At 47.1% G+C, this 126,013-nt stretch overlaps 13 protein-coding genes across 15 annotated transcripts in view; 7 read left to right on the plus strand and 6 right to left on the minus strand.

The window, feature by feature from the left end:
- Positions 1 to 2,620: 2,620 nt before the first annotated feature.
- LOC307229922 (sodium-dependent neutral amino acid transporter SLC6A17-like) lies at positions 2,621 to 14,643 on the plus strand. The gene is made up of 12 exons (XM_080000049.1): positions 2,621 to 2,747; positions 6,088 to 6,587; positions 10,256 to 10,413; positions 11,129 to 11,255; positions 11,623 to 11,804; positions 12,334 to 12,444; positions 12,546 to 12,787; positions 12,918 to 13,110; positions 13,198 to 13,390; positions 13,610 to 13,769; positions 13,870 to 14,032; positions 14,116 to 14,643. The coding sequence occupies exons 2-12, from the start codon at positions 6,284 to 6,286 to the stop codon at positions 14,512 to 14,514; spliced, it is 2,232 nt and encodes a 743-aa protein (XP_079856175.1). The 5' UTR covers positions 2,621 to 2,747; positions 6,088 to 6,283; the 3' UTR covers positions 14,515 to 14,643.
- A 3,630-nt stretch (positions 14,644 to 18,273) lies between these two features.
- strip1 (striatin interacting protein 1) lies at positions 18,274 to 29,205 on the minus strand. The gene is made up of 20 exons (XM_080000717.1): positions 29,097 to 29,205; positions 27,982 to 28,051; positions 27,792 to 27,866; positions 27,553 to 27,687; positions 27,304 to 27,424; positions 27,014 to 27,189; positions 26,795 to 26,922; positions 26,489 to 26,671; positions 26,187 to 26,407; positions 24,612 to 24,677; positions 24,453 to 24,516; positions 24,241 to 24,312; positions 23,869 to 23,943; positions 22,827 to 22,924; positions 22,361 to 22,487; positions 22,041 to 22,141; positions 21,868 to 21,934; positions 21,065 to 21,169; positions 20,766 to 20,970; positions 18,274 to 20,015 (listed from the first exon to the last, which is right to left on the minus strand). The coding sequence occupies exons 1-20, from the start codon at positions 29,202 to 29,204 to the stop codon at positions 19,768 to 19,770; spliced, it is 2,445 nt and encodes an 814-aa protein (XP_079856843.1). The 5' UTR covers position 29,205; the 3' UTR covers positions 18,274 to 19,767.
- A 2,185-nt stretch (positions 29,206 to 31,390) lies between these two features.
- LOC307230849 (S-adenosylhomocysteine hydrolase-like protein 1) lies at positions 31,391 to 45,681 on the minus strand. The gene is made up of 17 exons (XM_080001309.1): positions 45,248 to 45,681; positions 40,538 to 40,649; positions 40,161 to 40,304; positions 39,725 to 39,825; positions 39,032 to 39,134; positions 38,084 to 38,178; positions 37,850 to 37,956; positions 37,635 to 37,751; positions 37,446 to 37,509; positions 37,162 to 37,250; positions 36,805 to 36,875; positions 36,468 to 36,562; positions 36,255 to 36,353; positions 35,943 to 36,011; positions 35,523 to 35,601; positions 34,554 to 34,674; positions 31,391 to 34,455 (listed from the first exon to the last, which is right to left on the minus strand). The coding sequence occupies exons 1-17, from the start codon at positions 45,416 to 45,418 to the stop codon at positions 34,449 to 34,451; spliced, it is 1,644 nt and encodes a 547-aa protein (XP_079857435.1). The 5' UTR covers positions 45,419 to 45,681; the 3' UTR covers positions 31,391 to 34,448.
- A 186-nt stretch (positions 45,682 to 45,867) lies between these two features.
- srsf3b (serine and arginine rich splicing factor 3b) lies at positions 45,868 to 52,111 on the plus strand. Of its 2 annotated transcripts, XR_013844171.1 has the most exons (7): positions 47,329 to 47,404; positions 48,284 to 48,494; positions 48,600 to 48,737; positions 49,307 to 49,745; positions 50,628 to 50,666; positions 50,890 to 50,976; positions 51,543 to 51,558. XR_013844171.1 is itself a non-coding variant. In XM_080001235.1 (6 exons), the coding sequence occupies exons 1-6, from the start codon at positions 45,898 to 45,900 to the stop codon at positions 51,568 to 51,570; spliced, it is 645 nt and encodes a 214-aa protein (XP_079857361.1). In that variant the 5' UTR covers positions 45,868 to 45,897; the 3' UTR covers positions 51,571 to 52,111. The 2 variants fall into 2 exon arrangements, 1 of the variants encoding a protein (XP_079857361.1); XM_080001235.1 differs by lacking the exons at positions 47,329 to 47,404; positions 49,307 to 49,745 and adding an exon at positions 45,868 to 46,039 and having other exon boundaries at positions 51,543 to 52,111.
- A 2,003-nt stretch (positions 52,112 to 54,114) lies between these two features.
- Positions 54,115 to 57,052, plus strand: cdkn1a (cyclin dependent kinase inhibitor 1A). Its single transcript, XM_080001251.1, has 3 exons — positions 54,115 to 54,248; positions 54,772 to 55,222; positions 55,428 to 57,052. Exons 1-3 carry the CDS (start codon positions 54,246 to 54,248, stop codon positions 55,481 to 55,483), a joined length of 510 nt encoding a protein of 169 aa, XP_079857377.1. The 5' UTR covers positions 54,115 to 54,245; the 3' UTR covers positions 55,484 to 57,052.
- A 1,500-nt stretch (positions 57,053 to 58,552) lies between these two features.
- On the plus strand, positions 58,553 to 61,719 carry tmcc2 (transmembrane and coiled-coil domain family 2; the record flags this gene model as incomplete). The annotated part of the gene is made up of 5 exons (XM_080001173.1): positions 58,553 to 58,570; positions 59,865 to 60,248; positions 60,377 to 60,996; positions 61,158 to 61,293; positions 61,420 to 61,719. The coding sequence occupies 5 exons, from the start codon at positions 58,553 to 58,555 to the stop codon at positions 61,717 to 61,719; spliced, it is 1,458 nt and encodes a 485-aa protein (XP_079857299.1).
- A 3,501-nt stretch (positions 61,720 to 65,220) lies between these two features.
- usp49 (ubiquitin specific peptidase 49) lies at positions 65,221 to 70,049 on the minus strand. The gene is made up of 7 exons (XM_080000189.1): positions 69,947 to 70,049; positions 68,516 to 68,630; positions 66,796 to 68,281; positions 66,345 to 66,552; positions 65,902 to 66,010; positions 65,542 to 65,747; positions 65,221 to 65,395 (listed from the first exon to the last, which is right to left on the minus strand). Exons 3-7 carry the CDS (start codon positions 68,215 to 68,217, stop codon positions 65,292 to 65,294), a joined length of 2,049 nt encoding a protein of 682 aa, XP_079856315.1. The 5' UTR covers positions 68,218 to 68,281; positions 68,516 to 68,630; positions 69,947 to 70,049; the 3' UTR covers positions 65,221 to 65,291.
- Positions 70,050 to 70,351: 302 nt separating this feature from the next.
- med20 (mediator complex subunit 20) lies at positions 70,352 to 72,609 on the minus strand. Its single transcript, XM_080001339.1, has 4 exons — positions 72,561 to 72,609; positions 72,217 to 72,362; positions 71,721 to 71,974; positions 70,352 to 70,942 (listed from the first exon to the last, which is right to left on the minus strand). The coding sequence occupies exons 1-4, from the start codon at positions 72,572 to 72,574 to the stop codon at positions 70,721 to 70,723; spliced, it is 636 nt and encodes a 211-aa protein (XP_079857465.1). The 5' UTR covers positions 72,575 to 72,609; the 3' UTR covers positions 70,352 to 70,720.
- Positions 72,610 to 72,853: 244 nt separating this feature from the next.
- bysl (bystin-like) lies at positions 72,854 to 77,107 on the plus strand. The gene is made up of 7 exons (XM_080000221.1): positions 72,854 to 73,204; positions 73,906 to 74,047; positions 74,195 to 74,333; positions 74,527 to 74,660; positions 74,825 to 74,985; positions 76,054 to 76,156; positions 76,390 to 77,107. Exons 1-7 carry the CDS (start codon positions 72,937 to 72,939, stop codon positions 76,745 to 76,747), a joined length of 1,305 nt encoding a protein of 434 aa, XP_079856347.1. The 5' UTR covers positions 72,854 to 72,936; the 3' UTR covers positions 76,748 to 77,107.
- A 268-nt stretch (positions 77,108 to 77,375) lies between these two features.
- Positions 77,376 to 80,630, plus strand: ccnd3 (cyclin D3; the record flags this gene model as incomplete). Its single annotated transcript, XM_080001174.1, has 4 exons — positions 77,376 to 77,918; positions 78,452 to 78,614; positions 80,035 to 80,177; positions 80,502 to 80,630. The coding sequence occupies 4 exons, from the start codon at positions 77,376 to 77,378 to the stop codon at positions 80,628 to 80,630; spliced, it is 978 nt and encodes a 325-aa protein (XP_079857300.1).
- Positions 80,631 to 83,271: 2,641 nt separating this feature from the next.
- nuak2 (NUAK family, SNF1-like kinase, 2) lies at positions 83,272 to 90,436 on the minus strand (the record flags this gene model as incomplete). Its single annotated transcript, XM_080001175.1, has 6 exons — positions 83,272 to 84,329; positions 84,477 to 84,729; positions 85,027 to 85,092; positions 85,934 to 86,085; positions 86,408 to 86,528; positions 90,260 to 90,436. 6 exons carry the CDS (start codon positions 90,434 to 90,436, stop codon positions 83,272 to 83,274), a joined length of 1,827 nt encoding a protein of 608 aa, XP_079857301.1.
- dstyk (dual serine/threonine and tyrosine protein kinase) lies at positions 85,097 to 119,211 on the plus strand. 2 transcript variants are annotated; one of them, XM_080001592.1, is made up of 15 exons: positions 85,097 to 85,106; positions 94,629 to 95,302; positions 100,755 to 101,164; positions 108,194 to 108,706; positions 109,511 to 109,706; positions 111,251 to 111,489; positions 112,108 to 112,191; positions 112,317 to 112,493; positions 114,681 to 114,810; positions 116,025 to 116,181; positions 116,773 to 116,905; positions 117,719 to 117,832; positions 117,997 to 118,111; positions 118,245 to 118,379; positions 118,564 to 119,211. In XM_080001592.1, the coding sequence occupies exons 2-15, from the start codon at positions 95,110 to 95,112 to the stop codon at positions 118,749 to 118,751; spliced, it is 2,784 nt and encodes a 927-aa protein (XP_079857718.1). In that variant the 5' UTR covers positions 85,097 to 85,106; positions 94,629 to 95,109; the 3' UTR covers positions 118,752 to 119,211. The 2 variants fall into 2 exon arrangements, with proteins under 2 accessions (XP_079857718.1, XP_079857717.1); XM_080001591.1 differs by lacking the exon at positions 85,097 to 85,106 and having other exon boundaries at positions 94,345 to 95,302.
- A 4,975-nt stretch (positions 119,212 to 124,186) lies between these two features.
- celsr2 (cadherin, EGF LAG seven-pass G-type receptor 2) overlaps positions 124,187 to 126,013 on the minus strand; it is a gene marked incomplete at both ends in the record, with an annotated part of 55,115 nt that continues 53,288 nt past the window's right edge. Inside the window, 4 exons of the mRNA XM_080001176.1 lie at positions 124,187 to 124,500; positions 124,828 to 125,028; positions 125,670 to 125,834; positions 125,935 to 126,013. The exon at positions 125,935 to 126,013 is cut by the window's right edge and continues 7 nt beyond it. Coding sequence (XP_079857302.1) covers positions 124,187 to 124,500; positions 124,828 to 125,028; positions 125,670 to 125,834; positions 125,935 to 126,013 — 759 coding nt within the window. The remainder of the gene's footprint in view (positions 124,501 to 124,827; positions 125,029 to 125,669; positions 125,835 to 125,934) is intronic.

The raw sequence follows: 126,013 nt of genomic DNA on the forward strand, positions 1-126,013 counted from the left end.
GTACAAAGGAACGAACGCTACCATCGTAACGGGGGCTGGGGGTGGGATGGGATGGGGGGGTTGTGAAGGTGCAAACAGCCCGGATCAGACCAGCAGACCTGAGACTTCCACCGGGAAGGGCCTGCTTTACACCAACGTGCAGCACGCGTTGTAAGGATGCACACAGTGAGGAGTAAGAGGACGTTGCATAATGAGGTGGAGCAATGTCTCGCGGCTCCGTCTTAGTCTCGCGTGGGGCCCGTCTTTATTCCTCGCGTTTATCATCCTTCTCCCTCTTGCCTCGCAGTGTGGCTCCGTCCCCGGCGGCGTCTCCCTCCTGTCTCCCTGCTTCCTGTCTCGTCCATTCGTAATCACACTCCATGTGTCTCGGTTTACACCCCCAACCTGCCTGTCGACGCCCACAAACCCCCCCGAGCCCCCCAAACACCCCAAACCCTCCGCACCCGACGGGCATCGGCAGTCAGTGCTGACCAGGATGGGGGGCGGTCCAGCTGTGACATCACTTCCCTAGAACTCCGAGGCTGCTGTGCCGGATTCGCACAAAAAGGTACTTACTGTCTTATTGCTGCTATTGAGGATATGTTTGCTTTCTGAATGAAGTACTGCAAAAAAAAACAAAAAAAAAAAACAGACAATGGGTTCAAAGCTAAATGTGACTCTAACGTCCTCCAATAAAAACAGTCAGTTGTCTCTGTGGCCCCATCCGTTGAAATAGTATCTGCAATGTCTGGGTGAACAGCTCCGCACGACGTCAAAAGAACTCCAATCCGCAGGATACAACAAGAACCATCACCACCAAAGCGGTTTGTACATTTGAAACGTCCCTTTCCCTCTGTGTTCTCATGTGGGCCGCCGCAAAGACCGGAGTTTCGGGCGCCCGTGCACGTGGCGGAGGCGGTCGACGGCGAAAGCAACGGGATCGACGGCGGCTCGCCGACAGGCGGGGGAGAAGGCAGCGTCCAGGCATTGCCGTGGCAACTGACCCCGACGGCAAGCCGCGAAAAGGTGCGAGGGCCCCGCCCGGGAATGAGCAGGACAGGCGCCTGATCGCCAGGATCTTCACGCAGAGGAGAAATACCGCCCCCCAAACTTAGCCGTTGAAAAACGGTGAACAGATGCGCCGCTGCTTTCCTGATATTCTTCCGACAGGGGGGTCCCGAGGGAGCGCCGAGAGCACGTCCGCCTCGGGACCAGGAGGCCACGCTATTTAAAGCTGGAAACGCTGAACGGCCGATCGGACGGCTCCTTGAACCCGGGGGCACGACACACAGTGGGGTCAATAACAACAGCGGCAAAGCAAACCCCGGCGATAACACCCCGAGATAACACTTCCGGGGGCCACGCGCCTCTCACCAGGGGGGACAGGGGCATCAGGAACAAGAGCGGTTTAAGATCCACAGCAGACGTCGGACCCCAGGGAACGATGGCGGTGGAATGATGACACATAACCTCGGGATATAGATAATATTTAACCAGCTCAACCACGTCCACGCGTTTGCTCCTATGACCCTTCAGACCAGCTGACCAAAAAGAAAAAGGCGGTCCAGGCTGCGGCACGTGGGACCGGGAGGAGAGAATCCAAACGAGAGGTTTGGATGAAAAATGCTTCGAGGACAAAATCCATTCCTGGTTGTTGACGGTCATAAGAAAAACACTCCAGTGGAAGCTTATTATTATTCTACCAATTCGTTTTGCACAGCCTTTGCCGTTTTGCCCTCTGATCATCCCACTGCACTGCCACGTGTCTGATATACCTGATAAATAAAGTCTGTTAAATCTTGACTGGGGTCAGATTTAAAAAAAAAAAGTGATACGTGTTTATATAATAACAATTATTATTTTTTTTTTTTATGCTTTTTGTGTTTCCCGCTCATGGATTCCCATGTACATTTCCAAAATGCCTGTAAAATATAAGTCAGTATTTGGGTTCAGTGAAATAGATTCCGGTCTGTGACTATTTGTGTTGTTTATTCCGTTGTGCGGTGTCAACAAATCTGCAACTCTTAATTAATTTGGTATTTGGTGACTGGTCACTCATCCTTGAAACTCTGGGGACGTGAAGGGACAACCTGCAAACTGTGGCGACTGGAGTTTTGTGTTTCCTTCGTTGATGAACCGGGTGGTTTTTTTTTATCGCCTGGCTCCAGCCTCCGCGGGGGGCGCAGCGGATAACCTTGAGAACGCCCCCCCCCCCCCTCCGATGGGTGTGACGTCACGCGCCGGCCGCCTGCGTCACCGCGCGCGCCCCGGCAGTCCCTCGCGCTCGCGCGCCGCCGGGTGCCACTCCACGGGAGGGAAGCTGCGCGGGCGGACCTGACTCCTGCGGACCTGACTCCTCCGGACCTGACTCCTCCGGACCTGACTCCTACGGACCTGACTCCTCCGGACCTGACTCCTACGGACCTGACTCCTCCGGACCTGACTCCTACGGACCTGACTCCTACGGACCTGACTCCTACGGACCTGACTCCTCCGGACCTGACTCCTGCGGACCTGACTCCTCCGGACCTGACTCCTCCGGACCTGACTCCTACGGACCTGACTCCTCCGGACCTGACTCCTACGGACCTGACTCCTCCGGACCTGACTCCTCCGGACCTGACTCCTACGGACCTGACTCCTCCGGACCTGACTCCTCCGGACCTGACTCCTCCGGACCTGACTCCTCCGGACCTGACTCCTCCGGACGGGACGCTGTGAGGAGACGCTCCGACTCCACCGTCGTGGACGTCGCTGGACGAGCGGCGGTGAGCGGCGCGGCTCGCGTGGGGCGTGGGGACGCGCTGTCACCCGCGCAGAGGTTATTTCAGCGGAGCGTAGTGCGGGCGGGAATTTTCGCAGAACTTTTTGCAGATTAAAAAAAAAAAAAGCGTTTAAATCCATCTGACTGGTGCCCTGTAGCCTGCGGCGTGCGCTCCTTCCATCGCTTGTCATTTTAAAGTACTCGTGAATAACTGTGTGGAATTTGCGCAAGGAAAAAAAAAAATACTTTATCCCATGTGAGAGCTATGTTTTGATGCCGTGAAACACCAGGATCGCGAATCACACGTTTGTATTTGACCTTGAGTGTGTGTATTTTGGAGTCGCCATTCATAATAGAGCAGCAGAAAGACAGTGCGCGCCCAGGCAGAATATGACGCTCATCACCACGAAGAGAGGCGAGACAATAAGAGCCCAATGCCACGTAGTGTTTATTATAATTACAATAAAGTTTTATTTGATTGCGGTTAGGCGTCAGCTTTATTTTTTTAAAGGCAACTTTGTAGAGTTGAGTGCTTTTGAGCGAATCCTTCAGGAAATTGAATGGCCAATGACTCCCCAATGTTGAAATACTGTACAGAAGGATGTGTTCTTATGATGCTTGCCTTCATAGATGAAGCCTTGCCAGTCATGCACGCACTGGTATGTCATTGCTGTTTTTGCATTCACACTGAAATTCAGATCCAGGAAGAATTAACTTGATAATTTACTTTATGAGGACTTCATATGCAAGCAGTGCAATGTATAGGCATTGCTATTTTGCTTCCATCTGTGCTTTCTTGTGCTGGTTTTCAGGAGGTTTTCCATTTAAGGCTCAACATTATATTTTCTTCGCAATTATCCCTTTCCTATAATAAACACGCAGCAGATATTTTGAGCTAAAACCATTCATCAAAGTAAGTGCCCACTTTCTGCTTCCATGTAGTATGAGTATAGCTCGGGTTAACTCCCCGCGAGCAATTACATTACAATCATCTATACAGTTTATAGAGGGAAGAAATGGGCCATCGGAATTATTTAAATCAATCAAATGATGAGATGAGGAATATCGCATAATGAAGGCACAGTAATGCGTGCATGAGGGGCGGCCATGTTTCTGAAACCATTGTTGGCTTCCCGCTGCAACCTTCTCTCTTGGGATGGTAGCTCAGGAGGTAGAGCTGGTGGTCTAGTAATCTAAAAGTTGCGGGTTGGATCCCAGGCTCCTCCTGCTAGCATGCTGTAGTGTCCTTGAGCAAGACACTTAACCCCTAATTGCTCCTGATGGCTGCGTCCGTCGGTGTTTAAATAATTGTAAGTCGCTTTGGATAAAAGCGTCTGCTAAATGTAATGTAATGTTCTCTTTGGCATGATAGGCACATCCACGTAATAGTCCTCTCACACGATCATACTCAAACGCGGATTTAAACCTAATCTACGAGGGGGAAAGGGATTACTTCAGAAAACACAAAGTCCCCCTTTATTTCTATGAAGGTATGACAGTGCCCATGCTTTTTTTTTCGTGTGGTGGCGTGCACTGTATATAATTGCATCATTCTTTCAGATGCTTCAGATGTCCTGTGGAAAGCTGAGCAGCTTTGTTTGGTCAGGGTTATTGGTGGGGCTGGCTGCGTCGTCATTCTTCTCCAGTGTGCGCTGGACGTGCCTTGCAGGCTACAGTGGGAGGTTGAGAGGTTTAAATCACATAGGATTAGGATGAGGTTCCCTGTGCAACTTGTGAATGGGGATGGATTACTGCATCGTGCACTGACTATGTCATGCTCGGGAGGGAATCTGTTGTGATGTAGGAAATCATCTGCACGTAGAGATGGCCCCCACGCACGGGGGATGCTCTTTGTTTACCAAAAACAACAACGTTTGCCAAACGTAGGCTGGGAATGGTGGCTTTTTGGCTCTTGTGTACGCCAGACATGTCATGGAATTATAGTACACGGCTCTCAAAGGCTTTGAAATAAGTTCAAGTTTTTTGGAATTTATTTGGATATTACCCATGAACAGTGGATGACTTCATGCCCACTATTGGCAGTGCCATGCCATTGTTCCGACGGCCCATTATTCCCAAACCCCAATAGTCTGAAAAATGTCCCATTGGACATGGATGACACCCTAACCTAACCCTAACCATCTCTAACCTTACACCTAAATGGAATTCGGGTTAGGGTTAAATAATTAACGCAATGTTCTGCAGTTCAGTCCATCATCATTTTTCGAGCAGTGTTTTCGTCTCCGGCGTGGGATGCCGACCCCTAGGGATCCCAAACGAGACTTTTCTATTTGGATTCAGTGTCTGGTAGATCTCGCTCTCTCTCTCTTTATTTTTTTATTTTTATTTTTGGATCAGAGACACGACTCAATAAATAATGAGGCTTGGGCTCGGGATGTTGGATCAGGAGGACCACATGACTGTGGTTCATCACACAGAGCCTCCTGCTCGCTTCCGACATTACGTTTGGGTCGAACCAACCTCTCGCTGAAAGAGGGGTGAGGATGCTGGTGCAGGGCTTCAGGGGATTAGGGGATTTACAGGGGGGGGGGGGGGGGGAACAAAAAAAACTTCCCTAAAGTTAAGCTCCCATGCAGGGCAGGGAAATGAAGTGAAACAATTTGTCGGATTGAGAATTTTTTGGGAGAAAAAGTTGTATCAATCTGCGCCGCATATCATTCGATTGGGTCTTTCCAGCTTGGAAATGATGAAATAACTTATCCAAGTGTCATTGCGTCATGTTTTCGATGTAGCCTACTTGCACTTTTATTTTTCTGTATTTTATTTTACTTATACGTAATCTATGTAATCAATGTCGTGGATATTAAAAGGGGACATGCCGATTGGCGCAAGTTGATCGAAAACAGCCGGGCTCCACACACAGAGCTGTTGACTGAACATAAATAAACAGAGGGGAGGGGGATTCATCTTATTCAGCTCATTGCAAATATTCAAACCAAACCCTTTTTTAACTGCATCATGCGCCCTTTTATTTGAGTATTACCGCAAGACAGTGAGTTTCATTTGTGTTTCTCCTCTGGCCAAAAGTCACTTGTCCTCCAGCTCCTCCACGCTGTGGCAAATACATCTCCTGACGTGACGCCTGCAGAGATAAAGGCGCTCCGAGTCAGCGTCTTCTGAGAAGCATAAACAAGCTTTAAATGGGAGAGTGATTGTGTCGGTGGCTCGACTGTAATCTGAAGCCTTATTGAAGGACCGCTCTGGCAGGTTAAAAAAAACCAAACACAATATTTAACACAAATGTTGTTAAAAAAATATAGTTTTTGAAAAACAAGCAGCGATGTAAAAAGTAATGATTTGTCTCCTCTGTGTCTTTGATGCAGGACCAGAACTGAACTGGGTTCGAGCCCCTTCCTTCGCTCTCTGTGGCATAGAACCGCTCCTCCAGCGTCACTCTACACTATTCCATTCTCTCTGTTTCTGCAGACCTCTCTCTCTCTCTCTCTATCTCTCTCTCTCTCTCGCCATCCCTCCCCCAAATTCCCAGCTTTCCCCCCTGGCCCCCCGGCGTTTTCCCCGATGCGTAAGAACAGCAAGGTGACGCAGCACGAGCAAGGCCATGAGCACGTCACCGAGTCCGTGGCCGACCTGCTCGCCCACGAGCAGCCGCTGGACTACAAGAGCAGCAGCCTGAACGTGGGCGCGGCGGCGGCGGCGGCGGCGGCGGCGGGGGGGAGGAAGGTCCCGCAGCTGGACGTCCCGGAGAACGACGGTCGCCCGGCGTGGAACAGCAAGCTGCAGTACATCCTGGCGCAGGTGGGCTTCTCCGTAGGCCTTGGAAATGTGTGGCGCTTCCCCTACCTGTGCCAAAAAAACGGAGGAGGTGAGTCGGACGCCGTTGTCCCTCCTGTGGCTGACGTGTTTGCAGACGCCCTTGGAGGATAAAGCCGCTTCAGGGGCGCAAAGGCTTGGTCACCGCAGGGTTGGCACCGGTTGTTTTTTTTTACCAGCGAGGCACAAATTTGTCATCAGAGCTGGACAACTACAAACCGGTGCCGTGCCGAGGGTACGGTGAGCGTACCTTAGAGCAGTGGTTCTCAACCTTTTTCATATATAATTTGAAACGCATTAGGCCACAGAGCCTGTTTGAGATCATTTATTGCTATGATGTCGTGGTGATGGGGTCCTTGTTCTAAATTCTCATTCCACATTCTAACGGCACTAACGTCTCGCATGACGGTGACATTAAACCAACTGATCATTTTGCCAGGGACCTCTCGAGGCTCTGGAAGGACCACCCGGGTGGTCCCCGGGCCCCCTCGTTGAGAATCACTGCCGGCGTGACGTGCCGTTGTAGCCCTAAAGTAGTGACGAGCCCGTCCTTTATTTTCCAAGAGCGGATGTTAAACAGAGTTATTTATGTTGGAAAGAATGGAACTCGAGCTGTGTGAGACGTGGGGTTCAGAGATCATGCAAGAGAACTTTAAGAGAACACATGAAGAGAACACATGAAGAGAACACATGAAGAGAATGCGTTAAGAGAACACATGAAGAGAACACATGAAGAAAACACGTTAAGAGAACACATTAAGAGAACACGTGAAGAGAACACATGAAGAGAACACGCATAAAGAGACCGCATGAAGAGAACACGTTACGAGAACACATGAAGAGAACACATGAAGAGAACACATGAAGAGAACACATGAAGAGAATGCGTTAAGAGAACACATGAAGAGAACACATTAAGAGAACACATGAAGAGAACACGTGAAGAGAACACATGAAGAGAACACGCATAAAGAGAACGCATGAAGAGAACACGTTACGAGAACACATGAAGAGAACACATGAAGAGAACACGCATTAAGAGAACACGCATTAAGAGAACAGATGAAGAGAACACGTGAAGAGAACACGTGAAGAGAACACATGAAGAGAACACATGAAGAGAACACGCATTAAGAGAACAGATGAAGAGAACACGTGAAGAGAACACGTGAAGAGAACACGTGAAGAGAACACATGAAGAGAACACGCACTAAGAGAACACGCATTAAGAGAACAGATGAAGAGAACACGTGAAGAGAACACGCATTAAGAGAACACGCATTAAGAGAACAGATGAAGAGAACACGTGAAGAGAACACGCATTAAGAGAACACGCATTAAGAGAACAGATGAAGAGAACACATGAAGAGAACACATGAAGAGAACACGCATTAAGAGAACACGTGAAGAGAACACGTGAAGAGAACACGCATTCGTAGTCGAGAGGCCTCAGACAGATCTACGAGATCCGTGTATATCTTCCCGTGTGATGAGTGGCTGCTCGCTCGCCTGTGACTCCTGTCCTAGGGATCCACAGCGCGGCGACAGGAGCAAGATCTATATAAAGCCGCGCTATTGATCACGACCGCGCTGACGCCCCGGTCAACAAGGAGGAGACCTTTGAAAAATGGATGAGCTCTGTCGCGACGCTCATTTATCTGCTTCTGCCGGGTAACCGGAGAAGCACTTTTGTTGTGAGCCCGTCTGCATCGTAGCCGGAAATCCCGTGTTCATGATGAATCGATATCCGGCCGCGGTCAGAAGATTCTTCGTTTGACCCACACACACACCACAGCACATGCATCCTGGAGCCAGGAGCAGTGGGCACCACACAGCAACGCAGCCGGGGGCCAATTCCAAGTGTCCATCGCTGGTCGGACGACGATGCTGTGCATGCTTTTTAGTAGGGGCCCTTACAAGGAGGAAAACCCCACGTGAGCACGGGGAGAACATGCAAGCTCCACACAGAAAGGCCCCTCATCGGGAGATAACCCGCCGGAGCGCGGCGCCAACAGTGCCCCAGGCGGGAATCGAACCCAGCACCTTCTTGCTGCGAGGCAGCACTGTGCCACCGCGCCGCTTAGTGTCTATATCCAATTCCGTCAGGTTGAGTGACAATGTTTCACCCTTTCATTTACAACCCGACGGCCAATTGCAACCGCATAACAAAGTCTGGGACGTGGGACGGTCATCGCTCCTCCCCACGGCCCCGGTCAGTTACACCTTCTGTTTTAACACCTGGTCCACGTCCCTCTCTGTCTCGCGTCTTACTTTGGAGCTGGTGCAGAAAGCCTCGGAGCGATGGGTTTCGGTTGAGGGGTCACGGTGTTTGTCAGCCGGCCTGACGACGCTGGCAGGGGCCCAAAACTTCGGCAAATGTTCTGTGCCGACCCCCCCGTCCCGCTCCGGTCTAAATATAGCCGCGCCTCGTCGCTCCTCCCCTAATATGTCAACGCCATATTGGTGTAGCAGCGATGAAGTGCTGGAGAGCACGACGCTAAGAGCCCGCTTGTTCCTCAAAGTAGTTGTTACTTCTGACGTTGTAATATTAGTACACGCCGTACGTTTCCGCGTGCGGCTTGATGACTCAGCCCCCGCGCATCAAACACACTTGCCTCCTGATTAAGTCCCCGCCGGATTAAGCAGGAAGGGGACAAATATAGACGTCATTATAACGCCATAAATCGGATGAAATTCACGAATAAACATGGAGATGCAGTCGGCTTCATCTGGCTAAGAGTGGGAATAACGCGGTTTGGAGTTCTCCTGATTATTATGCAAATGTGAGACTTATTCTGGCAGCAACTTGTTCAAGTTGAAGTTGGTTTGACTTGGTGGACGATGGCCACACTCTCCGCTCACCACGAAGGAAGAAAAATGTTAAATTCTAACGTGCTTGCCTTTCATTTTGTATTGTTAAAAGAGAGTTATCTGGAAGGAAAAACACGTTTTGTAGCACTCTGCAGAGTGAAGTGAAAAATTGAATTATTTGGACATTAAAATGTCTTTTCATGTTATTTGCTGTATCAGAAAATAATTTGTAATATGAACGTAACATGATATGCAGCACTAATAAACATGCATGCGTTTTTTACCCCCCAAAATAACACATCCAATATGTTAAGAGACTATGGCAATATATTCAGGTATTATTTGCATTTTGAAGCTGTTTTACTAATATTCTACCAAAACTTCTCATTAATATCCTTGAGTGCACTGAAAAAATACATTAAACAATAGATTAAAATGGAGTAGGCCACGCGCTTTGCTGCTGCCCATAGTGGAGGGAGAGCGTTCTGGTTAAAAGACTATAATTTAAACAGAGGATCAACAGTTCGGGCCCCATGTAAGCAAACATCTGCCTGGATAAAGAGTCCAGGATTTTGCAAATCCTGCTTGGCAAACACCGGCCACCCGTAACTAGGTTGCTCAGTAAGAGGCGGCGAGGTGTGGTGAAACGAAATAACCCTGACTTCCTTAAAGGGTTGGGGATGGATTTAATCCAGATTAGGATCCTGTGAAGCCGTGGCATAGATGGGATTGGGTTTGATTCTAGTGGATGGTAACAGGAGCCCACCGGTGCATCTGGGTGACTCAGCAGAGGGGGAGAGGGGCAGGGATTCAGCCAGGACGCTCCAGTCCAAGGACGGAGGAACAAAGCGCCGATGTTCACGGCTGTGTCTTTCCCTGAATGACTGAGCCGGCTTTCCTGCCTTCCAGGCGCCTATCTGGTCCCCTACTTCATCCTCCTCATCATCATCGGCATCCCGCTCTTCTTCCTGGAGCTGGCGGTGGGCCAGAAGGTCCGGCGCGGGAGCATCGGGGTGTGGAACTACGTGTGTCCCCGTCTGGGGGGGATCGGAGTGTCCAGTTTGATGGTAGGTTGCAGCGGGGCTTTCACGTCGCAGCTGCTCTCTGAATGTGGGTTCTCCAATCCCGGCAAGCGATAGCGCCGCCCGTTTGAGGACCGTTCCAACGTCCCTCGTCGCCTCCATTTCACTCCTCCATGAAAGTTAGCCTCTTTATTTATTTTTTTTCTTTTTCAGCCTAACACGGCTGGTGCAGAAGCGGCTAAAAATATCCCGTGAAAGATCACAGTGGAAACCGCTGAAAGAGAGGGCTTCAATAATTCATGCTTTCCCCCGACCTTATTTAGAGACTGAATGTCATCGCTGGCATTGAAGCTCGGCATCAGCATGGGACCAAAGCATGGGGCCTAAATCGAATGAAGTCACATAGAGGATAGCAGCAGTGATGCAGAAATAATTGTTATTATGATGGAGGTTTTTTTAATTAATGTATTCATTTTTGTTTTTATATTGGTCTTTTTTTTAACATAATTCAGTGTCATATTCGGTCTCGTATTTTTGTGTATTTTCTCTCTGAAAGGGATACAATTAACAGCATAACTTTTGTACAATGCACCATTCGTGAGACTTAACACTTGTACATGCGCAGTTAAAAAAATAACAATTAAATAAATAGACAAATACATAATAAATTAATAAATGATCTTATTATTTTATTGAAGTAAAAATTTAAATGAAACCCTCATCGACTAACAATGTGTATTGTAAATATCTGTACCTGCAGGTGTGTGGCTTTGTGGGTCTCTACTACAATGTGATCATTGGCTGGAGCATCTTCTACTTCTTCCAGTCCTTCCAGTACCCTCTGCCTTGGAGCGAATGCCCGATTATAAAGAATGGAACTCTGGCTAGTAAGTGAAATCATAACACAGTGTGTGCGTGTGTGTCAGGAGCAGTTTCCCACCTCTGCAGTAACAGGTGAGGAAGCCCTTGTTGCTGTGCACCAAACCACGGGCATGAATCACCACCCCCCCCCCCCCCCCCCTCAAGGTTGAAGCGTTAAACGTGATAAAAATAAAAATGTAAGAAAAGGTCTCAGTCACGCTCCGCACGCCAAGCAGGAGGCCGACCTTGTTCAGTTCACTAATATCTGTGAGTGTCACGACCCTCAGCAAACAACATTGTATTCCCCGTCCCCCTCTCCCTTCACTCAAATCCCCGCCCGGCATCTCCTCCGTCGTGGCCCCTCCCTCCCTCCCTCCCTCCCTCCCTCTGCAGTCGTGGAGCCGGAATGCGACAAAAGCTCGGCCACCACCTACTTCTGGTACCGCCAGACGCTCAACACCACCAGCACCATCGCAGAGAGCGGCGGGCTCAACGTCAAGATGACCCTGTCCCTGCTGGTGGCCTGGATCATCGTCTGTCTGGCCGTCATCAAAGGCATCGCCTCCTCGGGGAAGGTACCGGGAGCGTGGGGCCGAAGAGGGGCGGCGGTACAGGGGGGCCGTGCTGATGAGTAACCTCACTGCGGAGGCGGCCCCTGGTAGTCGCTGGTTTTCCGTTGCTCCGGAACCTGGATCACAATCCGTTTATTAGGGACATTTTCGCACGGAAGCAATCTGACACGGGGAGGACTGACGAGGATTAGCATTAAAAAGCTTAAAAGTCTGAAGGAGAAATAAAATAATGATTCAATTAAATCAACGCAAATTGCCATCAAATAAAAAAACTGAAATAGCTAAATAGATGTAAGAAAAATACAGAATATACAAAATGTGATACTATGCACAGGATAAACTATCGTAATGGATGTATACGGTGTAACATATGAACTAAGACTATGTACTTACTAAGTAATTACATATTCTACAGTGTTATTTCGATATATTGCAATATATCCTCCATTTAACGCTTCTCAATTTCGGCATCTTTTTTGGACATTTTTCTCCAGTGATTGGTCACTGTATATTCTCCTCTCCCCTTCCACAGGTGATGTACTTCAGCTCTCTCTTCCCCTACCTGGTGCTTTTCTGCTTCCTGGTTCGGGGTTTGATGCTGAAGGGCTCCATCGATGGCATCGCCCACATGTTCACCCCCAAGGTGGGATGGAAACCGTTTGAGCCCCCCCCCCTAGCCCTAACCCCCCCCCCCCCCGAGTCAAACAGGCACTGACACGGCCTCCTCCCGTATGTTCCCCTCAGCTGGAGAAGATGCTGGAGCCCCAGGTGTGGAGGGAGGCGGCCACGCAGGTTTTCTTCGCCCTGGGCCTGGGCTTCGGGGGCGTCATCGCCTTCTCCAGCTACAACAAGATCGACAACAACTGTCACTTTGACGCCGTGCTGGTGGCCGTCATCAACTTCCTGACGTCCATTCTGGCCACGCTGGTGGTGTTTGCCGTGCTGGGCTTCAAGGCCAACATCATGAACGAGAAGTGTGTCGTGGAGTAGGTCCAAAGGTTTTTTTCGCCAAGATCCGGGTCCTGAGTCCTGAGTCCCGGGAGACGTTTGACACCCGGAAAAGAGGTTTCCACACTTCTCTGACGACACCCGTCTCTCTCTCTCCTCCCCCCGCAGCAACGCCGAGAAGATCATGGGCTACCTGAACTCTCACGTTCTGAGTCACGACCTGATCCCGCCGCACGTCAACTTCTCCCACCTGACCACGCCGGACTACGCCGAGATGTACGGCGTCATCAAGGCGGTGAAGGAGAGCAGCTTCTCCCAGCTGGGTCTGGAGCAGTGTGTCCTGGAGGACGAGCTCAACAAGGTGCGTCCTCCTCCCGCCCGTGCTTTTTCGCTTCCTTTTGTTCCGGCGTTTATGAGCGGCGCTCAGAGACTCCCTCCCCCCCCGCAGGCCGTGCAGGGTACAGGTCTGGCCTTCATCGCCTTCACCGAAGCCATGACCCACTTCCCGGCTTCCCCCTTCTGGTCGGTGATGTTCTTCTTCATGCTCATCAACCTGGGCCTGGGCAGCATGATCGGCACCATGACGGGCATCACCACGCCCATCCTGGATACCTACAAGGTCCAGAAGGAGCTCCTCACCGGTGAGCCCTGGTGACAGTGGGCAGCCCGCGGCCTTTTAATCATGAGATTTAAATGTGTGCTACCGGATGGAGAGAAAAACCACAAACAAACTGTTTCTCTGACCCTCTCTCACACACTTTATACCGGGGCAGAATAATTCTGTGCGACGGCATATTATTTGTGTTTTCTACCGGATTTAACCAAATCTTTTTTTTTTCTGCTCCCCCTATTGTCCCCAGTGGGCTGCTGCATCTTTGCCTTTTTCTGTGGGTTACTGTTTGTTCAGCGCTCGGGGAATTACTTCGTCACCATGTTCGACGACTACTCTGCCGGTCTTCCGCTCACGATAGTGGTCATCCTGGAAAACGTGTCGGTCGCCTGGATTTACGGCACCAAGAGGTGAGACTTCCTGAGTGGGCCGCTGAGGTACGGAGAAGGGGGGGGCGGGGGCCTTGGCAGCGGCCCAACCTGCAGCTCAACCTCCTGTTCCCTTCACCAGGTTCATGCAGGACCTGGAGGACATGTTGGGCTTCCGGCCGCACTCCTTTTATTTCTACATGTGGAGGTACGTGTCTCCGCTGTGTCTCATCGTGCTCATCTCAGCCACCGTCATAGAGATGGCCATCAGCCCGCCGGGATACAGCGCCTGGGTCCAAGAACTGGTCAGTGCGCGTGTGCGTGTGCATGTGTCCATCACGCCATGTAGCTTGGATATTCAGTGTACCCTCCTCTTCCTCGCCTCCAGGCCCAGGAGCGCTTCCAGAGCTACCCCCCGTGGGCCCTGTGCATGTGCTTCGCCCTCATTGCGGTGGCCATGTTGCCCCTGCCCGTCGTCTTCATCGCCCGCCACTTCAACCTGCTGTCGGACGGCTCCAACAAGCTGTCCGTCTCCTACCGCAAGTCCATGATGAAGGACATGTCCAACCTGGAGGAGCAGAACGAGACGCGGTTCATCCTGGGCGCCAAGGCCGGCGAGGCGGCCCCCGCCCTGCCTGCGCACAGGACGTACCTGGGCGCCCAGGGAAGCAAGCAGCCGGACCCCAACTCCCTGTCCCCCAGTAGCTGCTATGGGACCGGCTACCAGAACGCCGCCATCAGCCCCACCACTCCGACCACGCCCGACACCCCCGAGTCGGACTACTGATCGCTGTCCACCCCCTCGCCACGAGAGCGCCGCTCCGTTGTTCTCTCTCGCTCGCTTTCTCTCTCCTTTTAGTCAAAGTTCAACCACATATAACCTCCAGTAGGGGTCACTGCAGTGCAGCTTAAAATCCACCCCCCCCCCCCCCACGCAGTACTATCAGAACTACATTATGACCAATTCTACTACGTATTCTCAATTCACTACAGCACAGGTACAGTACCTGAGGTCACAGCCGCCTCTGAATGTGCGTGAGACGTCTCTTTTAATTCTGATAGGCAGGTAGACAGTTTACTGGGATGTACCTCACGTGGAAGACCAGAAGTATAAATTGATGTTTTGCAACTGAATTATTACACATTGTGGGATGTTGCGTCGGAGTGTCACATGTTTTTTTTTTAAATTACCCTTATAAAAAAACACCCCGGCAGAGCACTTCCCCCACGCTGCAGGAATTCTAATGTAGTGTAGTATGTTTGTATTATTATGCAGTGACCCCATTGTGTGTGTGTGTGCGTGTGTGTGACTACAGTAGCATTGTTGAATTTAATACTGTACTGATGCACTCACCTAGGAAATACCTCTTAAGTTTAGTTTTGTGTTCAAAGCCCTGAGTTCAGAGGGCTCTGTGTAATAAGGCTGCTGTAATCCCTTTGTATTTCCCTTTGCAAGCACACACACACACACACACACACACACACACACACACACACACACACACACACACACACACACACACACACACACACACAGGTTCTGTCTGTTTTCTATGTCCCCACCAAGTATTGTTCCGTGTTCAGGATTGATATGACATAATAACCAGGTCATTATTAATTCAAGCCACATTTAATCTGTCAGTTTTGTTGTAATCTCCACCAAAGAGTCAAATGTGAACGCTCACTTGAAGATAGAACATTTTCATTATAGTCCAGAGCGGCAGATCTCCTGCTATTTCATTTATTAGATCAGTAACTGATTAATAACAAAAAATCACATGCTCAATTGGGCGGATAAACGTACAAAGATTAACTTTGTTTAAAGCTAAAGAAAAATGTACCATATTCAGATGTTTTTGATGAACAAAGCGACGGCCTATTCATCAAGTGCAAGGCTCTTTGAAAACTCCTGAGATATCGTGATGACTTTTCACACGCACACCTCACAATAGTCCACTAAATGTTTTTCCAATTATTTTGCAGAGCCCTATTACCGCATCGAATTTGCCAGCACATTGTTTTGATTCCGAATGTTCGGCTGCACTGTGAAGCTCTGCACGCAGACATTCAAGCACCGCACACGGTCAAGCACCGCACGCGGTCAAGCACCGCACACGGCTGCAGCGGGAGCACAAACTGTAACGCACAAAATACACAAAACACTAAATGTTCACTCCAAGCACAAACAACAGCACAGATAATGGTAATAACACTATTTCCGCACATATTTTTACCTCAACAGTCATGAGAACAAATGATTTGGGGATTACTTAAAGACTTAAAGCACAACGTAAATAATGTTGCTTTAAAATGAAAAACAAAAAATAATATACTTAGATGCACTGACCTTGTAACAGCTGATACTATGATCATGTTAAAAAAACAAAACAAAAAAAAACATAAGAAGTTGAGGAATAACTGGTCCCACGTTGGAATAATATCTGTTCAGATATCTTAACTGATCGTAGATGAGTCAGATATTATGATCAGTTATTAATCTCTAAGACACTTGTTTCTGATCCAACTATGACGTGTGCGTCCACAAAGTGATGACACACACAACGTGCTGCACTGCGAGTCACTGATGTGGGAATAACAGGGAAAGTCAGTCCTTACACAAAAGGATCATTTCATCAAATGAATGTGCTGCGAATGTGAATTCCGTCGTTATCAATGATTTACAAGTCAAATGTTCACATAATTATAGCGTATTCATGTTTGTTATTCACCAACCTCCTCGTTCTCCCAAGTGTTTAGGTTATAAACCTTATTCTAAGAGATTAATACACGTCAGTACTGTGCCACTGGTAACCGCACTGCGCACATCTGTTATGTATTTGCAGTTTCAAAGTGATTAGAATTAAGCTCCATTTATTTAGAAGATAACGTTATTTATTTTTTTATCACGATACTCAAAAGCCATAGCGTTGAGGATTCAAACAGAATATATTTATACTGCTATATACTTACTGTGTGCGTTCGTGTACATTTCAATGATGAGTTTATCAAATGAAGGTTATCAGTACACGTATATATATATATATATATATTTTCATTTTGTTTCATGTATATTTTAACTGTATATTGTAAAGACTTTTGTAGTTTGTGTATCTAATTGTCTATATATGGGGGCAAAAAAAGATGCAGGTAATAATAATTGTATTATAGGAGTGGGTGTGCGAGTGTGTGTGCTCTCTCTCTTAGCTCATCGCTTTACTCCGTTTCGTTCTGTCATCAGTCAGATCATGCAGTAAACCTTCATGCGTGCGTCGCGTAGAGACACCTGTTGTTCCAGTCCGTAAACATTTGTAACGTAGTCAAATTATAACGAAATCAATTTGATTCATGTTAAGTATATGAATGTCTTAAAAAAACAAAAAAAAAAAAACAAATACTTTGAATAGTAGATGTTAGTTGAATTAATATTGAATGTGAACATAACTGCACTTTTCCACTTGAAATCCAAAAGGAGCAAAGTCCTTTTCTTAATGACGGTCGCTCTCTCTCGGGTACAGTCTTTGTATGGATAGCAAGTTATGAGCAATAGTATTAGCGATGCAATAGTGAAGACCTATCCAAAGGAAACGTAACTCCTGTGCTGGAGTATTAATGGGTATGGACGTGTCCGTGCGTGGGAGCGTGCCTCTTAGTGTGCAGATGCTTGTGGCTGTGGACGCTGCAAACTTCCCAGCACAGTGTCCCTGCTGAACGGTAATAACTTCCCTTTCTTCCGTTGTCATGGCTGTATGTTACTCAAGTCATTGTCACCTCATTGTGTGAGAAATAAAATTTCATTCTTCACAAAATATCAGCCGACTCGACCGCTTTTTTTTTTGTTTTTGCTCCAACCTGCCGGAGGGTCCATCAGGTGGACGAGAACACCCCCAGTCGTCTTCGCTTGTCTCAAATCCCCCACGTTTAACTCCGGGCTGCGACGCCAAACTGGGATCTATGGAGGCAGATCTAGTGGAGGAAATGTCTTTTCACGGAGGCGTGTGGCTCATAACAGGGCTGCGAGCCCCGCCTCACAAATGCATGCATGGTCACCGGATAATCAGTAAGGAGTTGACGCCGTTTCGCCACACCAGAGGCAATGCCTCCGTGATAGTGCAAGAGGAGGGTAAATGAACAAGTATGTGGACACCTCAGTTCATTGTCAGGAGGAGAAAATCAGCCGTACAGTAAGAGAAAAGGATAAAAACGTTCCGGACACAAGAAATGAAAATGACTAATTCCACGTATAAAATGATTAGGAAATAAAAATGTGCCTGAACTTTTAACCCTGAGAAAACATTGCCACGGTTCTCGTCTCCAGGATTTTGGATTGTGCCTTATCACAAGTATAAAAAACACGTCTTTTGTACAGCTGCAGACTGATGGTAGTCCTTTAAGCCCTGCTTGTACTTGTGAAAAACAAAGACTAGTGGTGAATATGAAAAGAGAGTCAATATTTCAACGTTTTGAGTGTAAACTTGGCTGGAGCCATGCTAAGCAGATGGAGAATTACATCCCAGTTCTTTCATAGAAATAAGAGAGGTAAGGCATATTACTTTATTACAATATTTAAGACATACAATGTAAAAGAGAATGATAAAATCTATAAGTATTAAGATTATTTATTTTTGTCTTTGCCACTTCCAAGACACCAAACAAACCATTGTTGAAAAAATAGTAAAAAAAAAAAACAAAAAAAAAAAAAAAAACAACAACAACAAAAAAATATGAATTCAACTAAGAATTAAAATTTTCAGTTCGGTTCCGCGTCAAAGTTATTTCGCTGAGTACAAAGATCCTGTTTGGCTTGAGGAGCACATAAATACAACCGTAAGGTTCAATGTTAAACACCAAGCATACACGTACAGTAAGATCCGTTTTTTTTAATTATAAGCTCTGCCCAATTCACCCTGGTGTTGTAATAAGTTGTTGAACCTCACACTCCGTGGTCCCAGAGGCTTGTGATGATGTAGTCAGCATCGCAAGCAGCGCTCACTTTGGTCACCAAGAATGCAGACACGCAAATCAATAGCAACGCTAAAAGGTCAACAAAGCAGCCTGGTCAACAGGAGTAAAGCCCTTTTTTTTTTTTTTTTTCTTTCTTCTTTTTTTTTTAAACAATAATTATTGTTATATGTTAAATTTTGTAAATTTCTTTAACTGTACAAAACCACAATTAATTCATGCTGCACCTCACTCACTGTGTCGTGTCAAAACAAAAAAATCCACACCTGTATAGCCCGAAGAGGTAAGAGAGGAATACCACGCTCCTCTCATCATCTTAAAGAGCTCACCAAGCCCTCCACACGTCACAGCACCCATCTACTGGAGGTTTACACACTGGATGTGGGCTTCAGAGGCTCAAAATAAGAGTTGTAGAAACTGACCATTCAGGTGGATACTGTACATGAGTCCAATTCAAGTAGCAACACAAAACCAAGCAAGCGGCTGACAGCCCTGCCTGTTACTTTACAGTATATAAATATAAAAGATAATTCCTTTTTTTTTGTTTTTTTACTTCTATATTAAGAATTCATGTAACATATTTTGATGTTATGTAGTGCTAAAATGGATGAAGTTACTGACCAAGTAGCACAAAAAGCAAATATATGTATGGTGTGGGTCGGGCAGCATTATGGGATTATAAGTCTATTCAAAAACAACAATAGAAATGGAGGGTTCTGGAGAAACTTTTAGGAAATCCAACAGAAAACTCATATAGATACAATTGAGGTCGATAAAGAAATGAATTTGCAGTAATGATAAATATCTTAAAATATCCTAAATTGAGTTCAATAAAGGCAATGATTGATTCAAGCGTCTAGTTTGTCGATCAAACGGCTGAACCGGACTGATTGAGTTGTCGATGGGACAGCGGACAACATCTGGCCGTCTTCTGAGGGGACCAAGAAGTTACTTTCCATAGACAACCACATTAAATGCTTCACGTGGTTTAAACGACTTTAGCAAAAAAAACAAAAAAAACACCTCCATGTCAGAGAGCAGGTGCTGGCGGCCGGGGGAGGGCGTCGGCGGCGGCCGCGTCTCACTGCAGCAGCTCCTCCCAGGAAATGGGCTTGGAGAACACCTCCCGCTCCAGCCAGAGGTCGTAGTTCATTTGGAAGTCCTCTGGCAGCTCCACCCTCTGTCCCAGGACGCTCTGCAGACAGTTGTCCACGGGCAGGAAGTCGGGGTTGCTCTGGTTCTTGTCGTAGCGGCGGCTGTTGAAGCGCTCGATGTTCGCCCGCAGAGCGCACTCCTCGGCTTGGAAGTCCCACGGGCGAGCGTCCAGATCTGCTGCCAGGAACACACGGCACTCGAGTCAAGCTCACTTTGACGGAAGCGCTTCCAAGAAATATGAACTGGATAAGTAGAACTCCAAGAATGTGATGCACTTTCAAAGGCTAATTATCTAATGAATTCTTCTTTGTGCTGCTCCCGTTAGGGGTCGCCACAGCGGATCATCCGCCTCCAGCACCTTCTGTGCTGTGCGTCTTCCTCCCTTACACCACCTTACGCCTGCATGGCCTCCCTCAGCACCTCCATCAAGCTTCTCCTTGGCTTCCTCTTTTCCTCTTGCCTGGCAGCTCCACCCTCAGCCTCCTCCTCCCAATGTAACTCTCATCTCTCCTCCACACGTGTCCAAACCATCTCAATCTGGCCTCTCTCGCTTTTCCACCAAACTGTCCGACCTGAGCTGTGCCTCTAATGTCCTCGTTTTGATCCTGTCCATCCTTGTCCCTCCCAATGAAAACCTCCACATCCTCAACTCTGCCACCTCCACTTCATCCACCTGCCTTTTAGTCGGTGCCACCGCCTCTAAACTGTACAACATGGCTGCTCTCACTACCGTCCTGTACACCTTCCCCTTCACTCTGGCTGGAACCCTTCTGTCACAGATCACTCCGGACACTCTTCTCCACCCGCTCCACCCTGCCTGTACTCTCTTCTTCGCCTTAATTATCTAATGAATTGCCAAAAAAACAAAAAAAAAACCTTGATTGTTCAGCGTGTGAGTGTCATGGAGGTTCTAGGGCTGCTCACCGTTGCCGTAGGCCCAGTCGTCGTTGAGGCGGTGGCGGACCTTCTGGTAGATGGCGGACATGGTCTTCATGTTGCTCTTCCTCCACTGACGCCCCAAGTATTTGGTTTGAACTTTGAGCAGTTTGAGCACGTAGAGCTGCATCATGGCCTGTTTGACCTTCAGCGCCCTCTTCAGGATGGGAGCCGACTTGAACACCACCAGCATCTGAGAGGAGAACGTTGAGCCTCGGTGACTCACTTTTGCCATTTGAACGTTTTCTGAACGGCTGCTGCCACCCCCCCACCCCCATCCCACTCACCATGGTCCTGGAATGCTTCCATTTGGTGAGTTTGTTCAGGATCCTCAGCAGGTTAATGCAGGAAAACAGATTCCGCCAGCAGAACTGATTGTTGTCTCCCGCTTCCTGTGGAAAATAAAACAAATTAAAAAAGGTGCAAGAGACAACTTTTGTGCCGGAAGACTTTACGATGGCTCAGAGAGCTCCGTGTCAATGATCAACACCACGTTGGAAATAAGAGAGAAGGAGCCTGTACACTGAACAGGTACACTGAAATTGTCACATTTTCAGCTTAATTTCTTTTGGTTGTGCAATCATAGACATATATACATAGGTGCCACATTGACGGCTTCAGCTGGTAGCGGCGATACATCAACGTCGCCGCCATATTGGAACGGGCAGGACTGGCCTGTCAGCAAACACAAGTAAGCGGGGGCGCTGCGGTTTTTCTGGATAAAAGGCACTAAAAAGCATTTGTTTTTATATTCAAGGGTTAATTATCCACCTGGAGTAGACCATTCCACCGTCCGCCATTTCCGCTAATGGTTGACACGCTGCCGTAAACCAATCATTTTCCCGGTGGCATTCCGAATGCAGTGATAGCTTTATAGGGAACGAATCTAAACGCCGACGGTGTCATTATTCTATAGCCATACACTGTGCAATCAACATCAACTTTATAATGATAAGTAGAAGCAAAAAAGTTGTCCATTGCTCCTATAACACTGAAACATATATATATACTTTTTTTTAAATGAGAACTTTGAAAGCAATGCAATTGTTCACCAAGTTACTCCACCACAGTAGATTCTACAGCATCTTACCAGACTCTCTGCCGTCAGCTCGGGGAGCTCGTGCACCACACAGTGAGGGAAGTCGAGAACAGAGATGCTGCAAGGACAGAATGTGATGAGAGTTTAAAAAGTGGTTATGGTTCGTCATGGATCTTTAGGACCATCGTTCATGTGTTTTTAAAGTACACTGTACATGAAAGTACCTGTTCTTAGCTGTGATGTAAGACATGATGTTCTGGTTAAAGAACTTCAGAATGAGAGGGATACAGTTTGCAAACACCAGGTGCTGAGCCATGTATTCAAACTGTAGCAGAACACACAGACACATACATAATACAATAAAATGATTTACAATAATAATAAAGTTTGATGAACACTCGCCACAAAATAAAACTAACTGGAGACTTTTTCACACTAAAGGATGTATAACTGGCTGTAATAACTACAAGTTGAATACATTTCAATAAACTCATGCTGGCACTCAAACTGTTGATGAATAAGGTAGCACGGTGCTGAGTGATACCTGGTAGATGTGGTTGAGTTTAAAGTGTTTGAGCAGGAGGAGGAGGATGGCAGAAATGGCCTTGACAATGATCTCTTTGTGGCGATTCACATCAACGCCGAGTTTCATGGACTGCAGCACCGTTGTCCTGTGGAGTGAGACGGACAGGATGACTTCCTTTTTAATGGTTACGGAGGAATCGTCACTTTTAGCCACAATCAAATTAGCAATTTATTTACTTTTTATCAAATCTATACATTTTCTCTGGTTAACTGATCACAAACATATGACACTAATTAAACCTACTATACAACTTTTTAATTTTTATTATTCATTATTATTTTTTATTTATTTATTTATTTATTTATTTATTTTTTAATTGGAGAAATGTGTCATCGTCGTTGACCATTACATTTTTGGATTTTCAATCAATTTCCTCTCTGCGAGCTCGGAGGTTCAAGAAGAGAGTGTGCAGTTTGCTGCTTACGGCATCTCTTCAGGCAACACGTCGGCCAGGATGTTGATGGAGTCCGTCTTGGCTTTGGATGTTGGTGCTGCGGCGAGCAGGATCTTCAGCAGCGCAATCTGGTGTTAAAGCAGCACTATGTCACTTTTGGTATTTGGTATTTGGCGCCCCTACAGTTTACACCACTGTCGTGTAACTTAGTCCGGTGTCCGAAAATAATTTATTTTACTGGACAAATTTTAACCTTATCGGTCACATTTCGATAACAGCCTATGTCACAAACTCAAACATAATGTCCGCCTAGGTTACAGCGTCCCTTGAACGGACCTCACTGTTTTGCGGAGCCGTGGACTGAGAGAGCGTTGGTCTAGGTACCGGATGTGCTCGGCCTGCCAGATCAGCTCGCACGTACGAGTCAGAAGGTGAAACAAACCCCGTGGCGCAATGAAAGTGAGGGCCGGTGTGCGCCGGCTGAGGTGCGGGTGCCGGTTGCACCACTGGCCCATCTCCTCCACGCCGTCGGGGAGGTGGAGCAGCTACGTTTTGTTCGGGCATTATTAGCGGCTATTTGACAGGCAAGTTTAAAATGTATCTGTTTTTTTGTTTTTTTTAATACATTTTACCAGGCGAAAACAAACAAACAAAAAATAACGTAATTACCAGAGCCAAACATCAAGCAAGTAACATAGTGCCGTAAAGCCGGGTTTCTATCCCAAACACAGAAGTTACATAGTTCTAGAACAGGGGGGAGGGGTGTTTAAGAGACACATCAAACAATTAAAAACAAATACACAGTGATCATCATCATTCATGTTGCCGAGAAGCTGTAATCGTGGCCACTTCGGGTGTATAAATGTCAAAGTAGTTATAATCAAACAAATACTGTTGTACTTGAAAATCTTAACCCCAAACAACCATAACTTTATTTCTAAAGAAATTTTAACAACATTTTATCTACATATGTGTTGAGAACTGGAGTGTTGGTGTGCATGTAACATTGTTACCAAAATCCTTAGGGTTGTTGGGTGCGATAAACAAAAGTGAATTGTTGTGGCAAAATTACCATATACTGAGGCAAACTGGGGAGAATACCCTGATACAACAGCTCAGTGGAAGACATCTCCACCTCCTCTTCACCCTGGACGGACAACACACAAGAAGTCAAAAAGTGTAACACACATGGAAATAAAATTATAATTAAACTTCAGTCAAGCTTAGAAGATTAGGCTGCGTGTCAGGGATCAGTCAGATTGCTAAAGCCCTTGTGTGTAGTCGCATACAGTTCTTTGGGAATATTTTTTCAGAAATGTTCTTAGAATGCTTCTGAAGAGTCTTTTAGAGCGTTACATTGAACCTTTGTTGGGTCTATAGAGTCACATTTGTCGAAAGACATTTCACAGAATTACTGAATCAAAATATGTTATATGAAACTTACCCCTGACAGGGGAGTTTTTTTAAACTCTTCCTCCTTTGAAATCTGAATCTCTGCTATGGAGACATATTTGTGCTGTATGAAAAAAAAAAATATACAGAGAAATAGTTATCTTTAGAATCCGTATCAAAACAAAAATTAAAACATGATCAAGAATAAATTATTATTTCAAGACGACAAACAGTATGTTGTGTAACATCAGACAATCACAATACCTGTTTCAATGTCTTGATACTCTCGTGGATTGGTCTTGGCAAACCAACAACGGTATCTGTATCACTGAGAGACGCAGATAAATAAACTACTGCAGTAGACATAATCATTAGGCACAAATCTTGTAATGTACTATCAAACATAATGCACTCAAAACATACCTCCCAAGTGTGTATCCAATGAATTTACTTCTACTTGATTCCAAGAAGTTCTCAATGTCCTTTTCCCTGTTTGAACAACATGATGAATAAAATAAAATATTACGTACTTGAATGGGGCCTATTATGCTCCTTTTCTACAAAACACTTCAAAACATGTTGTTGAAGTGTTTTGCTGAGAATACCACTCAGATGATGCATTCTAGCCATTCTAACACACCTCTAAACCATTCTGTTCCAGGACGGGCTATTTCTGTGGGGTGGAGCCACCCTCCTGAGCCCCCTCGTTCTGTGAGCCAATGGGGTGTGAGCACAAAACCCGGTTTCTGTGAGCCAATGGGGTTTGAGCTTCACTTCCGGATTCCGTTGTATTTAGTCCGTTAACTTTCACTGATTTCATCATAACAGTCCACCAAAATCTGTTTCTGAACAAATTTGGGGTGAGAAATAAGCAACCAGGTGCCGAATCTTCACTCATATTAGATCTACAAAGTCTAATTCAAAAGTTATTTCCGACCTTTGTTGCCGTGCTTCAAGCTTGTGGCACTGCATAGGGACAACACACGCAGGGGTAATTTGTTTCATCAAACCTCGGTAAATAAAACCCTTTTTGGTTTTATTTGGAGAAACGCACAGCGGATCGCACGCCGCATCCTACAGTCTATCTACGGCAAAACGATAGGTCCCCTTTAAGATGTTCAACTGCCAATTCCATTTAACCTACATTCGATAGTCACAAAAGCCCCTTTCCCACCTGCACTGAAAGCCATGTGGGAACAGGAGCCGGTGTCGATATTTCATAGAAGTCGTTCCGTTAATTTCCACACTCTCGACCTAGTATCATTTCAGGGAAATTGCTGGTACGGCTGTGATTGAAAGTGTGTGGGAAAGGAAGCAGTAACATTGCCGTAAAGTAAGGGTGGAGCCGAATCCAAATAAATCATAAAAAGTGTTTTATATTTATTATTATAAAATGGACAGTCTGATCCGAAACATGGCGCTCGGCTGCAAAGACGAGAAACTGAAACACGTCCATATATTAGATGTGTCTTTTACAGTTAGGGTGCGGTGGCATCGGGCACAAGTGCTTCACTTGCCCACCGGCTGCACCGCAGCACGGAACCAGAGAAGGAACGAGCGGACAGGGAGATGGAGAACGGGTGGAGAATGTTGCTTCAGAGAGTGTATGACTGGTTGAAAATGATCACACTGATTTAATAACTTTGGGTTAGGGTTATTGCATCCGGGGACGGGGGCTCTGTCAGTGGAGGGAACCGAGACCATCCGAGAAGGTCGGGGAGCGAAGCGCTGGTGTGAAAACCAAACCGATTCGGTTGCTTAGTCTCACGTGATATTAAACACCTATCGTGCGAGCATTACGTAATGTAGCAGTCATCTATGTGGGAACAGACTCCATTGGGAACTTTTCCGTAAAAGAGGCCGTGGGAATGACTAGCTACCGCCTTTGCCGGATTTTTTTTTTTCCCCCCTCCACCCAGAAATGTTACAGATTCCATATGGGAAAGGGGCTTTAAAAAACACCTTAAACATCTTTGATACAAGAAATAAACAGTGCACCTGACTTTAGGGGCCCACGGCAGACCCTTAGGGAAGGACACCCTCTCTGACGGCGGGTGTGGAATGGGTGGAGGCATGACCTCATCCCTTTCCAGGGGGAACGGCTCCGTCTCTATAGAGTTATCGTTGTCGTCGTTGTCATCCTCCTCCTCGCGGCAGTCATCGGCCTTGTAAGGATCCTTTTCATTAAATGCATCCAAGTTGTCCTGTTTGATAAGGGACTGAAATGAAGAAGCACAATGAGATGCAGCTTAACGTCACGGGGCCTTGGGTTCAAACCGGGGATCGGGGCCGATGCTTACTTTGTGTTCACGACGAGCCCGTTTCTGTTGCTGCTCGATGAGGTCAGACGCGGAGGCGGGCGGAGAAGCTGCCCTCATGCTTCTGATAACACGAATGCTGTCCTCTGGAAGGGGGGGCAGACCTAGCTCCTCACGCTTATGTACCTTTATATTCTGGAGCTGATCGAACCCTCCAAGGGTGAACTGTAACAGAAATGGGAGTTTCTAAATTAGTCTAGGCTCACTTGTGACCTTGCGTGTGTTTTAAATGTAAGAGTCAGATGAGAACTGTCAAAAGCAGTCGGTGTAATATTTCCTGTCCCTTACCAATATACTCTTCCACAACAGTAACAGAACCTTCTTCATGGGGAAGTGGGGAGCCTGACCACTGCAGAACTTGGTGACCATCCCAAAGAGCATGACGGAAATTGGCTCATTGTTGTACAGTGGAGAACCTGGGTGAAAGAGGCAGGGGAGGGAGCAGTCAAATTTGGCACAGGGCTTTCAAATATTGCGAAGCACTCGTCATAAACCCTTCAAATTTACCCAGTTCGCTTTTGAAGGTCTCCCTTGTGACTATCCACTCGGGCCTATCTGCCGGGTCGTCCTGCTGGATGGTTTCCACTATCAGGTACATTATGTTCAGCAGTACCCGGAGGTCTGTACTATCAGCAAGGGAGATGGCTGGCTTCCTGACAGCACTGCTGCAGGCCGCACTGTTGCTGTTACAAAAAAAACAAAACAAAAAAAAATGTTCCACCACCATTACATGAGAAACATAAAACTACGTTCCCCGGTAAGTGGAAATTTAGCAGCACAGACATAAAACCACATACTCAATCTCCATGTTGAGCAGTTCCACCAGTGCTGAGAAGGTCCCCACCTCCAGGAGGAGGAAGATGTTATACCTCATCCAGTGCTGCACTTCAGCCTCAGAGCTGCACTCAGCAAATGTACCTGGAGAGTAGCAGTCAAGGAAAAACAGGGGCATATTGATAATCCTCCTCAAACAAGAAGACCCTTCACAATTTTATTTTTCCCCCAAAGTGAAAGAATCTTCGGTTTTAATTGATGAGTTAACTTGCCCTGAGCCATGTAGAGGATGGCTCTGGCAACCTTCAGCCTCTTCTCCCGTCCGATAACCTCCAGGCCATCCAACAGGCGCATGGCATGAGCTCTGTGCTGAGATTCATCAAGCTCTGTCCACTTCTTCTCAGACACTACGGCACAGCCCAGATGGAGGTTACAAACGCCATCACTGTAACTATGTTTTATAGTACTTTTAGTCATGTTAGTTTAAAGTTAAATACATGTCACAGCATACCATGAGTTCGGAAATCATCCTCAAAGCACTTTCTATTGATAATAAATTCTGGTCCTTCTGTGTAACTGTAGAGCTCTGAAAGTATGTTAAAAACGAAGACAAATTATTAGACAAAAGTCATAGACAAAAGGGGAACAAAACAAAGTAGCAGTGATATTAAATTAAAGAAAAGTCACAGGACGCTTCATACCTGACAGCTCTGCAGCCCATTTGTCTGTATCAGCATATTCAAATTCAAGGTCCGGAGATTCAGACAGCCCCTGTAAAGAATCATTTCATAATTCATACCATAAACTATCTTCTCAATTGAGTTGCTACAGTAGTTGTAAGTGCCAAAGAGCAAAACTGAGAACTACAAATTTGATGTATGTATTACAGTTTTGACAAGCAGTTGTAAAGTTGGCATAAAAAGGGTTTGCAATTGTTTTTGAAACAAACTGGCCATTAAAACATATGATCCAAATGGTGGTCTGTCATGATCCTTGGGTAAGAGCTACAGCCCCGTGTAATGCAGGCATATACTGCATCTAAAGATGGAAGAACTATAGTTCAGATTATACCGTGACAGTCAAAGAGTTGTCAAAAGTAACAAAATAACACGATACAAGTCCTTTCTTACTAAACTTAAGTACTATTTAAAAGTATATTCATGTCGGGAACTCCACTACATATCAAAGTAAATATCTATGCATTTTACTCTAATAACTTTCTAAGACAAATCTGGATCATTGGGTGTTGTATCAGGTCACTGAATATAACATGTACACTTAAATGTAATACCTTAAGTACATTTAGGAGGAAGCAGTCCTATACCTTTTTTGTGTGGAAAGTGGAAATTGGTAGTTAAGTCATTTTGAGTGGGGTTAGTTGAGGTCGGAGTACTTCCTCCACCCTCATCCACGAAGGGATCCAGCGAAAGCAGGTGAGTGATAGCAAACCAGACCGTGCGTATTTCACAACTTCTCAACAGGTCTTTAAATAACTGATGCAGGTGACGGAGCAGCCACACAAGCCACGGGGCTGACTATGGCAGTAAACTACATTCATTTCGGACGATATCAAAGTAGGCAGTTATCTCATTCGTTGGTTTCAATTGAATTGGTTGTTTTATCTGCACGGAATCAGTAGCTGCTGTTTCATTAGTGAGTCATGATAAGTTCAACTTGGGAGAAATCGTCCCAACTAGCTACTAGCCGTTAGCATAACACAGCTAATGCTGTTCTATCAGAGAACGCCTTGAACCAAACGTTTATGGTTCGACCAAATAAGTGTGTATAGTCACGGACAGACCCCGTGTCGCCTTACCTCCGAATCCTTCCTTTGATTTCGGAGAAACTCGCCCCTGCTCTTGTTGGGCAGCATAGCTCTGGGTTTGTTATTGATCGGTGATCCGCCACCGTTTGCGACGTCCATCTTTTTTTCCCAACAGCGCAAGAACTCTCGCGATACTATCCCACTCATGACGCATTCACTTGAGGCGTGAACTCGGAAAAACCACGCGCTCCGACAGGGGGACGCCGCTACAACGGAACATTCCATTTAAACCGGGGTTCGAAGCCGCAATTTCGGGGCAGATCCGTCACGTGCGCATTGACCGAGACAACGGACATGACGTCACAGTGGCGGCACGCCCTGTTCAAGGCGAACAGAGTTCCTCTGCATGTGTTTTCATTCCAAAACACTTGTCTAACTTCGATTCGGACCACTCCGTAGTGTTTGTCAGATCACATATGTTCTGCATCTCAAATAATTCACAAGCTTGACAAACAAACACACGTGTACTGCAGCGTCCATGTTTCCCCCACCAGAAGCAGTGGAACATATTTAGCGATGGAGCGGGAAACCGAGTCGGAAAGGCCGATTTCCGAGCTCCCTGGAGGCTCTGACGTACTCTCCGCGTCGGACGCGCGATGTGCCCGCGGACGCGTTCTGCGCATGCGCACTAGACATCGCCGCCGTGAGCCTCGCAACGCGCGGGGCTCGTGGGTCTGACGTCAGAGCCTGGAGGACGAACTCCGGAAGTCCGCTCCATTTTGGGTCAATCAGTTCTGTTTTTATTTATTTCTCTTCTCCTTCTTTTCCCAGGATCACAAATAATAATACGTTCATTCAGCTTTACAACACAGCAGGACTCAGATAACGCTTCTTTATTCTGTTGACTGTGACAACGCGGCCAAAGATCACTTTCAAGAACGATAAGACGTCAGTTTACGCTGCAACGTCTTTTAGAGACGAGTTGTAAAGGTGCAGCAGAGAGAACCCTCCACAAGAAAAGAAGTACCACGACAATTATGTCACAAGGACCATTGCAGACACAGAAAGTGTAGACTTGATGATGATCATGATGATGATGATGATGACGATGGTGATGATAATGCTGCTGCTGCTGCTGATGGTGGTGATGCTAATGAAGATGATGATGATGATGATGATGCTGGAACGCAGCATCAGTCATGACGCAGTCCATGACATCAGTCAAACATTTTGTCAAAATTGTTATTGTTATTGGAAATTCATACCTACAGTATCCAGTGGATGAAAAAGTAAGAATTTTCAATATTTAAATATGATGATGTTGGCGATGCTGATGATGATGATGACGATGCTGTTGATGGCGATATTCATGCTGCTGCTGTTGATGATGATGATGATGATGATGATGATGCTAATGAAGATTACGTTGATGATGCTGGAATGCAGTATCGGTCATGACGCGGCCCATGACATCAGTCATACATTTTGTTAAAATAAAAATTCTTAATATCAAAAATTGTTATTGGTATCGGAAATTAATACCCTCAGTATCCAGTGGATGAAAAAGTAAGAATTTCCAATATTTTAGAATTAATCTTCCTCTTCTTTGGGCTGCTCTCGTTAGGGGTAGCAACAGCGGACCATCTGCCTCCAACACCTTCTGTTCTGTGCATCTTCCTCCCTTACACCACCTTACGCCTGCATGGCCTCCCTCAGCACATCCATCAAGCTTCTCTTTGGCTTCCTCTTTTCCTCTTGCCTGGCAGCTCCACCCTCAGCCTCCTCCACACGTGTCCAAACCATCTCAATCTGGCCTCTCTCGCTTTTCCACCAAACTGTCCGACCTCCACCTGCTCCCCACTCTCGCTACAGATCACAATGTCATCCGCGAACATCATAGTCCACGGAGACTCCTGCCTGATTCCATCTGTTAACCTGTCCATCACCACTGCAAACACGAAAGGGCTCAGAGCTGATCCTGATGCAATCCCACCTCCACTTTGAATGCCTTCGTCACGCCTACTGCACACCTTACTACTGTCTGACTGCCCTCATACATATCCTGTACCACTCTTATGTAAATATATTAAAGTGTATAAAGTGAAGTATACTATAGCAAATATTTAAGTATTATTATGAAGAAATAATACAATACAATTAAAAAAGACTACTGTACTGAAGTTCTGTGCTTGAGTAAATTGCTTTCAAACGCTGTCATCACCTCGACTCCACACACAGACACACACACACACACACTTAAATAAACAGGTGAACATTTGATTTGTTAGGCCTAGTCAACAGACCTCTGCCCACATGCAAGTTCAACTTTGACTCAGGGAAAACAATTGACACATTTGTGAAGTTTATTAAAGGATCATGTGCACATTAAATGACAGCATGAGAACAGCAATTAAAGCACAGAAAGTATTCACATAATGTCAATGGGTGCTTTGTAAATGACCAAACAATGAACATTGTTATAAAAGTATCCTTTATAGTCTTTTAGTATTTATTTTAATTTCAATAACTTTCTGTCAAAAATTAAAGCCATAAAACAAAGCAGTTTGAATAGTAGAGTGCAGCATTCACATAACTGCATTTTGATTTAATTTTGTTGAAATATTCATAAAAAAGGTCAAGAAAATAATACATTCACTTGTTTGGAAAGTTGAAAATTAGCCGTGCATGTCAATCAACACTATGACCAATACTAATTGTCAACACTATGACAATTTGGTTATTGACTGCGGCAAGAGCAATAATAAGCCAGTGACTCCTGTGACAGCGGAGTCCTCGGCACATCACTCCACCATCAGGGACTCAGTCTACTGCAATTGTCCTGACTGAACTATTGCATGTATTGTATGTATTGCATAGTCATAAAACCGACAATTAAAAAAAGTAATAAAGGGGTACTTTGCAGGGGCATTTGTTCAAAACAGTTGCCTATTTGACTTGAGGCGAAAGGTGAATGTTCATTAGTACAACATAGATTCTGATTTATTTGTTGAACCTGACATTATGCGTCATCTCACAGACATCACAGTAATGCATATTTCAGTAATGTAAGACCCATCAACAGTACAGTACCATTTTAAAATCAAAATACCTTCAAAGAGATCAAAGAGCCCAAACCCATAACTGCATAGCGAATACTGCAAACAAAAGCATGATGTGGGCACTTATATTAAGAGAACGGACAAAACATGCGAGCGATGAATGTGTAGAGGAGCGTTGAGCCAAAAGGCACTAAGTCAGTCTACTGACAACCTTTCCATCCTGTTGCCATCACTGTCCTCACTCAAATGCTATTGGCTGCAATACCCTCAAAGTCTAAGTGCTTACCACCAGTAAGTTAAATACAGAGGACAGTTCTCTAAAAAAAAATAATAATAATGGGCAGTATCAGTTGTGCAGAGTTGTCCATTGTGTACAGAGTTGTATTCTATTTAATATACAATATTCAGGATGCTTTTGGATGAGAAGACTTTTATTACTTTATCATGGCTTGAAAAGCATGATCTCCAACATACAGAGCCATGCTTCAATTTGAGGAGTACATGTAGACAAACATCTGAGATGCCGACAATTAGGAAGAGGCAGTAAGGAGGCCGACTATGTCCATCTACTTTTACATTAGTACAGGTAAATTAAAGGGGAAAGAAAGCCTTAAGTATATTAGTTTGTTAAATACAGTCATTTTTCCCAGACGCAGCATGTGGGAGGCACTGCTGCTACCAAGAGATTAAAAATGTAATAAACACGCACAAAAAAGTGATAGCATTAGAATAGAAATGTTGCAATGCAAAAATCACACTGCCACAAGCCACTCTAAGGTTCAATCTAAAAACATTTTCTTATTTCAATTTCTTGTCACAAATATTGGATGGGAGATTGGAAAACAATTTCAAAGATGTATTGTTGATCTTGAAAGAAAACCTCAGACTTTCGGCATATTTCTGGTTTGCCGTAGCAACCTGCCAAATCCCACCTCCACCACCCACTGACGTTTTCGTGATGTGGGTGGAAGGGGGAACAGCTAAAGAGAGTAATGCATCATATGGTAGTGCAGCTGCTATAGCCGGCCGGTGAGCAGGGCCAAGGAGGTTCATTGTCGTGCCTCACATTTACAACCGCACAAAACTCTCCATATTAAGATTGTTTTTACGAGGGATGGACTTGTAACCGTAGCTACACACTGGTGTGTACTGGTACATGTAGTTACTGTGGGACTGGTTCTGTGCAGGAGAACAAGTTTCTCTGTTTGAATCTGAATGGCACCAAAGTGTTTTTATTTCTTGTAGACTACATAGACCACCAGCATTGACTGGACGTCCACATTCAGTGCATGTACATGCACACTGAAATTATGATTTTATATTGAATAAGGAAATAATTACAATAATTGCAACTGTCACATAAACACAGCATTCATAATATCAGGTTCGAAAAAAGCCTGATGCATATGACAGAACGAGATAATTTAAATATTTTGACTGACAAATGTAAACTCCATGTGAACACCTCAATCAAAATATCATTTTATTCTGGTTATTCATGTGTGCATGTAAACATACTGATTGCTTGTGGTAAAATGTTCCTTCAACTTCCTTCTTTTTTTTGGTTAATTGGTACAGCAAGTTTGGTACAGCTTGTTTGTGTATCTTGGTATAATTGTCTTAACATTATGAAATGTCATATGCGAGCAACGTGGAGTCATGTCCTGTGAATGCTTTCTACAGAACATACTGTAGCTGCCACAGTCACAGCCACAGCTTTGGACGGAAAATCTTTCACTAGATCAACACAACAATATTATCAATTACAGTTATACATCTAATATAAAATCAAAAGAGTGCACGGAAGTGAAGCCATTACTGGATATAAAGACAGTCCAGTAGGAAAGATCCAGTCCTAGTGATGTACTTTATAATCTTCTTCGACATTTATAATATTAAAAAAACAATTGAATAATTTGGAACACACATTAAAATGATAAAAGAGCTCTGGTGTGTAGCAGGTTCATATAATCCTGTAACTACTCATTCCTTCTAAGAAATAAACTGATCTCCAGTGGAATGTATTCTATGAATGAGCTATTTGCTTTAAAAATAAACAGTATATCTTCACACAATCATTTGGCACAAGGACCCAGATCAGATAGTGCACAGTCTCACTCAAAAGATCTTGGAGGAAGGGGAAGGGAACCAGACGCACAACATTACTCTCCTTTCCGACCCTGTTGACATGACATGAATGGATCCAGAACTTACTCTAGCTGACGGTGTATAGTTCGGTAAAAGCTTTGTTTCCAGTGAAGGGTCTAGAAAATACAAAATATAAACGACTCTCTTTGTATTGTCCAAGTTTGAGTTGACAGGAGACGAGGTTGAGCCACGCACATTAGTACCTGTGGACACAAAAAGGTTGGAGTTGGGAAAACGCATTTTGCAGCACTTCAAGTAATGAACTCATCCACAATAAAAACCAAACTCAAAAGACTGGTACCTGTAGTAGTTTGGCTTAAAGGGGCCGTTCTTGTTCAGGCCCAAGTACTTGGCTTGTTCGTCCGACAGCTCCGTCAGGTGGGCATCGAACGTGGCCAGATGCAAGCTGGCAACGTATTCATCTGAAAAGCACAGGCACAGTTACATAAGGGATATTTTTGCCTCTTCAGAATGTCAGGTCAGCACAGTCGGAGCTCGACCGGCACTGACACCTACAGTACATCACTGACGGTGTTGTCAGGGTCAGAGGGGGAGGCCGTCTACAATTGTGAAAGCCAAAACACATCACAAATTAAAATATTAGAAATGACGCCTTTTTTGAGTCACAAACTGTACAGTACATGCATATTTGGAGCATGTGTCCTCCCAGAGGACAGGCTAAAATTAGGCGTGCAGCCCTTATATTTATGGGTGAATACTCTGATTGGCTGGAGGGTGAACTACCTTCTACACAGTAAAACTATCTATTTGCTGCTATAAATGAATATGCTGGCGACAAATAACCAACCCGTCAGGCATGTTTAAACAGCCCATAAATCAAATACTGCATGATGGTGACACGGTACATTGCATCTCTGTAATCGATACACATCACGCAAATGACGCTTGCGCGCCCTCTCTTTTTTCCATCCAGCTACTCACAAAAGACAAATTGATAAACCGTAGACTTGGTAGATATGTTCAGGAATTAAATTTGAAAATTGAGAAATTGATGTTGTTTCTACTTACGTATATATTTTCTATATATTTGATATGGTTTATAGTGCTTAACCTGATATGCTCTCTATTTTCCGCTGTAACGGTGCAAATTTCCCCGTTGTGGGACTAATAAAGGTTTATCTTATCTGACCATTTCTTATCTTATTTTGAAAATGCCAACGTTCTTGAAGCGACGACGGAACGACTGCTGGTCAGACCGGTCTCGTCGCCAAACATAACACTTTAAATAAAACACAAAGACGCATCTCACCCATCTTCTTGGGCAACAAGTAAACGTCTTGCTTGTATCGGCCTTCTGGAGCGTTGTACAACTCAATGAGCGCAAGAGCCTGCAGAGCACAGCGTGGAAGGACCTCTTGAAATAGATTCATATCAAACGTGTAAAATGGACATCAACAAGAATTCAACTATCGTACAAAAAACTAAACAAAAAAAAAACCACAGGCCTGATCACCGTAGCATTAACCAAATGTATTTTCTATTCGAGAGCGCAACACCGATGGGAGGAGCAGGAGGTTCGACATCTCATGTTCTATTCCTGTGGCTTTACAATGACAGAGGACGCCCCTTGATCAGAGCAGATTCCAAAAGCGAGCAGGAGCTGAACACCAGACCCTCCTGTCGGTGCTCTGCATCACCGCTAACTGCTGTGGCGGAGAGGAGCTCAAACCTGAGTGGTGGCCGTGATGGACAGGACGAAGGTCGGGACGGTGGAGCAGCTGAGGTTCAGGAGACGCCCCTAAAAGCAGAAGAATGTAAAATGGTCATTAGATTTATACTGCATACTGCAACCCGCACGCATGCACTATTTAACTGCATATTCGTGCATATTTGCGTCAAAACTTAATTGACACAGGTTTGTTGCTGCGTCAGTGTATATCTGTTTGCCTCCCGAGTTTATTAGAATGCACCAACCAAACCAAATCAAATTCCTTGTCTTTTGAAAAGGTCCTCTATAAAAAGTGTTTATTTGCATATTTACCTCAGCTAGGAGGATAACTCTTTTGCCATCAGGCCAGATAACATGGTCCACCTGAGAGCGCACTCTCTCCCAGGTCAGCTCCGGAGTGCGAAGGCTTGCCTGGACAAACACAAGTCATTAAATACACAATTAATATCCAATTAAAAAAACGAGCGTCAATAATGACTCCGATATTTTGCATGTCTTTCCCCCGAGAAGTCCAAGGTCCCTCACCACGTCGATCTCGGTGTTGGAGTGGCCCATGTTACAGACGATGGAGCCGTTCTTCATCCGATCCAGTTGCTCTCTGGTCACCACGTTCTTATTCCCTACAGACAAACGTCACTGAGCTCGTGAGCAGGTGGAAAACATCCCAGCAGTTCCAGGCACCACAAAGGGCCTGAACATGTTTCAAGCAAATCCAATAAAAAGCTGTTACATCTAGCATTTCATGGTATAAGTATTCTCTTGGTATTCAAACCCATGTAATATAAATGAAATGAATATAATAGCTGTATCCTGTGGTTAAACCTGATGAGACATAGTGTTGGTTTTGGCGTGTCGGTGGTACCAGTGCACGTGATGGTGACGTCCACTTGGCGGATAACCTCGTTGAGCTTGAGGACCCTGAAGCCGTCCATGCTGCTCAGGGAAATTGAGAAATGAAGACAAGTCTAAACAATGCATGTTGATGAGCAGCTTTAAAAAATATATATAAATAAATATTATTCACTTTGCCATTATACAAAAAAAAAAAAAGACTAAATTCGGGGTGAACGTCTTGTTGTCCGTGCAACCTTCTGGGGCTGTGGTAAGATAGAGGACATCTGCAATGCTACACCTCCCGCTAGCTCATAAGGCTTTGCTCCGGGTCTCTTTCCAAAAAATCCGGCCGCTTCCGCCCCCTCGTGTTCCCGGCGCCACTCACCAGGCCTGCAGTGCACAGATGGGATCGATCTCTGTGACGTAAACAATGGCTCCCAGAGCTTTCAGCGCAGCGCAGCATCCCTTTCCAACCTGCGGAGACAGCCACGGCGTGAGCAACGGAGCGGAAGGGCAAACCTGTCCACGTCGGCGGGCTTCGGTGCCGAGCATAAAATAACATGACAAAACGCCTCAATCTCAAATCAGCCCAGCTTTCCCATGCATATTCCAAGAGTGTTGGCCATACCACAAGTGGATTACGAGCAAGAAGAAAAGGACCCTTCGTACCTCTCCGTACCCACAGACGACCACTTGTTTTCCGCCAAACATCACGTCCGTGGTTCTCTTCAAGCTGGAGACGGAACGAACGAACAAAACAAGTATTTAACAAGAAATCACCATTTGTTTGCCCCTGCTTTGCGGGAGCCAACGATGGCGCGGGTAAAAGGACCCGACAACCTGAGCTCACGCACTCACCCGTCCAAGATGGACTCCCTGCAGCAGTAGAGGTTGTCAAACTTCTGTTTTGTCACAGAGTCGTTGACGTTCATGGCTGGGACGCACAGTTTGCCGGCTTTGGACAGCTGATACAACCTGCGGAAGGTTGAGAGGGAGAGGGAAACTTTTCCAACCTTCCTGTCTGTCTGTCTGTCTGTCTGTCTGTCTGTCTGTCTGTCTGCGTTGTACACTACCTGTGAACACCGGTGACACTTTCCTCCACGATGCCTCTGATCTGCTTGAACACATTGGGGTATTTCTTGTAGACCCAGTGGGTCAAGTCCCCTCCGTCATCGAGGATCTAGGACAAAAACACAAGACACGCAGGCTGGCTTCTCTGGTCACTATTGCGCCTCCCGTCGAAAATCTCATCTCCCGCTCTAATCTGCGACGGTGGTTTTTTGTTTTGTTTTGTTTTTTTTAGGTACCATGTTGGGCTGCCAGCCCTCTGTGCTGATGCAGCGGTCGATACACCACCAGAAATCGTCCTCAGACTCCCCCTTCCACGCAAAGACAGCCACACCTGAAAAAATAAGCAGGCAAGTCACATTTTCAAACAGAAATCAAGTCTAATGTAGTGATGTCTTTTCTCATAGTAAAAATAAATAAATAAAAGCAAAAGGTCTTTGGAGTACGCAGTGAAGTACGCAGCTCCAAGTCGTCTGATGGTAAATTCCGATGAATAGCATCTTTCATCATTGTTGTAGAAATAACAATTTAGTGCAACATTCACAATACAATATTTTCCATCATCCTGCGGAGGCGACGCACAACGGATAATGGCTCCATTACATTTGGTGTTGATCTCCAAAGTCAACTCACAATGGTGACTGCACAGTGGAAAAACAGTGTTAACCTACATAAGACCCTTTTGGTTTTTTTTCCCCCTGCTTCCCATCAATAACTCCGCATCCTTCCAGCGGGAGCCTGTGGCCTGGCAGGCCATGACAGCTCTACTGCGGAACTGCGTGTACTTTACAGTCACCCAGCAACTACAGATAGAGGGCTCTTGTGATGTACTTCTTCCACTAAAGGGCAAATCTTAAGGCTTCACTGTCTTTACGAATGGGGTAAGCTTGGTTTTTATTCAACAGCTGGACACCTGCATCCTTGGCTTCTAAAAAAGACATAAAGTCGCGCGAGTCACGAAAAGAAAGGCCCACGTCCGACCCCCCCCCCCAAAAAAAAGAAAGAAAAGAAATCCACGGATGGTGTGCTGCATTACACGGGCCGCAAATCTTGTGAAAAACACAATCCAACGGTCCATCGCCGCGGAAAGTTCAATGCAATTTACAACCACCGATTCAAAAGGTGTGGGGTGATTTAAAGGGGTGGCCTTTTGGGTTTCACAGCCAAACACATTCCTTGCTGCGTACCGGTCTCCGTGAGGGCGGCCGCCACCTCGTTCTGGGTGGAGTAGATGTTGCACGCCGTCCAGCGACACTGAGCGCCCAGAGCCACCAGCGTCTCAATCAGCACCTGAGGTCATGAGACGAGAGCGGGAGCGTTAATTAATCATTATTTTACTGCGCAAAACAGATTCCAAAGTACACATTTGGCCTGTCAGCCAGCTGGTTCCAAAGTCGGAACTGTATTAAGCCTGTTCCTTTGTTCCTGGGCCACACTGAGTCAGATAGCGTGTTTGTTATGTCACTTAAAGCTTGACTAAAGGGGGGACGGGGAGCGAAGCGCTGGTCTAAATAAATAAATAACATTTTAAACGTGACACCGTGATGTATCCGTAACAGTCACCAACAGTACGTGGGAACAGAGTGAACGCGGAACTTTTCCGCATTCATCCAGGTCAGTGAAGGGTGAGACGGCTGCATCACAGTAATGAGGGGGAAGTCATTTTAAATTTCAGATCAAGGCGATTGCCGAGATCGTGTGCATGTACTGTACGTGCAAATAGTACAGTACATGCGGCAAACGCAACACAAAATGGTCGATTCAGCCAAAAGCTAGTCAGGGAAGACGCCCCAGAGAGCGGTTAAAATTGGCACGACGTCATATTCCACTCGTCAAAGTGTGGCAGTGCAGGTTTGTCCTGCTACGGCGAGATATCTCACCGCCGTCTGGGCTGTGATGTGGGTGCAGCCCACGATCTTGGCTCCCGCCAGCGGCTTCTCCCCCTGCGCTCGCTTCCGGAGCGAGATCAGCGCCGACATATCTAAACAAGACATCCGTGAAAAAGGAGTGAGCCAGTGCAAACACACGAGCGGTTCTGCCGTATGACCTCGGCGTTTTGTACAGTGGGTACTGCAGATGCAAGCTGGAGAGGTGGAGAAGCTATCAGGAAACGGGGGATTCCTGATGAGGAGGTGTGTTCTGTGTTATGCTGTATATTCCAATGGATAATAGGCTGATAGGTGAGAATACCTGCATGTCCATGTCCACCAGGTCCAAATGTGAAATATATTTGCGTGCAGTTTAATCATTTCACATTGCATGTCATTCAATTTCAACAACTGACTGGAAACGTCACCGTCACCACCACCGTCATACCTTGCTCTGCAATCTCAATCTCCCGTCTGCCGAATTCGGCCCGTTTAATGTTCTTCACACAGAAGTCCGTGCTGCCCTTGGAGTTGACCTGGGTTTTGTCTCGCGGAGAGGTCTCGTCATCAGAGCTGTCCGTGTAGGAGGCGGCTGGAGGACGACACCAAGCGGTTTCGTGAAATGTGAAAACGACACGTACAGTACAGGTGTGCAGCCTGCAGCACAACAAGATCAGAACGTGGGATGACGATCGCACCACGGAGAGCCTCAGATTGGTTGCCACCAAACTTGAGGGGTACAAGGGTGAGGGTTTATAGCGGAACTGTTGGGAAAAAAAACATTTCTGGAACACAGTGTGCCCATGCGGCCGTTCATCTTCGTACCCGAGCTGTAGCTGTCGGTGGAGGACTGGGAGATGGAGCGCGACAGGGAGCGGCGCCCGGCCTTGGTGGGGAAGCGGCTGAACTCCTGCTTGTCCTCCACAAACTGGATTTGCTGTTGGGACGGCGGGAGACAACATTCAGTCATTACAGCTACCACTTGATTACCCAGTCGGTTGGTGGCCGGACCGCCGCCAACGCGCGCCAGGGCTGGCTTGAGAAATATCTGGAGCATCGTTCATTGTCCAATGGCTTCGCTCCCCGTTCGGATGCATTCGAACGGGGACGAATCAAGTTGTACGCTGAGAGGTCGTGTTAACAACCTAACGTATACCAGTGATCTCATATTGCGTGACCGAGAACGCTCAAATAGTCAAAACGGTTTAGTTCCGGCACTTTTGACTATTTGAGCGTTCTCGGTCAAGATCACTGGTATCTTCCAGCCTGTGCTATATGGTTCTAACCCATAGCACCCCCCCCCCCCCCATGCAGCCACAGCGAGCGGTCGCCCGTGTCCAAGCACGCAGAGCTATAAATAAGCAGAAGAACATTGGCAAGCAAGCATAAATATTCAGTGATAAGATGTAAATGATTTAATGAGTCTAAGACGCAAGTGTACTTTAAGCCGGGTGGGATGCCTGAGAAACTGGTGGCAGTAGTTCTAACATAAGAGAATTATTTTCCGCCACACGATCCAACCTTTCTTTTTTTTGGCGAGTAAATGTTAAAGACTTCCTCAAGACGTGTAAATGGCGGTTTAACAAAACGGCAACGATTCAGCCCCGCGTTCCGCAACAAGAGATGAACGACGACGACGCAACTGGCTGGCTGTTGGCCGTTTATTAAAAGTTTAATAATTATCACACGCAACGCGCGTCCAAATTGCACCAGATTGGATGCGGCGCGGCCTCGGGTCCCCAGCGACACATCCCCGCCAAGTGTTAGGCAGATAATCTAAGGACGTACATATGACTTCCTTTATGGTTTAGACAACAGCCAACTACCAACAACTATAACTGGTTCTACAGCTCGACTGGCGGGAAGTTTTCCAGCTTCCCTGGGTCCCTCCCTGTGCGCCTGGTCGCAGCCCTGTCAACAACGCAGCCAAACTCTTGTGCTGAAGCACCAGTGTCATGCAGTGAACTCCAAAGGATTTGAAGGGCCAATAGCAACCTGACTTTTTCGGATCGATTTCCCATTTCAGGTTTAGTTCTCGAAACCCGATGCCATTTTAGGCCTGAATCAATTACTTAAAAAAAAAAACTAAAAAAAAACCATGAACATACGGGGTCAAACTCTGCGATCTACGCTCGCTATTATTGGGACAGAAAGACGGTCAATAACTAATCTCCGCTTGCGGTGTTTTTATAACCGCATCATGTGGCGCCACACTACGGCATCCAAAGAGGCGCATATTATTAGAAATATTATTTCTAAACGTCCTTTGTAAAACGTTGGTTGTCTATCAATAGAGCAGCGGTTAGATTGACCCTTAGACTCACAGCAGTGACCTTTGACCCGAGCGTGCCAACGCAAGAGCCAAGACAAATTGCTGTAAGAACTGAAAGACCTAAAGATACAGCCGGTGCAAGGTTCAGCCTAAACAATGTTCACAGGTTTGTTTGTTTATTTTCCAGCTCTTTCGTTTTCTCTGAGTAGCAGGAAATACTGTGGGCGGTGAAATGTGAGCAGCTCATTATCTAGCATCACTCAACAGAAATGAGTGGTTTTACAAAACCTGCTCCGTTTATTTAGTTAAGATTCAAGGTTCAAGATTCAAGAGGTTTATTTGTCACATACATATACATACGTTCATACATATATGCAGTGAAATTACCTAATTCCTACCTAGCAACTAACTAAAAGTTACTGATTCCTAAAACGTAATGCAGTTAGTGAATAGAATCATGTAAATAAAATAAAAGTAAAATTAAATAAGACTCAAAAACATAATACAAAGCGGGGGTACAAAATAGAAGGGAATCGAGTTACGTGTCAAGATAATAAACAAGTTCTATGCTGTTTTGAGTTAGCAATGCATTGAGGCTTAGCCTAATTTTGCAAAGCTCCCTCACAAAAGGAAAAAAAACAACTGAAAAGCCTTTGTTGACCCTCTTGGGTTTTGCAATTTTCTATAGGACCGAACAATCCCATTAAAAATGCCTTTACTATTTCTAGTCCCACTGGGTAAAAAATTATAATAGATCCACAAATCTCCACACCTTTAATGTTGACTCAAATGTACCTGAAAGGAATATATTGCCCTAAAGGTACACTCCAACATACTGAGTCTATTATCCTAAACATCTTTAATAATGATGGAAACGATCATTACTGAGGCGTTTTCCACATGTCTGCTCATGTTAAATACAGAAATAGGTTCAGAACAACAGCACAAGTCTTCTGGATGTGGAGTCGTGTGTCCTCACACACAAACCAGGTCAGGTTCAAAACCCTGTTGATTAAAATGGTCGCGTTATTCCTGACCGGTCATCCGTGTCCCGATGCACTTACTTGACTTACTTGCCGACAGCCAAAACACAATCACTACATTATGCTGCGATACCATGAAGCAGGGAACCAACAGAGCTCAACTCTATAGAAGAAAACATCACATTACACCCAAACCCCCAACCATGACTTGCTGGAGGCAACAGTTAGCTTCACAAATAACATGATACTGTGCAAATGTTTCTTCGAACTAAAAGAACAAACGTACCTGCTTTGACACGTGCACTGCAACCCTGAAATTACCCGGACATTACCCGGAGGAGCTGTATGCGCGAACGCAAACGTCCAAATCATTTGGGCCGGACATTACCCGGACTTCACCCAGCCAGCACCCTAGTGTAAAGTCTGTGTAACGTCTGATTGAACGGTATGTGTGAACATGTGTGATCGCGTCCAAATACATGGAGTATCAACGCCAAAAAAGTAAGTCTGTCGCCCCGTCCGCCATCTTGGGTGTGCTAAAACTCAGCGTCATTGCGTCACTTCCTGCCTCCCGCACGCTCTTCCCGGGCTCCGCCCCTCGTCTAAAGAAAACAGAGTATTTCCAGGTGGTGTAAACGCGTCTGACGCGGACAATCTCCTGTTGTGTGCAAAAAGAAAGTGCAACTCCGGACAATGTCCAGACCTGATTATCCAGACATTGTCCAGAGTGCACGTGTGAAAGCAGCTCGGCAGCAGTGTTTCCCAACCCAGTCTGGAACTACCTCCTGACCTAGATGTTTCAGCTCCGACTCTGGAGCTACAACGTGCATGTCAGGGGGTAGTTGCTTTCTGCTGAGTCAGGCGGATTGAGGGTCCGTGTTTGGGTGTAAACAGCCTTGGTCAACAATACAGACTGCTGATGTATGGGGAATATTTTCTTTGCACGCGTTTAATATTTCACCCAAGTCACACAAAATGCCATTGTTGACTTTACACAAAAGGTGTGTCAAAGGTTGAGGTGGTCATTGGGGTCAAGACACTAAATAAACAAGGGGAGACAATCAGAGCAACAATCCTCTCACCTTTGTGTCCACAAAGTAATTTAGGTGTACACTTAATGTGCAGAGAAAGGGACGCCGGATTCCATACGTTATCAATTACAACGTAAGAGCTCCTTCTTTACGGTCTGAAAAGTGCATAATATGCACTTTCAGAAAGAGTTGTGTTGCAACCACAGTGACGACATTGCAGGCATTGTTACTAGCTGTTGGTTTCTCATCATGGAAAGGAGAAGGGGTGGAAGACGGAGGGAGAGGAGGACAGCTTCACACAATCTCTCCATTGACTGGTGCAACCTGAGAAACTGGGACGAAGAGAATGCGGAAGAGGGGCCGTTTTAACCTGACTCTAGATGTGAAAAGCAGCCCAAACTGTAGGAGTATCCCACAGGGCCTGTTTTAAACTCACAAAATAATATTGACGCTGTTATAACTACACGGTAATGACGCCGGGTCTGGAGGACGTATGCAAGTCAGAATGTTATTGTACGGGACAAAAAAAAAAAAAATGAACTGATAGCTGTGCTTGAGTCATCTTACCTGCCAAGCGGAGAGACGGTTGGGACATTTTGGAATACAATCACCTCTATTTGTTCACAATATATTTGGAGTCAGTATTGTTACGATAAAGAGGGTTTTCCCCAATGTTCTTAATATTTAAAAGCCATTGTTTTTCGTATTTCACTTCATCTAAATGAAAAGCCAAGAAAATAATTCTGCTGGCGAACACTTGTGGGCAAAATCACAAAACAATGAGTTTAAATGTGGAAATCCACATGTTTTTGTTGGCCTGCACGGCAACAACTATCAGGCCAGAATATGATGCAAAAACAGAACAAAAACAAACAAAAAAAAAACTTGAGGTGATGTGGTTTCGCAACGTGCAGTTAGACATGACATGGACATTAAACATTGGAAATAGATTATTTAATTTATCTATACAGGTAAAGTCCCATTGGAATCGGGGACTATTTTGCAAGGACATTATTTGGAAAACGAGGCCTTTTTTTGGGTGACCAACGGGAGAGGTCCCTGTCAGATCAAGATCGTTGGTGAAGAGGCGGCCACCGCCAAACGCTTCCCAGGCAGATCCACATCAAATCAACGATCCTCATTTATCAACAACATACAAAAATATATATCTTTTTTTTTTCTTTTCGCACAAAGTTAGGAAGGCCGTCTACGGCGTTGCCATGGCGACGCGCCTCACAGCCCCGCTCACCTTTTTCACGGGCTTGTGGGTCGGGACGGCGCTCAGCTCGCCCTGCAGACTCAGGTCGCTGGTCCTGCTCACCGTCAGGGCGGAGTACTTCTCCGCCACATTCTCGCTCTCCTTGGCCTCCTTGCTGGCCTGCTTCACCTCCGGCTTGGCGTCCACCGCGGAGTCCGACATCGCGGGGCTTTTTCCCGGATCCCTGTGCGCGAACACCCCCCTCCCCCCCCTGGCTGCTGGAGCCGATCCGAGTCCTGCGACGCTTCAAGCGAAGCTAACGCCCGCGGGCGGGACGGGGCTGCGGTTCGGGAAGTCGGCGGACCGAAACAAAAGAAAAAACAAGCCGTCGTTGAGGTTGGGGCCCCCGGGTGCCAGTCAGCCTCCGCCGCGTCTCCCTGCGTGCGGGTGACGAGTCGCGCCTTCCGCGTCAGCTGTCACCTGGTCCGGTGGGCGGTGATCGTGACGTCACGAGGGGCGTGTCTGTTTACCTCGGCGCGATTGCACCGCGCAACAAACACGCGTCGCGGTTCCAATCTCACCTTTTATTATTTATCAATTTATCAAGTTATTTTTATTTATTTATTTATTTATTTTAATGTATTTAAGGATATGGAAGAGGTGTCTAGAATCGGAATTTGTCGGTTTATTTGGCCAAGTACATGTTCCTATACATGGTATTTGTCCAGTGCCAATACCCAGACAAATTCCTCCGAGATGAAAATGCACTTGGCAGAATAAAACGAATTCTGTCTCAGAGATACGATGTACATTGTGACAGGGGTGTAAGAGGTAAAAGTGAAGGTAGGAAGTGACATATAAGTACTTGCTCTTAAATGTACTTGAGTTTTTAAATTAAACGCCTTGTCATATGTTGTTGGCCTGATATAACAAGAGCCTGTTATACGACATGAAGTGCTACTGAACCGTTTGTCTGCAAATGAGTACCGATTACGATTAAATGGTACAGGTTGTGTCAGTCATTTACAATGATATATAATAATGAATAAGTCCTGAAACCTGAATATAATTGAGTAAGGAGGGCTACGTATACTTAAAAATGTACTAAAATACATTAACTGCTTATTTGTGCGTTATTTCAGCACCACTTTGAAACCGGGCAGTGTTTTTATCCCCAGTTAGTGTCAGCTACAGGAAACAGGCAGGATCGCGGCGGAACGCAACCACGTCACGCAACGAGCCTCGGTTTCCAACGTTTGAACTCGGTTTCGGAGAAATGACGTTGCCCCAGGAGGTCAGTGCGCGTCGGCCAGGAAATGCGGGGATAATACTACAATACCTGCCCTTGCTTCCGCGTGTTTGCGAACGTTCTCTCTCGTTTCCTGAATCTACCTGAGCTCTGCAGGTTTGGAATTGTATGACACGGATGAGCGTGCATGGATGAACGGATTTTAGTTGGTAAATGACGTCATCTTTGGAGCCCTCAAGAGTCACAATCGAGTGACTCGTGCTGCGTTCCATTGATTAGGAACTCGTAAAAATCCCAAATCCTGCTTGAAAAGGTGAAAGGGATTGCGATTTGAGTTGGAATCTCGGGAACCGAGTTGACAGACCCAAAGATTCAGCAGCATGGCGGTACACACCGTCGACGATGAACAAAGTTCCCTTTGTATGGGTTTTTAATTGAAAATACGTCCGTCTCTGAGCTTATCTGCTCTGTAGTGTTCATGGTATGCTAACAAACGATCTGTATCATATACAATTCGTGCTTGGCGATCACTAACTCGGTATTGCCGATTCCGAGGTGACTTGGAATGCAGCATACGCGAGGAAATCCGGGACGAATCAGGGGTGCGTTCGTTTTCGGCGACGGCTCATTTCAGTTCGCTTTTGCGGCGCTCGAATACATGTCTCAACGCCCGTGTTTTCAACAATGAATTGAACCTAAAACCCCGCGCCGCTTAAGACACCGTATCTCATCCCAAAAAAATAAATAAATAATAATAATAATAATGATATTAATAATTAAAAAGCAAATCACGTTGTCTGCGACCACCGTATCACGTTCCCCCGCTCCCCTGACGTCCACCGCTAACCCCTGACGAACGTCCACCTCGCTCTTGCGCGAACCCTTCCGCGTCACGCCATCTTTGCCCGTTCAGCGACCTGCCCGTCGCGTCGACGCTTCCTCTCGGTTCCAGGAGCACGGTACGCGCTCTGTTTGTCAAATATCAATATAATATCAAACGGTGCGTCACGGGATCCACACGTCGACCAACGAGGCGTTTTGGCAACAGCTCTGCCGTACAAACGTAGTGGTCGCGAAGGGACTTGAGGCGGGACCACAGAGGGCCTAGCTAGCATTAGCCACCGCTAACGCGCGACGTACTCCCTACATCGCGGACGTTGATCGAGGTGAAGCGCGCGTCGCCCACGGTCACTGGGGGTGTGTTGCGGGGGCTGCGGGGAAACCTGCTTCTTAATGACGGTTGGAGACCGTGAAAGACCGACCGTCGGTTCTCTGTATAACGTGTGATTGTGCCGCCCCCCCCCCGTTTTTCCTGAAAGGCTTTGGCCTTTCGTAACGTTTTCTTCCGAATTGAACATAGTAGTTTAGTATTTGTTTATCTCTGTTTTGTCAGCTGCGAAGTGTCTTAGTTTCTGAGCTTGCACAGGGAGAAAAGCTATGGAACAGAATGTGGGCTCTTATGACAAAATGTGTTCTGTAAGATCCGGTTTTGTTGAGGCACAAATATATTTAATATACTTTAATTTCACGCTCAAGTGCTAGAAAAATAGGCTGTTCTGAAGAAATCTTTTTTTTTATTTTTTTAATGATGGTTAAAGACCGAACTATATGAACTATATGTTCTCTGTATAATGTGTGTTAGTGCCTGTTTTTCCTGTAGGTTCATTGTGTGTTGTCAGTTTATTTTTAATATTCGTTATTCTGAAATGCAACCACAGATCCCTTGATCGGACCTCACAAGTGACATTTAAGTGTTACTTCGTGAATTATTCTGTCCCAAGGACCATGTCACATTCTTCTTCTTTTAATTTTAATTTCCCGTTTTGGGTCTTTTCCAGGTCCAGCCATGCACAGAGACTGCCCCCTGGACTGCAAAGTCTATGTTGGAAACCTGGGTAATAATGGAAACAAGACTGAATTAGAAAGGTCTTTTGGCTACTACGGTCCACTCCGCAGTGTTTGGGTGGCCAGGAACCCCCCGGGGTTTGCATTTGTAGAGTTTGAGGATCCCAGAGATGCCAACGACGCAGTCCGTGAGCTTGATGGAAGGTTTGTGACGATACCCATATGAGAGGGGAAAGAAAAGTTTGATAAATTTGCCATGCCTCTATCTTCATAGATGATGACCGGTTGTTTTGTGTGGCTTGTTGACAGAACACTGTGTGGTTGTCGTGTTCGAGTTGAGCTGTCCAACGGGGAGAAACGGACCCGGAGCCGAGGTCCTCCCCCTTCGTGGAGCAGACGTCCCCGAGATGATCACAGCAGGCGCCGGAGTCCGCCAGCGAGACGAAGGTAAAAATACCTTTTTGAACGAGAATTGTGTACAGCAAAACTACTAATGTTTCTGCCTCATCTCTCACTTAAACCCTATTTCTTTAGTTCCTGATTCTACCTAGAGACCTGCTGTATAGTTATTTGCTGGTAATTGCATGTACCTTTACAGTTTAGGCCTTTCTGTGGTTGGTAATGTTCTTCTGCAGTTAAGAGCACTTAATTTTTAGAAGTGATGTCTGCAGTTTTCATCTCCATTGCCATACTTTGGTAATTTGACAGCCAGTGAGACTTATATTAATTGTAATTGCAGTAGAATTTGGTAATGGATTGGGCAATTTTCCAAATATTTCAGTATAACTTTAACATAGATAAATATATCTGATTTAAGAATCTATATTTGAGAAGTATTACTTGACCTCTTGAAGTGGGATTAGCTAGTTCCTGTAACAAAATGGTACTATTTTGCTTAATATGTATAGGGTTGTAAAATTTCAGTTGTGATGCATTTTCAATTTTTTTTTAATTTTTTATTTTTGAGGTTTACTTTTATTTTCCATCTATATTAATAAACATGAACCCCGTTGCAGAGTCACCACCATGCCTTCTCTCCACCCTCTGAGTCAGTCAACTAGTCCTCTTTCAGCATCATGTGACCAGCGTGCCCAAATCAGCCTGGCTGGTGTCGTGTCACATGACCCAGGCCTGGCCAGTCGTCTGGTTGCACCAGTCCATTGGCTCCTGAGCATGCCGTTCTCAGCCTCCTCCAACCCTTACCCAAACGGCAGCGGCCCACTTCAAATTCCTGACCAAACAGCGTTTTACGTTCCCAAAAGTCTACACTACAACCTACCGACAGCAGCCTTCGGCTAACCAATAAGGCAGGGAAAAGGCCACAGCCAGCCCCCATCTACCTGCCAACTAATCACCTTGCAGCATCTGGCCAGTCCTATTCAGCCAATTCTGTCTACCCGGCCGACAGTCCGCCTCCCTTTCATCATATCTAGCTTGTTGAAAACCAAAGTACTAGTAAGTTTTTCCTGCTTCATTCAGTACACTGCTGATTACTATTATGAAAGTCAAGAGACAGCTGGTTTTAAAAGGGTTCTTTTTTGGTTGAATTGTACCATGTGTTTGGTTTATTCCTTTCTCCAATAATTGTAATTCATTGTTTACAAAAAGGGGAATGGCTCCATATCAAATATAAAGATTTTTCCTATTTCCAGGGGTGTGAATAATAGATAATCATCTGCTAAGTGTTGCTGCTCTGACCAGGAGTCAACCTGCCTAAACCGCACCAAAACTCGGGGCACTTTATCTATTTTGTCCCTCAATTTGTGTCTGCTTTTCATTGATCTTAGTCTGGTTATTTCAGTCTTTATTCATAGTTTACATACTCAATGCTGTTGTTAAAACAATCCTAAATCCCTACACTCTTCATTCAGCTGCAATGGGCCAGGTACACATGCATAGTGGCTTGTGTATTTACGTCAGTACATAGTGACTTCTCGGCAGGGCAAACAATTATCAATAGCAGTCAGACCATGGTCATAGACCATACTCTAGGCTTACGTCAAACTAGTAACAAATATATATATATATATATATATATTATTTGATACATATTTTTGTAATAACATAGCAGGGCTTTAGCCTTTTGTAACATTTTTTTCCAAATTTAACATCGTATATATTTAACACTGTGTTTTGTCAGCTTTGAAGTGTCATAGTTTAAATAATAGGGTGTTCTGAAGAAATCTTTTTTTTTTTTTTTTTTTTCTTTCTTTTTTTTTTTTTTTCTAATGATGGTTATCACAGGAGAGAACAGGCGGTGTAGTGGTCGGAGTCAAAAGGTGGAGTCCGGAGCCATTCATTTCCTTGTCTTATATTTCCCTCTCCCCCCTCCATCAGATCCCCACGTAGGAGGAGCGGCAGTCGCAGCAGGAGCAGGTGCGTTCTCCGGCTGCAACGAGAAATGAAAATTCAGCGACCAGACTAATGTGTAGATAGTACAACAAAGCAAGTGCAAATGGGAAGAGAGGATGGATGCCTTCAAATAAATATGCACACTCAGCCATATGAATAAACACAGACGCACGGGAATGATGGCGTGGAATTTGGTGCATGTTCTGTGGTCGACTTCTTTCCTCATTGGGTGGGCTTACTCCTGCAGGTCACCGTCCAGAGACAGGAGAAGGGAGAGATCGCTCTCCAGAGACAGGAACCACAAACCCTCAAGATCCTTCTCCAGATCAAGGAGGTACATCTTTGGCAGCTCTAGACAACAGAGCCTGCGCTTTATTCATTTCCTGGGTGACATTAACGGCAGCAAAGTTACCGTCATCTGTGAGGTTTGATCGGGGTGTCGCTTGAAGGGTTTTCATTTGTTTATCAGCAGGCTTTTTTCACTTGATATTCCGGTGAAAACTATTCCAGCCCATAATAACTTTAAGGAGCGGTGGTGATCTAAGTGAGCGGGGACAGGCTTCTTTCAGCCCCCGAAAGCACTCGCTCATAGTCCACGGTGAACCGCAATCCGCACATAATGCCACAGCAGTCCATCATAGCAAATCTGAGCTGGATATATCTGCCCAAAATGTAAATCAGACAACACACGTGCATTACCAGTCGCAATGACTTGCCACAGTTCCAAAAATAAACCTCAAAAACGGAAGCAAAACCGACATGACTCAATTGGCCAGTTACCCAACGTGCCAGCCCCCTCCACCTGCCAGCCCCCTCCACCTGCCAGCCCCCTCCACCTGCCCCTTTTTTTGCTTCATTGCTGTTGTTGTTTTGTGTGTAAAGTCTCCTTTTCCTCCACAGCCGTTCCAGATCGAATGACAGGAAGTAGAATATGCGGCAACGTAAAGGGAGCTCGTCGTTTGTTCTAACAGTTCAACTGGATTTGCATTCTGTGTGAAGGACTTTAAAAAAGACCATGGGGCCATTTTTGTTTTGGATTTCTTTGTGTGTGCGGGAGTGACACTAGACACAAACCCTGTTTGATACGTCGGTGCTAAATCATATTTGCTCCTCTCAGCATTCCAATCACTGTTTAGGTTTCCTCTGTGTGAATGGCTTGATCTTGTAGTTTGACATAGTGTAATTGTTTTAAAATGTTGTTAAAAGCCGGCACGGTTGCTGGCAGAACACACATGGGTTAGTGGGGAAAAGGGTCTTTGATCTTCTGTCATGCCATTTTATTTATCCTAAATTCAAACCAGTTTATTTGTTATGCATCTATTAAGTATTGGCCAAAGCACCGGTTAGGGAGCCTGCTACTTAAAAGGTTAACTGAACACAAAGTCTTGCTTTTGACCACCGTAAAGAATCTTGATTTTTGCTTTAGTAAATGTTTGTAATGTTGTCTTGATTAAAGATGACTGGTTGTATAAAACACTTGTTGCCCTTCAATTTCATACAGTCTTGCACAAAACTCCTCATCTATACTACAACATTGAATGTGTCTGTAAAGCAAATGACTTAACAAATTATTTGTCCGATCCCATTCATTACATTTAGCATAACCAGGTTGGTTGTCAGTCAAAGGTCCTTATGTTGTTGTTTTTTTTTTTTTTTACTCAAGTTTACTGTTGACTCCTCCTGGCGCCTCAGTGCGTTTAAATATTTCACACCAGAGTAGACAATCCAATTACCAGTGATGTCATAATTAAACTTGCACAATGATGAGAGATTTTACAACTGTAAGAGTAGCCCGGAGATGATTAGTTAATATAAATATATATATTTCTTTATATTATTTTATTTTTTTAATCCTGCTTTAGTGCACCAGTGCCCAATGACGTACGTTAAAAACATGACGTTAAAGACTCATAAAATAAAAATCTTTGTTTTATTCCTTTTTATTTTGTATTTTTTAATACAATGACGTGTATGAACTAAACAGTGTGATTCCCAAATTCGTTTGTGGTCCAGATTTAACAATATATTATGAACATGCAGCGCGGTGCGGGGGCCCCTGGTCGACACCGACGAGGAGCCTGATTCAGATCAAGTCCCCGGGTCGGCTCCCAGGGCACCAAGCATGCGCAGTGTGTCGGGGTCGCTCGAATCGACGCCCGGACACACACCTCGTGACGCGGCGAGGCACGGCGGGAATCCCGGGAATCCCCCCCCCTGCGTGTGTGCGTGAGTGTGTGCGTGAGTGTGTGCGTGTGTGCGTGTGAGTGTACGCGTGAGTGTGAGCGTGTGAGTGTGCGAGTGTGTGTATGTGTGTGCGTGCGTGAGTGTGTGTGTGTGTGTGTGAGTGTACGCGTGAGTGTGTGTGCGTGAGTGTGTGTGTGCGAGTGTGTGTATGTGTGTGCGTGCGTGAGTGTGTGTGTGTGTGTGTGTGTGTGAGTGTGTGAGTGTGTGTATGTGTGTAGGGGATGGTAGCTCAGGAGGTAGAGCTGGTGGTCTAGTGATCTAAAGGTTGCTGGTTGGATCCCAGGCTCCTCCTGCTAGCATGCTGTAGTGTCCTTGAGCAAGACACTTAACCCCTCATTGCTCCTGATGGCTGCGTCCGTCAGTGTTTGAATAATTGTAAGTCGCTTTGGATAAAAGCGTCTGATAAATGACTAAATGTAATGTAATGTAATGTGTGTGTGAGTGTGTGTATGTGTATATGCGTGCGTGCGTGCGTGAGCGTGCGTGTGTGTGTGCGTGCGTGTGCGTGCGTGTGAGTGTGTGTGTGTGACCACGTTCCACTTCCCCGCTTCGCTCGCGCGCGGCGTGGTGTCGCGGTTCGTCGGTGCCCCGCGCGCCGTGCTCCCGTGGCAGCGCCGCAGCGCCCCCTGGTGACGTCACGATCCGCTGGATCCTTGTTTTTTTTTAATGGGTTTATTGGTCTTTTCTTGTTTCTTTTGTGATTTTATTCCGTCACGGTCATAACTGTGATTGTTGTTTGTGCGTTGACCGTCAGCACCGAGGCTTTGTTTCTGGTGAGTTTTGCACTTTTTGGCAGAAGCGCTTTATTTTTCTGGCTACTTTTACTTTTACACTCTACACGAAACACATGAGATCTGTTCAGGCAGACAGGCTGTGTGTCAGGCAGACAGGCTGTGTGTCAGGCAGACAGGCTGTGTGTCAGGCAGACAGGCTGTGTGTCAGGCAGACAGGCTGTGTGTCAGGCAGACAGGCTGTGTGTTGTTGTTGTTGTTGTTGTTGTTGTTGTGCTCATGTTAGACTCCTCACAGACTCTGTCCTCGCATTAACTTGACTTCAGGTCGGGACGAGCTCGATGACGTTGATCGTGGTGGATCCGTCTCAGTTTGAATCAGTCTCCACGGAAGCTGCTCCGTGAGAGGCAGCGCCCCCTGCTGCCCCCCGCCTCCGGCTGCACCGAGCGCCTGAGCTGAACTTGTCTTTACATGTCCCGGGCGCGGGGCCCCGGGCGCGGGGGCCCGGGCGGGGTCGTGTCGAGGCATGTCTCACTGGGCGGCGGAGGGAGTGACGCAGTGGTTCGCTGAGGCCGCTCTCATAAAGGACCTGTCTCACGTCAGATGATCCCAGACGCTCGGCTGGACCATGGTAAGTCTGGCTCCTCTCGGAGGATTCACTTGACGTTACAGGTCTTGCTCTCACGCAGGGTCACTGATCATTTATTTCATTGCTTTGTTATTTCATTTGTTATTCCTCTGTAGCTTTAAGTTGTTTGGTATTTTAGGAAGAAGTCGCTTTTGATTATTATTTTTTTTTTAACATGAAAGTTCATGTGTTTTTTTTCTCATTGACAGTAACTCCATTATTAATGGGACTGACGCTGTTGAAATATATACAATGATGTGAAAACATCGGCAATTTTATTTATATAAGTCTAAATCAATATTTTTGTTTAATAAGAAGTAACTTTTTTGACTCATGTCACCATTGGTTTGTTTGTTTGTTTCGACTGGTAAAACAAATATATTTATCATTGACTCAGGACCGCCATTATGAATGCGGTGATGATGACATCATCACCACGTCAATAGACTACTGTGCACTGCTTTAGCCGCAGAGGTGGGACTCTGAAAACTGACCTGTGGTTCTCTGATCCGTTTGTTTCTTGCAGTGTAGAACTATGGCCACACACAAACCCACGCTGGGTGTCCTGGATGTTCTGCGGAACGCTCGGGGCCCCGCCCGACGCAGCCTCTTTGGCCCGGTGGACCGGGACCAGCTGCGGCTGGAGTGCCAGGCCTCCCTGCGGAGCGACCTGGAGGAGGCCTCCCGACGCTGGAGCTTCGACTTCGCCGCGGACCAGCCCCTGGACGGGGGTGACTTCCAGTGGGAGGGCGTCTCAGGGGCCAAAGTGCCACTGCTCTACAGGCCCCGCACGCCGGGGCTGCCGCAGGCGGAGGGACGGAGGGCTCCCTCGGCGAGCAGGGCCGGGCCCCCGCACACCAGGAAGGAGAACGTGCCCCAGACGCCGGAGCGGTGTCCGGTCGACCTGCAGAGCCTGGAGAAGGTGCCGGAGAAGGCAGAGAGCGCCAGGGGCAAGAGGAAGCAGACCAACATCACAGGTAGGTGATGTCGTGTGTGTGTGTGTGTGTGTGTGTGTGTGTGTGTGTGTGTGTGTGTGTGTGTGTGTGTCTGCGTGTGTCTGCGTGTGTCTGCGTGTGTCTGCGTGTGTCTGCGTGTGTCTGCGTGTGTCTGCGTGTGTGTGTGTGGCGTCACACTCCACTGCCGAAAACGGGTATTTTAAGTTATTTCCTTCCATTTCAACAGATTTCTATCAGGCCAAAAGAGGAGCGGTTGTGACGCCGCGGAAGTCAGGCCAGTGATTTCCGCCGCGGTGCCAACGATCCAGGACGACCTCCACACAAATTTATCTCAGGGGGGAAAAAAAAAAAAAAAGAAGGTTTAGCAAAGACCCTGAACTTTTGTACGTCACGGACACTGCAAAAAAAAAAAAAAAAAAATCAATGAAATGACGGAGGCGACGGCATTTACACACACGTGTCTTGGTGAACGTGGGTCTCCGGGTGTGTTGTATTTGTTGCCGGGTGGATTGGGGAGGTCTGGCATCTTCCAAAATGTTAAGGGGAGCGCTGGGGGCCCCGATCGATGCGCCCTGCCGCGCTGCACCATGCGCCGCATCGCAGGACGAGGCCCTCCTCACGGAGCTCGGCAGCACCCACACACATCCACCGACGCCGCGCCGCTGAAACGGTGACACTAGAGCTTCAGGAACGGCGGTGATAAGGCGTCACCGCGGCCGTTCCCACCAACCGTGTTTGTTCCGTGTATTTTTTGTTTTGATTTTTTTTATTGCAGACCACGATGGGGCGAGATGCTTTTGAAACGTCATTTTATTTACGTGCACACCTTTTTTCTGCCTGGATGCGAGTCGTGCCGCGTGTCTCAGGAAGTTGCTGGAACGCTACCGATCAGCCCACAGTCGTCGCTTGCTTCTACTTACAGTGACGGAGGTTCCTCCGCGTTCTCTTCCACCCGCTCAAGCTTTGTCCAGTCCCGAGTCCGAGTCCCACGGCACCGGACACGGGGGTTGGAGTGGAGCACAGGCTCTGGTGGATGTGTCAACAGTAGTTTCTTTGGTCTCCGTCACAGGTATTTAACATAAGGTTCAATACTGCACTGTTAGGTAGTAGTACTGCGCCATTGCACATATATTGTTACGCTTAATAAGAGGAGTATGCGATGCACCGGAAACAATCAGCTGTCCTTTCTGGAATTTTAGGGTCCGTAGGAAACGAGCACAAAACAGTTTTGTTCTCACAAAGCTGTTTGTGATGACGCAGCCTCTTAAGTTTGTTTTTATTTATATTTGGGAGTGTCGTGCAATGACAGACACAACGTGTTGTTATCGGCCTCAGAAAAAGCCGAATCTCTCTACGATGGTCATTTCCGCTGCTGTGGGAAGGTCCCGAGTGGGCGTCAAGTGGCTAAACTGTCATTCTAAATCATAACCGATGGCTCTTCAATACTCACCGCCCAAAATACGACGCCAAGCAAACATTAGTACTTTTTTACATTAAATTGCATTGAGCCGATGCTTTTATCCAAAGCCACTTACAATTATTCAAACCCTGACGGACGCAGCCATCAGGAGCAATTAGGGGTTAAGTGTCTTGCTCAAGGACACTACAGCATGTTAGCAGGAGGAGCCTGGGATCCAACCAGCAACCTTTAGATCACTAGACCACCAGCTCTACCTCCTGAGCTACCATCCTCCCCCCACCCCAGTACTACCCCAATGAACGCACTTCTGTTTATAGACGCTTGACCACAGGTCCTAGATTGTGTTGAACTGTATGTTTGGAAAAAGAAAGCTGTAATGGAAACATTTATTATTTATTGTGAGAAAACTATTGTTATTTGGGTATGGAGGTTTGGGGCTCTAATAAAAATGTGTTGTGGCCTGTTCTCTCGCTCGTCTGTTCTCCTTCACTGATTGGTTTGCATTGACAGCGTCTCCGGAGATGTGCGCACACTAAGCGGAGAAGCGAAGTGATAAACTGATGTTTGAAACGCCCCTACTGAAACCAGGGTCTACACTGTTGATTGTGATTACCCATTTATAATTTCTAATTTATTCACATCCCATCGTCACAGTCATGGCGAACAGAGGTTCTGAAAGCAAAGGAAGTCAATGGTGATCTGAGGCAGATCAGACAGATTTGGAAAACAAAACATCCGCACTTCTGTTGGTATTACCTTGTATTAACCCCATTGAATTTGCGATTCAACTTCCATTATAATAAAAAAAAATGCAATAAAAGGATAGTATAGACAAATGAACTCATTACTTGCAGGCACACAGAGTACTGTCAACAGTACAACAAAAAGTCAAAAACAAAACAATCAAGGACTAGATCCATTAAACAGCAGATTTTGGGATTGCTCGCTGATGGTTCATGAGCTCCATGTTCTTGTAAATGACTGATGACACCACCTCTACTACTCCGCCTCTTTTCTGGCACGGGGTCATAGTCATGTAATCAGTAACAACATGAGCACTGCATTAAGAATGTAGGGTAGCTCTTTATCTCGGATGATAGTGAACGTCAGGACACTGGACATAGAGCGCCAGCCACAACATTAAAACCACTGACAGGTGAAGTGACTGAGGCAGCAGGTGAACAGTCAGTTCTTGAAGTTGATGTGTCGGGAGCAGGAAAAATGGACAAGCGTAAGGATCTGAGCCACTCTGACAGGGGCCACCCTGTGACGCTGGGCGACTGGGTCAGAGCGCCTCCAGGTCTCCTCCATCGAGTGTGCTGCAACCTCCAACCTCACCACGAGATGCCGCCAAATTCCACACACCACACCTTTAAGAGCAAGTGCGCGCCGACTTCTATTCAAGTAAAAGATCCGAGCGCTTCCAACGCTGCGTCTCCGTGACAACCGACGACATGCGCCACATGTGTAGGAGGAGTGAGCGCACATCGGGCTGCGAGGTCATAGTTTTGGGTTTTAAGGGATGAATGGGTCATAATATGGCCTGACACAGCTCTGCTGCTCTCCTCCCCCTCCCTCCCTCTCCCCTCTCCGCCCCTCCCCCCGCCCCTCCCCCTCCCCCGGCCATGGCCTCCGCACAGAGGCACCTGCACGCCTGCGCTAAGCTCTCCCCGTCCCCATCCCCCCTCCATCATCTGTCCCTCAGCCTCCACGTCCATTACAGGGCAGGACGGCCAGCACTTGCGTTGGGAGAGAAGAGCGAGACAGAGGCAGAGGGCGGGAGAGGGAGAGGGAGAGGGAGAGGGAGGGAGGGGGAGGGATGGCTAGAGAGAAAGAGAGAGAGCCCAGCACAGAGGCAGGCAGGGGGAGCGCGTGACAAAAAGGAGAGAGAGGGCGAACGGGGAGGACCGCAGACATCTTCGCCATCTACAATGGAGCATGAGGATGCAGTGAGCCGAGCACACCGAGGCTGAAGACGCCGAGGAGGGAGGGAGGGAGGGGGGAGGGAGGGGGGTAGAGGGAGAAGCAGAGGGAGGAAGAGGAGGAGGAGGAGGAGGGAAGAAGGATGGGCCACAGACACGGACACAGGCTCGCAATGGCACTGCCCATCTCGGATTAAACAGTATGGTAACGTTCCTAATTTAATCTATTGTTGCTCCGGTGTCACCTCATGCCGCCGCGCTGCCATCCTCGCCCCGGGTCACGCCCGTCTCAACGCCGCCTCCTGTCTTGTGTTGCACTGTGTCCTCATCCCTCCTGTCAAGTCATGGGTGCTGTTTCTCTCTCTCCCTCTCTCTCTCTCTCTCTCTCTCTCTCTCTCTCTGTGTGTGTGTGTGTGTGTCCTAGACGTTTGTCATCTTCACCACCGCCACCACCACCACCACCACCGCCACCGCCGCCGCCGCTGCCGCCGGCGCCTCGGCGTCTCACCCGTCGGGGACCGCAGCCCCCCGCGTGTTCCCCCGGCACCGTGGGATCCGAGCATCAGCCGTCGCTGCTTGTTTGCTCCTCTGTGTCGGTTCTGTCGTCTCTCTTTTTTCCGACCGCGTCGTTCCCCTTCATCCTCCTCTGCCGTGGTAACATCTCCCCACAGCCGGTGAGATGCGTAGATGTTTGGTAGACAGGAACTGCAGTCGTTTTCTATCCCCCTTTTCCATTTGCACCCTGAGTGTAACCTACTTTGTTAAAAAAAAACAAAAACGAAGGCCGTCTGTTGGCACGGCCCGGCTTGTGTGACACAAATAAAATCAGGAGGAATCCTTGCGACATCCTTTCCGGAGAGATGGAGCCCGGCCGGGATGTTTAGTGACGTGTGTCTGCAGGCGCTGGTGCTTTTCTGGCTCTGGTTGCGGTGTTTAGACGCGTGTCTGGGCGGCAGCGTGCGATCAGCAAATCCACCCCGCCGCGCACCAAACGGAGCAACTCCACCCGGACGGATGTGTTTGTGCAGTGTATACGTCAGCCGAGTCTCCCCGTTCAAAGGGATTATAACTGCAGGCCACTGTTTGTGTTTTATTTTTTTCAAATAGTGTGTGCGTGCGTGCGTGTGTGTGCGTGAACCGCATCATCAAACACAACGTGACGCTTGAATTCGACAATCTTTCCGCACAGAATCTCCGGTGGCAGATTCCGCACAGTAAATATGTGTCATTGCGTCTCTGTGTGGCCTCCGTGGGGCTCTGAAATATAAACCCCCCCCCCCCCCCCCCCGGGCACTGCCATGCCGCCTCTCCCCCCCTCCAGCTGGATAAGAGTGAGGTGACCACTCTAGGACTGCCCCCCACCACCAGCCATGGAGGCTCTGACAGCAACATCAGCCTGGACGGAGCAGGGGCGGCGGCTGGAGTCGCGGCGGGCGGACCCGAGGCGGAGCCCCAGCGCACGCGGGCTGCCCTGGAGCACCTGCAGCAGAAGATCCTGAAGATCACCGAGCAGATCCGCGTGGAGCAGGAGGCCCGCGACGACAACGTGGCAGAGTACCTGAAGTTGGCCCACAACGCCGACAAGCAGCAGGCCTCACGGATCAAACAGGTGTTCGAGAAGAAGAACCAGAAGTCGGCGCAGACCATCGCCCACCTGCACAAGAAGCTCGAGCACTACCACAAGAAGCTGAAGGAGATCGAGCAGGTAGGTCCGCGTGTAGAGCGCGCGCACTTTGACGCCTGCGGGCCGGGCGGCGTGTGGAGCCGGCGCTGGCCGTGGCGACCGCCGATCTTACAGGTCACCCGCTTTGATTTGTTTACCATCCCCTGCAGAATGGCCCGGCGCGTCAACCGAAGGACGTCCTGCGGGACATGCAACAGGGATTAAAGGATGTCGGCGCAAACGTGCGCGCTGGGATAAGCGGTTTCGGCGGCGGAGTGGTTGAAGGGGTCAAAGGGGGAGTGACGGCGCTCACCCACACGGCGGTGGTGTCCAAGCCGAGGGAGTTTGCCAGTCTCATCCGCAACAAATTCGGCAGCGCGGATAACATTGCGCACCTGAAAGACACGCTGGAAGATGGCGTCGGGCACTCGGCCGATTCCCCAACGCCGCGCGCCCTGAGCGGCAGCGCCACGCTGGTCTCCAGCCCAAAGTACGGCAGCGACGACGAGTGCTCCAGCGCCACCTCGGGCTCGGCGGTGGGCAGTAATTCGGGCGGGGCCGGGGGAGGAGGGGGGATGTCGGGGTTAGGGCCGACGCTGGGCAGCCCCAGGCTGGACGGGCACCACCACCACCACCACCACATGCACAGCTCTTGGGATGCGCTGCTGGAGGGCCTGCAGGAAATCAAGGCCAGCCAGGCCCACATGGAGGACGCCATCGAGGATATGAAGGGCCAGCTGCAGAGCGACTACTCCTACATGACCCAGTGCCTGCAAGAGGAGAGATACAGGTAGAGTCTCCCTGAAACACACCGAGCCAGATGCACCTACACATGGTGCCACTCCATGGAGCCATTAGCTTGCATGAAATTCTATTCATATCTCATCTTTCGGTACTTACATTGCATTTGTGAATGCTACGGTTGTACTCATCCCTGACTTTTATCTTCAGGTATGAGCGGCTCGAGGAGCAACTGAATGATTTGACCGAGCTTCACCAGAATGAGATGACCAACCTGAAACAGGAGCTGGCCAGCATGGAGGAGAAAGTGGCCTACCAGTCCTACGAACGAGCCAGAGATATACAGGTAAAAAAATAAATAAAAGACTTCGCCGATTTCAATCAATGGATATTTTTTGCACCGATCCGAAAAAATACCCCCACCTCCCAACAGTCATTGCTAGTGCCTGCGTTTCCGTGTTGAACTGAACAGGAAGCCGTGGAGTCGTGCCTGACCCGCATCACCAAGCTGGAGCTGCAGCAGCAGCAGCAGCAGGTGGTGCAGCTGGAGGGCGTGGAGAACGCCAACGCCCGGGCGCTGCTGGGCAAACTCATCAACGTCATCCTGGCCCTGATGGCCGTGCTGCTGGTCTTCGTCTCCACCCTGGCCAACTTCATCACTCCGCTCATGAAGACCCGAGCGCGGGTGGGCTCCACCGTCCTCCTGACACTGTTGCTGTTTGTCCTGTGGAAGCACTGGGACTTCTGGGAGCCGTGGCTGCTGCCCAGCTGAGCTCCACGCGCACGGCGGGACACGTCCGGGTTCCGGGTTCCAGGTCGCCTGCAGAGAGGACAGGGAAAAAAGATGCAGAGCACAGGCAACGGCACTTTCTTCTGCGAATTCAAAGACACTGCCTGACAGTGTTGATCCGAGCTTGGATGAACAAAAGTGCTTGGGGCACGTTCTATTGTAGAATACAAAGAGACTTTTATGTTTACAAAGACGAGGGATCCTTAAAAAAAAAATACAAAAAAAAAAAAAAATCTGCCTGGTCATTGCCACGATGACTGGATCCTCCTGTCTAGTCAGTTGATGTTAATCTTCATTCATGAACAGTCACTAAATTTAAGATGCTTGCAGGAGAATTTTAGAATGTCTTTTTTTTTTTTGCAATGATTTATGATTCCCGAGTCCCAGAAATCCCGGAGCAAATTCTAATTCTTTCTGTAAGACTTGCTTCACCCTCCATGTTGAAGCAAGAGTATACTCCAAACTGTGGGAGCGGAGGATTTATTTAAATGAATGTTGAGTATGTGCTCATGCATGTCCTCATTCGTGCATTGAAATGCATCTGGTTCGCATGAGTTGAAGTCACTTCGCTAACAGGATCCTTTTTTTTTTTGTGGGTTTTTTTTACTGACATTCTGTTTTTTAAGGCCTACAGTGCAAAAATGTTGTGTCTCGGTTCATCGATGTATTCTTGATTCTATCTGGTTTGCTCATCGCACATTCCAATTCTGGTGTTGAAGCCGTGATTTTAGATGCAATCTTTTCGTCCGTTTTGTGTGGTTTGATATAGGAATTTGAAACGCTCGATTGACTTCTGCTGATGAGTGTGAAAACAACTCCATTCTGTTCCGTCTGCTGATGCTCTGTCATGTTGTAGAACTGCAAGTATTAGTTTTCGATACACTGGCACGTCGGATCATCGTCTCAAAGGTTTATATCCAGTTTGCAAAAATGATTACTCTTTTATTATTAATAAAGAGTTTCTTATATTAATAAGAGCTTGAATATATTATCTATATTTGATTTTACTTTAACTCCACTGATTTAGTGGAGCCTTGAAGTAGGGGTGCAGCTCTCACACCGCAAGCTTCAGAAACCGTGGTAGAAACTATGCCAGAAAAACCGCATTGGATTTTCTTTGAAGCATTTCTACCCCATAGCTTACCTCCCAACGCCCAAGCCCAAGCCTTGTCTTTAAACGCTTTACAAAGAAAACCAACTCTGAAATGAAACGGCTCAAACTAGCGAAGATAATACAGTTGAAATGTTTGTCGACCAAAGAGGAGCAACCTAGGAGTCAACCTAGTCAACCTAGTCCTAAATGTTTAAAAATTATTCTTCCAATTGATGATGTATCTAACAAACAGATAAATAAATTTAAATCATAGATTAAAAATAAATTAAAGGATAGAAAGAATTGCAATTTCCTTCGAGACAAATTAGAGGACATAACTGTGTATTTTTCAAATGTAAAACCTTAAACATAGGTAAATGTAAAAAAAACAAAACCCCGATCTCACCAGCATCTTGGTTTTGAACAAGATTACATTTCCTCTTGGTTTGAGATCTTAAATAGGGGCTTAGAGAAGCGGGATTAATGGGGAAACTTGAGCTCAACTGGGTATCCATCCGCTAATCCGCAGGATTATTGCATTTCTGCTTCATCGCACTGGTCTCAGTGACGGTGCAAAACCTGTGAAGATGACTCGTAAAAAGTGATTCTCATTCTATATATAGTCGACGAAAGACCCAAGATCCAGCTTGAGGAGCAAGTTGCTTTAAAATGAGTGGTGAACGCAGCCTGACGAAGGGAAAATAAGATGTGACACAACGATCACAGTGCAGTGATGACACTGGAGATGCCTCCAGCTGAGCGAGGGCCCACATCCCGACACACACACACACACACATTCACATCACAATTTGGTTTTTTTTTTTTTTAATAATTATCTTCAGGCAAAACCCTATGACCAATACATTTATGACAGATATTCTTACAGTACAAGACGAAACTCAAGGAGAATCGGGAGCCTCTGGAAAAGGCCAAACCCGGCGACTAAAAAGTAAGACATTCATCGTCATTAGATTGTTTCAACTTGTATATGCAATTCACAAAGGAATTTTGTATTTGACTCGTCTCAAACACAGTAACAGTTTTTCTTGATTACCTCGCAAATTCTAGAGAACTTGATAGAAACAGCAGAGTAGAAAAAAATCATGTATAATAAGCCAAAGGATTCCTGATTTTTTATCTTAATCTCCTGTCAGGATGTAAGATGTACAATATATTGCTTTCAGGTGCCCAACTTGGAAAAAATGGATACCCATAGTCTCCCCCCAAAAAAAGACCCCCCACATTCTTCCCTACACCAGTCTCCCCTTAAACTTAGTTTTGACTCCCTGCATTTTGGACAGAGACGCAGCCTCCAGACGGACGGGCTTCAATCCGCCGGGAGGAAAGAGCTGCCATGGAGGTGGATTGGGAGCTAGAAAACAAACAATCAGACGGGCGGGGCCGGCCGCCGGGACCACCCTCTCAGAGCGCAGCCCGCCCGGAAAAAAAAAAACCTTTGTTTTTAATGGGTGGGAAACATTTATAGAATGTTTACAAGAATCTATTTCATCTCGTGGTGGTAGCCCAGGTGAAGGCCTAGAGCCTAAGACACAGTATTCAGTCACAGCAGTATAATTGAGGAAAGCACAGGATGCAACACAAACGACACACAGGGTTAGTAGTAAAATTGACTTTTCGCGATGGAAATCCAACGGGAGGCAACGCTGTCCCTGAATAGCGCGAGCGGGGCTGTAGTATTACCATCCCACACTGGATCTGGATCTCCGCCCGGCGACGCCAGTGACTCACACAGAATAGGGAAGCGGCCCACGCGGAGGCTGCCCTTCATATTCTGCCCATTCGTTCTGGGTGTTTCCGCAGTCATTTTGGAGGGTGACCTTTCCAAAAAAAATAATTCAAGAATCAATCAATTGCCTCCCAATGTAAAAGCTTCTCTCACTCCCTCCTCTGTGTGTGGGGTTGATTTCAGACTCGGCAGATATGAACCTGATTTGCTAAAAAATAAAATAATAATAATAAAAAAGATAAAAACAGTCGGGTGTTGGACCTGCTCCCGTCGTGCTCAAACCTTGCATCGTTACGTACGTTTCCTGCGGGCGCTGTTTGACAAACATGGGGCCTCATTCATCACGCGTTCCAGTATGCAAATGTTGTGCTTACAATCAAATCCAATACGAGAAATCATAAAAAATTCGGAAAATTATTTCAGTGACATGAAGGGCAAAAACAACTTGAACCAAAAATGAGAACGCTATGATTTTCGCCACTTCCCTTTATCTGGATTCTCCCGTTTTGTTTTTTTTGGTTTGCATCGTGAAAGACCACCAAGGACATCTTTTCGGCTCTCGTCAGATTTCTTTGAACGTCGTTTGGAAAAAAAAAAAAAAAAAAAAAAAAAAAACACAACTCGATGAGATGCAGGATTAAAAAAAAGAAGCCTTTGAAAATGTGGCCCTGGGTTACGGTGTTGATGCAGCGGGGGACATGGCAGAGGATGGGCCTAGGCAGACCTCTGGGTGTAAAAGAGGATATAGGCCTGAGTGCCGCACACCTCCTCCACGCTGCAGACATTCATCTCAGAGTCATTACAGTGAACCCAGAAACCTGAGGACGCAGGAAATAAAGGGTTAGGACGCCGGCTGGGGCCAAACAACAACAACAACAACAACAACTTTCAAGTCGGTGCAGGCGGCCGCATGCTGATGTCAAAGGCCTGGGGTTTCATTTTGGATTTTATATTTCCCTCTCACCTCCTTCCGTGTTATAGCAGTATGCCGTGTAGTGCCCTGAGCCAAAGCCTTTACCGTGGTGCATAACTACAGCGGACAGGTCGTACGTGTAGACGCCTCTCTGAGAGGAGTGACCTGAGCCGGGGCAGCAGTAAGGTTTGATGTTCAAAACTTGGTCAAAGGCCACATGGACGCCGATCTTCTCCCGATGGTTCCGTCCCGACCATCTGCCAAAAACACAACCAGCCAGTTAGACCGGTGGATTCCGGCCGGCGCCCGGATACAAAGCAATACGCGGCCACGCGCGCGGCGTTTCTTAAACGCCCCCGTTGGGTCTTTGGGCGACGGTAGTGCCTGGGGGGGGGGGGGGGGGGGACTTGCCTGAAACGTTTGAGGTGCAGCCGTAGAACCTGAGGTAAACGGTAGATCAGAAGCTGCTTGCAGGCTTCCGACAGAACTAAGGGTTTGTGGGATGTTTTGCGTCTTCTCTCTGAGATGAAAAAAATAAAAAATCAATTTAAAAAAAAAGAGGAAAAAAGAAAAAAAAAAGGAAATAAACAAATGTTATTCTGTATTTCAGCTCAGAACAAACACAAACATGTTTGGGAACGGACGTCCGAAAAAAAACCCCGGCTGGGCTGCAGGGGGAGGCGGGAGGCAGGAAACACAGAGGCAGGGTCGAAAGCGGCGCTCTGAGGTCCGCCGAGCCCACCGCGCCGCGTTTCGGAAACGGCGACAATCGGCACGCTCCCCAAAACGGGCGCGGGGTCCCGATGTGCCCGCCCCCCCCCCCCCCCCGCCGGGGCGCTCTGCCCCGCTCTTACTGTTGCAGTGGTTGCAGGCGTAGATGTTCCCCTCCAGGGCCTCTGTCTCGGTGAACTTGGCCAGCATCTCGGTGAGCGTGCAGCTGCGCTGGTAGGCCGGAGCGCCGGAGCCCTTCTCCGCGCTGTGGTAGCGCTCGGGAAACTCCAAAGACAGGTCCCAGAAGGGCTCCACCGTGTTGGACTTGTGCTTACAGGACAAGCACGTCACCTGTCAGGTCGCACAAGGAGGGAGAGGGGAGCATTTAAGTCACCCGCATCCTTGAGAACACACAGAAAAACTTTTTTTTTTTTTTTTTTCGCCTCTCTTGTCGAGGCTTAACTCTACTCGGACGACCGTAACGAGCACGGCAAATAACGGAGATTTAACACAGCGAACAAAAACAGGAGCGAACCTCAGGGAACAATGCAAAGCATGTTTTCGGAAAATACATTCAGGCGTTCAAATTCCTACCTGGCTGAGTAGCTGCCCATGAAAGATGGTGTTGAGGACCTTGAGCACTTGCTTGGAGAGCTTCCTCTGCGTCATGGGGATGACGATCCTGCGCTTGGTGCCCTCCGACTCCAGCTCCTGCTGCACCTTGTCCAGCAGCTCACACAGGAACTCCTGGGCGTCCTGCTGGTCGTAGCCTCGGAAGGCCGGGATGAGGTTCCACACCGAGTGCAGCATGGCGAAGGGAGACACCAGGGACCACCTCCCCGACCACATGACCCTGAAGAGTGTGTGCAGCTCGTGGCAAAGGGACATTTGCTGCCTGGTGGACGACCGAGGCTCCTTGGGCTGCACCAGCTCCGCGGCGTTCAGCGAGGGGGGAGCGCTTTCTTTACCGCCAGCGGGGAAACTCACGGCGCCGACCTTCCCGATGCGTCCGAGGGGGCAGCCCGGCAGGGCCGCCGCGCTGCCCCCGCTGACTACGCCGCCCGCCACGCTCCTCACTCCCTGGGAGTGGTTGGTCTTGGCAAGGAGCCCCTCAGTCTCACACAAGTCCAAGGTGAGAAAGCACTCCCTGAATTTCTGCAGGTGGCTCAGCACCTGTAATATAGAGTTCATGTAGCACGTGTTCCCCAGGTTTCGCAGTCCAGTGACGCCCGGGGCCAGTCTCCTTCGAGAGGACGCATGACTGGAGCGGTACCTCCTAAATGTACCCGCTCTACCATTCTGAGGTGCCTTGCGGGACAGAGTTAGGAGAGGAGTCTTCTTGGGGGGAGGAGGAGGCGGTTCGGGCGGATCCCGAAATTTGCGAGGAATGAGCGTTATGGTGGAACGGGGCCCCTGAGTAAGAAGCCGAGCACTTTTCCTGGGAGGAACACTGCCGAGCTCTTCCAGCAGTCTCTTTTTCACCTCCTTTCTTTGTCGTCTCACCTCCTCCTTCGCTTCCTCCAGTTTTCGCTCTCGCTGATTCTGCAACTCCTGATGCTTGCCCATCCACCTGCAAAGCATCTTCCCGAGAAGGGTCTTCCTCCTGTGCCGCAGGGCCAGCTGCATGACCGGCTGTGGTCCACCTTCCCCAACCCGCGGGGGGCAGTCCCCTCCCGCGGAGGAGCGCAGCGAGCGCCTGCCGGGGCCGCGGACCGTGGAGAGCGCCCCCCTGAGGAGCTTGAGGTCTCCTTCAGCATTGTCATTGAGCACATAGTCCCCGCAGGCAAAGCAGAAGACGTCCAGCTCCCGCACCTCCATGGCCAGTGGGTGGCACGACTCCTGGAAGTGCTTGAGCGAGTGCTCCTCCATGAAGCGTCCGCAAGCCACGTGAGCGCACTTGAGGCAGGCCCACACCGAATCGGTGGTGCTGCAGTCCACACAGCACCATTTCTGTGGATTGAGGATGGAGTGGTCGTGGCCCAGACGGAGGCGCTCCACGTGCTTACAGCGATCCATCTCTCCACAAACACATCAGGCCTCAGTGGTCGGACTCAGGTCCTGAGCCAGGCAGCAACTCATTCTGAATTATGGTAAACAAAAAAATAAAAAAATCGGAATCTTCGTAAAGAAGGATCACTGGCTGGATCTGGAATAGAAGCATCTTCAATTTTGGGGGGAAATCTAGCCAACACTAAGAGCAGCATGTGCAGCTTATTATCTACAGTATGTTGCAGAACTACATCCCAGTGTTTCCCATTGAGGTGACTGACACAAATACGGCGTCGCGAGAACCGGACGGGAAGTTCATACTTACAGAATGTTTTGATCGGGCTTGGTACAACTGATCACCTCGTCCGCAATGGAGTTAAGGGCAGCATTCGGCTTAGTCATCCATGTCCACTTCCACCACAGACATGACCCAGAAAATCCTGGCAAATTTAGATGAGAGGACGTAAAAAAAGTGTTACTACGCCCCCCGGCCCCTGTTCAATTCGTACAGCCGTAGATTTATTCCTGAATTAATCTAGGATACCCGATCTATACAAATACATTGTAAGGCCTGTTTGTTTGTAATATTATATTTTTTAAGTTGACCGCCCCCTGAGTGATTCTCACTGGTTCTCCATCTTTTCCCTGCGAAGGTCCCTCAATTTGCCACGCATTAGGGACACGGAACCCATTTTGATTTGTGTCTGGGACCCAAATACGAGAGGAATTTTATCGTTAGATCCAATTTAGTCCAAAATGCTACAGCGGTCCATACTATATCCACAAAGATAACGGCTAAACGGTCAAAACGGACATTATGGTAGACTTGCCAACGCAAGTGTCTTGTAAATAAAACAAGTTGAGTTGAATAAAACAAACAGTTGAGTTAAACTATGAATCATTTACCCGGGGACCCCCTGGAACCTATCGAAGGGCCCCTGGGCGTTGAGAGCCACCGCCGACGAGGCGTAAATGACCATCGTCAGGGCCGGCGGGGCCACGTTTAACGCAGCAACGGCTACAGACGGACGGAGGGGGGGGGGGACTGGGCCCCCCGGAGCCTTTACATTTTTGGGCTGATGACTGCGTTCCAGTCGGTGGTGTTGGTGGGGAACGGACGGGGCCTCAGCGTCCTTCTGCTGGGGCTCGTGTCGTGACACCACTCACCCCCTTTGTACACGAGGCGTCCAAATATGTTGTTTACTCACAGGACAGCGTGGGTCCTGGGAGCCGAGCGCACACACACACACACACACACACACACGCACGCACGCACGCACACACACACACGCACACACGCCGTGGCGGTAATAGTCCCGTATATTTGCGTTCGCAGTCACTGTCGTCATCGTTTGGGTCCATGTCTCCCAGCACTTGGCGTGTGTCTCCGTTTGCCCGGTGGCCCGTGCTATGCTAAGCTACTCCGGCGGCAGCGGCTCAGTCAGAACAAAGAGCGGACACTCCGGGAGGACTCCGGCAACTTTGTTGGTCCGAGGCGCAGCCCGCTGGCGTCAAGTCAGCGGACGCCGCTAGCGGGACGCTGCTCCCGCGGCGGACGCGAGGCGCAGCGTCGTTTTACAGCGCGCCCGGCGGAAAACGTGGTCGTTAAAACGCAACTACCGCGCTAACGTCGGCGTAATTAGCACGGCGAGCGGCTAGCGGCTCGCCGAGGAACGACCGGGGCGGGAAGCGACGGTGAACAGCCGCCGCGGCGAAGTGGCGGAAAGCGGGCTAACGCCGAGGGAGCCTCACGTACCATCTCCACCATCGCTCGGCGCGGCGCACGGCAGCTGCTGCCGCTTGTTGTTGCGCCTCAGTCAGATTGTGGCTCAAACCCGAACTCTCCCTCTGACCCAGAACCTCATTGGACCGGGGCTGGGCGGGCCGCGCTCATTGGAGGAAACGGCGGAACAACAGGCCCGCGACGGCAGGACCCCACCGTCCGCTGCGGCCGCCCACCGTCGGCGACTGGACCCCTGCGCCCCGCGGCGGCGTCAATTCGACCGCGGCGTCGTTCTTCCAAAACTATTACTAAAAAAAAATATATATATATATATATATATAAAGCGAATCGTGTTTTTTCGGAGTCGATACTTTTTTTTTTTCCTTCTTTTTTTAAACGAGAAAAGTCCCCCTCCAAAGAAAAGAGCAAACAAGGATATAAAACGACAGAAGTAGAAATGATATTTAATCATACCTTGTAGGTGACTTTGTACAAGAGCCGTTTGTGTTCTCAGAGACCTCCCAGTTTGATTTATTTACAGGTCAGAAAATATAAACCCCAGGTACTCATTAATGAGGTGCTTTGTATTAAAAAAAATGAATGTTCTGTATTGTCACAGTCAACAGTTTCAAGCTCAGTATTTAAGCAGGCATGCTTTCCAAACTGGCAGGTAAACCACAACAATCCCTCTGCAGATATATAAACATATAAATGCTAAGCTGAAAAAACAAATGTCTGGAAACTCTGTTGACTCGCAGAACCACAACACAAACGATCAGCATGACTTTTCACTGTGCCACGGCTGCTTCAACGCACATTGCCTCCCGGGATCTGCAATTTCCTCAGTTTGTTGAACAACTCTAGGTACTGGGTCATGGTGTCAACACAGTCCGCTGGTGCGTAGAGCCCCTCCGGCTTGGTCGCAAACACAGACGGCAGCTCAGGGACATTAGAGCCGAGGAAGGATTGCATGAACTCCTTCATTAGATTCCAGCAGTCCCCTGGAACCACACAGGGACAATACTCAACCTGAGGGAAAAACAAAAATGTAGGAGTCTTAGAGTCTTGGTCCAGGATATGGTTTATGATGTATTTGTTGATTGATTGATGAGACAGTGAAAATTAATGAATGGCTCTTCAATGGGGGGGGGGGGGGGGCGCTAACCCCCCATGGGTTAGCCCCCCATTAAAGAGCCATGAGACCCTCAAGGAAGTAAACCTAGGAGGGATACAAAAGTTGCATAAAAGTGCAGATTATGTCAGTTATGTCACAAAAAAGACAGAGCAATGCAACATCCTTGTCTGCAACAACTCTCCAGTGGGCCAAACATTTCTTCCTTAAGGAGTTTTGTACTCTCCAGAGCAGTGCAAAATGTTTCGTTTTAGATATTGTAGGGGTGAACGTTCGCACAATTAAATACAACCTTGCCTGCATTATTTTGTACAGTTACCAAATATGTTGTCTTAAATCCAAAGGCCAGCAGCCCAATTTGTCCACTTTTGGCTTCCTACATTGGAAAGGAAAGCAAAAGAAGCATTTTTCTCTTTTGTAATTGGTCTGCTGCGACGTGTATGTGTGTGTAGTTTGTGGGGGTTGAAATGTGTGTGATTTGGCGGTAAATTCAGTAATTGTAAGCCTCCAATTAACTGAACTGAAGTTTACATTATTTTTTATTTGGGATTGAGTTAATTTAGCATTTGCTCCCCTAAGAGTCTCTGTATATACTGCACTGATTCACCTTTTGTTCTGTTTTATTGTTAAAAAAAAAAAAAGAAGAAAAAAAACTAAACCATGGCAACCACCAACCTCCACAGATATGCCTCTTGCGCTGGAGCTCATCGTTACCGTGCCGACTTTTATCAAGAAGTCGCAGTAGCGGTACCTGGAGCCCCGGCACTCCACCTTGTGCCCCTTGGCATTCTGGAAGTGGCTTTTTAGCTTCACCATGAGGACGTCAAAGTTCCCGTCGGCTGTGAGGCACGGCCCGCCCTCGAACAACGCCAGACAGCTCAGCGGAGTCTCAGAGTTGTGCATGACGTACAGAAGCTTGGACGGCTGGCCTGAAACGGAGAAGCAGGGAAGACGCTTGAGCTGTGTCGTGACACCGACAGAAGACCGGTGGATGATAAGTGTTATTTGTGTTATATGAATATACCGTGAATGTTATAGTTTATAATTTCACTGCACCATACTTGTGTGTTTGCATGTAATATGAGGGGGTGGGTTTTGTGCTGAGTGGGTTGCCTTTGAATAGTGAATCATGCCAATAGGCTCGATGAAACTGTGGACGATGGAGTACTACCGCTGACATTCCCCGTGGCGTGATACGTCTCGCAGTCCACGCAGAAGCTCCCCTGTTTGACGGCCCCCAGCTGCTCTAGCTTCTTGTGCAGCGTGTCCACCGTCTGCTGCACACTCTTCCCCTCCGCGACGGGAACCTGACACACACTGACGGCCACACACACCAACAAACCCCCCCATTAACCGGCACGGCGTGGGGCAACACGCGCGTTCCGCTTTGTTTAGCACAGAGACGTCTGGAGGGCTCCACGAAGCCTGAGACTTCTGGAATAGATGTTATTGTTAAATATATAACCCGGGTAACACGTGCAAACGTCGAATAACAGCCCCGGCGCGTCCACTCACCAGGTGACTCCCATTACTCAGCCGCGGCAGAGCTTTGTTTACGGTGAAGTGCTTCCGGTTGAGTACTTCCGGCTAACTTTTAACATAAACGCAAATAAAAATTGATGTCATTTCCTCTTAGTTTATCACGGACACACATTTATATCGCCAACAAAAACTGCCCGAAAATAAGATGACGTGCCGTGTTTTTATTTTCCACTATATTACGCGTTGCGGTCGACGCTGCGTCGCCGACGTAATCGACGTCACTTCCGTCGTAGCGAACGTCAGCACGTGTCTGGGCAACCATTACCCACCGCCGAGCGGTTACCGGGACCCGCGGCCGGACACGTGAAGCCCCTGAACCGCACCGCACCGACCGCACCGAGCCGCCGGGATGCCGAAGGTGAAGAGGTCGAAAGGCGGCGCGTTTGGCAAGAAGAAAGGAGGCATGGTGCCCCTGGCCGACCAGATCATGCAGGGGGACGCGGTCCGAGAGCCGGGCCGGGCGAAGGGCAGGGGCGAGCGGGGCGAGAACGAAGACGAGTACGTGGACGAGCGTCTGTCCCGGAGGATCCTGGAGCAGGCGCGGATCCAGCAGGAGGAGCTCCAGTCGGAATACGGACTGGCGCCCGAAGCCAAGAGAGCTCCCATCACGGTTCTGGGTAATTGCTGTGGCGGACGGAAATAAACACGTGGAGAAAACGCATATTATCAGGGTGTGGGTCTTGTGTCATGTGTTGCAAAAAAAATACTACTACTACTACTACTACTACTACTACTACTACTACTACTACTAATAATAATAATAATAATAATAATAATATTAAATAAGAACTAGAAAATGCTTGAGATGTTGAGTCATCTGATGCTTCCAGAGAACTTCAAATCTGATCCAAACAGAGTTTTGTGCGACCACACGTTGCAGCTCAGTGCCAGATCTGCAGCGTTGTCCTGCGGATACAGCGGCCGCTTCACACGAAGCTGCCCATTCAAACCTGGAACGCACTCCGATCCGAGCAGCGTAGCACCCTAACCCAGCCTCCGCTGCTCCACCTCACTGTGTGTTTACCTTCTGGGGTTTTTTTCCAGCCGAGGCTGGGTGTGTGTGGTAGTGGACCTGGGCCTGTGGTTGTTCAGGTCGTCTCAAAGCAACACGACGTCTGCCACGGTGGCCCGTGTGTTTTTAACGATTTTTTTATTTATTTTTTGGCCTTGCTCGCCCCGGTCACGTATTTCATTGACTCTAAGCTTGTGGTGCACTTTATTTTTGCAAAGATAATACAAACCCACTGATTGCTCTTCAGTGACACGGTTGAACATATGCTGTGCTGGTGCAGGCTGATACGCACTTTGTCTTTCTTAGGTTCCAGCAGTCAGGATGCTGATTCCGACGAAGAGTGGCCGGCGCTCGGGGAAGCCGGGGCCGACGACGAAACAGAAGTTACAGTCGACCCTGAAGATGAGAAAGCTATGGAGATGTTTATGAACAAGAACCCCCCGATGAGGTGAGGCGAAGATCAGCGCCGTCACACCTTCAATCCAGGGACGATTGAACGCTCATTACACAGAGTTCTCCCTGCTCAATATACTTACGAATTGAATACCTTCCGCTCTAACATGCTTATCTTATCGCCTTGTTTTATTTCTTGTAGGCGAACCTTAGCCGATATTATTATGGAGAAGATCACGGAAAAGCAGACTGAGGTGGGGACGGTGATGTCAGAGGTGTCAGGGCGGCCGATGCCCCAGCTCGACCCAAAGGTCATCGAGGTGTACAGAGGCGTCCACAAAGTAGGACTTCTGCTTTTTATTCTTCCTCACGTTTATTAAATACTTGTGTTCTTCACCTTTTTTCAATGACAAAATTATGCAACGGGCATCAACTCGGCAGGGAGACATTAGGGCAGGGCGGCAGATCGGAAGCTGGCTGCTGATGTAAAATCTCCTGTGAAGATGGTTATGTTGTCGTTTCGCTGGGCTTCAGGTTCTATCGAGGTACCGCAGTGGAAAGCTGCCAAAAGCTTTCAAAATTATCCCTGCACTGTCAAATTGGGAGCAGGTTCTATATTTGACTGAGCCTGAGACGTGGACTGCAGCTGCAATGTACCAGGCAACAAGGTTGGTGAGCAATTGGATGTCTGCTTTCACAGAGAACCTAAATGATTATAGTAGCGGTTGATCATTTCTACTCAGGAATGTTATTCATTATTTATGCAAGGTCTCATGCATTAAAGCGTTCCTCTCATGCCCATCTAATGTGTCTACTTGTTTTTTTTATTCAGAATATTTTCCTCCAATCTGAAGGAGAGAATGGCCCAGAGATTTTACAACTTGGTGCTGCTTCCCCGTATACGGGATGATATTGCGGAATACAAACGACTCAACTTTCACCTTTACAACGCCCTCAAGAAAGCCCTTTTCAAGCCAGGGGCTTGGTTTAAAGGTAAGACGGAAAATAAGAAAATAAAATGGAAGCAATTCGTCGGTTCTAGGAAGAGAGAAAACTGCTTGTTAGCTGGATGATGAAGTTTCCGTGTTACGCTTGAAGCCAGTTCTAAAATTGATGATTAACAAATGGAAAGATGGGACATGTTACCATGACCATTTATTTGTGCACGTGAATTGGAATTGTAATACTGTGGAAATCCATTAGTCTGATTTGTTTTGGCGTTTCAGTGTGTGCATTCCTTACTTGGTCCTTCTATACCAAGGGCCCTATTGGTATTTTACTTACACTTCAAACTGAGGCCCAGATTATCGTACATTTTGTGCAATTTGCTCTTGCAGTCTGTGTGAAAAACACGTGCTTTTTTAAGGGAGCAGATAATTACACAAACTACCAGTAGAACCATTTTTTTTTTACGCGTGAAGTACAGTGTTAAAGTAAACAACCCGCGGTTCTAGATGCTGAATGAGTCTAAAACAAAGCAAAATGCTTCGTGAATCTGACCTGGCTTGAGCTCACTCTAAAATGGTTTGTTCTGACATGCAGGTCTCACTCCACACCACTAGGGGGCAGTGTTTGCCTCCTTAGCGTATATTTATAACGGAGGACATTTCAGTGATTATGGGCTTGATGTAAAGTTTGGTTAAAGTTTACATTTTTATGATGTTATCATGTAATTATCTTTCAAATGCGTTCAAGGTACAACCTCCTGAGCGGCTTGATATGTTTTTTAAGGAAGATGATACAACAATCGGTGAGGGAAGAAGACAAAATTAAATACTAACGTTAAATTTCATAGCCTCCATTAATTATTTAATCATTACCCTGCAGTGCTGAAAGATCCTGAATAAGTTGTTGAAAAGTTTTCTCCCTTTTTTTTTATTTTTTTATTTTCTTGGACCCGAAAAATAATATTAAAAAAACAAAAACCTTTTAGAAGTCTTGGAGAACGTGTTGGACCGAACTAATGAAGCCCTGATCAGTTCCACGACACCCCCCCCCCCCGACACCCTTCACCTGTCCCCCGATGGGGGGGTCCCTCACTTCCGTTCGCATGTCTTTCAGGTATACTCATCCCGCTGTGTGAATCGGGGACGTGCACCCTGCGGGAGGCCGTCATTATCGGCAGCATTCTTACGAAATGCTCGATCCCCGTTCTCCACTCCAGGTATGAGATAATCACGCACCGCGGAACGTTTTGAATGACATTCAGTTTCTTAAAAATAAAACAAGGAAAAAGATTTGTGTGTTTGCTGCAGGCCCAAGACTGCACGGTAATAAACCGTATTACTTTGGGTATTGCACGTCTTAAAACAAATGCTCATCTTTTTATGTTTCGCAAGAATGTGTGCAAGCTTCAATCGTTCAAATATAGATATTTTTCCCCCGCGTGCGTCTCAGCGCCGCGATGCTCAAGTTGGCCGAGATGGAGTACAACGGCGCCAACAGCATCTTCCTGCGCCTCCTGCTGGACAAGAAGTACGCGCTGCCCTTCCGCGTGCTGGACGCCCTGGTGGCCCACTTCCTGGCCTTCCGCGGCGAGCGGCGCGCCCTGCCCGTGCTGTGGCACCAGAGCCTGCTGACCCTGGCCCAGCGCTACAAGGCCGACCTGGCGGCGGAGCAGAAGGCGGCGCTGCTGGAGCTGCTCCGCCTGCAGACGCACCCGCTCGTCTCCGCCGAGGTCCGCCGCGAGCTGCAGGGCTCCGAGTCGCGGGACGTGGAGGCGGCGGCGGCGCCCGTGGAGGCGGCGATGGACTGAGGGCGTGACCTTGACGCCGGGCGTGACCTTGAACTGACTTTGTTATGAGGATGCTTCCTGAGGAAACCATGTGGTTTATAAAGACTCATTATTATAATGATTATAATGACAGCATCAGTCAATCTCTGCATTTCCCCAAATGTTCATTAAAACATTATGAATATGTGTGTGTGTGTGTGTGTGTGTGTGTGTGTGTGTGTGTGTGTGTGTGTGTGTGTGTGTGTGTGTGTGTGTGTGTGTATTTTATTTTATTTTTTGGGGTGGGGGAATTACTTTTTACTGAATTAAACAATTATACATAATTTATGGTGAAATTTACACAACAACAGCTTCAAAATAAATCCAATAAAATCTCTCGAGGACTAGTTGTCGTGTAGAGTAGTTGTCGTCTCGTCACTTCCGACCCGGGACGGACGCTCCGCCGCGTTAGAACCTCCGTTAATATCTGGCGCAGTGGAAAAAGAAGGAAACGATGGAAGCGACGCTTCAACACTTTTTATAAACTTCTAGCGTCGAGGCGGTGAGCTGCACGGGGGCTGCACGGGGCTCGCTCGCTAGCTCACGTCGGTGTAACGTCGACGGTGCGCGAACGCTCCGTTCGCACCGGCGCACGGCTCCGCTCCGCCCGATGGATTTGGTTTGTCACGAAGATGACGAACCGGCCGGAGACGCCTCCGGCGGCAGCGCCCCGGGCGCCGGGCCGCCGCAGGGGCCGGTCCGCCGGGCGGCCTCTGACCCCGCGGTGGCCTCTGACCGCCGCACCCTACACAACCTGGTGTCCCTGGAGCAGAGCTGCCGGCCCCGGCCCTACTTCGGCACCGTCCAGAAGAGCATCCAGCCCCACATGAGGCGGACGTTGGCGGTGTGGATGCTGCAGGTGAGTGCTCACATCCCAGCGCTCGCACCCTCCGGGGCCGGGGCCCCCGCCGACACTAACCCGCGGCTTCGCGAGCAGGTGTGCGAGGACCAGCGCTGCGAGCACGACGTGTTCCCGCTCGCGGTCCGCTGCCTGGACTGCTACCTGTCCCGCGTCCCCGCCCAGAGGTCCCGGCTGCAGCCCCTGGGGGCGGCGTGCCTGCTCCTGGCCTCCAAGCTGCGGGAGACCGCGCCGCTCAGCCCCGTCAAGCTGTGCGTCTACACGGACAACTCCGTCCCGGCGGCGGACATCACGGTACTGGGTGTCTGCGCCCCCCCCCCCCCCCCCCCCAAAAAAAAGCCCCGACATTTCCTCAGCTCGGTCCCGCAGATGTTAAATCAGCTCCGTCCTGCAGATGTTAAATGTCCTCTCATTTCAATTGGTGAGGTGTTCGTTCCAGCGTCGCGTTCGTCCTATTTTACTGATCCAGGCGCTGTTTGTCAGAGGCAGCTTGTGGCCCCAGCTCACTTCATACCCACACACCCAGAGAGAAATCCCCCAAAAGGAGGTTCTGCTTCCCATTCGTTACGGTGCACAACCACTGATCCTGACGCCTGAATCGAACTGTTACAGGGAAGGTTCACAGATTAATTGGTTTCTAACCAACGCTGACCTTTGACCTTTGCCTGCTTACCTGTAATAGTTTGTTAAATAACAGAGACGATGCGTCTCGTAACCGCAGCGCCCGTAGACCCCTCCTGTTTTCCCACCAACACAGTAATAATAATAATAATAACACAACGACTCGTACAATCCAAGCACTCAGGGGTGTGTTGGTCGTGCTCCAGCAGTGGGAGGTGGCCGTGGCCTCGGCGCTGGGATGGTCCCTGGCTCGGGTGTTGCCCTCTGATTTCCTGGAGCCCATTCTTCAAGCCATCGCCCCCTGGGTTCCCCGGCAGCCTCCGCTCATACGCCGGCACCTCCACTCCTACATCGCCCTGGCGGCCGTCGGTACGTCACGCGCCCTGAACACCAGATTTTTTATTCATTTTTTGACGAATACCTCAGTATTGGTAATTTGGCGACGTTTTGGAGATTATCATCGGCGATGGTAAAAAAAATGATAATAATCGTTAGTAATGTGGTAATGAGTAATCGTTAGTAACCTCGAGGCATCGATCAGAACGTCTGGAACAGTCGACAACGTTGGGGGAATAGCGTCACTCTACCGTGCCGCAGCCTTCAACACCAGCAAGAGAAAACATCTGATGATGTCATCATGATGTGGTACGATCACCAAAATCACAAATGACATCTAGTCTCATATCACAGTCTCAGTGTTAGAGCCTGGCTGGGCTGTCAATGGGGGCGGAGGGATCGTTTTTCCATGTATTCAATATTGGGGAAAGTGCATAATAATTATGCCCCATCCCACCGAGAAAAACCCCAAAAGATAGCACCACGCTGTGTTTTATTTTACTTTTTTACTTTAATACTGATTTTATTGATCAGATGTTTATCTACAGCTCCATCGCAGTGACAAAGGCCACTTTTTACTGACTTATAATTAAGTGACTCAGTGGCGTGCACAATGGGCACAAAGCAGCCGTGGGTTGGGTAGTGATGCGTCAGCGCTGCGTTCAGGAGGCGGCAGCTGAGTGAGTGTAATCCTGCATTGTGCGCCGTGAAAGCCCCGTGTCTATTCAGCTGGCTCACTTCCCACGGAAACCCCATCTGCGGCGCCTGGGGCAACACGGCACGCCGATAGGGGCAGTTTGGGCTTTTTTAATTTTTTTTAAGACTTTTAGACGCACAGCGGGGTGTTTTTCGCACTGAAATCTTGCAAGATATTGTGCGGCTCCCGACTTTGTTTCCTATGCCATAAAGTGTCCGGGGCGGGGCGGGGGGGTTGGTTGAGGCCTGTTGTTTTTTTTCCAGTTTGAAGCCATTAGGCTGGTGTAGGATTACCAGATTCGAGGATATGCCTGTTTTTTCAAGTACTGGCCTTTGTTTGTCAGGGTGTGTCAATACTGGCAACATTCCTCTCATTCTGCCGCATCTCTCTCCAAGGACTCCAGGAAGCCGCCCGCTGTTTCACCGGGGGGTTGGGCCATATCCACAGAAGCAAATCTCATATTTGTGTTTGGACGAATATCTCGATGTAGACCATTTGACAACATTTTGGAGATGACCATTGGTGCTTTCTTAAGATATTTACACACAGGAGGCAATCCCATTAGTGATGTGGATATAATGACCAAGCAGGTAGAGGTGTTTATTCGCACAGCGAGGACAGAAAGCTGCATTAAGACAGACGCCTGAAAGACGTTTCATTTCATCACGATATGAGGAAAACCAAATTCAATGATGAAATCTCGTCTCATATCACAATATCTATATTGATCGAATATTTCGCTCCTCCCCCCCTCAGAGAGCAGGTTTTTGTTTTTCCTGCCCTCCACTATTGCGTGTGCCTGCGTGGGGGTCGCCGTGCAAAGACTCAAAGTCCTGGACGACACTTTCTCCACTGACTCACTCCTGCAGCATTTGGCCAAACTTCTGGTCATTGATCTGGTGAGGGTCAATATTTAACTCTCACGTTGTTCCCTCTTTTTTTGTCAGATGTGATTCAACCTGCATATGGGCGTACACATATTTTATAGGTTGGCCTGTCTGGGAATAAATGTTATTTTTGAGAACGTTGTGAGAGCTTTAGCAGTAATTCACACCAAACAAACAGGAATACAGCTTTTAAGTGTCCTGCAGGTGGTGATCTGAGATGCACACTTCAGCCCATAATGCCCTGGAATGGAAAGCCCTTGGAGCCCAACGTTGCTGTACTTAAACAGACTAACGACATCAACAAAATATTTTATTATTTTTTCTTTGCGAGCACAGGACTCCATCCACCTCTGCTCTCGGCATTTGAGGAGTGTCGTGGAGCTCAGCCTGCCCTCGTGCTCCCAGGCTCCAGGTGCTTACAGATTGGGAACGCCCGGCCCAGAGGTCAGCTGCAACCCCGGCTGACGTCCAGGACGTTGTCATGACGCTGGGTGCGCAGACGTGTCCTCGGGGCACGTCGCATCTCAAGCTATTTTCTCTGCGTTTAAAATGAAGGGGAAAAACATGCTACTTGGAAAAGTGTAGCTTTCTATTCGAAGGTTCAACATGAAGATTAGCTTTTATACTCAGTGTTTCTCCCTGTATGTTGGCGAGGCTGATGTCCGACCGTCTCAATGATTGGTCGTCTGGTCATTTCGAGTGTTCTTCGATGTAGTAAAAAAATAAAATCTAATTTGAAATGCATTCTGAGAAATGGTCCCTGCACCTGATCCAGCGTGAAGATGTTTAGGGCACCTAGTTGAATTTTGTTGTGTTATTACCAGATGTACTGCTATCAATTGTAATTTTAATGCTGAACATTATAGAAATGAGGGCACGTCTCAATAAAATGTATAACAATTGTTTATTTCTCCTCAGATTGAATAAAGGGTAGAGACATGCACCATCTCCTGATATATGTCAAATAAGTCTCATTGTCTGCGTATTGATATTAAATACAGGTTACTGCCTGGTTCAAAGAGTCTAAAGCTAATACATACACAGGATGACACACAAATTATATATTTCTCATTTAATTTCCACAGCAGATCAATGGGACAGAGCATCGTTTGACACACGCCAGTAACTTCGGGGGGGAAAAAAAAAAAAAAAAAAAAGTTCCTGATCCTCAGGTTCAAATAGAAAGGTATGCACGATTGCTGATTTGGGGCAAGTTTCACTTCAATTATATTGTTCTGGACTGAAGATGTACAGTAAGCCATTTAACAAGCACTAATTACCTCGATGACCACATACTGTCTGTTTCATTGGATATTATTTAAAAAAAAAAAAATCTTAATATTTTGTTGACACCAAACAACTATGAATGAGACTGCATCAGCGTGAGATCGAAAACAAATAGAAAATAGAACCCTCAGTATGTTCCCCGGAGAAAAACAACCCCCAATCGAGAAGGACACGTCCTCATATTCAATGCCAACATAAATATTATTAATGGAGCAGTTAACAAAGAAAATGGATCCATTAAGCAAACACAACAACAGTTCCCTCAGTCCCAACAGCTGGACAGCAACATGATTTCTCATCTCGCGGGCATCAACTTGTGCAATAAAGGCCGATACATCCATTACAGTGTTTATCCAATTTTTGATGATCTAATAAAGTGCTTTCATTGCTACAGGCTCATTTTTATTGGCAAGGCACAAAAGGCAGTCAATTTACACCACGACAGAAAAGCATGATTCATATACGTACACACTTCAAAACCTTTTCCAATGAGAATGGCCACCTTTTATCACGTGGGAAAACAGAAAGTGAAACACGGCGTTAAATCTGCCCTCATAAGAGATTACGTCATGGATTACTGAGTATCGAGTTCCAGTTTTGTTGGAGAGCTGCATATTTGCAAGGCTATAGAATTGGAAAGGCTGGTTGAAGCGTTCACTTTGCAACAACTTTATATTGCTACCGAAGCTCTGCCTTGATGTAAGACAACCCTGTGAAAAGCCCCCCCCGTGTGACTAGCCTGGTCATCTGTGCACTCACGTCACCACCACCGTCACCGTCACCACCACCACCACCACCACCGTCGTCGTCGTTTGGAGGCAAACACGGGTTCTACGGGTTTCACTTGTCATGAGACGGTGCATAATTATTATCATTCAAGTCATTACATTGTGTTATAATTGAAAGTAAGCAAGAGGTAGGTAAAAAAAAAAATAAAAAAAATCCTTGACAAACAAGTTCCCTGTTACACACACACACACACACACACACACACACACACACACACACACACACACACACACACACACACACACACACACACACACACACACACACACACACACACACACACACACACACACCTTGGCACTGCTTGTTTAAATAATAATAATATCTAGTTTTCAATTGTACTCTTTGGTATAAAGTTCTTTCTGTGATCTACAATATAATCCAGGGGAGAGCCCACCTTTAAACTGAATTCAAGTTTCGCTCCTACAATATTTGGAAATAGAAACAGGGTTATGCAAGCGCTTGACTCTGGGCCAAGAATGATGAGTTATCAGCAATAAACACCTTCTCACGCTCCACATTTTACAACTGAGCGACGGGTCACTGGTACGGAGGCACCGCTGCAGTTTCTACATCTTAATTGGGGCATCATAGTGCTATCAGCTGTAAACCATATATCAAGCGTGCCACCATTTGTCGGCCACTGGTCTGTCACATCGTCCACAACCTCACCGTAGACACTAGGAAGTTGTGGTCTTCATCAGAAATGAATCCTCTGAATGGTGTGTTTGAAACGATTTCTTTTTTCTCCCAAAGCCAATGTACCTGATTATCCTTAGCCCATAATAATCAAATTGTAAACTTAGAACTACTTTACGAACCTCACAATTAAGTGTGAAGGACTCCATCCATCCAATCTAGAAATTTGATAGGAACCAAATTAAGAGCGGGGCCCCTTTTTTTGGCGCTGTAACAGTAAACACCTCATACGCTGAGCTGCATGTTCCGCCTGCCGCACCTTGACTGTGAGCGCCACAAGTGTGAAATTCAGAGAGTTTCAGGGCGGGGGACCGTTACCACCGGCACGTGTTCAGCTGGCGGCGGCACCTCTGACCCCCACGGCCTGCTTGTAAGCCTCCGTCACGTTCTCACAGTCCGTGATGGAGAAGGCACTGTCCGCCACACCCGACTGGTAGCACTTCCACGGGCGCAGGAGGCCTTCGCCAAGAGCCCTGTCCTCCTGGATGTCGAGGAGGTTGTCAGCAGACACGCAGCCCCTCATGCTGCCTTTGGGCGGCTGCTCCAGTCGCGCCGGTGGCTCCCCGCGGTCAGGTAGGTCCAGCTGCTCGAAGGACTCCGAGGAGAGGATGCTGTCCTCGCTGGCGGCCCCGCTCGGCCTCGCCCTGGGGCCCCGGCGCGGCAACGAGACGGCCAGCTGATCCAGAGAGCCGAAGGCCTGCAGTCCGTCCGACGAGAACTTTCCGTTGCGCTTAAGGATGCCCTTCCTGCTGATGGGCGCTGAGGGACACTCGAAGGCTTGCGGTGCCTTGTGCGGGGTACCGCTCTCCGGGGAGGATGAGTAGTAGCCCGACTCCTGCTCCGTCGTCTTCTTTAGGATACCTTTGCGGGGCTGCAATGCAGGCGAAGGGACGTCGGCGGGCGGAGGCAAAGCGAAGCCGCCTTGTGGCTTCACCGCCTCCACAGCCGGGGCTTCTCCCATCAATTTCTGTTTCAGACTACTGCGCCTCTTCAGAATCCCCTTGGAGGGTTTCACATCGGCCGCCGCCTCGTGCGCGGTCTGGGAAATGTTGTTTTCCTTCCGTGACCTACGCAGAGAGCGCTGTCGCGCGACATCGCCGCCGCCGTCGCCCCCGCCCGGCGGCCGCAGCAGGCAGCGCATCTTGGAGCCGTTCTCCAGTAAAGGCCTCGACGTTCGACGCAGCCATCCCGCAATTCCGGAGAGCCCGTGAGGCTGCTGAGCGGAGGGAGAGCCCGGCGAGGCGGCCCGCTCGGCCGGTGTGCTCCTGCACTCGGCCAGTAATGGCTGCTGGTAACCCCAGTTGAGCCACCAGTGGCCCGCGATCTCCTCCACCGTCGCTCTGCGCTCGGGATTCACCATTAGCATCCAGCGAATGAGCCCGCAAGCGTCTGATGGACACAGGAAAACACTTTCATTCGTCGTGCCGGTACGCTATCGTAGGGTTTCAATGCACGTCGAAAAACCGGGCGGTCTGACAGAGAGACGTCGGCCGAGGGACAACGAGGCCCGTACAGCGATAAAGTTTCCACACTCACCAGAGGGGTTGGTGGGTTTGCGGTAGTTTCCCGTGCTGATCTGCTGGACCAGGGTTTTATGATTGTTTCCGTCAAACGGCATCGCACCGTGAACCAAGGTGTAGAGCAGCACACCCAGGGACCAGGTGTCCACCTCGGGCCCCCTGTAGGGACGCCCGTTAACGATCTCGGGGGAAGCGTAGAGGGGGCTGCCGCAGAAGGTCTGGAGATACTCGTCTCCGTGGTAAAGACTGGACAGGCCAAAATCTGCAATCTACGAAGAACGGTTTCAGGTTAGCCGAGGCTTCCTCGCCCCCCCCCCCCCCCCCCCCCCATCGCCGTCGGATGAGCTCCGTCAACAGCCGCACATTCTAATTCCTCCGGTTTTGCGTTCCGGCCACGGGGTTTGGCATTGCAACCTCACGCTTACACAGGTCTTATGTAACAGGCCATTTATTGTGTCACATGCTACGAATGTTTTTACACATTTGCATTGTCATAGAATCATGTCAGTGAAACAATGTCGATTGTTTTTTTTTTAAACACGGACACGCGTGGCGTGTGGACGTACCTTAATATTGCCATTGCCATCCAGTAAAATATTCTCCAGTTTCAGGTCCCTGTGTACAATCCCGTTCTGAGAGAAAAAGAGTTATGAGTTATTATCTTCATACATTTTTGTACAGATTTGACACCGATATATACTGATCAGAATCAGCCGAACTGGAAGGTGCATGCACCGGATTAAAAGCCCTTTATGTGCAAGGGCAAATATTGTGGGCATGTTTTTGATCATTACACAGTCTTATCCCAAATGCTTTCCACACAGGCGGCTTATATAAACAACACCGTCAATCAAACACCTTTGCCCCCAATGAAAAGAGAACAGCCACGACAGACTGTCCACGGAATTCTTGCCGTGCAAATATCATTGTTCCTCTATGGGCGCGCAATCACCCCGCACGGCCACGGCGTGTACCCTGGGCTTGTATTTTAACACGGTTTTGGGCCCTGCGGCACAACTGATTAGCATGTTGCCGTGCGTCTTTGTGCGCGATGCCTTCCTGTTAAACTGCGCCCTCATTAGAGTGTGAGGCCACGCATGTGTGTGTGTGTGTGTGTGTGCTGAGACCATTGGCCTTTAGCCCCAACGCACCCCATAGACCAACTGTTCATTCCACCCCGCATGGTTCTCACAGCCGCCCCATTCACAGTGACAGCCCGATGGTGAATAATGCCCGTTATGTAAGACCGGGGCTGCCTGTGCCCTGGGAAACGGGCCGGTGTGGTGGGTGAGATGTAACACAAAAGAAACCTTCTTCCCAGTGCGCCCCCCCCAAAAGGCGGAGACGTTTTTATGAGATCGAATAATTGCCGACGCGTGAGCAGAACACCCCCCTCCCCCACCCCCACCGCCACCACCCCATGAAACAGCTTTCAGTCCAGAGGCGCCGGGGGGGGGGGGGGGGCTGCCGTACCCGGTGGCAGTGGTGCAGCGCCGACACGATCTGCCGGAAGAAGTGCCTGGCGTCGCGCTCGGAGATCCTCTGCCGGTCACAGATGTAGTCGTACAGGTCCCCTCGGCTGGCGTACTCCATCACGATGACGATCTTGTCCTTGTTCTCAAACACTGTGGGATGGGGCGGGGGGGGGGGGGTGGTGGTCAAACACACGTGATGCTCAAATACGGAGCCATGCACAGAGAGACCACGGAGTGAAGGTAAAGCCCCCCCCCCCCCCCCCTGTTGTCTTGCAGCATTGGCGCCGTACAGTAGAGCCCCCCCCCCCCCGCTTACGTAACCCGTGACGCCGGACAAAGGCCTGCGTGACAACGCTGTGAAAACCTCTTTCGGGGACTCCCAGCGCAGAATTGAACTCGCTCGCGGTGAATGTTTATGCTTTTTCCTCTGATGGCAACAAAGTACACAAGTCCCAGGGCAGGAGTACTGTACCTTCATAAATAGTGATGATGTGCGGGTGGCTGAGCGAGGACATGATCTCAATTTCCCTCCGGATGTGAACCAGGTCTCGCTCATCTTTTATCTTTTCCTTCCTGATGGACTTTATGGCAACCTTGAGGGGGGGCAAATAGAAATGTTATTTAAAAACAGGGCCAACAGACAGGACAGGTTTCAAGGTTTCAAGGACTTTTCTACTGGGTGGGTTGTTCATGACGGACACTGGATTGAACTCGTTTGTTCAGAGTTTCATCGATTTGTTTAGATTCTAAATATTACATAAGAATGTATGAAAAAAAAGAAGAAGAAGCAGCTTCTATCGACCTGCTTATGTACTGAGGTTTCTGTTAAAACGTCTCAACTCTACTTTTAAATCAGCGGGTTCTTTTGGACGACGGGGAGGAAAGACGGAACTTGGAACATCACGTGTTCGGTGACACGGCGGGGGGGCGGCGGGCGGGGCTTGCTGGAAGGTATTTTATCGTCGGAAGCGACGAAAGCCGTTGTCGACCGATGTCACCGCGGCCCCTTTAGGTTCCAACCCACGTGTTGGGTCGCAGCCCTGCAGAGGTCAATACACCGAGGCTGTGCCCGTGAAAAGAAGGCGAAAGGCCCCCGATAAGAACGCCCCCCCCCCCCCCCGGTAAGAATGTTCCCCGCGCGACGCCGGATCAACCTACCGGGCCCGGTCGTGTTTGCCGTGGTGGAGCTCGAATGCCTGGGATTCCTCGCCCCCCCCCCGGGTGAGTCGGCGCCGGGCGGCGGATGGTGGATGTGCGATGTCCCGGGTCGTCCCGGGTCCCCCTCTAGTTCACGACCCCGCCCGGGAGCTTAGACGTGTAGAATGTGCAGCGTGTCGAGCTGTCACCGCGGATCAGCTCCGTCTCGCCCAGTGAGTCAGAGTCTGCCCCCCCCCCCCCCCGCGGCTCCTGGGAAAGCGCCGCTTCTCGTCTTTGTTTTCGTCGCCGTCAGACGAGCGTTAGTCACGCTCATGACTTGACACTGCAGCGGGGTTGTCTGGCTGCACAGCGGCCTCGGTAGCAGGGCCCCCGGGTCTGGATTCCATGTCACCCGGTATCAAAACACTCGGCGGCTTTACGGCAGACTCGGCCCGGCGTCTCCCGCTCGCTAAAGGGGATCGTTTGCCGCGACGGGAGAAAAACAGGCGCCGAAAAGTGATTTGGGAACCGGTTTCAAAGCGAAGGTGCTGGAATCTTAATTACTTTAACGACACCCGGCCCTTCACTCTACCCCACCCCGTCTCGGGCCGGGCCAGCGCGGCCTCAGCCTCTGGGAACCGTCCCCGGCTCCTGTCTCGGCAGAGAATCATTCCACGTCGTTTAAAGGTCTGGGAGCCCTGACGTGGGGAGGCGAGAACTTCCACTGACGTAGTAAAGCACACCGGGGGGGGGGGGCTGACGTGGATCGCTCCGTGTAGGCTCCGCCCAGCAGGTCGAGGGGACCGGCGGGTGGACGTTAGCAAACGAAGGCCCGTCAGCCCCGCGGGCCCCAGCGCGTCGACCCGCCGCGGGTGCGCGGCAGGCGGACGGGCCTGCGCGGTTACCGTCGCCGTGCTCTCAGCGGGGGAATTCCGAACGGTTACTTCCTTCATTTTTTTTAGACATGTTCGCCAAGTCCAAAGCGCCCGGAAAGCCCCGCAGCTCCATGGCCTCACAGCCGTGCGCCTCTGGTACATTCAAGAGGTTTATTCGTCACAGACATCGTCACTTTCATACATACTTTCATACATATACATACTTTCATACATATACACACTTTCATACATACTTTCATACATATACATACTTTCATACATATACATACTTTCATACATATACACACTTTCATACATACTTTCATACATATACATACTTTCATACATACTTCCATACATATACACACTTTCATACATATACACACTTTCATACATATACACACTTTCATACATACACATACTGTCATACATACTTTCAAACATACTTTCATACATATACATACTTTTACATTATTACATTACATTACATTACATTGATCAGACGCTTTTATCCAAAGCCACTTACAATTGTTCAAACACCGACGGACGCAGCCATCAGGAGCAATGAGGGGTTAAGTGTCTTGCTCAAGGACACTACAGCATGCTAGCAGGAGGAGCCTGGGATCCAACCAGCAACCTTTAGATGACTAGACAACCAGCTCTACCTCCTGAGCTACCATCCCCATACATACTTTCATATACATACTTTCATACATACACTGTACATACATGCAGTGAAATGTAATGCAATGCACCCGGTGATAAAACACAATATGTCCTAGGAAAATTTCTTTCTACTAGAGCAACTAACTGATTCCTAAAACGTCATACAGTGAGTCGAATACTTATAGAATAATATATATAATAATATAAAATAAAAAGATATAGAATAAAATAAAATATAATGGAATAGATAAAGGGAATAGGCTTGTGTATATGGGACAGGCGGTACATTTGTGACACAGGCTCTCACAGGGTTTTTTTGTGGAGAGTCACGTTTTATTTTCCTTGGTGTGAAACGCATCCACCGACAAGCTGCTGGAGCCCGCTTGACTTTGTTGCCATTGTTGTCGTTTCTACATATTCCGGTGAGTCCATAACACCAGGAACGGCCACGGAATTGAAAAATACTTCATTTTCGAGCATTCGCGCTCTAACGTCCCGGTTTTGAAGCGCGACACAAAACGTTTTCGCGTCAAGGACTTGCGTTGCAAACGTAGGCAAAAAGGATTCCGCCCATTTCTCTGACCTTCACCGGTGTCGAACCACACGTTCCTCTTACTTACCTGCATGACTTCGATCTGACTTTTTGTTATTGTTATTATTTATGAGCACTGCACTTCTTTGCATGACAAACAACGGGATTCAACCTCCGGCAAAGAGGACCTGCGTGTGACTCCTGCGTTGCCGGCTGCTTTCACGCGGCGTTTCCATTAACGTCGTTCTTCCCTCCTCTCGGTGTAAATACGGAAAGTTTCACCGAACACAACCATGACAACACTGAGCTGGAAACGCTCCGCGATCAGAGTCCAAAGGAGCCGTAACGTCTCCGGTAAACTAGGAGACGGCCTCTTGAGCACTTTCACTAACTTTTACAGGTCTTAACTGTGGATTTGTGGAATCAACAAATTAACTTTGTCCGACCTCCTCAAGGATCTACAATGTGCAGTCCGTAAAATTCCTGGTAAATTATTTATCATTGCCTCCTGTTTAACCAAAAGAGAAGATTTCACATTGACACCGAATGGATTTGCAACTCGCAAGTGGACGACACCACCCGCTTCGTCATTTTAACAAAACCAAGCTTATTTGGCTGATTGTTATTTAGTTTATTATTTTAACAAATTCTGTCTTATTTGGTTAAACCAAGAGGTCAAAAAGCACTTCTTGTCCACACATAAAATGCTTAGTCGAAGGCCTCAATTTTTACATCAATTCTCCTCTGTTACTCCACCTTTACTCTAACATTCATTTGGAAATGAGTGAACAAAATATGTTTCCATGCTGAATTATATTTTTTCGTATGTAAAGTATATAAAGTATACCTCAGGTGTAGTTATCCTAGCTCTTATTTACTTTACGTATTTTTTTTTAAGTATAAGTACATAGGGTGTGGTGAAAGTCAACTTACAAAGGCTTTACTGAAACATCAACCTAACTTTAAGCAGTACTTTAGCACACGTGTTTCCAAAAAAAAACAAGTAAAAATTAAAAGTATTTCAACATATTTAAAGCAAGTCGGGTCATGATTTGGGAAACCGCAGGCAAGCCTGGGAACACCCGAGGAAACATGAGCGGCGGAGCTCCCTCACCGTTCGACCGGACCTCTCCTTGGCCTTCTTCACCTTCCCGTAGGTCCCCTTCCCCAGGGTCTGCAGGAACTCGTACCTGTGCTTCAGGTTGTGCTTGTGGTGGTGCCTCTTCACGGCCTGCTTCTTCGCGGCGGCGGCGGCCGGGGACTCGGCCCCGACGCCGTCACAGTGTTCCATGTTTGCGCTTTTCTGGCTGACTCGACACCGCCGGCGCGGAGCCCAACCCCCGCTGCGGGCTCACTCCGTTCACCCCTGGCTTTCCGCCTTCCGCCTGCGGAAGCCTCGACGCTCCGCCTCGGCGTCGGTGCGTCGGTTGGACGGGCCGCTTCTCTCGGCTTTGTGTTGACTTGATTCGGACACGGCGTTGGAAGTCGCCGGTGACGGCGCTGCAGCCACCGGGGCTCGGGGCTCGGGGCTCCGGGGTTGAGAGGCGGGTGCGCGCGGCGAGCCGTACGGTGCGTTGCGCTGAGCGCGAGCGCGTTTCTGTGGCGACAGGACGCACGCGCGGAAACGGCAGCACGCGGAGCTAAGGGGGCGGGGCTAGGGCCCAAGGGGGCGGGGCTAAGAGCGGGATGGATCCTCAGAACAACAACAACAACAAAACAACAACATAATAACAAAACAACAACAACATAACAACAAAACAACAACAACAAAACAACAACACAACAACAACAACAACATAACAACAAAACAACAACAACACAACAACAACAACAACAACATAACAACAACAACAACATAACAACAAAACAACACAACAACATAACAACAAAACAACCACAACAACCACAACACAGCAACAACACAACAACAACAACACAACGTGCGTGGTATCTGTTGGGTGGATTTCTGCTTCTCGTTCTTCTCACACTGTCCCGATAAGCGATGACGTAGAGAAGCCGCATAAATCAATTCTTTTTTTGGGGGGGATAAAAGAGAATAACTAAATTTAAATAACTTATGTTCACATCTATCAACAGAGTGGTCTGCGAGCAGCAATAATATTCAATGATAGTACTATGATACGATGCTAAAATACTACTACTATCACATTTTTAGAGCTTTATAGAGCTTATTGTGCGTAATCGCCGGGTGTCGTGACATTTCACTGCATATATGCATGACCATACGTATGTGACAAATAACCTCTTGAACTTGAACTTGAACATGATGCTAAAATACTATGATACTAACATAAGATGCTTAAATACTATAACACTATGACATGATGCTAAAATACTATGATACTAACATAAGATGCTAAAATACTATAACACTATGACATGATGCTAAAATACTATGATACTAACATAAGGTGCTAAAATACCATGATAGTACTATGATACTTTTTGATTCTAAAATCTATCTATCTATCTATCTATCCATCTGTCTATCTGTCTGTCTGTCTATCTGTCTATCTATCTATCCATCTGTCTATCTGTCTGTCTGTCTGTCTATCTGTCTATCTATCTATCCATCTGTCTATCTGTCTGTCTGTCTGTCTGTCTGCTCTCTATCTATCTTGGAAGCCATAGAAAACAACCAACTCTCATATGTATAGGGTCGAAGTGACCGAGTCATTGTTAATCTATTTGAACACAACTAGAGATGAGACTTTTTCTAAACCAGCATCAAACAATTTAAAGTCGTTTAATAATAAATGTCTTAAAATAATAAATGACCATGTACCTTAACATAACCCTACCGGGCTAGCATGAGATTAGATGATACTTGATCAATCCCAGAGGGAAATGCGGGTATTGCAGCAGCAAAAACAGTGCAAGCAATAGCCAACCAACAAATACTCAAATCAAATAAAACCCCAAGAAATAATAAGTCACCATAAACAGAACACCATTAAAACACCTATAATAAACCATTATAGAATAATGAACACAACAATAAAATAGCATGACTTTGTAATGAAAACTGATTAAAGAACATGACTGAAAGTAATGACAATACCCCTGTATAGCTATGTCGATTTTATTTTATTTTTATTTATCTCGTGTCAGTTTAAGAGTAGTTTTCATATTCTCATTGGATATCGGCATGTCTTTTGTAATTACTGTCTAATTCTCTTTCTCTTTATTTTTTATTTTTTACTTGATACAATACACATTTTGGCGTATCGTCATTGTCGAGGTCCACCTACAGTCAGTAGGATTACCAGACCGGACTCTTAGATTTATAATACAAACAATGTCAGTAGAAAATCGGCAGCAAACAAACAGGTTCAGTTTACAGTCAAAATAAACACAGGATTGTGGCAACCACACCACTACAAGTGTAACTGAATGGAACATAAAATAATAAAAACAGGTAAAAAGAAAAAAATAATAAAATTAATAAAACGATAATAATAGATAAACACATTAGCTGAAAGCTCAGCATTCATCTTCAGAGGCTCCTTCAAAGATGGATGTAAACAAAATGTCCATCTATATATCTATCTGTCTGTCTGTCTGTCTGTCTGTCTGTCTGTCTTTCCGTCTCTCTATCTATCTTTTAGGCCATGGAAAACAACCAACTCTCACATGTATAGGCTCAGTGACCAAGTCATTGTTAATTTATCTGAACAAGGCGTTTTCAGCTCTCAGACTACAATGGTAATTGAATGAAACATAAATTAAATACAAAAATGTCCAAAAATAAAAATAAAAACCTTTAGAAGTAAAATATAAAATTAAAAAAACTAGATGAACACATCGATGAAAGCTCAGCATTCATCTTCAATGATGGGTTTAAACAAAATGTATGTGATCCAACTAGCGGTTTAGATCTGTCCGTCCGTCCGTCTATCAGAGATGGGTTTGTGCTCACTGAATGTGATCCAACCGGCGTCAGATGAAGGAAAACAAGCGACCAAGGGATCATTCGCGCACGTAAACCTTCGAGTTTGTGAGGCCGAAAACGGTCACTGGGCTCCCGTCAAGGGTCGGGAAGCGGCTCGGACAGAAGCGGCCTCACGACCGACGCACACTGCGGATGCTGTTGTTTATGTCGTGCGGCATCTCCGCCACAAGGGGGAGCTGTCACTTTTTGGGAGTTTGAAGGGCGTCTGCCCCTAAAAAACACTGAACGCGTCACAACCAGCGTCAATATCACATCAGTATTATTATCACATCAGTATTATTATCACATCAGTATTATTATCACATCAGTATTACTATTACATCAGTATTATTATCACATCAGTTTTAATATCACATCAGTATTAATATCACATCAGTATTAATATCACATCAGTTTTAATATCACATCAGTATTAACATCACATCAGTATTAATATCACATCAGTATTATTATCACATCAGTTTTAATATCACATCAGTATTAACATCACATCAGTATTAATATCACATCAGTATTATTATCACATCAGTTTTAATATCACATCAGTATTAATATCACATCAGTTTTAATATCACATCAGTATTATTATCACATCAGTATTAATATCACATCAGTATTAATATCACATCAGTTTTAATATCACATCAGTATTAATATCACATTAGTATTATTATCATCACATCAGTATTAATATCACATCAGTATTAATATCACATCAGTATTATTATCACATCAGTTTTAATATCACATCAGTATTAATATCACATCAGTATTAACATCACATCAGTATTAATATCACATCAGTATTATTATCACATCAGTTTTAATATCACATCAGTATTAATATCACATCAGTTTTAATATCACATCAGTATTAATATCACATCAGTATTATTATCATCACATCAGTATTAATATCACATCAGTATTAATATCACATCAGTTTTCTTGCATTTCTTCTTGTTGTCGATCATGTGGAGGCTCCTGCTCATGTTTTCCTTCCGCCTGAGGCCAACGCGCCCCGCCGAGACTACGTTTCCCAGCGGCCCCCGCGGCCCGGCCCCCGCCCTCCTCCTCCACCTCCTCCACCCCCAGAAGAAGTGTTCAGTTCTCGGTTCTGCACCGATTTCTGCGACGACCCGCCCGTGATTCGGACGCCGCTTCCTCCGCGGGCTGGACATGTCTCCCGGCTCCGGACCGACGCCACCCGGGGAGGACGCCGTTTGTCATCGGCCCTCGAGGAAGCGCTGAAGTTGCGGTTGTTCTTTTTTTTTTTTTTTGTTGTTGTTTTGATTTTTTTTTTTTTACCGTTTTCTTCTTAAAGCGCCTCCGCTGGGACGGCGCGCGGAGACCGGGCATGGTTGCCTGCCAGGCCGAGGCTTGGGCCAGGGACGACCGCTGGCTAGTCGCGCCGCTGGACGGAGCCCCGGAGGGTTTAGACCGCTCTCCGTAAGCCGGACACCCCGAGCTCCGAGGTGTCATCCCACTTTAAAAAGGAAAGGAAGGAGAGAAAAAGAAAAAAAGCTGCTTCGCCGAGCGGAAAGAGGGAGAGAGACGACAACCACCGGGGGGACAGCGGCGACATTGTTCTCGCTCTCTCTCCCGAGTGTCGCCCCGGAGTCCACGCCGGCGGCTGATCCACGGGGTTAGCGGGCATCCCGCAAACACCGGCGCAGGAAAGTGAGCGCGGGCTTTCACACGCACGCACACACGCCCGAGGAGATCCCCGGGGGTCCCGACCGCTCACACTTTATTCACCCCCCCCCCAAAAAAAACACTTTCCCAATGCGCGCATCGCTGGCGCGGAGCGGGTCGACCGCGAGCACCGGACGCTCGGTGCGTTGATTCCCGCTCGGGGCGTCAGACAGTCGTTCTGCCTGGAAGAAGCTCTTTTTTTTTTTTTTTTTTTTTTTAATTCCATTTACTTTCTCCTCCTCCTCCTCCTCCTCCTCCTCCTCCTGCCCAAAGATCCGCCAGTTTCCGCCGCGGCCATGGAGGGGAACCTCCAGAAGAGCACCCCGCTGGCCCGGGAGCTGACGCGGATATTCAACAGCTACAACAAGCACTCCATCCAGCTGAGGAAGAACCTGAAGGAGACCAACGCGTTCTTCCGGGAGATAAGGCAGAACTACAGCAACGCGTGCGCGTCCGCCGTCAACTCCGACGCCGCGTCGCTGGAAGCAGGTGAGCCCCCCCCCCCCCGAGACCCCCACCCCGAATGGGGCAGCGGGCGACTCGACAGCCCTGCTTTACCCTCTTGTACCCTCAAACAAACAAAAACAAGTGTGTTTCAACCTATGAAGTCGTGTATTATTATAGTGGTGTGTGTGTGTGTGTGTGTGTGTGTGTGTGTGTGTGTGTGTTTTTTGTTTTTTTTTTCTCAACACAATGCATGCAGTTTGTGCTGCAGAGAGAGGAGAGGTTAAAGCCCTCAGCAGCATGATCAGGTTTATTGCACCAAATATGTTGAGATTTGCTCACATGCACAGTGGGAACGCCCCGCAGCAGAGCCTGCTTTAGGCGTTTGCATTCTGTCCGCAAGACATTCCAAAGACCCCTTTCTGCTTCGAGTTTGGCTGCGCTTGCTGTCACTAGATGACAGTGGACGGTGTGGGTTTGCCTTTTTATGTCACGTTTTTGTATCAGACCGATTTCCCACAGACGAGACATTTATCAAAAAAAAAAATGTGTCGCAATTGCATGATGTGTTGAAGTCATGAAGGAGTCCCTTGTTGACGCTGGTCATGCCTTACACTGCTTCAACGTGTCATGCTCGTCCACAGCTGAGTTTTACAAGACCAGACAAGTAGTTGAATCTAATTTAACCTCATATAGACATTGGGAGACAGGGTTAAAAGAATAGTAAACCGTCACTTACATCCCGGTTGTATGAATAATTTAGACCCTGACTCAGCATCATTCAGGATTATGGCCATTATCCTCGAATAATCAGGCTGTGGGTTGGTCCCTCTGTTGTACTTCACCTTCCAGGGCGGGACCAGGATGGAATGGCCGAGATGCCAGGTTTAAAATCTTTATTCTGAGTGTTACGCTCAGAGGAGGTTTAAGTATCTTGGGTTTTCTTTCTTAAGGTAATAATAAAGATAATTTGGCTGTTTTCTGTATATGGTAGTTCATAATATATGTTTATCAGTAAGAGGATTATTTTGGTACGAGTTACAACACTGCGTGTGAAGTGTTGAAAGTTGAAATGCAACAAAAAAAGGAAAAAAGACAGAAAATAATTGAGGGGATTTCAAGTCTCTGTAAAGTGAATTCAGTGATTTGTATCTAAACACATTATCCATGTTAGAGGGTAATTGCTGAAAATATGTGAAAAGACTGGATGATGTAATACTGAATTGTCAAGTTAGACCGTTAAACTGTTTATTATTTGTTAAACTGACCAATTTTTATGGTCCGGATCTTTTGGGCCGGCTTAAATCATGACTCTATGACGTGGAGTGGTCATACTTGGCCCCACCAGGTTGAATTCAGAGGTGTGACAGTGGTGAAATAGGCTGAACTAATGCCCAGAGTTTGGGATAAAACACTGTTTTGGGAATAAACCCGGAGAGCGTTAACTCATGCTAAGTGTTGGTGCTGATCCTGCGGGTGCTTCCGGGCCCCAGCACTCACTGGAAAAAATGTGAAGGGAGAGGGAGACAGGAGCTCAAATTGCACATTTAAACATGGAATTTACTCCAATGTAAGCGAATTAACACGATTAACGTGGTTGGGCGTGCCTTCAGCGCCTTCAGCGGACAAGCCCAGCGTTTCACAAGCAGAGGGTACTGCCCTTTTTTTCCATGATTTTGAAACCTAATTTTATATACTTGCTTGGTGATTATTTTTTTTCAATCTTTCAAATGTGGCTGGGTGGTTAATAACACATTTTTCTGTGGTGTGACAAACTCAGAAGACATCTCTTTTTTTCCCTTTACAGGGACTTTAAATGATTATTGTACCAACTGAAGCTCTGTGGAGACATGTTTTTTTTTTTTTTCCTTTAAGTTTGAGAAACCTTGAAAGCGTGGCCATTGAGTTCTCATCCTTTAGTCACGATGAGAGACTTCAGAACCCTGAACCGCCTTCTAATAATTCAGGGAAACATTTCTGATTTATGGAAAGATTTTAACTGTACACAGACTGAGTTCTTGTTCAGGCTGGATTAGCATTTTGCATTGTATATGTTTTGGGGGAGAGTTGTGGGTGTTATCCACATTTACCTCCGTCATCGAGCAATATAGTGGAGCTTTTGGGGAGAGGGGACATGGTCCATATATGTATCCTCTAATTTTCTTATTATGGGTTGTCTTTACCTTCATTGGTTAAGTAGCAACTCAGACAAGCTCCAAGAGCTTTGTTCTTCATTAAACCTTTCTCAGTTGATATCAAAGCCAACCAGAGCAAATATGAAACAAACAAACCCCATGATTCTGTAATTTGCCAGCACAAGACATCAGTGATCGTTGTTCAACAGACTGTGCCAAATATCAACCACATATGGTTGTTCTTTTTGAGCTCTTTAGCCATTCCCAATAGAACCAAAGTATGGCCCACGCCAAAACAATTGACTGGCTCTGCGGCAGACTGGCAGAACTGTAGATAGCACAGCAACCGTCACAGCGTTATAGTAATGGAGCTAGGTTCTTGAAAACGATTAAATCTTTAAAAATGAACCCCCCCACTCCTTCCTGGGATTTTCTGTAAAAATGATTCCATTACACACAAGATTGATGTGGCTGAAGCTCATCACGTCATGTTAAAAACTACCCGCGTGCACGGAAGGTTTACCCTTAAATAACATGTTTTGAAGCGAGCCATTTGTAGCTCCCTGGTTTATAACACCTGGTTTATTAATTTGTCCTTGAAATATGAATTTGAAATCAAATGAATCCATTCAGGATGTCATTCATTTTACATTTAGTCATTTAGTCATTTAGCAGACGCTTTTATCCAAAGCGACTTACAAGGGAGAATAACAATCAAGCTACATTGCAACAGAAACATTAGTGTAACAATAAATAAATACTGCTAGGTAGTGCTAAGTACTTGTAAGTTAGGAGAGGAGGTACTCTCTGAAGAGCTGGGTCTTCAAGTGCTTCTCAAAGACAGAGAGGGAGGTCCCTGCTCTGGTGGTTGTTGGCAGCTCGTTCCACCAACGTGGAACTACAAATGAGAATAAACAAATACCTGTGCTCTTACAAGAGCATTTAAGTAAGTGGGAGCGTTCCCAACAATCACGCTGTAGGCAAGCATCAGAGACTTGAACTTGACGCCAGCGGCTACAGGTAACCAAGCGGCTACAGGTAACCAGTGGAGCTGGATGAGTAGCGGAGTAACGTGTGCCCTCTTTGGCTGGTTGAGCACCAGTCGCACCACCGCATTCTGTATCATCTGCAGCGGCTTCGCCGCACAAGCCAGCAAGCCTGTTAAGAGAGCGTTGCAGTAGTCGAGGAGGGAAATCACCAAGGTTTGTAGCAGCAGTTGAGTGGCATATTGGGTCAGGTACGGCCTGACTTTTCGGATGTTGAATAGTGTGAAGCGGCAGGACCGAGAGACGGCGACAACATGGTCGGAGAATGTCAGTTGGTCATCGATAATGACACCTAGATTCCTTGCAGCCTTGGTAGGAGCAGGAGGTAAAGAGTCAATTTTGATATCAATGTTGTGATAAATACCTTGTTTGGCCGGGAAGACCAACAGCTCCGTCTTTGCCATGTTTAGTTGAAGATGGTAATCCTTCATCCACGTGGATGTGTCAGCGAGGCAATCCGAGATCCACGTCGAGACAGTGGGGTCGTCGGGCAGGAAACAAAGATCGAGTTGAGTATCATCCTCATAGCAGGGATATGAAAAACCGTGGAGCGGATGATCGGGCCCAGCGAGGTGGTGTATATGGCGAAGAGGAGAGGTCCCAGCACAGAGCCTTGGGGCACCCCTGTGGTGAGGTGCTGAGGCACAGACAGCTGGCCTCGCCATGTCACACTGAACGCCCAGTGAGGTAAGATTCGAACCAGGAAAGTGCACTGCCAGAGACGCCCATACTTGAGTATGGACAGGAGTATGCTGTGGTTGACTGTGTCTAAAGCAGCTGATAAGTCAAGCAGAATGAGAACCGAGGATTGGGCAGCAGTTTTTAAGGCCTCCGTCACAGACAACAGGGCTGTTTCAGTGGAGTGTCCGCTTTTGAAGCCACATTCAGGGTGTGGTAGTTTGGCGTTCGCAGGCCTTGGGAGTGGCTTGTTACAACACAGTGACACATACGATGTTTACGATTTAGTATCTCGCCTGAAAACAATGCTTTATATTCATCGTAGTCGAAAGTTCCATCAAGTTGAAAGGTAACTCTCCCATTCCTGTGTCGTCAAACCCTTTTGCAGCCCCTGCCTAATATTAGAATATATCTAAGGAAACAATGAACAACCATCTAATCTCTTTCTGTTAATGTTTTTTTGGAGGGTTTTGTCCAAGCTGAAAAGGTCTTATACCAATACTCTGCTTTCTGTGTTTGCTCAGACCTGTCACATGCACAGAAAGCGATCATGCCCCGTCACAGTTAAACACAAGGGAATCCTCGGGGGGGAAAAAAGATTTGAAACTATGCTTTCTGCGCCTTAGTGCCCGTTTCATTTGCATTTGACGTTAACAAAGGATAGAATTTGCCCAAATTGGAAAGTATCTCAGGTGTTTCCTCTGCATGACGGCGGCGTGACCAGTGAGCCACAATTTATAATCACATGTTAGTTCACTACTTGAAAACTTGTTGGAGTTGAAGAATATTCTCCAGCCAGCGCAGTCGTGTGTGTGTGTGTGTGTGTGTGTGTGTGTGTGTGTGTGTGTGTGTGTGTGTGTGTGTGTGTGTGTGTGTGTGTGTGTGTGTGTGTGTGTGTGTGTGTGTGTGTGTGTGTGTGTGTGTGTGTGTGTGTGTGTGTGTGTGTGATCATTTTGAACTTAGCACTGTCAACTCCCTTTCCATGCTGACGACACAATCTTCTTTCAAAACTCAAGATAACATAAAAAATCCCCCTCAAAAAGTTATTTGGTTTTTTTCGTAAACAAAAACATAATGCAATCCACTAATGTGTATATATCCTCTACGCTCATGCTGCCTGTGGCCACTAGTTTCTGTCTACCACAGTGCTTCCTATTAATAACTCAGGATAATCATGGACAGACTTTAAAAAATGTGAACCTATCCTTGAACAGCCTGGTGTAGCTGCAGCTGTGGTAGTGAGCCAATCACACCTCGCATTCAATCCAAGAACGCTCGCAGTGATTGGCTGGCTTGTAGCTGCTGCAGTGGTGGGCCAATCCAGCGTCTCATTAAATCAAAGAATGCTTGTGGTGATTAGCTGCAATAAAACCATGCAAATAGTCTTTTTTTTTTTTTTTTCTATATGTGGGTGCAAAAATTTGAATGCAGGTGTGTTTTGACTGGAGAAGTTATGATACTGCTTGGTATTGGCATATATTTCAATCGATACCTTAAAGGTATTGAGTACCAATACCCAGCCCTAGAGTGTGAGTGTGAGTGTGAGGCCCAGCCTCAAAGCTGAGTGAAAGAGGAGCGGAACACTAGTTATACCCCACCCTTTTTTTTCTGATGTCTGTCTTTTCCCCCCCCCCTTAGGCCAGCTAAGCTGCATCTCTTTTCCAAGTCATGAGGAAGAGTTCCTACGTAATACTGTTGGTGCTACTCCTTACATCCTGGTTCTCGGCCAGGACTGTACTGCCCGCTACCAGCTGCTCAACTGCCTCCTGGGTGAGAGACTTTTACCATTGGGCCCTGAGGCTGGAGAGGCCTGTGAAGGGGTCCAGGTAACTGTTTGCAAGAGGAGGAAGTTGTGCTTCACCCACGGGAGGCAGACACGGCTCAGCCTCGCGCTGCCTGGCCAGTATGAGCTGGTGCACCAGCTGGCAGCGAACTGTGGGCGCTGGGACACTGTGCCTCGGGAGGACCTAGAGATCCAGGAGGAGTGTGAGGACCCAGCTCACAGGCTAGCCGAGCTGGAGATCACACTACACCACCCACTGCTGCAGGTAGGTTCAACTCATGGGTCAGGTTAACAATATACAGTCCATGCATATTTTTATTTTTCCCCGGTTGGGAAATTCAGGAGTGAGTGAATAGTAACTCTTATGCCAGGAGGTGAGGCCTTTTGCATTGTAATTGAAATGGGGTTTTTGCATTTTGTATTCTTTCGATGGCTTGTTGTGGAAAGGAATGATAGTTTTAGTTATTTGTTGTCATTTTGTCAAGGCATTCAAGTGAACCATCATATACCATGATGTTGTACTTTTGTTTATTCATTTTTATTTTTTTGTTTTACTCTCAAATGTGCTGTTCATTCACTTTAAATAATAAGTTCCTAAATGTCCGTAAAGCACTTTGAGCTGCAAATTTTGTATGAAAGGTGCTATAAAGATTATTAGGGGTCAAGCCCGAAAGGGGAAAAAACTCATGGCAGTAGCCAGTGGATGTCATGAATCCACCGCACTCACAGACAAGATGAATAAAATGTGTATTGGGGCAGACCCGACATGGCGTCAGCCAAGTTTGATCCAGATCGGTCCGTAATTGTAGAATCATTTAGTAAAAAACTGTATTTGCACAATGACGGCGAGCACAGGTCGCATGATAGCATTGCAGCCTAGTGACTGGTCAACAATCAGGAGTCACCAAGATGGCGACACGTGCAGATGTAACATGCCGTCAGAACTTTATGGATGTCATGGATCTGACGAGCCCACAGACAATCTGACAACATGGCGTTGTTCGTGTTTCATCCAGATCAGTACTGTGTGGTCCGGGTTCAATATTGTGGATGAAGTTTGTGATCAACAATCGCAACCTCACAAAGATGGAGCCGCGCACAGTGTGCGTGCGCAAGATGACGGAGTATACAAATCACGTGACAGATATACTGTTGTTGCGAATCGCGATTGGACTTTAAATATTGGTAATATAAGATACAACCTCTTAACCATACAAACTTACAAAGTCACAGGTATTATTTTATTACGATTAACCTTTATTATGTTTGAAAGAAATGTAGTTAGTATTTTTATCAGAAGTATTACCAGAAGACAATTGGATTAAACAAAGCATATTAAACATCATTAATATATACGCTTCTTAGGAAAACTGACATGGATCAGAGTAAGTTCTACAAAATAAAAACCCAATAGCGCCACTGTCAGAATTGATAGACATACCAGAGATACTGTATCAATGTATTCCAACTACCTGAATTATAATTACTGGTAACAATAACCATAAGCAGTTACACAATTCAAGGAACATGTATTTATTGTGTATGTGTTTAGAAATATTTTAATTATTTATTTATTTATTTTGGTTTTTGGGTTCCCTTCCAGATGCCCTAAAGATTTGTCACAATTACAACAAAAATATGTAGCCCACTACACACAATTTATTTAATTATATATCCTCTACATTTACATTACATTTACATTTAGTCATTTAGCAGACGCTTTTCTCCAAAGCGACAACACCGACGGACGCAGCCATCAGGAGCAATTAGGGGTTAAGTGTCTTGCTCAAGGACACTACAGCATGCTAGCAGGAGGAGCCTGGGATCCAACCAGCAACCTTTAGATCACTAGACCACCAGCTCTACCGCCTGAGCTACCATCCCCATCATCACCCCCCTACATTTGAAGTCAGTTAAACCACTTACCTTAGTTTATTCTAATGTTTGTTTATTTAAAGAATACTTTATTATTGTAAAGGCAGTTTTCTGTTGATTTACAAAGTGCCATATTATAATTCTGTTCCCCAAAATGGATTAATCATCATTTCAGCCATAATCATCCAGCCCTCCTCCAGAATGATTACTGCCGTTAGTTGTGGTGTAGGAAACCCACCCACAGCCATAAACACCGTCCGATCATAGAATGACACTGTAACAAGGCCAGAACAAATGAACTTCTGCAGTCACAACACACCAAAGAGAACAAAGAGCCACTGCACACACCCTGGACCATTAGTATTGCTGCCTGCAGCTACTATTATCATTATCATTATTATTATTATTATTATTATTATTATTATTATTATTATTAGGGGTCCAGCCCGCAGGACTGGGACGCTATTGTCTTTGTTCATATTTTTATTTTTCTCCTGGGCATTTTTCCGGCTCAAAGTGTCACAGCAGCCGCCAAACTCACGGACACGAATGAAGTGTCGTTGGATTCGGGGCAGTTCAGACATTTTGTGGTCCAGTTTGATCCACATCGATCGATATTTGGAGCAGGAATTAGTGGAAAAAAATGTGCCAGTATACCAGAAGTAGCCGAATGTGGGCAGAGCGGGGCGGGCTGCGCTGGTGACGCAGGGAGCTTTGTGACATAATCATTCAATTTGTTTAATATGTGCAGGTTGTGGCTGTGGGGGGCTCTGGCATGGGGTGAGGGGCGCTGCAGTCTAGACTTCATTGGTTTGTCATTGTTGCTGCGACCAGGATCTGCGGCGGGTCGAGACGAGAGGGAGCTGATGCTGCGTTCCATGAGAACTCGGAAGATGGTTATTCGGCTCGATAGGAAGTAATTCTGTGTTTCATGTGAACTCGGAAAACTGTAATTTGTGACTAACATGGCCCCGTGCATTGATGCCTGCAGCTATAATAATAATAATAATAATATTAATAATAATAATAATAATAATTATTATTATTATTATTATTATTATTATTATTATTACAAATAATAAATAATACCCTGCCTCAGGTGGAAGTTAAGGCTCTTACTGTCCCTGTTCTATTGCTGCAGTGTTATTCTCCCTTTGGCATTGAATTATTTGACAGTGGCATCTAGCAGTTCATGACTAAATTGAAATACCACATGTAACAAATAACAGCTGTAGCTGCATTTTTTTTATTTCATTTTTTGACTTTGTTCCAGTGAGACTGGTCAAAAGGAGGAATTTTGCCCATTATTTTGTGAGAGCATTGGCTGATATTTGTCTCTGTGGGCGGCATCTTTTATTCCTCTATAGGACTAAGTGTTGAAATGTCCTTGAACAAGATCCCTGCTGTAATGATGGGGCGCAAACCCAGTGGGCAACAGAGGATTGACCCCTTGACTAAATTGTTCTCAATCAGATATGATCTGGCTGAACAGCCTCCCACCCTGGCATCTGGTGGGGACTGCAAACAAATTAACAATAAGTGATTAAATTCCACGGGGGGGGGGTTCTAGAAGTGGCTTTGTCCCCGTTCAAGTTTCGAGCACTCGTATCGAACAGGCTCACGTTGGTACGGATATTGCGTTGGGGGTGCGAGATCTTCTGCAGTGCACATAGCTGTTGCATCAAGCTGGTCTTCAGCCAATGGGGCCCAATGTTCGGCCTATCTCCTAGGATTAGCTGATTTGTCGAGGGTTGGTAATCGCAGCCATTCCTTGTCATGTGTGAAACGTGGAAAATGGTGTTTAATCCGTTGGACTAAGTAGTCTTAGCGGGTCACCATTCAAGCCAAGGTTCAGATGCTTTCAGAAAATAGGCCTAGCATTGGTTAGGTCTCCTCGCCCGCCCACCCCCCTTTACGTAATGGTCTGGTGCGATTCACATGACCAGGCCAAAAAATCCCAAACCCTTTGCTGTGATAAAGTTTCCATGGTTCCAGGACAGTGTTTGCTCGTGTCACCAGAAGGCCATATTTGTTGTCTTGATGTCTTGTCTCCATTTTATCATTAATGAAGCACAAACTCAGATCATGAGTGAGGTGTGCTGATGGAAAATATCTTTTTCCAGCTTGCCTCTAATGTCTTGAAAAGTTTATTTAAAATTACATTTTTGTACCATCTCATTTTACCGGGGCTTGGTTTGAATCAAGTCAAATTTTTTACATTATGCTGTTAATTTGTTTTGAAAAAAGTTCAAAGATTACGTTAATAAAGATAAATCAATAAACAAACTTGCTTCTATCAGGGAGTAGTTCTCTAAATTAAATGCAGTTCCAGTTTCAGTGGTTGATGTTGTTTTCTTTGATGAACTATAGAGTTAAACTTGTTTGCGATTGGGGGGGGTGAAAGCAGGGCAGGGAACCTCTCTCCAGTCACTGTGATATTCACACAGCTCTGTCACAATCGCAGCACCCTGCTTCAGAGGCCAAGGGATAAAAAGAGGCAACTTGCTAATTACTCTTCTCCTTCATTTCAGCGTTTGCCAGTGCATCTCGCTCACTTCAAGCAAAGAGTAACACAGAAGACAAAAATGGCATTATTAACCCCCCGTCAAATTTCTGCAATGCTTTTGAGCTGCATAATTAAGCGTGATCGCTCACTGTCAACGCATCCTGGAGGCCACACAGGACACTCTGCTTATTAACAGAAGGCTGAGATGTTAGTGTGTCCATTTCAAATTTGCATTTATGTTTTTCTTTCCAAGTCTGCTTGAGCTAGTTTTCAGTCAAAATACGCAGTCAACCACGACCAACAGATAAACATAAACAGTGCATTGCGGCATTGGAGATGCGCACTTGCAGTTCAGCGCAGGGCCTTATATCAAAGGCATGGTGTTGGGAATGGACTGCATTGAGGCAAATCCGACATTGACTTTAGTTTGATTGGTTGTGAACAAATGTTTTCAGGCTATCTCTGTTCCAAAGAGACTGCTCAGTTGGGCTCCGCTCTTGTTTCTTGGAGACAGGACTGACTGTCTCCTTTGTGTGGCTGTGTTAGTCATTTCTCCGGTTTATTTTCTCTTTTTCATCCCCATCTCACTGACTCCCTCTCACGATTTCTCCAATTCTAGTTTTGTTGGTGTTGCCATTTATCAAAGGCAGAGTAAATCTTTTTTGCTTGTCATTTTGTGCCCCTTGCTAGATTTTCCCAAGACCAACGTCAATGTTTGCGTGCCACTTTGTGTTCACAAATAGAAGTGCTATGTGATATATGTTGCCTTTTTTTGAATCTTGTCCAAAAACAACATGTTTGTATGTTATTGAATCTTTAAATGTTGATTTTTCCTTTAACAAGTAATTCAAATTTGGACTAAATTCCTTTCCAACTAAATTTTTAATTTCTAAATTTCTTCCCAAAAATACATTTTGAGGCATCTGAAGTGAAGTATCAGATGCCCCACCCTGTGGCCGGGTGGAGCATCCGGCCGGTTGCGGTATCGTTGGCCTGGCCTTTGCGCGGGGCGTTGATGGGCCTGGGGGCGTTGGCGTTGTCGGCACGGGACCTGGCTCTGGGTCAGTGGTCTGTGCCTGGCACCGGTGGCCAGATTTCTGCGCTTGCCAGTGCATCTTATGCCTGCACGTGGGGTAGGGTTTTATGTGTACGCTTTAGGGGTGCAGGGTCTCCTCGTGCCATCTGGGGCTGGTTTATGCTCCTTGGGGCCGTGCTTTGCGGGCTCCCGGCTTCTCTGGGGACTGGGGCGTCTTCTGTGGCTGCAGGGCAGGGTGCTAAGGAGCTTTGCTGCCTTCACGGTGTCTATGCGGCTGCAGGACTCTGGGGTGGCTGTGGAGCCTTTTCCCATGCTTGTGGGCGCCATCATATAATTCTGACCTCATACACCAGAACTAATTGTGACAAGTGCCGTGTGCGCACACGCACACACACACACAAACACACACACACCAGCACCTGCTTGGACACACCCCTCAACACCCTCCTGATTACATCCCACTCCTTCTCTCCCTCCTTTACTGCCATAGCTCTCACAGGAGGAGTCCAGGTGCCGAGCTGCTGTTCCAGTTTTCCTGGACTTAATTAACTCTGTTTTGTCGATACATGTTGTCGTCTGATGTTTCTATGGTTATGTTTTTCCAGGTACATGTTGTTTGCTTCTATGTTTATTTGTCTCACTCGTGGTGACTCTCCTCCTCTTGGAGTAGTAATGATCATTAGTTGTTTATAGACCCAAACATGGTAAGATGGTTCTCCAAAGAGGGGGGTTGGTGGTGGTTCTGTGTAACAACAAGCTGTGCTCTTGTCGTCCTACAGCTCGTCCACAGGACAGAGTTATTGCAGCAGTTCACTTTATTGAGAATGAATAAAGTGTTGCATTGCAGGTTGAGAAGTTGAACTCCACTTGCAGACTAACTCTGTCCTGGATGCAATGGCACAAATACTCTGTGTTGTATGGCCAGCATGCTGACAACACAGGTTACCAAAAAAAAAAAGTAAAGTATCACAGAAACATATTATGCCATGAGCACACTACAAGGCTTTCAAAGTCGTCAGTGTGAACAGTACAGTAAGATCGCTGTACTCGTCACACTACACAACTTTCTGTCTTGTGATGGGGAATCTTGCAGTCTTGTGGTTTCACGCTACATGACTGATGGGCAACAGGGGTCACACTTTACAAGATCTTTCCCCAGGAGCAATCCCTGACAAGTCTGTTGGGTCTCCAAACTACATTTGTCACAAAAACACACGTGAGAATTGACACAGGAAATGACGCGATACGTTGTGCGGGCCAGTTTTTTTTTGTTTTTTTGTTGTTGTTTTTTTATTAAATTCTTGATCACTGTAAAAAAACGAATAAAAGCAGAATTTAAATAAGAAATAGATTAAAAACCTTTAGATGAAAAGTAAAATGGGTATGTTGTACGTTCTTGGTCGCTGCACCGTGCACGCCGTCTCTCGTTCTCGACTCCTCCCCTCCCCCTCACGCCGTGTCTGCTCTCATTGGCTGTAGCTCGTTGCGTCCCTCCCAACTCGATCTCGACCCGACCAGATATGAAGCCCGCTTGATATCCCCCCGGTGTCGGCCAGAAGTCGACGCTGTGCGCTCTTCGCTCGTCGAAGCGACGCTCCACCCTGTAGCCGGGTGGAGCATCTGGCCGGTTGCGTTATCACGGGGCTCGCCTTTGCGCGGGGTGTTGGCGGGCCCCGGGGGCCTCGCCGGCGAGACTGGCGCTTCTGGCGGGGTGTTGTCGGCACCCGACCTGGCTCCGGGCCAGTGGTCCGTCCATACGACTTTGCTCTGCGATCTCCAGAAACCTGTCGGCGAGCTGAGAATCAGCCCAGGATCACGTAGTCTGAACCCGGCATTACACTACAGAAATCTTTTCCTTTTTCCCGGTTCTTGCTCAGGAAGCAAAGATCATGGTGGTTCCATGTCCGAGTGTCCAGCCCATCGAGGAGGCTCTGGACGACTGCACACGCAGCGTGATCCCCATCCTCCTCTACGCCCTCAACCAGGACTCCCTGAGCGGGGAGCAGGTGGTGGAGCTTCACAAGGTCAAACAGATGCTTCCCTTCCCCATCTGCTTCATCCGAATCCCCGCCACCCTTCTCGAAGCGTCCCCGGAGCCCGGTCGCCGTTGCGACAGGGAGAAAGACAAGGAGAGGGAGAAGAGCGCCCTCCATAAACAGCTGCTGTCCCTCGACTTCCTGAGCAGCGCTGCGGGTAGCTGCCCCTGCGGGGCCCCCGCGCAGTCGTCCACGCCAGGGGCCAAACCCCAGAGCGTGCTGGGGGAGTCCTTCGAGAGGCTGCATCGGCTGGTGGTGCCCTTCGCCCGCCAGGTGCTTCACAATCAGCAGGTGGAGGCCGCCAATCTGCTCAATGGGGTGCACTGCCGCTGCTTAGATCTGTTCATCAATCAGGTGGGTGTCCTTATTCAAACCTTTTTTTATTTTTATTTTTTTTTTTTTACTTGTTTCACTTTATCCAATAGTGTGTTTTATTTCATTTCGATTTTTATTCCTGCATTTATCAGCCCGTCTGCAAGTGGTAGGAAATGTTTTTAGGTAGCTTTACAATCAGCTTTTGGGAAAGGTTATTTTTTTGAGACGAGTCCAAACCCGGTCAAGCAGCATCATCAACACTTCAGATAAATGCGTTGATGATGGGATGCCTTATCGAATCCAAACGTGAGGTTATGATTTTTAAGTACTTGAAGTAGTTTAACTTTTGAAACTTCAAGTTCAAGAGATTATTTGTCACATACATACACATACGGTCGTACATATATGCAGTGAAATGTCATGACACCCGGTGATTACGCATTAGCTCGAAAAATACTCAAATGTGCGTAATCGACACGCGGTGCTCACGCAGCTTGCAGTGAAAACTGCAGTTAATATCAGAATAATTTTACTTTAGTTGAATGTTCTTATCTCATTTTCATTTGTACCTCTTTCAGACTGCACTGTTTTGTTTGTTTGTTATTTTGCTGCTGCAACGCCTGAATTTCCCACTAACCTATATCCTATGTTTGAATGGGTGACTTTTACTTTTCACCAGTGCATTGTTGTCTTGCATTGCAGTATATACTTATGGTATAGAAAGAGTACTACTTCCAACACTGTTTTTTTTAAATTTTATTTTATTTTTTTCTTTCAAAGTCTTTCTTTGTAACTGCATGTTCAAGATCCATGTACAACGCTGCGTTTGCCCCCCCCGGGCAGGCTTTCGACATGCAGCGGGACCTGCAGATCACTCCCCGCCGGCTGGAGTACACCCGGGAGAAGGAGGGCGAGCTGTTCACCTCCCTCATGGCCATCGCCAACCGCAAGCAGGAGGAGATGAAGGAGATGATCATGGAGACACTTTGTGGCATGAAAGAGCAGCTGCTGGAGGACGCTGCAAACCTGGAGTTTACAGGCCAGTGTCTCCACCTTCACCAAATTATGATCCGCAGCTCTTCCGCAATTATTATTATTATTTTTTTGTGCCAACATTTCTGGGGAATCCTACAGAAATGTGGAGAGCCACATTTGGACTAGTATAAATGTCATGAGGGCACCGGGGCTTTGTCTCTTATCATCATGTGCCTCTTGACAAATATTTTTTTATCGGTTGTGATAATTATAAAATTTTTCCCTGGGGCCTTCAGATATTAATTTGTATTTTTTTTCCATATATATAATTGTAATAATTATTTATTATAAATATATATAATATATAATTAATTATTAAATAATTAATAATTTTCATAATTTATATCTGCCTTTTGTGATATGAGAATTTAGAAATACTATCTGGAGACGGGGAGGCAATTCACTGCTTTCACTCACATGAGATTTTAATACACTTAGAAGTAGAACAATGCATTCTTTGATTATAATGGAACTTCCCAGTCCCTGTTTTCAGCCATATTCCTCATGCCTCAAATTACATGTAACGAAATGAACTTGTTGCATTTCTGTCATCTTTGCAGCACGTCCTGCTTCTTGTTGTATTGGCGCCAGAGTCTGTCCAACCAGACACCCAAACATTTGGGACTTAGCTGTTCTATGTATTTGGCCCCGAGCCCAGAGTAGTATACTCACAGCTTTGTTCTCAACTGTAAAGTGACATTGTTTCTGCTTCAGCTTCATTCTGAAGTTCGATTCTAAAAGGGCAGCATATTGTTGGTTACAAATTTGAGTCATTTAAAGCCTCGTTTTTTTTTTACTTCAAGTTTAAAATGTAATCTTTTTCCAGTCCACTTTGAGTAATTAATCATTTGTGATGGTGATTGTTGGTGGGTATCTACAGACGATTAGCATTAGAAATTGTTAGAATAGTAACAATTGAAATAGTCAAGCAATCAAATGCAAAAAGGAGGTGAATGTGGTCTTTCTATGAATAAATAATCTATAAATGGTGGAGTTGACTGCACAGTGTCCTGCTGCTATAATATGTTTACAGCCGGAACAGGATTGCCAGCTCTGGTTAATGACTCAGCCGCAACAAGACATCACTTAGGTCAGAATTATTTAGTTTCATGGAACTAGCATTCATGGGAGTTTAACCATTCAGATTGTGGTGAAGTGCTGAAAATAACAAAAATGCTGTTTTTTTGTTTTGCTATTACTTTTACTAGTCTGCTACGCAAAATAGCTCCAGACCAAACCATGCTTCATCATCCCTGCAAGGCGGAGGAATTAATAGGGATTACTACATCCGCCCAGTGATCTCTTACACTCTAACTTATAGTCAAAAAGGCTGCACAGTATTTTTAATACCTAAGAAAGTCTGTAATTGTAATGGTTTCCCATTCGGAAACGTGTGACACTTTCCGATCACAGTCTTTGTCGGAGGTCCTTTTGTGTCGATGCCGTGGTTTCACAGAAGTCACAGAACTCAGGACTGCCCAGGCCACCTGTAGGGGATTCCATCCTGTTATGAAGCTCAGAATTTCTTCAATTTCCCCTGAACCACAGATATCATTGTGATGACCAGTGGAGAGCCTGTTACCTCAAAGGAGATCAAGTCCTGCATCCACCAGATCCAGGAGCTGATCGTGGTGCGGCTCAACCAGGCAGTGGCCAATAAGCTAATAAGCTCCGTGGACTATTTAAGGGAGAGTTTCGTAGGAACCCTGGAGCGCTGTCTCAGCAGTCTGGAGAAGTCCCATATCGATTCCTCTGTCCACAATATCACCTCCAATCATCTGAAGCAGGTGGGTCGGGGTCTGGGACAAAGATAAAAATGTGACGCTGTTATAATAAGAGTAAATATCTGCCCACAGGATATTAAGTAACCGGTGTGATGATGCTTTGGAGGAAAATGACCCTTATTTTGCCATTTTTGTTTTTTCAAGCTGAGGAAAGAACGAGAAGTTTCTGAATATGTTGGCATTAGCAATTGTGTCAAGAAGGCATATAGGGATGTTTTGGGAGATGTATAGATTAAATAAGGTGTGTGTGTGTGTGTGTGTGTGTGTGTGTGTAGGTGTGTGTGTGTGTGTGTGTGTGTGTGTGTGTGTGTGTGTGTGTGTGTGTGTGTGTGTGTGTGTGTGTGTATAAAATAGGTCTGTTCTGTTCTAAGTAAAAATGACATAAGTAAAATAATGGATTAAACTCACTACCTTTATAATTACATTTAGGTTTCAGCCATGAATGCCAAAGCGCTGAACCGATAGACCTCCCTTTTAGTTTTTAAATATACATGTGGGGTGTGAAGCATATATCTGAACAAAGGTATATGTACAAAGGGAGTATCACCAGACAAAACTCATGGTGTCATTGCTTTTATTTTCTGCATTTATAAAAATCTATTTACTTTTGATCTGTCCCAGATATTAAACGCTGCTTATCATGTGGAGGTGACCTTCCATTCTGGATCTTCAGTCACCAGGCTGGTCTGGGAGCAAATCAAACAGGTAAAGAGGGGGCAGCGTTAAGTCCAGCGTAAAGACTTAGGAGAATGCCACCAAATAGTTCCAACGGTGACGGTGAGCCTTGAATTACAGGATTGCCTTGCCTTCTCTTTCTGCCCGTATCCTAGATAATCCAGAGGATAACGTTTGTGAACCCGCCCTCCATCACTCCGGAGTGGAAGCGCAAGGTGGCGCAGGATGCCATAGAGAGCCTGAGCGCGGCCAAACTGGCGCGCAGCATTTGCTCCCAGTTCAGGATGCGGCTCAACAGCTCCCACGAGGCCTTCGCCGCCTCCCTGCGGCAGGTCAGCGTGCATTTTGATTTAATTCCGTCCCCTCCCCTGTTCTAATTTCTCACCTTTTATCTGGCTCCACTGAGATATCAACTAACATTTAACTTTAATTCTCAGAGAAACATCGTTATGCTCATTTTCCCTTAATTTAACCCGAGGACTATATTAGGTAGTTTAAAAAAGCCCGAGATTTACTGCCGACATTGGTAACATTGGACAGCATTGTGTCATCTGCCGAAGAGCAGTGAATGTTATATTGAGCTGGTGCCAGAGCGCTAATATTTTGGGAGATAATGTTAAAAATACTTCATAATTGAGTATTGCAAAGGACCTCACTGAAGGCACTTGTCCATGATCTGCAACAAAAACAAACGCCAGACTCTGTCGATTCCCCTGGAGGGATGTTGTGAGCGTCGCCCCAGCCGTCGTCTATTCTCGTTTTTTCTTGTGGTTGGTGTCGCCGCGTACTGAGGCGATGCAGGGGCAGCTTTCCCAGGGTTTTCCACCTTTGAACCTCGTCCTTCAACCGCCGCGGTGCCGGAACGCAAACGCCTCCGACGGACGCCGCCGATAATGAAATGCGCTGGTAATTCATTAGACTTGCACGCTTTTTTTTTCTTCATGCCGCTTGTGGCATTTCTGAGTAGTTGTGACTTGTTTCACGGCAGCATCAAGTCTTTCAGTGGCCTATTTCCAGGCGGATCTCAGTTGGAATAACTCTGCCTGCTCCGCGGCCCGTCCCCGTGTTTTCTCCTTTGTCTGGCTTCGCCTGCACCCGTGTGTTCCCTAACAAATTGGTTTTAGTCAAATTGCTGTGATGATAGCCACATGACAGGCAAACGGTTGGTATCCCCGATAGCATCTCCATGCGAGGCGGTTTGAAAATTCCAGTGCTGTAATTGATTGTCCGACAGCGGTTGATGCTTGATGGGTCTCTGCGCTGGGGAGGGGCTCGCTTCGCTGCCGCTGGTAGTCGCTCGCACGGACTCGATGTTCTCTCCATGCTCCGGGTTCTTTTTTCTTTTTTTTTTTTTTTTTTTTTTTAATACGACAAATGAGATTGTAGATATATGAGCTAGGGTGACACTTTATTAATCCCCCAGGGCAGATTTAGGCATTGCAGCAGCAAAAAATAAACGACACAGTCAAGAAATACACATTCAAATGGGATAGGACATAACAAATATGTACAAGTTAACATGAAGTAGCACTATGTTAACTAGTGAGTCCAATTTGGGCAAGTGGCAGTCTACAGTATTGTATTGTGTATTACTAATGCATGTCAACAACATGAAACCACTTCTAAAATTGTGGTATTTTGTTTTATAATGTATTTTCATATTTGAAGTCCTGTACGGCTGCTGGATTCCTAAAATGTTCCAAGTCCAGTGCTTGGCAATAAGTTATAAGCTGCTGGCAAACTACATCACTGGGCGATGGTGGGCAGGACCAACATGGACTCGACATGTTACAGCACACACACACACACACACACACACACACACACACACCCTGCCGCCTCTGGGGTGGGCTGTAACGGAGAGGTCTGCTCTCATTCTCAGTCAAGGTTTTGAAGATTCCCAGTTTTGTAAATGTTCTCCAAACATATTATTAGCAGCACCATGAAGCTGTCACATAACAAGGGTAACGGTATATTGATGTGTTGGCTCTCTGCATGTTTCTCTCTATAATTACATTTCCAACAATTGCAGGGTAGCGGGCGTGGGGGGGCTGTCTCTTAATAGAGTCATCTGATTTTCAAAGAAAGTCTTCCATCAGCAGACGCTTAACAGCATTATCTCTCGATTGTTTTTGATTATTTCTGTGGCACGGCCCGTTGCCGTAGCCAGGCCCGGGGGCTGGACGGAGGGCGTGGGTGCAGCTGTTTGGGGAAGAAACCTCCTGAAAACGATGGTTACCAAACTAAAGCACGAGGTGGCTTCTTTACCCCATCTCGGTTAGAGCAACGCACAATAAATGGTGGCTAACCCCGAGAAGAGACGCAAACGATCCCTCCATCCATCCGGACGCACTGGTTTGGCTTTACGGCCCACAAAAGCCTCCCTCTTTAAGTGCTTTACAGTTCTTGACAGAGGGCCTCGTGGTTGAACGTGTGTACGTGTGTACGTGTGTACGTGTGTACGTGTGTACGTGTGTACGTGTGTACGTGTGTGTGTGTGTGTGTGTTCGCTCCCCCAGCTGGAGGAAGGCCACACGGGGCGGCTGGAGCGCACAGAGGATCTGTGGCTGCGTGTGAGGAAGGACCACGCGCCGCGCCTCGCCCGCCTCTCCCTGGAGAGCCGCTCCCTGCGCGACATGCTGCTGCACGGTGAGACCCAGAGAGCGCAACCAGGGCCTCGGTGCACGGAGAGACGGGCCCATATCGGTCAAAACGCGCGTCGCCGCTGGGTGTGTTCTGGTCCTGGCACGGTGATGGAGGACAAGAGTGTATTTTGTGACTTTTGAGGTAGTTGACGAGACGTTCCTGAATTTACTTGAGAAGCCCACCGTGTGTCCATGGAAGGTGCCGCGCAATCAAATGAAAGACTGGTGCCCGGTTGCCCCGGGAAACCATCTCACGAAGGCCTGGCTGCCTGGTTGCCCGGACCTGATGAGATGAGTTGACAACGGAAGTTTGGGAACTTCCACTGACGCCGCGGAAACGCTACGCCACGTTGAAAGCCGCCTGGTCGGCGCTCTGTTCACACGACACAACCTTCTGTCTTGTGATCGGGAACGTTGGCGTGGTCGTGGTTTCACGCGGCAATGAGTGATCGGCGGCAGGGGTCCTACACTACAAGATGTTCCACCAGGAGGGATCCCCGACGAGTCCGTCTGGTCGCCAAACTACGTTTTGTCAGGAAAACACACGCGAGAATTGACCCCGCAAATTACGTAAATACCATGCGCGGGGCAGGACTATTCTTTTTTTTTTTTTTTTTTTTTTTTTTTCTCTTTTTTTTTATTAAGTTCTTGATCACCGTAAAAAAATGTAAAAACAAATAAAAGCAGAATTTAAATAAAAAATATAATAGAAAACCTAGGGGGGGGGGATAGTTTTGTTGTGATCCTGGCTGCTGCTCCGCTGCGCTCCCGTCCCTCCCCCTCGACTCCTCCCCCCCGTCACACCCTGTCTGCTGTCATTGGCTGTAGCTCGTTGCGTCGCTCCCGACACCAGCAGATATTAAACCTGCTCCATATCTCACCGCAGTTCACAACAAGCGCTTGACCCTGGAGGGAGCGCGCTGTGATCCCATGCGATCCAGGGCTTTGCTCGGCGATCTCCAAAAACCTGTCGGCGGGTGGAGAAATCAGGCCAGAATCGCGTCGTCTGAACGTGGCATCAGTTGCATTGATATCCTAGTGCATTGATTTACAAATATAGTGGAAAAAAATAAATAAACATTTGAATCTTGAAATGTGCGTTTGTAATTTACATTTACACTATACGTCAATTATAAAATGATTAAAATCCGGTGACCATTTTGCCATTCTTGTTTCGATGAAACTTCTGAGCCCAAACCAATGTGGTGAATTTTACAGGGAAGCCCAAACTGGGCAGGGAACTGGGCCGGGGCCAGTATGGAGTGGTGTACCTGTGCGACACCTGGGGAGGCCATTACCCCTGCGCCTTGAAATCCGTCGTGCCGCACGACGATAAACACTGGAACGATTTGGCTCTGGAGTTCCACTACACCAGGTGAGTCCCAGGGAGTGAGTGAACAAAGGGCCGAAACGTCTCCCGCGGGGGCTCCGGGCCCCGGGTGAGCGACTGAGGACGGCGCTGGTATACAACAAATCCATAATGCATCGCTGCTCGTTCTGCTGACACAGGCGCTCCCAGGGGTTGGCAGCCGCAGCCGCAGCCCCGGCGCTCCCGCCCGTCTTCATCCCGCATATTTGTTGTGACGGTTTCAGGGCTGGAGGCGGTTTGTTTTGCACCAGCCGGTGCAGTTGCGAGGCCGGTTCGTGTCCGCGGTTTCAAACGCGAGGAATGCGGTCGGTGGCTCGGGCGGGGCGGGCGTCGGCCTCGTTGGACGCGTCAACGCCAAACTGCCGGGAGGGGATTTGAGGCCTCCATGTTGAATTTCGCAATGTGCAGCCGGTTTGTAGAATACAAAATAATAAAGACGGGGCGTAAAAAACAAAACAAAACTTTTAAAGCCGGTCTCTTGTCGAGTTGCGTGCAAAACATTTTAATCTTTAAAATTCTTCTCTAACAGGTGAAGGGGGGGGGGCAACTGATTTCCATTTGGCATAAACGTTTGTCATCTTTTCTGGCGGCGTCCAGGTCGCTGCCCAAGCACGAGCGCCTGGTGGACCTGCACGGCTCCGTGATCGACCACACCTACGCCGGCGGCTCCAACGTCTCCGTGCTGCTCATCATGGAGCGGCTGCACAGAGACCTCTACACCGGCCTGAAGGTGACGCTGCGCTTAGAGAGGACGTGCGTCTGCATCGCGTGCGCGCGCGTACAATGAAAGCGTGGGAAATAATGTCATCACTTGGTTGCCGCACGGCAAGAGGAAAAAATGTGATGTTTTAAATGTAATTGTCTGTGCAATTACAGTGTAAGTTGAGTCGTCCTGTCTTAATGTAAGATGCGTTGAGATACATTGAAAGAAGAACTGAAGTCAGTAAAACCTGTGACAACAAGCTTTGACACATGGTCCGTAGAGTGCTTCCATTTAACGTCTTCAATTCTGTGCGAGAATACTGAGAGGCCTTGTGTCGGAAAGTACGCCGAAGGGATCATGGAAGTACATAATCTTCAAAGCTACTGTCAGTGGCAAATGAATTGGATTTTAGAATTCACTGTGCTCTATTTCAGTTTTGTTTTTTTTCCCCTGACTCGCCTCAGTCCGCTCAGCACACATCTCTAGATTTCTCTGCCCAGTAAATCCTTCCGCCCTCGCCGTCACGGAGACGGTCCTCGGCCTGTGAATATCAATATCACGCTGTGTGTGTGTGTGTGTGTGTGTGTGTGTGTGTGTGTGTGTGTGTGTGTGTGTGTGTGTGTGTGTGTGTGTGTGTGTGTGTGTGTGTGTGTGTGTGTGTGTGTGTTTGCGGTAATAAAAGGAAGTGATTTGGGGCGTGAATCACAGCCCCAGTCAAAGAGAAGAAAAAAGGGTGGAGCAGCATTTCAGCACCTGCAGCTGTAATAAATATAATTGAATGTCTCTAGTTGAGTCTGGAGCCTCGTCCTGGTTCAACCGTGTCCCCGTCCCTCTCTCCAGGCCGGCTTGGTGCTGGAGGAGAGGCTCCAGATCGCTCTGGATGTGGTGGAGGGCATTCGCTTCCTGCATAGTCAGGGTCTCCTGCACAGAGACATAAAACTCAAGAACGTTCTGGTAAGAGTGGGTCGAAAGATCAATTTGCTGAATTCTTCCATCGCCCAGAACCGAGTCACCCTCTCGTGGCATCTGCCCTAATCCAAACCAGCGCTTGACTTGTATCAGTGAAACGAGCTCTCCGTTCCTTCCCGATACCTGCTGTTCATTGTCCCCTCCCCCAGCTGGACAAACAGAACCGGGCAAAGATCACAGACCTGGGTTTCTGCAAACCCGAGGCCATGATGTCCGGCAGCATCGTTGGAACCCCCATCCACATGGCCCCCGAGCTGTTCACAGGTCTCGGCACCAAACCGCCACCCAGCTTGACGCATGCTGTGTAAACTAAATAGCACGTTGTAGTACTGTCTGTTATTTTTTTATTTATTATTATTTTATTTTTTTTAAACAAATGTGACCCTCCACGTTCCAGGAAAGTACGATAACTCTGTGGACGTCTACGCCTTCGGGATCCTGTTCTGGTACCTCTGCACCGGCTCGGTGAAGCTCCCCGAGGCCTTCGAGAAGTGCTCCAGCAAGGACCAGCTGTGGAACAACGTCAAGAAAGGTGAGCGGAGACTCCTCTGATTTCCCACTTCGTCAGATTCATTCATGACGTCACTCCATAGATACTGTAGCTAGATGAGGTCGAAATGGTGAGCGGACGTAGCAGAGTATCTGGAGCGCCGGAGCGGCCGCGCGGAGACTCAGTGTCGTCCCTGTCGTCCCTGTCGTCCCTGTGGTCCCGCCAGGCGCCCGGCCGGAGCGGCTGGCCAGCTTCGACGAGGAGTGCTGGCAGCTGATGGAGGCGTGTTGGAACGGCGACCCGTCGCAGCGCCCCCTGCTGGGCATCGTGGAGCCCGGGCTGCAGAGCATCATGGTGCGCCTGTGCAGCTGCGGCTCTGACCAGAAGAGCAGCAGCCTGGAGGACTCCAACTGAGAAGAACACTCCTTTGCGACGGATGATGATCAGATGTGTATTTTTTTTTTTTTCTTGTATTTATCTTAAAAAATAAAAATAAAATAATAAAAAAATAAAACGGAGCTAAACACAGTATTTCTGTACGAATTAGAACAGATGACCAATAAAGCATGTCCAGTCTGTTCTCGTTCACAGTTGTTAGATTTACGTTATTTATCGAAAGTTTAAACGATGCAAATACGTTGACTGTGTTTTATTTGTTTGTGCTTTGTGTGTTTGTATACAGGTTCTACATTCTGCTTGAGCTGGCATGCTAATTGCTGCGTGGTCATAGAATTGTTACTAGATGCAAAATGTTTTAAAAAGAAGAGAGAAAAAAAAAAAAAGTCCACTTTCAGTATTATGACTTTATGGAGAAGATACATTTTAGATTGTATTTAAATTGAACCCATCTCTGCATCGATACAATACACATTTTTTAAATAAAATAATTTGTTAAACAAAAACTTTGTATGAAAGTACATTTTTGCGGTGTTTTTCCCCCTTCCTGGCGTCAATTGAAAAGTGAAAATGAAATGTCTCAAGCGTTCTGATTCTTTTTTTCTTTTGGAAATCTACCAGGTGAGCATACTTTTTTATTTTCTAGTGACCATAGCAACAAGCAAACACATAAAAAAAAAAAAAACAGCTTCAGATTCCATTGGTGAATTTTCATCATTTGCATTGGTAATATTTGCATTGAATTTCTTATCTGGTTGTGGAAATTATAAAAGCAATGTTAATTCATGTTGTTGACGCTTTACGTTTTAGTCATTTCTAAGACACTGGTGAAGTCAGACTGTGGAGGCACCGGGGGCCGAGCAGGAGCCATCTCTCCTGCTTGTTAATGAACCACGTTAAGTTTCTACAAAGAGTTTTAGGTCTAAAATACAAGCTCAGATGATGCGGCGTGAGCAGAGGGTGAGCCGGCCCTCCAGGCAGATGAGCAGCCCACGACGGGCGCTTAATGAACGCAGAAAGGTGAACATTTCCATTTTTTTAAATGTCCCGATCTTTTTTTATTTTTTATTATTTTATTTTTTCTATGTTCATGAAGCATCAGGCCACGGAGCCCTATTTAATCAGGTTTAGTCTCTGGGATCCAGTGGAATCATTTTCAACATTTTGCCGTGGGGCCCCCTGCCACCTATTTAATGGGGCGGTCGGTGTAACTCACTGTGATAAGCTGCTGCACAGTGGGGACTGGACCACGTCTTACACCCCTTGATCTTATTGGTTTTCCAAATCATATGCTGTGCAGCGTGCACATTGATACTCTTTACAGCCTTACACGTCCTGCAGATGTGCAGGGCTGTGACTTTATCGCTGATAGTCACCAGGAGCCAGTGATGGAGTACTTGGGCCTCGGGGGCCGATGGTGGAAATTCGCGTCTTCTGTGAGAAATAGTTGGAACTTTTGAAAAAAGATGAATGTTTCGAGTTAATTTCAGTGATTGTTCATCATGAGGCTGGACACTTTAATAACACGCAGCTTTCCAGTGGAGAATCCCCTGCCATCATCTCTGCTGGAGGGCTACCAAGGCCTGCCCCAGGACCCCTTCAGCAGGGTTTGTTGTGATCCAGCAACTGAGGCAGGGAGGGAGTCGAACCAGCTTCCCGCCCAAGGTCCAAAGACGTGTTCTGGATGTGTGAGAACAACGCCGCCAGGCAGCCAGGCCACCGTCACGCCCGGCCCTGTTCTCCAGGCGCTTATAAAAGGCGCCCTCGGGGGCGTCGGCTTTCAAAAGCTCCCCTGGTATCGAGTCTCACCGAGCTTTGTCGTCTCCTCCGATCGTCTGGTGGAAGGAAGGAAGGAAGTCACCCGGCGGTGACCTTGATGGAAAAGTCAGGACTTGAAGCTGACGCGGCAGCGCTGCAAGGCGTGAACCCATGCAGCCCCATGCAGAACCACACTGGGATTAGATGCTTAAAAAATGTTTAAACGTATTTTCTCAACGGATTCTTTTAATTTGCTCAGATCCTCCCGTTGTTAAATCTACCATCGGTTTATTTTGGCATGCCGTATGATTATTAGATTTTCTGTTGCTTGTTCCTTCAATGCACCTTTAATGCCCGCCTTCCTGAATGAATATGGTAAATATATGGATATAAATTGGTTCAAACGGTTCGTCTGGATTCATGATGCGAGCGTTTGGAGATGGAGCAGAAACACAACAGTACCACTGGTTGAACCACATCCGTCCGGTTTACTTCATGAAATTTGGTGAAATTCTGTACAAGAGCTATTTCACATAGAAAAATACCAGCCGTTTTCCGGGCACTACCCTGTACGTCTAAAGCTCTGACACCACCTACGACGGTTCTTGGTTTTTGGAGCAGTTGATTGCTTGGCGCTATGATAGACGGTGCTCACCGACCAGGTGAGAACATTGAGCCCACACAAAGGGGCAGTTTTCGCGATGGAGCCCGGCGCCCTGCATCCTCTCATTCGGCCGCGTGCCAAACATTGTCTGAGGTGGTTGATTGTTTGATTCCAGAGGCGACAAAGGCACCGGCAATGCGAATTTGGGACTCTGTTGTCCCGGTGCAGGCGAGGCGGCAGGTTCGTCCCTCCCTGTCAACCGCCGAAATGAACGCAAACGGCGCACGGACGGCGGCGCGGGCCGAGCCGGCGCCGACCCGGGAGGTGTGACCGTTTGGCGGTGAGAGCAGCAGGAAGCAGGGGAAAGCGCTTTCCCCGTGAGGCCGCGGCCCAGGTTTGGGGGCGGGGGAGGGGGGACGCAATCTACAGGGGTCACACGCATCAGAGTGTGAAGGCAGAGGCTCAGACGGCGAACTGGTATTTTCTTTACAATATTGATAATTATTTCTTAGAGCGGGACGCAGCGTCCCGGTTAGTACACAGGGCGTGTGAGGATCCCTGCTCGTTTTTTACAGTCAACTCTGTACAGTCACATGTGAATACGGTTCAAATATTATTACATTACAGCACGAGTTTGCAAATATTTCATTATTTTACAAAAACGACAAATCCCGCATAGCTAGTCTATAAAATACAGCAGTTTAGTCGATGAGGTCAAATGAAGGCATCGATCCCTCGGATAAAACAATGGACAGAGAGCGCTTTTATAATGTCTGTAAAAAAAATGGGCTCCCGGTGATTTACAAAAAAAAAAAAAAAGACGTATCAAAAGTTCTTGCGATTCCTTTTTTTTTTGGGGGGGGGGGGTGAGATCCGTGAACGCAGGGCCCCTCGGCGTCGCTGACGTTGGGAGCGAAGGGTAAAGTGGTGGAGCAGAGCAGTCCATCCCCTCTGCACACGCCCCGCTGGAGGGACGCCCCCCATCCTTCCACATTAAAAATAGCTTATCAGAGAGAGAGAGACCGTCACCGGTAGATCCGGGACATCCACCGCCAGCGTCCACTTCCCGCGTGGAGTCTTCCAGCGTCACTTCCCTCTCTCTCCTCTTTAATTACCTCTGAGTCTCTGGGCAAAGCGTCGCTTCGTGGTCCTTCTTTTCGAAAGAAAAAAAAAAAAAAAACTCAAACGCAGAAATGCGACGACAGCGGCCGCGCGGATAAATGTTTAGAAGTTTGCAAACTACCTTTGCATTTGAGATTCCCTGAATATTCGAAATTCTACCGATGAAATGACGCACCGAAACCGATGACTTGAGTTATTAAAAAAAAAAAAAAAAACAACAACCGGAAATATACAAAAAAAAGGAGGTTGACCACCAGGACATCTTGGCAGACAGGGCAAATTAAAAAGTGCATCGCTCGAAGAATGTAAACAAAACAACAAATTGTTGAGAGGAAGGACTGAGTGTGTTGCAGCCGGGGCCAGCGAAGAGGCTGCTGAGGATTTGGCACACGCACACACACACATGCACACACACATGCACACACACACACACACATGCACACACACACACACACACGCACACACACACACATGCACACACACACACACATGCACACACACACACACACATGCACACACACACACACACACACACACATGCACACACACACACACACACATGCACACACACACACACACATGCACACACACACACACACACACACATGCACACACACACACACACATACACACACACGCACACACACACACACACGCACAAACACACGCACGCACACACACACACACACACACACACACACACACACAGGCACACACACACGCAGCGATGGTGAATCTTCCTCTTGGTGGAATGTCTAGTGCTCCATCCTCCTCCATCCTCCTCCATCCTCCTCCTCCTCGTCCTCTACGACCTGCAAAGACACGGCCCTCCGTCAGCTGCCTCAAACGGAGGTGGTGCAAAGGCTGCTGGGAAAACCGGGCGGAGGGTGGAAGGAAGGCGACGGGGCGGAGTTGGGGCGGAGTGGGGGCAGAGGGGGGTGGAGTGGGGGTGGAGTGGGGGCGGAGTGGGGGCGGAAACAGGACAGAACAAAACCAAACAGAACCACACGACAACACAGGGAGGCAGGAGGGATGCGCGGGAGAGCCGGAGGTTCGGGACTGAAAGACGTTTAAGGGCCAAAAACGACCTGAAGACGGGTCCAGTGTTTGGGACGGAGGATCAGTGTCTGAGTGTCCAGGGTTTTTCGGGGGAGCGGGGGAGGCCGGGGGGCCGGGTTAGTAAAGCGTCGTACAACATCATCATAACATCTGTCCCATCTGTTCCGGAACCCTCCGTCTGCCGCGCCTACGGTTGCTTAGTATTGAGTTTTCCGATCAAAATGCTCCATATTTGTAGTTTTTGGAATGAGTTTGATGCTCAGCGAGCGGACGGCAGCACTGAGCTGCTCCTTAAGTCACCTTACAAGATAATTACATAAGACATAGAAGTTGTACGTATCAATACTATACTATATACTGTATACTACACATATACTATACTAGATACTGTATTGTACATACTATAACTACTATGGATACTATACTGTATATACTATAGATATTATATATACTATTGATACTTTATACTATATATACTATAGATACTATATTGTATATACTAAAGATATTTTATATATGCTATAGACATGATATACTGTATACTATATACAGTATACTATAGATACTATAGACATTATATATACTATAAATACTATACTGTATATACTATAGATACTATAGTTATCATATATACTAAAGATACTATATTGTATATACTATAGATATTATAGATATTTTATATATACGTTTGATACGATATAGTGTGTTCTACATATACTACAGATACTACAGATATTATATATACTATAGATACTATAATGAATATACTTTAGATACTTTAGTTATTATATATACTATATATACTATACTGTTTATACTATAGATACTATAGCTATTATATATACTATGGAAACTATGATGTATATATACACTATAGATATTTTATACAGTATACTAAAGATATCAATTCTTACTCTGATCCTGACGAGTCTCCGTCCACCGTCCTGGCCTTGATGCTCATGGCAACCCCGTTGAGCTGGTCGGGTTTGGGCTGGAGGTGGGGTTTGGGCTGGAGATGGGGTTTGGGCTGGAGGTGGGGTTTGGGCTGGAGGTGGGGTTTGGGGTGGAGGTCGGGTCTGGGTCTGGGTTTGGCCGATCTGCTGTCGCTGCCGGAGGATCCTTGCGGCGATGGGGGCCCCGTTGCGCTCTCCGAGAGCTCGTTATGGATCCGGATGATGCTGTTCCTCTCTGCGATGGGCGACAGCTGCTTCTTTTTCAGGATCCCTGAGTAGGATTATACATTAATATATATAAATAAATTATATATATATATATATATATATATATATATATATATATATATATATATATATATATATATATAGAATAAGAAAAACATGCGATGAGGTGATGAACTGAAAGAAAATAAGTGAGGAATTATAATGTGGTGAAATGCTTCTCTTTTGTCCAGCTCTATTTTAGATGGACAGCAATATACGATGAACCAAAAATATATATATATAAATAAATAAAAAATAGTCAATAATATGAACCCAAAACATGACGAAAGAAAACAGAACTAGAGACGGAGCGACGGGCGCTGTGTTCTACCCTTGTGAGGGTGTGCGTTGAGGCTGGACAGCAGCAGCAGCGCGCCGTCCCTGTCCCGCTCGTCCTGCGGCGTCCGGGCGTCTCGGCCGCCGGGGACGTCGGGGCCGAGCGGAGCGTCCCCCGGGAGCCGCTCCGCTCCGTCGGCCTGGTTCGACGGCGACACGCCCTCCCCCGGCCAGTACATCCTGCCCAGGGCGTTATCTGGAGCCGTTGGGAGAATAAGCAGTGTTTTACTGGGCTATTGCGCCGTCTGGCCGGACGCTCAATGTTTTCTTTTTTGCGTGCTCTAAGAAGTTGTAGTAAAACAAAAGGCGCTTCGAGCAGTGCAGTTTATAGCTGCCAAAATGCAATAGATCTGACCTCCATTATGTAATAACGGCCATTTTGTAATAACTTGCTGCATTTTGTCATAAACATCTTTTAATAACACAAATATGTAATACATTTTGCCATATTTTGTAATAACCTATTATATACTATAACCATTTTGTTTTTTAACCATGGTACATATTACTTATCTCTTTATTATTGTTTCCTATTGTTTTGACTATCTATCTATCTATCTATCTATCTATCTATCTATCTATCTATCTATCTATCTATCTATCTATCTATCTATCTATCTATCTCTCTATCTGTCTATCTATCTATCTGTCTATCTATCTATCTATCTGTCTATCTCTCTATCTGTCTATCTATCTATCTATCTATCTATCTATCTATCTATCTATCTATCTATCTATCTATCTATCTATCTATCATGTATTTGTTTTTGTTCCTATGTCTGTGTGAGTCTTCTTGTTACATACTACGTCAGACCTCGGGGTTGAGAGCTCATGTACCATGTGCTTGTTGCCTCTTGGCCCCGTTGGAGGCCAGGCTTTCCCAGCATTCCTCTGGAGGGTAGGGTCCCTCCTCGTCCTCGCTGTCGGAGGAGTGGGTGGAGGCGTAGGAGCCGCTCTGGTCGTCCTCCATGGAGAGGTCGCTGTCCGAGTCGCTGTCACGATCTGAAGTACAGAGATCAGGAAGTTATCCAACCGCGACGGTATAGAAATAACACAACAATATCAACAATCTGCCATTACAGTTGTAAAAAGAACAACGTACCGTCCAAATGGTCTTTATTCTCGTGGAAGACTGACCCGTGCTCGTTGAGAGCAATGTGCGCCTGACTGTTATCAAGCCC

Source organism: Zeus faber (assembly GCF_960531495.2).
Source record: "Zeus faber genome assembly, chromosome: 5".
Classification (NCBI taxonomy): domain Eukaryota; kingdom Metazoa; phylum Chordata; class Actinopteri; order Zeiformes; family Zeidae; genus Zeus; species Zeus faber.

Coding starts and splice junctions, on each gene's coding strand:
- cdkn1a (XM_080001251.1), top strand. Junction 55,223..55,427: donor GAAGCAGACCAACATCACAG/GTAGGTGATGTC, acceptor CCATTTCAACAG/ATTTCTATCAGGCCAAAAGA.
- srsf3b (XM_080001235.1), top strand. CDS start 45,898: ATGTTCCTATACATGGTATTTGTCCAGTGCCAATACCCAGACAAATTC. Junction 50,667..50,889: donor GGCAGTCGCAGCAGGAGCAG/GTGCGTTCTCCG, acceptor TTACTCCTGCAG/GTCACCGTCCAGAGACAGGA. Junction 50,977..51,542: donor TCCTTCTCCAGATCAAGGAG/GTACATCTTTGG, acceptor TTTCCTCCACAG/CCGTTCCAGATCGAATGACA.
- usp49 (XM_080000189.1), bottom strand. CDS start 68,217: ATGGATCGCTGTAAGCACGTGGAGCGCCTCCGTCTGGGCCACGACCAC. Junction 66,553..66,795: donor ATGGGCAGCTACTCAGCCAG/GTAGGAATTTGA, acceptor GCGACCTGACAG/GTGACGTGCTTGTCCTGTAA. Junction 66,011..66,344: donor CGCCTGCAACCACTGCAACA/GTAAGAGCGGGG, acceptor TTTTCATCTCAG/AGAGAAGACGCAAAACATCC.
- LOC307230849 (XM_080001309.1), bottom strand. CDS start 45,418: ATGTCGGACTCCGCGGTGGACGCCAAGCCGGAGGTGAAGCAGGCCAGC. Junction 38,179..39,031: donor GGCCGCCCTCACGGAGACCG/GTACGCAGCAAG, acceptor TTATTTTTTCAG/GTGTGGCTGTCTTTGCGTGG. Junction 37,251..37,445: donor TCGTCTGTGGGTACGGAGAG/GTACGAAGGGTC, acceptor CTGTCTCCGCAG/GTTGGAAAGGGATGCTGCGC.
- strip1 (XM_080000717.1), bottom strand. CDS start 29,204: ATGGACGTCGCAAACGGTGGCGGATCACCGATCAATAACAAACCCAGA. Junction 27,425..27,552: donor CATCCTCTACATGGCTCAGG/GCAAGTTAACTC, acceptor GCTACTCTCCAG/GTACATTTGCTGAGTGCAGC. Junction 26,923..27,013: donor GACCTTCAAAAGCGAACTGG/GTAAATTTGAAG, acceptor TCTTTCACCCAG/GTTCTCCACTGTACAACAAT.
- dstyk (XM_080001592.1), top strand. CDS start 95,110: ATGGAGGGGAACCTCCAGAAGAGCACCCCGCTGGCCCGGGAGCTGACG. Junction 116,182..116,772: donor CTGGAGTTCCACTACACCAG/GTGAGTCCCAGG, acceptor GGCGGCGTCCAG/GTCGCTGCCCAAGCACGAGC. Junction 118,112..118,244: donor GGCCCCCGAGCTGTTCACAG/GTCTCGGCACCA, acceptor TCCACGTTCCAG/GAAAGTACGATAACTCTGTG.
- med20 (XM_080001339.1), bottom strand. Junction 71,975..72,216: donor CGCCACGGGGAATGTCAGCG/GTAGTACTCCAT, acceptor TCTCCGTTTCAG/GCCAGCCGTCCAAGCTTCTG. Junction 70,943..71,720: donor CAAGAGGCATATCTGTGGAG/GTTGGTGGTTGC, acceptor TTTTTCCCTCAG/GTTGAGTATTGTCCCTGTGT.
- bysl (XM_080000221.1), top strand. CDS start 72,937: ATGCCGAAGGTGAAGAGGTCGAAAGGCGGCGCGTTTGGCAAGAAGAAA. Junction 73,205..73,905: donor AGCTCCCATCACGGTTCTGG/GTAATTGCTGTG, acceptor TGTCTTTCTTAG/GTTCCAGCAGTCAGGATGCT. Junction 74,048..74,194: donor AACAAGAACCCCCCGATGAG/GTGAGGCGAAGA, acceptor TATTTCTTGTAG/GCGAACCTTAGCCGATATTA.
- LOC307229922 (XM_080000049.1), top strand. CDS start 6,284: ATGCGTAAGAACAGCAAGGTGACGCAGCACGAGCAAGGCCATGAGCAC. Junction 12,445..12,545: donor CCCACATGTTCACCCCCAAG/GTGGGATGGAAA, acceptor TGTTCCCCTCAG/CTGGAGAAGATGCTGGAGCC. Junction 13,770..13,869: donor TGGATTTACGGCACCAAGAG/GTGAGACTTCCT, acceptor TCCCTTCACCAG/GTTCATGCAGGACCTGGAGG.